Source organism: Triturus cristatus, chromosome 10 (assembly GCF_964204655.1).
Source record: "Triturus cristatus chromosome 10, aTriCri1.1, whole genome shotgun sequence".
NCBI classification, from domain to species: domain Eukaryota; kingdom Metazoa; phylum Chordata; class Amphibia; order Caudata; family Salamandridae; genus Triturus; species Triturus cristatus.
Window position 1 is genome coordinate 638,579,020 of NC_140593.1, and position 144,179 is coordinate 638,723,198.

At 46.7% G+C, this 144,179-nt stretch overlaps 1 long non-coding RNA gene across 1 annotated transcript; it reads left to right on the plus strand.

Moving 5' to 3' along the window:
• The first annotated feature begins 20,776 nt into the window (after positions 1-20,776).
• On the plus strand, positions 20,777-81,896 carry LOC146789830 (uncharacterized). The gene is made up of 4 exons (XR_014969870.1): positions 20,777-20,843; positions 78,988-79,077; positions 80,566-80,685; positions 81,585-81,896. It is a non-coding gene; the product is annotated as an uncharacterized LOC146789830 (long non-coding RNA).
• The last annotated feature ends 62,283 nt before the right edge of the window (positions 81,897-144,179 follow it).

Sequence of the window (144,179 nt, forward strand, 5' to 3'; positions counted from 1 at the left end):
GCTATGGAAGGTCTGGACAAGTGTCATCTGCTTTGTAGCATTGTATGGGACAGACAAGTGGTGAATGTGGGTCACACATCCACAGGGGCTCTGGGCTATTTCTGTAGCTACATTGTGAGTTGAGCCTTTTGCTGTCCCCACACATGATCTGACAATCCAGTGGCACATATTGGCTTTGGTGACTGATATGGAAATGCAGTACACCGCTGAACAGTGGGGGATTGTTGTGACAGCTACCTGTACATGTGAAATGTGAAACAGGCCACTGAGGGTGAGACGTCTGTCAGTGGACACCCCTTGCAAATTTAGAAGCGCTTAAGAGTGATGCAAGGATGTCAAAGTCTGTCTTGATTCCATGGCACATGATGATTAGTCACAATTGGAACCCAAACTCTACGAATGCTATATAAGTCATAGCATCCAATACCCTTTGGCCTGCCATGCGCACACTGGACAGTGTCTGTACCATTGCTCATCCAATGCACACATGATTTCCTAGTGCCAATTGTAGTGGTGCGGGAAGAGCAGATTTCAGTATAAATGCACAATTGTGGCTCATTTAGCCAGTTGTCATGACGAAATTACAACTCCCAAAATGCACTCTGCCCTGTACAGTCCATATGCCACAGTGTGCCTTTTTAAGCTTGGTGACTGCTGCATGGACACGGAATCTGTGAATGGAGGCATCGGACACCCAATGGTACAGCACTGTTTCACTCACATCATACTCCCAGACACATTTAGCATATGATGCACTTACCATGTCCCTGCTGCTCACGCTCCTCCAGCTGAGCATGGAGGGTTGGCCAAGCTGCTCGCAGGATCCTCCTGTACAGTGGGGATAGGCGAGGACGATGCACATGGTGCTGGGAAGACTGGCCTACCAGCTCCTCAGCCTTGTGCCGGGACCACCGTTTTAGGTCCTCCCAGCGCTTGCGGCATGCCCTCGCACTCCTGGTGTGGACTCCCACTGCACTGCAGTGCTCACCGATGTTGGCCCACAGCCTGGCCCGGGCTGCATTGCTCAGCTGGTGTTCAGGGTCCCCATATAGCTGAGGATATTTGGCCAGCACCCCCTCAGCCAAGATGTCTAACTCACTTTCAGTGAAAAGGGGTGCCTTCTCTTCGTAACCCTCAGCCATTATGGGGAAAATAAGGATGATAAGAGCAGCAGGAAGTCAGAGGATCTGATCTGTGATAGAGGATGACTCAGAATGAACACAAAATGGCTGCCAACTATTTCCTGTGATGTATTTCCTGCCTCCCACTTCCTGTAAAACATTTCCTGTATGAAATAATGTGTTTCGGGTCATTTTCGGAGTTTACGGCCCGTAAGCGCAGTTTCCGGTTCCGGAACATATTCTTTCATACAGGATATGTTTTACAGGGAGTGGGCGGCAGGAAAAACATCACAGGAAATAGTTTGCAGCCATTTTGTATTCATCCAGATCCATCCACAATCAGGAATCAAATCTACTGCCATCCTGCTGTTCTGTTGTGGATAAAAAAGAAATGACAGTGCATGTGAGAATTTTGAAAATGTAACAAGAGGGGGAAGAGACCATTTAATGACATTTCTGCACATATGGGGGGGGGGGCTGACACAACAGCAAACCCCTCTTTCACTGTAACCTACTTTGCATTATGGTACATGTAGTCCATAGTGGGTGCTCATTAGCAGAGTTGTGTGATGTGTTACGTAACATTGGGGTGGAGCAGTGTGGATATATCACAGACACATGGTGTCTGATTCACCCATGACATCATTCACGTTGTGGGTGCATCATTTGTGGGGGTCACATCTGTTGAGGGCACAGGCCGGACAATGCTATGGCTATGGCCTTTTCTGATTAAGTGACCCATCCTCATGAGGTCCGGCTAGGTCTCTCAGTACATGTATCATTTTCCATCTGCGTCAATTGATTCTTTAGGGACATCCACTACACTGATCGCTGACATGGGCACATGAGCTGAAGCACGTTCAACCTTTTGACTACTGTCAACAGCTGTGATTTACATGCAGTTAGTGTGGCTTGCAAAGTTGTCTCAGGCAGGAATTTATTGACACAGTCGTGTATATCCAAGTTTCTTCATTGGCAACAGACTGCAATCCACATTTAGTCCATTCCACTACAGGTTGCTCATGTGAAAAATGTGGCAACGAGCTGCTCACGGACTTGCATGCCCTGACCTCGGTTATGTGCCATGGCCCGGTTTCCCAGATTCAGAGCTAGCCGAGGTTCCAGCGGTATGTGTAAGCCATGCGTTAAGGCAATGTTGTGCAAGACACAACAGGCTAATATGATCTTGCACACGACTTCTTGGGAGTACTGCAGCACCCCCCCTGTACGGTCGAGACATCTGAATCGCGACTTCAACAGACCAAAAGTGCGCTCTATGATGGCTCGAGTCCGTATGTGTGCCCTATTGTACCTACGCTGTGGTACAGTGTTTGCACGCCTGTAAGGGGTGAGGAGATGTGGGGTGAGTGCATACCCAGTGTCACCTGAGGAGAGGAGAGAGGGCAGTTGGTTACATTTCCCTCTTTGAATTGCACAGGACATGATCTATACTGTATTACATGCAGTATCTGTTGGGCCATGTATGTAGCTTTATGATTCTTATTGTACAATGGTTAATGTTGGGGGGCATTCAGACATTTCAAAAACACATTTTCCTCATTTCTAACGCTTGGTACTTACCCAGTAGCCACATGTTGCCAAATTCTCCTGCAGCCATCCGCCGGGCGAGAGGTGACATGCGGAATATGATGCTGTCATGGGTACTGCCTGGGAACACCGCATGCACATTAATGAACCTCCCCCTGGCATCACAGACAGCTTGCACGTTGATGGAATGCCATCGGTGTCTGTTGCAGAAGATGTGTGCGATGTGGCGGGGTGGCTGAAGGGCCACATGGGTACAATCAATTGCACCCAGCACACGTGGGAATTGTGCAATGAGATAGAAATCTCGTGCTGCCCTTTGTCTCAGGGCCAGTGTACGTGGCATTTGTATGTGGTTGTGGGATCTTGCAGTGATACATCTCAGTACCTGATGCAGGCACCGCGACTGGCTCGCCTGGGATATGCCCACATGGTCACTGGAGACCCTTTGGAAAGACCCAGTGGCAAAGAAATGGAGCGCAGAAAGGATCTTGAGATATGCTGGGATTGCATGTGAGCAGCAGGTCACAGAGTCAAGTTCCTGCTCCCACTCACATACCATATCCAAGATGACTTCTGGAGGGAAACGGTACCTGGCCCTTACATCTTGGCTGGAAATTCCAAATAGGTTGATCCTCTGTCTGAAGATCCTCTCTGCTCTCCTCCTCCTCCTCAAGTAGTTTTGCCGCATGGCAAGGGGCAGTGCAACAAACACATTCAGTGACATGTTGAAAGGGTTTGTGTGTGTCTGCCCTGCAGTTATACGTGCTGCAGAGCTAGGATTGGCTGAAGTGTGTCAGCTGATGCATGGTGGGGGATGGTAGGGACTTGGACAGGTGTTTACCCTTGACTCAAATGATCAATGGCCACAGTTAATGTATTCTGGCCCCAAATCGGAGCTTCCGGCCCGAAAGCGGAGTTTTCGGCCTGGGAGCGGAGTTTCCGGCCCGAAATCGGAGCTTACGGCCCGGAAGCGGACTTCCCGCTCCGGGTGCGGGATTTCCGCTCCGAGGGCGGAAATTCCGGCCCGAGTGCGGACGTAAAGTTAGTAGTCGTAAATCCATTCTGTGAATAGCAAAAGTAGTAAGTTCATTCTGTGAATAGCAAAAGTAGTAAGTGCATTCTGTGAATACCAAAATGGTAGTAAGTTTAGGATTTTGTCTTAAGTTTGTTCTGTGAATCGGGCCCTATATATTTATTTAAACTACACACCCAGGGAAATCCAGGATGGGGCGACTTGACTAGCTTTCACCAGGTTCTGTTACCTTAACAAATGGCCAGAGGTTCTGCCCCATGTATTTCAACAAAGGGCTCTGCCTGCAGACATGGCGGTCACACTCTGCATTGGCTCACACTCAGAAAAAGAGGCAGCAGCTCGCACCCAGAAATAGAAATAGAGGCAATAGGAGGGGGACAAGCAACTGGAGTAGAGGCCTTCAATCAGGTATTGAATAGACGATGTCACTCAAGCTCCCCTATATCTGGCGTCCTTTCAGACAACTAATACAGAGCAAGAAACTTTCACAAAATACATAGTGCCATTTAAAAATACAGCACTGACAAAACGCAGTTACAAACAGTACGGTGCATTTTTCTCAGCAACACTTCACGTCAGCTTGCAGCCATAAACAGAGTAAGACGGTTGCACAAACAAACTCGACCGCCACTGATAGTAAGCAATCACAAAGTGCCTTTTGCTGTATATTCTCAGCTACAATCCTCGACAGCTCGCGTCTAGAAACGGATGCTAAGGAGACCGCAGCTGAAGGACAGGTCACCAATTAGGCAGTAAGTCGGAGGATGATGTAAAGGAGCCCCTGCTCAGCCCCATCCCCTTTTCACTGTCCTTTCAGACAACAGACACAGCATTACGAGAGTATTATAAAGTGGACAATGCTATGTTAAAAATCAGCACTCATAAAATAGGCAAGTAGCAGCAAACTGCACAAGGCATGAAATGTAATGCAACTGTGAAATTTAATGTCAATGTTCAACAAAAATGATGTTTAAAACAACAGTTGAGGTACATGCTTGTGTATGGTCTACAATTAGCCCCATAAATGTACAGCAAGTGCTCCGGAGTAAAATTTATGTTATTTAAAATACTATGAAATGTATATGACTCCAGGACAGACCACCAGTTGTTTATGTGGGTCCGGCATCAGGTTGAGAATTTAGCCTTCAACGACCAACTGCTTTAGCAGATATTTGAGTAAATTGCTGCTCGCCTCAGCTCAAATGTCATTAGTCTGTCACCATGTCCTGATGCTTGTGCAAATGTTGGACATTACAGACAGAGTGTGAGTGACAACATTTTCATGAAAAATTAGAGACTATCAAAACAAGCATTTGCATAGCCAATAAGTCTCGCCTTTGGGACCTTATAAGTGTTTAGCCATGCAACGGTTGATGTTGCACCAAGGATATTGTGGTGCATAACTAAATACTTATAAGGTCCCAAACGCGAGACCTATTGGCTATGCCAATGTTTTGCACTGGTTTACACGATGGTGAGCCAAGGCCTGGATCATAACCTGGTTCTCCATTACCTAGAGTCAGCAGCGATACCTACTGGGAGGGACACATAACCCATCATGAAATCTAGGCTCGTTCTGGCCTCAAGGTTTTAAAAGGACCTAGAACCTGGCTCGAGTTGGACAATGGTTTGTCGACCTTTAGTTAGCACTTCCATAATATTAAATATGTATTTTCTAAACTTGCTCACATTTTAAACCTAGAAAACACCCAAGCTGATTTTCTTGATTTAGTCCTAAACGAATAATATGCTGGAAATACAGGCAGTGTTTAAATGAACAGGAATTTGGACGTGGTATTCGAATTGATCCAGTATGAGGCTGCACAAAGCCTACCTATTACCCCTAAATTCGCGTACATCGTTCACAAAAGACCCCTTGAACTGCGGTAGCCCGCAGCTCAAAAGTCAAGCAACTAAATGATCAATTGTCCACCGTCGACAACCACCATACACGCCCAGAGGCAAGCAGAGGCCACCAGTCAGAAATGGAAGTGAGGCCACCTAGCCAATCAGTGTTCTACCGTCGTTTATTAACCTCTTGCTGCACCAGCGATTAAAAGGTATAATTTGTTTTTTGGAGAGTGCAGGTCGTGGAGGGCACAGAGAGCGGAGCTGGAGGGCACAATGACAGTAGCTGGGGCACAGAGAGCACAGGTGGTGGAGGGCACAGAGAGAGGAGCTGGGGGGCACACAGAGGAGGCGGAGGGCACAGAGAGGTGGTGGTGGAGGGTACAGAGAGGAGCTGGAGGGCACAGAGAGGAGGTGTTGGAGAGCACAGAGAGAGGTGGTGGAGGGCACAGAGATAGGAGGTGGTGGAGGGCACAAAGATAGGAGGTGGTGGAGGGCACAGAGATAGGAGGTGGTTGAGGGCACAGAGATAGGAGGTGGTGGTGGGCCAGAGAAAGGAGGTGGTGGTGGGCAGAGAGAGGAGGTGGTGGAGAAGGGCACAGAGAGAGGAGGTGGCGGTGGGCACAGAGAGAGGAGGTAATAGCAGGGAAGCTATTTCTTAGAGTTAAACACATTTATTTGAAGTATATCTAGACTTCTGCCTCACACACTAAATTCTTACTTTGCAAACATGAACGTGATTCATAATAACTATGTAAGACTGTGATATATTTTATAAGGTACATATTTATATTTGCAGATAAACTTTTTCTGGTAAGCAAGAAAGTTCATCCCCTCCCCTTTGTCAGTCACAGACACGCTGATAAACTCTTACTGCAACATTCCTTCTCCGGCATATCGAAGTGTGGGTTGGATTCATACGGAGACATACTATGGTTGTCAGTGCTTTAAACAATACATTTGCTCTAATAATTACAAGACATACTAAACACTCACATGGGAAAACATGCTGCTCAGCTTGTTCAACAGAACATAGGACTACTGACTCCCTGATTTAAATACTTTTCCACTTCACTCACTGTGTTTTACGCAGACAATAAATGCTTGGATGCATGCGATAGAGTCACACAGCTTCACAAAATCGCATTATGTGCCAGTCACTGATACACAATGGTGACCTGTGCATTGATCAGAAAATTTATCATGGGGATGAAGAGCGCTGAAACACCATATAGATATGTACATTGTGCCCCCCAACAGAGTTTCTTTAAGCATCACCCATTCCAAATAAATTGTTCCGTTATAAAAAAAAATCTCTGCAAGTTAAAATGTAAACAGAGTTAGGCCTTTAAGTATTTTATTTTAAAAACTATTCAGCGTGATGGTTCTCAGAGGAAGAAAAATTGCTTTCTGAGCCAAATAGCGTTCATAATGTTCTAGTGGCTGGCAACATGCCTGTAATATCGCGAGAGACTGTGGGACAGTCCACGTCTCTCGCAACAGCAGGGGAGGTGAGGTAGTTAATCACCCCCCTCAAAGTGCAACACATAAGGTGGGCTCAACGGATGTCGGGACCACGTGAGTTGATGAATAAAAGGCCCAGTGCGCTGGGCGTGGTTCAGTTTCGGGCTGACCACTATCACAATATACGTGTGTCAATGCGCCTTCATTCCACACCAGGCCTAGCCGCCGCACAACACTACACTGGCGACGAGGTGGTGTCAGGAAGCAGCTGTCCTACCTCCAACCCGCCGTGCTGTCCCCCTCTGCCACCGCGCACCCGCCTGTTGCTGTGTGGCTCCCGCCGGTGTGCCTCGCTGAGCGCGGGTGTCAGCCTGTGTTCCCGCCTGCGGCAGCCACCTCGCGGGTACCCCACCAGACCGTCAGTGCTCGCCTGGAGCACGTAGCGTGGAGGAGCGCCGGAGCGCGCATGCCTGTCTGCTCCGAGTGTGTGTCCCAGAAGCGTCTGCCGCCGCGTGGAAGCGCAACGGTGCGGTAGCATTCACCGCCTCTCTGCTGCCCCCTCTGGCCTCTCAGCATTACCGCACCAATTCACCTCGTCAAGCAACGGTGTTGGCCCGGCCCTGAGAGACGCGCGCAGCAGGTATTTGTGAGGACCCCTCTGCTGCCTCTTTCAGCCTGCAAGTCTGCAATATTGGCACCAAAGGGATACAGCCAGATGAGTCAGGGGAACCTGCCCTTCAGGTAAAGCCTGCCTACACGCTTCGCCCCAAAGTGCTCTGCTGCCTCACGATAGTACTGCCTCTCTCCACACTAGCCCAGGAACTGGTGAAGGCCATAGCTATGTGACGTGCGAGTGTGGAAGGGTCCTGGCTGGCCATAGCGCGCACGCCCTGTCCGGGCCACCTCCTGCTTTCCCGATGCCAGCCAACGCGCCACTGCGCCACCACGTGGCCCCACACCACTGTCTCCACTGGCTGTTAACGCTCCTGCGCCCTGCCACTGCAGCTGAGTAGCCCTCCTGCATCCCGCTGACCGGCCGTGGCTGCGCCAGCATGACCACCGTCCCGCCTCTGGAACCCTTCACCATTACTGGCCCGCCGCCTTCCCAGGCCGCACGATGGAAAGAGTGGGTGGAGTGGTTGGAGCGTTCTTCGAGGCTGCGGAGATACAAGCCCCACGACAACGGTCCATGCTCCTCCACCTTGGCGGTGCGGACATTCACAAAATTGCGAAGACTGTCCACGAAGCTGGGCCCCCGAAGACCAACGCCATCACTGCGCATTTTGAGCCGTATGCCAACCCGGACTACGAGCGGTTCCTCCTCCGCCAGGCGAAGCAGCTCCCGGAGGAGTCCGTCAGCGTATTCTATGCCCACCTCAAAGAGCTGGCAAGCACGTGCACCCTACCCGATGAGGACAATGAGGTCCGCGGACAATTCATTCAGGAGTGCGCTTCTTCAAAACAGCGCGAGTGCGTTCTCGAAGAACACAACATGGCGATGAAGGACATATTGACCCTAGGGCGCTCCAAAGAACTGTCCAAGGCCAGGGCGGCCCATATGGAGCTCAAGGCCACGGTAGCCATCAAAGAAGAACCTGTCTGCGCTATCCGTTCCGACTCACGAGGCCCCCGGCAAAGACCTTGGAAACCCTCGGTCGAAGGCCCCAGATAGAACCCCAAGGTCCGCCTCTGTGGATGGTGTGGAGGCCCACTCCTGCACAACGGCGCTTGTCGAGCTCAAGGGAAAACTTGCAGCACATGCGGAAAAGTCAATCACTTCTCAAAAGTCTGTTGCTCGAGGTCTTCGCGACAGTCGCAAGGCCCAACACGTCAAGTGCGTGCGCTCGAGCCTTTCCCAGATGACTCCTCGAGTGGCGACATGGACGAAGATGAAGCCGCAACTGTGCATGTGGTGCACATGCTACACGCTCTCTCCACGTCCCCGCAAGCAGCACCCATGTGCACCGTCAACGTACAGGGCCACCCTGTGGCGACACTCATCGACACAGGAGCAACGATCAACCTCATGGCCGTCAGTGCCTACAGACTACTACCCAATCCGCCAGGCTCCGCAGCACCAACGTCCAAGTGTACGCCTTTGGGACCCACACCCCACTCTAAATGTGCGGAGTGTTCCAAGCTGAGCTCACTCACAACGACGGTCGTCAGTCATCCAAAATCTATGTCTTCCGAGAGGGGTCAGGCTTTTTACTCAGATGTCGCACCGCACAAGAACTACGCCTCATACATTTTGCTTTCACAGTACGAGCACACGATCTAGACCGCCTAATATCGGAGTTCGCACCTCTCTTTGATGGGATCGGATGCCTTAAAGGCCCAGCAGTCCGCCTGCACATCGACAAGTCGGTAGCCCCAGTTGCCCTCAGGCACAGGAGGATTGCTTTCCACCTCCGTCCAATGGTCGAGACGGAACTCCGCCTGCTGGAAGCAGCCGAAATTATTGAACGGGTAAGAAGCCCCACCCCGTGGGTGTCCCCCATCGTAGTCGCGAAGAAACCGAAGCAGCCGGACGCTGTCCGCATATGCATCGACATGCGGATCCCGAACCTCGCCATCAAACGGGAACGCCACCTGACACCCACTGTAGATGAAATCATAGGCGAACTCGCTGGGTCAAAGTGGTTCTCGAAAATGGACCCCCGATCTGGGTATCATCAAGTCCCTCTCCACCCGGACTCTCGCCCGATCACGACCTTCTCCACCCACGCATGCCTCTGGCGCTACAAACGCCTTAACTTCGGAATCTCCAGCGCAGCCGAAGTGTTCCAAAACATCATCAAGACCGTCCTGCAAGGGCTGGAAGGAGTGCTCAATGTGGTCCACGCCCCCTCTCTAGAAGAACACATCCTCTGCCTCAACGCGGTGTTCACACGCCTCAAAGACTGCGGATTAACCCTACACAGGGAAAAGTGCGAGTTTCTACGCCGAGACATCAGCTTCTTCGGATATCGTTTCTCAGACAGAGGCATCGGGCCCGATCCCACCAAAGTGAAGGATGTCCAGGAAGTACCAGCCCCCACGTCAGTAACAGGAGTCCGCTGCTTCTTGGGCATGGTAACATATTGCGGCTGGTTCATCAAGAACCTATCGGATCTGACAGGTCCACTACGAGAGCTCACGAAAACCACTGCCCACTGGACCTGGGGCCCAGCACAAGAACAGGCGTTCCAGCAGACGAAGGCTGCCATGTCCGCGGATACTACACTCGTTTATTTTGACCCACGCCATGACTCCCAGCTGGTGGTTGACGGCAGCCCCACCGGCCTCGGCGCCGTCCTGGCGCAACATCAAGGCTGTGGGGAGTGGGCACCAGTTGACTATGCGAGCAGGACTCTCACGCCTACCGAGCAGCGTTACTCGCAAATCGAAAGAGAGGCCATAGCCATTCTCTGGGGGTGCCGCCATTTCCACATCTACTTGTACGGCCATCCGTTCATGGTCATTACCGACCACAAACCACTGGTTCCACTCTTCCAAGGCTCCTCGTCTCGCCCTCCTCCACGGATCGAGAAGTGGATACTGCAGCTACAAGAGTTCCAGCTGAAAGTGGAATATAGACCGGGCACCCGGAACCCAGCTGACTTCCTGTCACGGCATGCCCGGCCAGCCACCCCTCCAGAAGCTGCAGAAGCGGCCGCCACGGAGGACTACGTACGGATGATAGTCGAGCGGTCCCGACCCCTCCCGATGTCGCTGCAAGAAGTCATAGCTGCCACTCGCGACGACGACTGCATCCAAATAGCGATACAAGCAGTCTCCTCAGGAGACTGGCGGCCTCTACAAAATCCTTCACCTTTGCAGACGGCAGCAGCCCAAGCAACACTGAAATCACTGCACCAAGTCCGTCAAGAACAGTCGGTGTCAGCGGACGGCTGCCTCCTGCGTGGCCCGCACCTTGTCCTACCAGCAAGCCTCACCAGACAAGCAGCCCTTCTCGCCCATGGTGCACATCAAGGGATTGTCAAATCCAAGAACCGGCTTCGTAGTAAAGTTTGGTTTCCCGGCCTGGACCACCAAATAGAATCCCTAATACAGCACTGCCCCGTATGCCTCGCCACGAGCCTACCAAGTAGACCAGCACCGATAATCACCGAAGCGGCCCCAAGCGGCCCATGGGACAGAGCAAGTGCAGATTTTGGCAGCCTACCAGGGGGAAGACACATGTTTGTAATTGTCGATTACTTTTCCAGGTATCCGGAAGTGGAGTTCGTATCCTCAACGTCTGCCGCAGAAGTCATCCCCAAGTTGGAAAAAGTAATAGCCACTCATGGGCTTTTTGGAGAACTCCGCACTGACAATGGGCTGCCGTTCACCAGCGCCGAAGTAGCCAAGTACCTAGCCTCCCACAGAATAAAGCACCGGAAAATAACACCAAGGTGGCCCCAGGCCAATGGCGAAGTAGAGCGGCTGAATAAGACTATCCAGATCGCGCTGGCCGAAGGACTCAACCTAGAACGAGCGGTGTACCAATTTCTCAGAGAGTACCGGCTCACCCCCCACTGCACCACTGGCATCTCTCCAAGCCGACTATGTTTTGGCCGAGCAGTTACGGACACCATCCCCCACCACTCCACATGGGCGGACGCAGCGAGTCCCCCGAATCTGGCAGACCTCAAATGACATCAAACTGACGAAGCAGCGTCCCGGAACAGACATGCCAAAGAGAGCCCTATTGCCGTAGGCAATGAGGTGCTAGTGCAAGACCGACACCCAGGTGGGAAATTCCGTACACCGTTCGAACTGCACCAATGGACTGTCGTCGCCATAAAAGGCACCATGATGATTGCACAGCGAGGATCAGAGACAGTCATCCGCAACGTATCTTTCTTTAAAAGAGTCCCGCCCGCTGATGGAGGCGACGCCTCCGAGCCTCCAGGACAGGATGGGAGGCCCCGAGAGGGACCCGCGACTCCTAGCAGTGGAATGACAGGAAGTGGGCGATCAGGCTGTATGGACCTTTACACTAACCAACCATTCTCGCCGCCACCAGACCAAGAATCCGGTGGGGACCAAAGCCTAACTTCCACCTGCGGTCCAGTTAACCTGCCGCCAGACTCGCAGCTGCGGAACAGCCAAGGCAGGTATCACCTCCGGCCCTGTCCCAAGCCTTCCCAGAAGTATAAGGACTATGTGACCAGCGGCTAGTCGGCAATCGAAGGTCGGGTCGCAGCCAGGGTGAGCAGCTGCAACGAGTGTCCAAGTAAGACTGTTCCATTCTTGTTATAATTCGACCGGTATTTAGTGGTCTGGACTGAAAGTTTATGTTTATGTTTTTGAGACTGTGTTCATCCAATTTTTGTCTCCTGGCAAAAGAGGAATGTAATATCGCGAGAGACTGTGGGACAGTCCACGTCTCTCGCAACAGCAGGGGAGGTGATGTAGTTAATCACCCTCCTCAAAGTGCAACACATAAGGTGGGCTCGACGGATATCGGGACCACGTGAGTTGATGAATAAAAGGCCCAGCGCGCTGGGCGTGGTTCAGTTTCGGGCTGACCACTATCACAATATACGTGTGTCATTGCGCCTTCATTCCACACCAGGCCTAGCCGCCGCACAACACTACAATGCCTACCTGTTTGAGATAGTATCACTCTCACCTTGGAATCTGGAGTGACCTGAGCTCTCAGCAGCACATCTGAAATCACCTGCCCTTGCTGGGAAATGTTTCAGTATGCTCCACTGTGAAATCGCGCTACCCGGAAGTAAATGTCAACCACAGATTGTAGTTGTTGTCCTATAATTGTCAGTCGCCTGTGAGTTTCTGGCCCCTCCTGCAAGACAACGCCTTACGAGAACACGCGTTTCCAACTGGGTGGAGTTTAAGCAAAAGAATATGCAAGCGTCATAGCCACTTTGCTAAAAGTTCAAAAGAACGCAAAAAAAGTAAACAGCTGGTGTACAGAACTGTATACACGTACCAATTATTTTTATTAAAATAAACTGTTAAAACCGTTGGCACAAGAGGGGGAGTGGGAGGGGCTGCATTTGCTGCAATGCCTCTTGGCATCACGTAAACCAGGAGCAACGTGCTGACGCTCCGTGTGCTGTGAAAAGCAGAACAAACTCGAGGTAAACAAGCGGTCTTCACTTTTGAAGCACTGCACTCGTTCTTGTGGCGGCATCCACTGTGCGGCAGCGAGCAGCGGCCATATGTTTGTACTTCACATGGCCGCGCCACTGCTCGCTCCCGCAAGGTGGATGCCCCCACATGCACAAGTGCAGTAAAAGAGAAGCCTGATGTCTAAAGGCCCTCCTAAAACCAGAAGACTAAAAGTCAATTCAAACAGGCCTCGTCAATCCCCACTTTTAAAATGGTCCTTGAACAGCCCTTCCGAAAAGACCATTCTGTACCAATCTGTTGTACCAGCTCTCCACCCAAACCTGCAGTACAAAGATACCAAGATCTTTGCTACGACTTAAACTCCTGTTTTCAAGACCTAGGTTTTTTCTTTTTTACATTTTAGTGTCATTTCTGTCATTCTCTGTGAAAGGCTCTGCCACCTTGTGACCAGAGTCGTAAGAACCTTTATCAAGAACCTTAAAAAACAATAGGCTTGCCAATATCTATATGAAAAAAAAAATGTTTCCTCTCCTTTGAGAACTCATATGCCTGAAAAAGATATTGTGTAACTGGGTTCAACTGCCATAGCTCCCACGTGAATTCCCTACAAAGAAACTTCTTGAAAATTAAGAACTGTTGACAGAACCTTCTAGCACTTCCTGCACCCTTACTTTATCCTAGCCACCCTTTGTACCATAAGTGCTCCTTTAAGTTTGGAGTGGTTGTTTCAATTTTTAAAAGCCAAATTCTACTGCCCTCAATTTAGTTGTATACGTCCTATAGATTTGTGGTGTATTTATTTGAACATTATTTCATATATCTTAACTTTTGTTTTATCCTGTTGACTGTATTTTCACCTTCACAAAATTATTTTTCCCTCAGAAAGGTTACCGAAACATAAATTACGAGCTATTCATTTTTTGCAAGTTACTAGCATAACCCTGTTTCAAATATTAACAGATGTGAAAGTAGAAATGTAACTTAAAGTAAACTAGGAGTTGGAGGTGGCTATTACTACAGCACAGTGGCGGCAGGTGAACTCTGAAAATGGTGAGCGGTACTGCCTGACTCATGTTGAAACAAGCAAGTGTAGCAAGATAACTTAACCTCTTGTAGTACACAACCTTAAAAAGACACCCAAAGTAGGATAACCTGCAGGATGTAAGATTATTAATGTGCACAGAGTAGTTGCAGTTTTTCACTCGCATCAGACATTCTCTCTAAAAGCACTCCTGGGTCTGCATGGGGGTCATAGGCCAAAAAAGTGCATATTTTATGTTGGCAGAACAGCAGAACATGGAGAAAGCATAGAGAATGCACAACAAGATGATGACATCATCTGAAGATGGACACGGTATAATAAAAAAAAAGCAAATCCTGTTAAGTTTCCTAAGTGTGGGTTAGCTATCTCGCATTACAACTACGTTATAGATAATGTGCGCAGGATAAAAAATTCATTGTTGTCTCGGACTAAAAATTAAACTCATTATTATCATCCTGAATTGCTGTTTATCGTGCAGATAGCATAATCATTTCAAGCGAAATACAGCAGAGATGACACTCTAGAAAAGTAGTCATGTTAGAATGGATCATTAGGTAAAAATGTTTATGGCTGTGCGAGCATGCTCTGTTTCTGACGTGTACAAGAATTCTTCTCATCTCGTTGGTAGCACTAGCTCTGACACCTGTTTACTTTCCAGTTTGATCAAGTAGTGCTGACTTTACCTGCCTGGAAATGTAACTTTTTCTTTGAATTGGCTGCAAGTAGTAATGCATCCAGCAGCACCATGATACACTTCTTTAACACCGGCAAAGTACGTCTGTTTTTCAGTCTGGTCAAAAAGCAATAAAGTGGGCTTAAAAGACACACAGGGGCAAATTTACAAGCCCCTTGCACCACTTTTGCGTCACTTTTCCCATGTTAAAAGTGACGCAAAAGTGGCGCAAGCGGCTTGTAAATCTGCCTCTCAATCCTTTGCGCACACACACATCCAGTTACTGGCCTTTAATGTGTTTATTTCAACCTTCTGTATGGCTTGGTAGCAGTCGCTTTGAGGCCCTGGCTAAGTCACACCCAAGGCCTCCTTCTCTGGTGCTCAGCTCTCGCTCTGAGGCCACCCCCGACTCCCTCCTAACTACTTGTCGTCCGTGCTGCCTTTTGATAATTAATCAATGGCCTACCTTGTCTCCGCAGAGTAATTGTCTAATCCACATGTTTTCAAAGATGTCCCTACCATGCGTTTTGCAGTAAAAGTGAATGCGTCACCATCACACAAATCCTGACGGAGTCCGAGGCTCTGGTGGGAGGTTAGATCAGGAGGCCAGTCTCCGCTCTACACCGTTAACTCTGGTATTAACTGTTCTCCATGGTGCACTGTCCGAATATGTTCGTGGGAGGGTGGTGGAACGTTTAAAATGTTTTCCGTAGCGTCCTGGTATGTTTGATGATTTGTACCTAGACTGCATTGCCTGAGTGAAGGGGCGAGGAAGAGCGACGCAGGCAGTATTGTCACAAAGGACATTTTTTAATGTATTACACTGACACAATGTTGAGATGGATTGAAGACTCGTAAGTACTTTAAAAGAAAGTTTAATCTAATGAAGAAAAGGAAGCACTGCCGGTTACAGGACTTCAAGCTCCGGCTGGCTCCATGCAACTGTCCACTCGTGAATCATGGGACTGATCAGATGTTCTATTCTAGAACATGCTGATCGTGCCATGATTCAAGGGTTTGGAAAATAACACATAGAAAGGCTCGTGCATGCAAGCACGAGGAAAACTACAAAAAGAAAACATAACACATCTTCCCCCTTTAATAAATAATGGAAAAAAAACAGTTAAAAAAAAACTAATTAACTAACAAATTTGTTTTTAATGAAAGAGACAAAATCAGACATCCAACCTGTTTTTTTCCGTTGGCGTTTTCCGGTGTCTACAGTACAATCAATATTATTAGAAACATTAACCAATTCATCATTACGAACTGGACATTCTACAAGATCTTCATCATCAAGATTATCTACAGGCTTTGGTTCATCCTCAGAATTGAAATAAATACTTATATCAGCTTTAACAACAGCAATTCTGCTTAGATTCCAAACCTTATTATTGGTGAGTCTGACTGAATTCTTAAGTACCTCTTTGATTTCAAAAGGACCCATGAATTGGCTCTCGCTTTTTTTGACCTTCCAAGGTTTTTTAACTTTAACTAGCATCCCTACTTTGACAACCGGATCATGTATAGACCCTTTTTTCTTGTCAAACCGTTCTTTATTAATGTCATGTTTTTGGATGAGATTTTTCTTTACAGTCTCAACATTTAAATTAGACATGGTAGAGGGAGCTAACCATGCAGGACTACATTTGGTCCTGAGAAGTCTACCTCTCATAATTTCAAATGGAGAGTAACCAGTCATAACATTGGTAGAGGTTCTGTACATCCATACAGTTTTGAAGATTTGTAATTCCCATTTATCATTGTCAATACCCGTAATTTGGACAGCACTTCTGAGAACTCTATTGAATTTTTCAATGACACCATTTCCGCTAGGATTGTACAGAGAAGTAGTCCAATGAATTATGCCAACTCTTTTAAAATACGCTTTTGCTTTGTTAGAAAGAAATTGAACACCATTGTCTATCATAAGACATACTGGTAACCCCTCCTCAGTGAAAGTTTCATCCAAAAAGGATAGGACAGAATCAGTTTCAACTTTTTCTACAATTTTGATAACTGTCCATTTAGAAAATACATCAATGGTTGCGAGAACATATTTAGAATTTGGACTAACAGGACCCATAATATCCATGGCGATGGGATGCCACGGATAATCTGGAATAACATGTTCACCAAAATTTGGTTTAAGAGTGATCAAGGTCTTATCAGGATTAGCACATGTGATGCAATTTCGAATGATACGTTCGATGAAAACATCCATACCAGGTCACCAAAAATAATTTTTTACCTTTTGTTTGGTTCTAACGATACCACTGTGACCCTCGTGACCGTGAGAGACAATATTGTGTCTTAACCTGCATGGAGGAATGGCTGGATCACTTCTTTTAAGCACACCATCTATGCATGAAAGCTCATTCCTTATCTCCCAAAAACATCTGAGGTCAGCATTGATGTTTTTATTATTAGGCCATCCACTTGAAATGTACCTTTCAACATTTTTTAATACATGGTCATTTTCAAACTCTTTAAGCCAAACATTTCGGTCAATTGGTAAAGAATCTTCGTTGAGTACCAACGCAATATGAAAATCATCCCACTCATTCTATGTACTTTCTTTGAGTGGTAAGGGCATTCTTGACAGAAAATCAGCGGTTACATTTTCTTTACCAGGTACATAAACAATTGTATAAATAAAATCCTGGAGACGCATAGACATGCGCGCTATTCGCGCTGAAGCTTTTAACATCCCTTCTGTGGTTAAAAGGCGCACTAAAGGTTTATGGTCACTTCTAATTAAACATTCCTTACCCCAAACAAACACTCTGAAGTGCTCAAGTGCTCATACGCACGCTAAAGTTTCTCTTTCTATGGTAGAGTATTTTTCTCAGCAGGTGTTAGTGCTCTGGACGCATGTGCAGTGATGTATTCCTTACCAGAATTGGACCTCTGTGCTAAAATAGCTCCTAAACCTCTTGAACTTGCGTCAGTGGTAATGATGCAAGAAAGTGACGGGTCAAAACTTGAAAGTGCAGTAGCTTAACAAATAGCTTTCTTGATGTCATTAAATTCAGTTTCACAATCCTTAGACCACAAGAACTTGTTTTTGTTTTTGATTAATTGTCTAATGTTAAATGTACGACAAGAGAAGTTTTGTACATACTTCGAATAAAATTCCTTAAGACCTAAAAAGGATCTAACATCGTCTTTAGATTTAGGATGAGGAGCAGATTGAATGGCCTCAACTAAGTTTGTTTTGGGTTTGATTCCCTTCTCACACAGTTCATGACCTAGATAAGTCACAGATTTCACTCCAAATCTGCATTTGGAATGTTTTATAGTCAAACCGTGATCAGAAAGAACCTTAAGCACGTTCTCTAATGCTGATAAATGTACCTGGGCATCACTTCTGAAAACAAGGATGTCATCTTGAAAACAGATAGCATTATTGCAATTCTTTAAAATGTCCTGCATAACACGTTGAAAAATAGCTGCAGCAGAAGCTAATCCGAAAGGCATTCTATTATACCTGAAACACCCAAAAGGGGTAATGAATGCCCTGTAATCTTTGCTAATTTCATTAAAATCAATCTGGTGGTAAGCTGCAGATAAATCAATAGTAGATTTTTTTTAGCTCCTTTAACACTGGTCAACATTTCTGAAATGCGTGGTAAAGGAAATAGATTGATGATGATGTTGTTTAAATGGCGTTAGTCGATGCATAATCTAATTTTCCCATTGGTACGTTTGGCAACTACAATGGGTGAAACCCATTCAGAGGATTCAATCTTCTCAATGATGCCATCTTTTACTAAAGAATCAAGTTCTTTTTTAACTTCTTCGCGCACAGCTAAGGGAATGTTGCGTGCTTTATAAATTTTTGAACACAAGACTTTTTTTATACGGATCTCATGTTTTAAACCAATTAATTTACCTATATCAGTTCTAAAAGCACTGGGAAATTTTTGTAATAAAAGTTCACTAAGACCATTAGACTCATCAATAAACAATTACTGGATCAGGGCTGTTGGGGTTGAGAATAATATCTAATTTGCCTTGGTCAAACCAGCTTAACACAGAAGGTCCTTTTTTAGAAACATATAGTTTCGCAGTGCACTCACGGTCCTTGAATCTAAAAATTAGACTTCTGTATCCTAGAATATCGATTCTCTCACCAGAATAACCCTCTGGGCTGATGTCAGGCAATTCTAACTCATTACCTAATTTAGGTACAAATTGTGAATTCCATACCATCTCATTCACAATGGAGTAAGGTGATCCTCCATCTGCATACATTTTTGTGTTCACTCCACCAATAACCATATCACATACAGGTTTTCTTTTGACAACTGAATTGTCAATATTCAGAATAGAATGTTCAGAATCCTTAATGTTGAGAACAAAAGAACTCGCATCACTACAATCAGCATTAGGTTCTTCACCCTCACTATCTTCAGTTTGATCTATACACTTGACTTTGTTGTTTACATTCTTTTTGTTGCAAGCTTTTGAAAAATGACCAACCAAACCACAATTAGAGCACTTCTGCTTGATGGCTGGACAGAATTTATAATTTGCAAGGTGAGATTTACTACAACATCTGTAGCACTTCAAGTTTTCTTTTACGTCTTCATTTTTACTCTTAAAAGAACTGGAGGTCTTCTTATTCTTTAAGACTTGTTCTTTGAAACAATCTTTTGTGTTTACTTTAGCAATAACTTCAGTATAATTGCTGTTGGATTCACCCTTAACTTGTTTGGCGCTTCTACAAGACATTTCAGATTTTCTTACAATAGCTAGTATGTTTTCAAGATCAGAATCACCATTGACCCATAACCTCTCTTGAATCGTAGAATTATTAGCATGCATAACAACTTGATCTCTGATGAAATCTTCTTGTAGAATGCCAAACTTACAATCCAAAGACAAAGTCTTAAGTGCGGAAACAGAACTATCAACAGATTATTTACTAATCTGTTTTCTTTGGAAGAATTTATATCTAGAAATACCAACACACACCTGAGGTGAGCAGTAGCGATCGAAGTCCGAAATTGCTTTTTCAAAAACGTTTCCATCACCACTGCTTTCAGTTCCGGGCTAACTGGTTAAACGCTTTGAGGCCCTCAGGGCCTAAGTAATGTAAGAAAATACCTTTTTTTTCTGGTGGTTTCATTTTGCCATTAGAATCTAACGTTTCTATATAATTCAAGGAATAAGCTTTCCATTCAACCCAGGGCATGCATGGTAAACTACCAGCAGACCAATAAGGTTGTGGGGGAGAAAGGGTATAACCTTGTGCACACATATTGAGAATTTAGACAAAGAAAAATAAATAAATAAGAAGGTGAAGAAAGTGAACTAAAAAAAAACGAATTTCACAGACCTTGAACGATAACAGATGCGGAAAATACAATTAACTACAGTAGTTCTGCATATGGTCTTGAGAAATGAATGGCACAATGAAGGTACCTAGAGAAAATCAAAATAATTGCACCAGAATAGGTTCTAGAATGAAGCTCAGAATACTATGGTTATAGACTGTACGGAATTAAACCACTAGGTGGCGTAGATGAACTGTTCGTTAAATTTAAACACAGCTGAAATGAAGCATCTGTTAGGAAATCACGTCCAGTTGGTGTTACACCAAACACGAGTCAGAATGCAAATCCCAAAAAGATAGTAGACTTGCGTTTTTTTTTTAAGATGTTAGAGGTTGCAGTCAGAAGTACGAAGAGTTTTATCACCAACAAACAAAAAAAACTTCTGTCCATCAATATGTTCGTAGTCGGAGAAGAAAGAAAAAAAAATCTTAAATAGTACCTTAAGATTGCTTTTTTCACTCAACACTTCAAATCGGCATGATGAGGTAAACGTTATCAGCATAACATGGACGCCGAATTAATGAAATGTCGTAAGATCGCCGTCTTACGTGTTACATCTTACGTGTTATGAAGTACGTAAAGACGGAAAACACGTCACAGGCAAAGCAACGTCATAGGCACAACAAGCAAGAACGTTCCTGTCGGGGAGTCTACTTGGAATGAGGATGAGGATTCCACCAAGAACTAGGTGAGTGAGGCGTTGGTTTTGTTTTGAACCATAACATTGGGAAGATGCTAGCAACGGTGAGTGCTCTGCACTTATCCAAATGGACGAAAGCTTAAACTGCCCCAAGCTCCGCACCTCCACAACAGATCACAAGGTTCTTCAATCTCCAAATACCTCTCCAGATCGTACCTCCTCGAACACTCCCAATATGTATGTCTCCGAAGAAGAAAAAAAAAACACTCACAGGAAACGAAAAGTGTAAACCAAATCCGATTAAGTACGGGAACTCCAATTCACTTCCAATGAAGTTAAAGACTTGGGTATTTAAAATGTTGCGCAGAATATCTTGAAGTAAAAACTAGGAATTAAAAAAAATGATCCAAGTTGTAGGTTCGATAATCATGTGCTTCCTTAGATCATCGCCAATTTGTTGAGATGGATTGAAGACTCGTAAGTACTTTAAAAGAAAGTTTAATCTAATGAAGAAAAGGAAGCACTGCCGGTTACAGGACTTCAAGCTCCGGCTGGCTCCATGCAACTGTCCACTCGTGAATCATGGGACTGATCAGATGTTCTATTCTAGAACATGCTGATCGTGCCATGATTCAAGGGTTTGGAAAATAACACATAGAAAGGCTCGTGCATGCAAGCATGAGGAAAACTACAAAAGGAAGACATAACACACAATTGTGTTGAAACTCACGCACATACACTGGTTCAGGCACACATAATATAGACATGCTTTCAGTCAGGCACACAATATGAAAGTTACCTGAGGTAGTTCTTAACACGCACATCACGAATCCCGATTCCCAACAGCCCAAGTGCCCAGATTCAACAAACAGGGCGCCAGAGCGAGGCTCAAAACCTTATGCCCAATAAGAAGCTCAAATAGGACGGGAGGCTGTCCTTTTCCATTACCGTGGCTTCTGATGGGGCATTAGGGCGCATCACTGACAGGCCCCAATTTACCATTATCTGACATGCTGCACTGCCTTCCTCTAGTGCAGCATGTCAGATATGTATTGCTTATGTGAAAGGACAGGCTGTAATAGCCCACGCCTGACACATGCGCAATACAGCCCCGGGAGCCCTCTTGTGGTGCAGGGTAATAGTACAGCTTTTACATGTGAGCAAAATGATCGGTGAGATCGTTCCATTCATGTAAAAGCTGCAATATCGTCGCAATTAGATGCAGAGTGAGACGTGATGGTTTGGGGAGTCGCCGCCCTTTTTCCCCTATGAAGGAGCCGCCACTGGCACAGCAGTTGGTTTAAATAATTCACTTGATAGTGCGGTTATTGGTGGCATACGTGATTTGTTTTTGTGCATAGCCTACAGGTCATACCTAGCGACTTATCTCTGGCATGCAGAATTATACAGGTTTCCAGAGTAAGGGTATTAGGAGTCTTTTGACAAGTTTATCTTAACACAAACTCTCAACAGAAAAATGAGTCAACAAATAGCATACTGAGTGTACGTCTGTGATACTGAGTGGAAACTGCCTCTGTAATTCCATAGCTTTTTTGAATGACCATGGGGTAGTCAAAGGGGGCACCAGGAAGGACTGGAGTAGTGGTTGATTCTTTGTCAAGGCCCCTTTGTTGGCTGAAGACTGTGATCAGAGAGAGGAATACTCTTCTCTGAATTTGATTTGAGGTTAAAACTTTAGGCACCTTCTTTTTCTTTCCTTCACTTTCTATACACCATTTCTTGTGAAAATGGACAAACATTCATATCGGAAATACAGACAATACATAGAGTACGTTAATCTTGTATTGACTTTTCCCCACCACAGGATGTGCAGGCATGGTGGCTCAGTAAAAAGATATTAATAAAAATTAACCTTGCGGCCAGCGAGGTCAAAAAATAAAAGATTACTGAGTAAAGCAAAAACACCACTCCAAACACTTTTTCACAAAACATATCAATAAAAACTGAAAAAACAAATGCCAGTGATCAGGGACTCTTACTCCACATTGTGGAAAAGTTAACTGAGTGCGGCCGGTCACTGGAGTGGACTCTGAAGTAACTTGACTGTCCAATTACTTTACTGGAAGGCTCCTGCTCATCAGTATGATTTGTTTCCATGTTTCTCTTTAGAAGGAAATTATTTGAAACAAAGCTTTGATAGCCAAGCTACATTTTCAAAAAAGGATAACAGAAAGGCCTACAAAGAGCACTTAATGCACTTCATAGATATAACTGCGTCAAAAAACTCCAATTCAACCAAGATAAAACAAAAGTTTTCATCTTTGGCAAATATCGCAAAAAAATACATATATTGGCTGCTTGGGGAGATGCAAATCGCCACTGTACCCAAATATAACTACTTAGGTGTTTTGTTTTCAGTAGGAGCTATACCAACCGTACACTTAAGGTACCTACGATCCAAGGGTGTTGGTGCAATTAACAGTTTAAAACATTTTAATAGTTGCCTCATGAGCCCAACAGCGGAACCCATCCTAAGAGTACTAACAGCCAAATTGTCACCATGACTAAACTATAGCCATCAAGCTTCCTAGGTGCACTGGCGTCATTGCTGGACTCCATCCAATGTGAAGCATACAATAAAATACTGCACATACCCCGGCACATGCGCAGTACGGGGCCAAGAGTAGAGTTAGGCCTCATGGTGAACAGTCTTAATATCGAAAAAAAAATATCGAATGGACATATTATCGAGTCTAAAATATAGAATGGACATAATATCGAATGGACATAATATAGTTGTTAAAAATATCGAATTGCAGGTAAGTAATATCGAAGTACATAATATAGGCATTAAAAAATATCGAATTTTTATTAATATCGATTTTTTTAAAGTGTTTTGCATGTTAGTATATGTGTTAAAAGTGTATATTAGTTTTTGTAATGTATGTTTAATTTTTTTAAAGTAATGAATTTTATGTTATTAAATTTTTGCGTAAATTAATTCCGTAGCGGGTTGTGGGTTTATAGGGGAATAGGGTGGGAAGTAATTTAATAGTAATTAAGAATTTTTTTTTTTATATTGGTATTGATAATTAATGTATTAATTAATTATTAATTGGTAATTCAATGTCATTAAATTATTAATTGATAATTATGCTAATTGTATTAATTTATAATTTGTAGTGGGTTGTAGGTTTATTGGGGAATATGGTGGGTAGTAATTTAATTGTAATTAATTAATTACTGAAAATATTTTTGTGTATTGATAATTAATTAATTGGTATTTTTTATTATGTATCAATTTTGGTCGTTAAGTAATTATTAATTGGTAATTAATTTGTATTAATTGGAAATTAATTTATTAATTGTTTAATTGATAATTATGTTACTTGTTTTAATTTATTATTTGTAGTGGATTGTGGGTTTATAGGGGAATATGGTGGGAAGTAATTTAATTGTAAATAATTATTAATTGAATTTATTTTTGTATATTGATAATTAATTTACTATTAATTAATTATTAATTGGTATTATTTGTATTTATTCATTTTTGGTATTGAAAATTAATTGGTTGTTAATTAATTATTAATAGGTAATTCATTAAAAAATTCATTAAAACAACAATATTTATTGGTATGTATAATTAATTGATTATTAAATATTTTGTGATTGGTAATTAATTTTAATATTTTTGTATTAGTATTAATAATTAAATTATTTTAAAACAAAATTTGATTATTATTTTCCCTACTACTGCACTCATTGGAGTGGGAATAGTAATGTTTACCCCTACTCTATCCAACGCTTTCCCTACTGTTGCACTCTTTGGAGTGGGAATAGTAATTTTTACCCCTACGCTATCCAATGTTTTCCCTATTGTTGCACTCACTGGAGTGGGAATAGTAAATTTTACCCTCCTACTCTCCAACGCTTTCCCTACTGTTGCACTCATTGGAGTGGGAGTAGTAATTTATACCCCTACGCTATCCAACGCTATCCTTACTGTTGCACTCTTTGGAGTGAGAATAGTAATTTTTACCCATACGCTATCCAACGCTTTCCCTATTGTTGCACTCACTGGAGTGGGAATAGTAAATGTTACCCTCCCGCTATCCAACGCTTTCCCTACTGTTGCACTCTTTGGAGTGGGAATAGTAATTTTTACCCCTACGCTATCCAACGTTTTCCCTATTGTTGCACTCACTGGAGTGGGAATAGTAAATTTTACCCTCCCGCTATCCAACGCTTTCCCTACTGTTGCACTATTTGGAGTGGTAATAGTAATTTTTACCCCTACGCTATCCAACGCTATCCTTACTGTTGCACTCTTTGGAGTGAGAATAGTAATTTTTACCCATACGCTATCCAACGCTTTCCCTATTGTTGCACTCACTGGAGTGGGAAAAGTAAATTTTACCCTCCCGCTATCCAACGCTTTCCCTACTGTTGCACTCTTTGGAGTGGGAATAGTAATTTTCACCCCTACGCTATCCAACGTTTTCCCTACTGTTGCACTCATTGGAGTGGGAATAGTACATTTTACCCTCCCGCTATCCAACGCTTTCCCTACTGTTGCACTCTCTGGAGTGGGAATAGTAATTTTTACCCCTACGCTATCCAACGCTTTCCCTACTGTTGCACTCTTTGGAGTGGGAATAGTAATTTTTACCCCTACGCTATCTGACGCTTTCCCTACTGTTGCACTCACTGGAGTGGTAATGGTACATTTTACCCTGCCGCTATCCTACAGTAAAAATGCTGATTATTTTTTATTAATATTACGTTAATATATATCTATTAAAAAATAAAAATATAAGTCTATTGTTTTTTAACTTACATTAATTCTTTATTATTTTTAAGGTTATTTAAGTATTTTTAAATATGTTTTAGTTAATTATATTTATTATTTTATTATTTTTACATTACTTTTAAGTCACCTAAAAAAATTCGATATTTTGACTAACTATATTTTTTTACAACGATATTTTTGATTCAATATTTTTGTACTTACCTGTTTGTAGATAGGCATTCGATATTTTTGCATTCTATATTTTGTCATCAATATTTTGGTAGGTCTATATTTTGGTAGTCGATATTATGTCAGTGATCCAGGCCTCATGGGCCAAGAAACAGAGAGCCAAGAAGCTTCCTGAAATAATACATCAGGATCTTAAATGCTTCGGAGAAGTCCCTTAAAGCAGTATTTGAAACAATCTGTGGCACGACTACTTCACACAAGCGACCGACGATTTACAATTTGAAGCCTCCAGCGCACCGACATACCATTCTAGGTCTGAAAAAATATGAACATACAGGTAAAAAGTATCTCGTTGGAGCAAGACATGCATAGTTCTATGGCCACGGAGGCTCTTAATCACTCTTACATAGCAGAGAAAGCACAGCTCTACCTGCACTAGGTAACAGGAATTAATGCCTGCCATAAAATACTATACATGTGCCTCCTTGCCTTACCAATAATAGACTTCAACCCTTCTTGGGCAAGAGAAGTCGAGAGCGGATCATGTAGGCTGTGCAAATACTGCAATGAACCCTGGTATCATCTTCTGTTTTTCTGCCTTAAATGAACTTAAATGTTTCCTAATCCTTTTACTATTGGCCCATGGGATACAGCATTGAAACCGTGCTTTTCTCAATCAGCCCTTTTGATCTTAGAACAGTTTGCAAAATATACTGATGCCATACGTTCAGCATTGAACTCCTTGACGCGAAGCCCTAACAGCCAAGCCACCCACAGGCTACCCACAAGCAACCTTTACACATTAACAGCACGTTCAACCAGTCAATTTGTTCAGTAAGAAAAGCCTGCCTAAAATCATAACCACTGTTGAGGTGTTTCTTTGACAAACATATACTTACTATTGTATCCTAGCTTGTTGTACTTTTACAGTGGGTGACCTGTCCTCAGGACACCCCCGCGCCGCACGGCCCTCCAGCTGTGTCTGTGTGCCCCCTCCTTCGCTCGCTGCTGATCGTTGGCTTTGCCGTTTTCTGCTAAGTGCTGTGCCCTGTGTTTATTTTCTCCACTTGTTGCCTGTATTGCCCCTGTTTTTTGCTCCATGTATTTTTCTGTTGTATTTTAGCCCCTATTCCCTGTGACCCCCGCTCCCCGCTTCCCGCCGCCGTACATCACGGCCTGCCCCCTTTTCTTCTGTGCCCTCCCCGCTCCCGCCTCCCAGCTGCCCCTCCCTCCTACTTGTCCTTATATGGAGACCGCGCGGCGCAGGTGAGTGTGACCTGTCCTCAGGACACCCCCGCGCCGCACGGCCCTCCAGCTGTGTCTGTGTGCCCCCTCCCTCGCTCGCTGCTGATCGTTGCCATTGCCGTTTTCCGCTAAGTGCTGTGCCCTGTGTTTATTTTCTCCACTTGTTGCCTGTATTGCCCCTGTTTTTTGCTCCGTGTATTTTTCTGTTGTATTTTAGCCCCTGTTCCCTGTGACCCCCGCTCCCCGCTTCCCGCCGCTGTACATCGCGGCCCCGCCCCCTTTTTTTCTGTGCCCTCCCCGTTCCCGCCTCCCAGCTGCCCCTCCCTCCCACTTCGCCTAATATGGAGACCACGCGTGCGTGCAGCATTCACGCGCAGCGGGTGCGCCGAAGGCACGCCAAAGGCAAGCCCGTCTGCGCCCGTCCATGCCTGGACCGCGCCCAGCGCCAGGACCCCTCGCCCCCACAGATTCCAGCCCACCCGCCGAACGTACGACGCCGCAACCCTCAACGCACTCAACACCGGCCGGAGCACCGGCTGCTACCAAGCCACCCCGAGACGCACCCACGGACCCTTCACCTGCGGAACCTGCAAGTTCACCCGCCTCCGGACCTGCGCGGCACCCGCCAAGCCGACCCCCAGCAGCAACCACCTGAAGTGCATCCTGCTCAACACCCGCTCCGTCCACAGACACGCCATAGAACTCTGGAACCTGCTCGACACCACATCTCCAGACGTCGCCTTCCTCACGGAAACCTGGATGAACGCCTCCTCAGCGCCCGACATCGCCATCGCCATCCTGGACGGTTACAAGATCACCCGGAGGGTCCGCGTCAACCAGACCGGAGGAGGCATCGCCATCGTCCACAGAAACACCATCCGCATCACGACCAACACAGACGACACCCTCACAGCCACCGAACACCTGCACTTCCAGATCCACACCGACCCCAAGACCACCCTCAGAGGCACCCTCATCTACAGACCCCCTGGACCCCGCACACACTTCAGCGAAGACATCGCAGACTTCATCAGCCCGCACGCCCTCCCCTCCGCCGACTACATCCTCCTAGGGGACCTCAACTTCCACCTGGAAAACAACAATGACAGCAACACCACCACCCTGCTGGACAACCTCACCAACCTCGGACTCAAGCAACTGGTGACCACCCCCACCCACTACACCGGACACACGCTTGACCCCGTCTTCTCATCCAGCAAGTACATCTCCTTCAGCCACGCCACCGGACTTCACTGGACAGACCACAGCTGCGTCCACTTCAGCTTCCGAAAGACCACGACCCACCACCACCCACAACAGGTTCCCCGCAGGAGCTGGAACAAGATCACCTCCGACCAGCTCACCACATCCCTGACCCAGATCACCCCCGCCAGATCAACGGACCCCAGCCAAGCAGCCGACAACCTCACACAGTGGATCACCATCTGCGCAGATGACCTGGCTCCACTGAAGACCCCCCCAGCAGACTCGGCAGCAAGAAAGCCCCCTGGTTCACCGACGAACTCAAGAGCTCCAAGAGGAACTGCTGCACCCTCGAGAAAGCTTGGCGCAACAACCCGACTACAGACAACATGACCACCCTCAAGCACGCCACCCGCAAACACCACCAGCTGATCCACACCACCAAGAAGACAGCATTCAAGGAACGACTAGACAACAATGCCCACAACAGCAAGGAACTCTTCAGCATCGTCAAAGAGCTCTCCAACCCCAGCGCCGGAAACAACGACATCACTCCCTCGCAAGACCTCTGCAACTCACTCGCCTCGTTCTTCCACAGCAAGATCGCAGACATACACAACAGCTTCAGCACACAGCCCACACACTCTACCACCGAACCGACGCCCCCCACCACCACCCTCTGCGCCTGGACCCCGATCAGCACCGAAGACACCATCCACACGATGAACACCATCCACTCCGGATCACCAACCGACCCTTGCCCCACCACGTCTTCAACAAGGCCGACTCCGTCATCGCACCCCATCTCCGGGACATCATCAACTGCTCCTTCAACACCGCCACCTTCCCGGAGAGCTGGAAGCATGCCGAACTCAACGCCCTACTGAAGAAACCATCAGCGGACCCCACCGACCTCAAAAACTACAGCCCCATCTCGCTCCTCCCTTTTCCTGCCAAAGTCATCGAGAAGACCATCAACAGACAGCTGGCCGCCTTCCTCGAGACGAATGGATCCCTCGACCACTCGCAATCCGTTTTCCGAGCCAACCACAGCACCGAGACCGCCCTCATCGCAGCCACTGACGACATCTGAGCCCTACTTGACAACGGGGAAACAGCAGCCCTCATCCTCCTGGACCTCTCCGCAGTGTTCGACACTGTCTGCCACCACACCCTAGTGCAGCACCTCAACAACATCGGAATCCAAGAGAAGGCACTGGAATGGATCATCTCGTTCCTCACCGGAAGAACCCAGAAAGTCCGCCTCCCCTCGTTCAGATCCGAGGCCCCCGAAGTAATCTGCGGCGTACCACAAGATCATCTCTCAGCCCCACCCTCTTCAACATCTACATGAGGCCCCTCGCGGCCATCGCACACCAGCACAACCTCAACATCATCTCCTACGCCGACGACACCCAGCTGATCCTCTCCCTCACCAACGACCCCGCCACCGCCAGAACCAACCTACACGAAGGGATGAAAGATGTAGCCGAGTGGATGAAGAACAGCCGCCTGAAACTGAATTCAGACAAGACGGAAGTCCTCATCCTGGGATCATCACCCTCCACCTGGGACGACTCCTGGTGGCCCCCGGCCCTGGGCAGCGCACCCAAACCAAAGGACCACGCGCGCAACCTGGGCTTCATCCTGGACTCCTCCCTCTCGATGACCAGACAAGTCAACGCCGTCTCTTCGTCATGCTTCAACATCCTACGCATGCTCCGAAAGATCTTCCGATGGATCCCCACCGACACCAGGAAGGCGGTCACCCAGGCACTCGTCACCAGCCGACTGGACTACGGAAACACCCTCTACGCCGGAACCACAGCCAAACTGCAGAAAAGACTCCAACGCATCCAGAACGCCTCAGCACGACTCATCCTGGACATCCCCCGACACAGCCACATCTCCGGACACCTGAGAGACCTGCACTGGCTCCCCGTCAGCAAAAGAATCACGTTCCGACTCCTCACCCACGCACACAAAGCCCTCCACAACCTGGGACCCAGGTACCTCAACAACCGCCTGACCTGCTACACTCCCACTCGCCAGCTACGATCGACCAGCCTCGCCCTCGCCTCTGTCCCACGCATCCGAAGAGCCACCATGGGAGGAAGATCCTTCTCCTACCTGGCAGCCAAGACTTGGAACTCCCTCCCCATCCACCTCCGCCTGACCTCAGACCACCTCTCCTTCAGGAAGCAACTCAAGACCTGGCTGTTCGAGCAGTAGCGGACCCCCCCTACCCCAAGCACCTTGAGACCCTCCGGGTGAGTAGCGCGCTATACAAATGTTATGATAGATTGATTGATTTAGCATGTGCATTTTCTTAATTCAGACTGTTCAGGAATCACTATCAGCTTTATATTGAACCTTATAACTCATTTCTAAACAGACTGGAGGAACTGTCAACATACTCCTGCAAGCACTCATGCATTACTGTACTGTCAAGCACCTTATTAATCCATTTTCATAGAGTGTTGTTGTAGTGATATTATATAACCCATACAAAGTATATAACTTTGTTTCCTTTTAGTCATGTACTCTATGTCAGGACCGGAGGCGAGGATTATGCTCATCTTTCTTTTATTTCCAATTCCAGAAGACAACAACTTCATAAAGCTACCTTTTCCAGAACACCCAGGGAAAGGACTACAAACGAAGTTCAACCAATAGCCACACCACCGAACTCCACTGGACCGACCATCGCTGCATCCACTTCACCTTCCAGAAACCTACCACGCACCACCGCACCCAACAGATCCCCTGCCGCTGCTGGAGCAAAATCACAGAGGACCAGCTAAACACCGCCCTCATCCGAAGCCCACCCGCCGACCCCGACACCAGCAACCTCAGGCGTTGGATTGACGACTGCACCAACATCCTTGCCCAATCATGAAACCCTCCAACAGACACATCAACAAGAATGCCAGATCATTCTCCGCGGACCTCCAGACCTCCAAACAAACCCGCCGAAGACTAGAGAAGAAATTGCGCCACGAACAGACACCAGAGAACCACGCAGTCATCAAGAACGCCATGTGCCAACACCATCACCTCATCAGATCCGCCAAAAGGACCTCCTTCAACAACAACGCACACAACAGCAAAGAGCTCTTCAACATCGTGAAGGAACTCTCCAACCCCAGCTCTAACACCAACGACATCCCACCATCGCAAGACCTATGCAACTCCCTGGCCACCTTCTTCCATCGCAAGATCACAGACATCCACGACAGCTTCAACAACCAGACCACCACGACAGCCAACGACACCTCAGACCCCACGACCACCACCCACAACGACCACCTTGACCAACATCAACGACGACGACACCATCAAAATCATGAACACCATCCACTCTGGCTCCCCGTCAGACCCGTGCCCACACCACATCTTCAACAAAGCTAGCACCACCATCGCACCTCATCTCCGCAAAGCCATCAACATCTCCTTTGAGACCGCAACCTTCCCAGAGAGCTGGAAGCACGCCGAGATCAACGCCTTGCTCAAGAAACCCCAGGCTGATCCAAGGGACCTTAAGAGCTTCCGGCCCATCTCCCTGCTCCCGTTCCCGGCAAAGGTCATCGAGAAAACCGTCAACAAGTAGCTGACCCGCTACCTTGAGGAGAACAACATCCTGGACCCGTCCCAGTCTGGGCTCCGCAGCAACCACAGCACCGAAACTGCCCTCATCGCCGCCACCGATGACATCAGGGCCCTGATGGACAACGGCGAAACCGCAGCCCTCATCCTCCTGGACCTATCAGCCACCTTCGACACGGTCTGCCACCACACCCTACGCACACAACTTCACAACGCAGGGATCCGAGATAAGGCTCTGGAATGGACCACCTCCTTCCCCTCCGGTAGAACCCAGAGCGTCCACCTCCCCCCTTTCCGTTCCGAAGCTTCCAAGATCATCTACGGCGTACCCCAAGGATCATCCCTCAGCCCGACATTGTTCAACATCTAAATGGCCCTGCTCGCCCACGTCGCCAGACTGCACGACCTCAACATCATCTCCTACACCGACGACACACAGCTGATCCTCTCCCTCACCGCCAAGACCAATCTCCACGAAGGAATGAAAGCTGTCACCGAATGGATGAAGAACAGCCGTCTGAAGCTGAACTCGGACAAGATGGAGGTCCTCATCCTCGGCTCCACCTCCTCAGCCTGGGACGACTCCTGGTGGCCAACCGCCCTGGGAGCAGCACCAATGCCTACCGACCACGCTCGCAACCTGGGGTTCGTCCTCGACTCAACACTCTCCATGACCAAGCAAGTCAACGCCGTCTCATACTCCTGCTTCAACACCCTCCGCATGCTCCGCAAGATCTACAGGTGGATCCCCACCGACACAAGAAAAACGGTCACCCAGGCCCTCATCAGCAGCAGGCTGGACTACGGAAACGCCCTCTACGTGGGAGCCCTGGCCCAACTGCTGAAACGACTACAATGCATACAGAACGCCTCGGCCCGCCTGATCCACGACATCCTTCGACACAGCCATATCACACCCCACCTGAGAGACCTGCACTGGCTGCCCGTCAACAAGAGGATCACCTTCAAGCTCCTCACCCACGCACACAAGGCACTCCACGACACCGGACCAGCATACCTCAACAGATGCCTCACCTTCTACACCCCGAACCGCCAGCTCCGCTCCGCCGACCGCGCCCTCGCCACCATCCCCCACATCCAAAGAGCGACCTCCGGCAGCAGATCATTCTCCTACCTCACCCCCAAGACCTGGAACACCCTCCCCATCCTCCTGCGGCAGACCCAAGACCTACTAACCTTCAGGAGGCTACTCAAGACCTGGCTGTTCGAGCAGTAGCAGCACCCCCCACCCCCAGCGCCTTGAGACCCTCACGGGCGAGTAGTGCGCTCTACAAATTCCTTGATTGATTGATCTGCATACTCGTGTAATTGACGCAGCCCTTCTCTTTCTCTCTTTATATCTCTCATTGTAAACTGTGAAATGATTTAATATTAAATGGCGCTTATTGTGTAATATATTGGTTTGAGCCATTACGGATACTCGCTGCAGGAAAGCGTTTCAGCACTCCATTTGCGGCCAGCCCCCTTTTCCATTCCTCTGGCCGAAAGAGTGCAGTGAGGCGCTGCCCCTGTTAGAGGGCGCTGTATTCTGACTGTGACGCGCTTGACACATTTCGCTGCTCTACGGGGATGCGTGGGCACTTTGGTCAGAGTCACTGACTTGCCAGAGTCCCTGCGGAACTACTGCCTCTCCTAAGACTTAGGAAGCCTGAACGCTCCCCCCCTCTCCCCCGCAGATTCGTATTTACAAAATCCGAGCGGCAGACGCCAGTCTTATCAGATCTGTATTGAAGTGCAGGTTTTCCTGCAAGTTTATAGTGCCGCTTAGGGGCTGGGCCCAAGGCGGTAATTATCTCTTCAGCCTGATTCAATTTAAAGATGTATTGCAGCCCCCGGGCATAGACCGTCATTGAATGCCTAGCACGATTACAAATCGATACTGCTTCGCCCAGTGCCATATCTTGCCCTAGAGCTTATGATTTGGGACTGACAGTCCCTGTGCTACCCTCATTTCAAATGTTCATTTCTGGAACCCCCAGATTGTTTTCAATACGCCTTAAGGCATTTAAAAAACATTACTTTTGCCTTCTGGGCACATTTTGAGGCCATATATACTATGGAAATGGAGGCTTATTATCTTGAGAAGGAGTCTGCTACAGTCCTCCCACTAGATGACGAATTTCGCAAGGTGGTGGACATAACTATACATCTTGGGGTAGCCTCGGCAGTGCAGCCCCTAGAGAGGAGGCTTATGCAACTGGTTTATGCCTTTCCAGGCCCCATGCATTTGCCTCTGGAGGCAGCCCACAACTGGCATATCCCTGATCCAGACGCAACATCGCCCTGCCAAACGTAAATCGGACTCGGGCCTGAATCAGAGTGCCTTTGAGAGGCTTAAGAGGGCTTTCTTGGCACCCCCTACCCCACCTGATGTGGGGTCAGTGGCGGATACCCTAGGCGCCCCCAGATGATCTATCTGCTTTCCCTCCTGAGAGGGCTGATGATGATTCCTGTGGGGAGTCTAACAGAGAGGTGGGTCCTTCCGGCACGGGGCGACCTTCGTCCATTCCCACAACTTCTACTGCCCCAGATGCAGATGAACCCTCTGATATGCTAGATCCAGAAGATTTAATACATCCTAGGTCTGCGAAGTGGTTCCCGTCCCCTAAGGTGGGCAAGCATGTGGCCGGCCAACTCCGCAAGCCATTGGATAAGGAGGTCAGGGCCAAACTACGGGCAGAATGTCCACGCCTAACTCTGGCAGAGAAAGTAAACCTCACACCGGAAATAGTCATCCGTTTGGCTACCTTCCTTCAGAAATACATACGAAACCCCAAGAAGGATATTGACAGGTCATGGAAGTCCTGCCAGGACAAGCTCCTAGATGAGGTGGGACTCTTTACAAAAATACTAGGACTTGCAGAGGGAACCAAGGCCTCCAGTACTCACAGACCTCCGGCAGTTCTATCAGCATGGGCACAACGTCCTCTCATATGTTTAGGCAATGCCAATTGTGCGTTGTCCACTGAGAGACGCCACTCGTTACTCATAACGGTGGACCCAAAGATTGGGGATTTAGCTTCCACTGAGTCAAGTGCAGTAGCTCAAGGAGGGGACTGTTCGGGGACCCCTTTGTGAATGAGCTATGCAAGTCTATGGGTACCTTCACATCTCTCGACAAGGCACAGGCCTCGATAAAGAAAATCTTTCATCCCCTCTTTTTTGTCATGGTGGCCGTGGCAGATGGCGTTCAGCCAGCTGTTCCTACTCCCAAGGCCCTCCAAGAGGACAAAGCAACAGAGAGAATCAGGACTAGTCCCGCTCAGTGGAATTCTTTCCTACCAAGAGAGCGCAATGAGGCTGCTACGCAAGAAACTCTTCCAGAGAGCAATTCCAAGCACCCTGATTCATTAAGTGTCTGTCTCACCTCCCATCTTTAAGTGGGGGGTGGGTGTCGGTTTGCTCTATTCTTGCACAACTGGGAGGCTATCACCTCAGACGTCTGGGTTCTGCAAACAGTACAAGGTTTTTCAAATAGACTTCTATGGTTCCCCAGTCCCAGACGGACATCCACGGCCTTTGGTTTTCACACAGGACCAGACAACCTTGATCAACCATGAGGTGAGGGATTTGCTTAGGAAAAAGGGTGATTGCTCTGGCTCAACTTAATCCAAACTGCTTTCTCAGCCATATATTCCTGGTGGAGGAAAAAGATGGAGGCCAACCGACAGTCATCAACCTGAGGGAGTTCGATAGCTGGTTAGTCTACAGACACTTCAAGAAGGAGGCTACCCATCTTTTTATGTGATCTGTTACGGCCGGAGGACTAGATGGTGCGCCTCTACCTCATGGATGCGTACCTGACCGCCCCCATCTTTCCACCTCATTACCGGTTCCTACAATTCCGGTGGCAGGCCCAAATGTACGAGTTCCTAACCCTACCATTCAGGCTGTTGTACGTGCCTTGGAATTTCACCAAGGTGCTGAAACCGGTGGTAGAGTACCCCAGGGCGCAGGGATATCGCCTGTATATGTATCTGGACGATATGCTCATCATGGACCAAGACCCATTCCGCATCAAGGACCAATTACAGACAATTATACTAGAAAGTCTGGAGTTTGTTATCAACGCCAAGAAGTTCCTGCTGATCCTGTCCAAACAAACCACCTTCCTGAGGTTTGTCATCAACTCATAGCAAAAATCCGTCAGGCACTGCGCAGGACTCTGGCCCGCTACACAACCTTCCTATGTCTGATAGCCTGAGTGGTGGGTTTATTATGCTCTTTCATTCAGGCGATCTTCCCCAGGTCCTTTGCACTAAAGGGGCCTTCAGCAGTTGAAGGCCTTCAGCAGTTGAAGGCCTTCCACCTGCTTTGCAGTCTACAATATTCAGAACAGGTCCCGCTAACGGAAGAAGTGAGAACCGAAACGAGATGGTGGCTGGCCCACATGGAGGCCTGGAATGGGCAGGCCATTTTTGGTTCAGACCTGGATATCTTGATAGAGTCAGACGCCAGCAAGTCCGGTTAAGGGGTGTGCAGCAATGAATCATTTACAGGAGGAAAATGGTCCACAGCAGAACAGTCTCTCCATATCAATTGCCTCAAACTGATGGCAGGCTCCTTTGCAATCCAAACCTGGACCAAGGAAAAGTCAGTAGTTGTGTCCTGCTTAAGATGGACAACATCTCAGCGGTTAGCTACATAAAGCACTTAAGGGGCAACAAATCCAAGATCCTAGTGGATCTGTCTAAGGATTTTTGGACCTATTGCCTGACCAACAATATCTCAGTACAGCAGAGTATGTACCGGGGGTGTCAAACGAAATTGTCAACTGGACCCTCTGGTCTTCCAGGCACTGAACCACCGGTGGGGACCCTTCTCAGTGGACCTCTTTGCCGCCTGTCTGGACGACCAAGTGTATGGAAGACAGACCATGTGGCAATAGTGACTGATGCTTTTCTGCAAGATTGGTCCCAAGAGACAGGATATGCATTTCCGCCGTTTGCGATGATTATGCGGCTGTCTGCACAGGTACGCAGGCAGAAGGCAAAAGTAGTCTTTATCACGCCTTTGAGGTCTCAAGTTTGGTTTCCAATTCTGGAACTTTCTTGGGATTTTCCAATCCGTCTACCACATGCTCCTGATCTCCGTCAGAATACTCTGGGTGAATTTCAATCCTGCAAGACTGGATGCCCCGGTTAGCTTGGAGGATTACCGAGAGAGATGGAGTCCCAAGCCTTTCACAAGAAGTTGAGACTCTCCTCGCTTCAGCATGGGCAGAGCGGACAAGAAAACTTTACAGTTCAGCCCGGACACAATGGGTTCGTTGGTGTGTTCAACACAGTGAGAATCCCATAGGGGCAAGGTTGTCCCACTCATGAATTTCTTAGCCTGGCTTGCTTCACAAGGTCTGGCTTATACAACAATAAACTCATACAATTTAGCCATTTCGGCAGGTCATCTGCCAATTCAAGGCTCCAGAGTGGGGGAAACTTCTGATGGTGTGTAAACTTATGCGGAGAATCTGTTTGGCTTTACCGCCAGAGCCTTGATACTCCAACCTTTGGGATGTTAATGTGGTTTTGAACCTTTTTCGACCATGGCAAAGGAATTAATATTTTCCCAGGACGGAGCTATTGGCTAAGCTAGCGATGTTACTCTGTCTCGTCTCCTGTCACAGATTGTCAGACGTTAGAGGTTTGGATATTACTGTCAGAGTATTTACCCCACAAGGCGTTACCTTCCATATTTTCAGGAGAACAAAATAGAACTCCAATCCGGTGTCCGTCCCAGCTTTTGACAGATTTCCCAAACTCTGTGTGGTGAGATGCCTTAAGGCTTACAAATGTATGACAGAGGACACTCCACCCTATCCCCATCCGGGAGAAGCAATTGCTAATTTCCTTGAAGACGCCTTTCAAAGAGGTTTCTTCCCCCAATATTGCACACTGGGTTTCTTGGGTCATGCAAGAGACTGGCATTAATCTGTCACAAGCTCATTCGGTGAGAGGAGCCATGGCCTCTAAAGCGTTCTCTCTAGGGGCAAGACTAGACAATATTATCAATGCAGATGACTGGTCCTCGGACTGGATGTTTAATCGGTTTTATTTTAAACCGATGATAGATATGGTGTTTGTGGTGGTGGAAAAGCTTTGAACAGGCATAATCCTTGCCTCCGGACCAGACACAGAATGAAAAATTTCCTAGCATTCGTAATGGAAGATTCAATTCTATCAAGGACACGGAGGTAAGGATTATTCCCGCCCAAGTTCTGCAAATTTTTTCCCATCCTAATAAGTGGCTCTACATCGAATCCTCATGTACAGTGTATTCTTTCCGAGTTTGTTTTGTGAAGTAGAAGTCATTTTAAATTACTTGTTCTGTTAAATTTTCTGCTTTGGTGTTCCTTACAATGTGTATGTTGATTATCAGCTTTGGTTTCTGGTCCATATCATTGATGAATGCGGTTTCTAGTGCATAAGTATATTTTTTCTGGTGAAACATTCATGCACACCTCTTAGGACACCAACGTTACTGTGTGCGTCTGTGTATTGTCATAGGTGCTGACTCTGCTTAAGGAGAATTAGGAAAAAGTTTGGAATCCCTTCTGTCACACTCAAGAAAAAAAAGGAAGGAGTTCAGGGGAGATAACCTATTAAACGAGGATGTGGATGGCTATTGGGTGAACTTCGTCTGTAGTCCTTTCCCTGGGTGTTCTGGGAAAGGTAGTTTTATAAGTCGAAGTCTGCTGGAAGTGGAAATAAAAGAAAGATGAGCATGATCCTCACCTCTGTGTCCTTAATAGAATTGAAACTTTCCGCTACGAATGCTAGCATATTTTTTTCATTCTTGTTACAGTCACTATTGTTCCAATAAGTTATTTATCTCTCTAGTTTAAATGCATTTCAATTTTAGTCACTATCACTAGAATAACTTGTTAGTGTAACTGCGCTTCGCAATTAAAGACTTGTACATTTTTGGCACGTAATGATTTTAAATAATCGATGATGAATAAAAAAAAGTACAAAGTACATTATTATTCCTCAAATAGTTGTTAAAAAATGAAAAAGTGTCTCGGGGGGGGGGGGGGGGGGAAGGGGGTGTGGCATTGCTGCGTGCTGCACACGTATGAGTTTATTGAACTGGCTGAGCAAAGATTTGGATATACTTAATGGTTAAAGTGGAGGGGATCCATTGGGAATGATGACCAAGGGACGCTTCTCCCTCCTGTTGTGCGCTCGTCAACTTCCACCTTACTGGGAAAGCCCGCCCCCAAACAGGCTCCTTCCTCAAGGGAGCACCGCCCCCGGTCAGGCTTTCTCTGCAAATTCTGGTTCACAGCACGGCTGCTCTCGCCGCGGTCAGTAGAAGAGCCCTCTTCTTTGGCTTAGAGGACGACTTGAAAAGCGTCCACCACGCAATTCTCATGGGCAGGACACCACACTTCTGTTATGTTCCATATAGGTACCCTAATATAGGCCCGGGTAATATCATACACCTTCACCTACATTATCTCCCTTATACTACACAGCAATGAGCCTTTAGGACTGAACCTTTACCTAGCAGGGTTTTTCCCTGAACAATAGAGTCCTAGAACTTCATCAATGGACTCATACAGTATGAATGAATATTCAGAAGGGTTCTTGGAAACCAGGCAGAGGCTACACCACCTGCATAATATCTACATACAAAGTTCAACCCAAACGTCAGCCTCAAATCCAACAATGGCTAATACAAGAAACAAGGGACAAAGAAACCCTAGATACATTTTGTATAAATACAACACATTTTGCTAGGGTTGGGAGATGAGACCGAAACTTCCAGGCCAACACACTGACCAGAGACACCGAGGCTCCTGCATGCAGATGCTCCAGGTGACAGTGGTCTAACTCATCCCTCGTGGGGTGTCCAACTCGAGACCAGGACAGGGTCCCACACTCTCCCACTTCAGGTATTGGGGTTAGACTAAATCCTAGAGGGATTCTTGGCTTCACACCTACTTACATGATAGGTACACCTAGGTACATCTAGATAGGCATTGTAGGAGTATGTGCTCTTTTTAGCATGCATTTTACAATTATGTTGATTATTGCAAGATGGTAGAACTGTAGTATCCTTTCATTTTCACTGTACTGCTAATCATATATATCTGCTACTGTCTAACGGTTGTTGTAGCACATCTATTTCACACTAGAAGAACAACTGTGCAATAAATTCTTATTGTAACACGCCCGACTGTTTCTTCTGTGTAACTCCCTGAGACCGAATAAGTGAGCACGAGTGACTGAGCAAAAGGTATTACATTGTTTCCACGATTCTGAGGGATCATGGTTGTCATGTTCTGAGGTTGCCAAAAACTAACCTCTCCCCGATAAGAGGAGAGTCTAGTGACACTGTGAGCTAGCTAACACAAACAGGCTAACATTCTCGGTGGAGGTGTTCAGAGCCAGTCTGCCACCAAACCCACAGTTTATGTTATCCGGAACCAGTAATATACGAACTACACAACATGGCGCCAAACGTTGGTTGGGTACTTATTTAACAGTAGAATCTGAGTAGTTCAGTCGTGCTAATGCTCAGAGACCCCTACTCACAAAACGCCAGAGATGTCTGGAGTGGGTGGGCACAAAACTCCACCACAGCCGTGTAGGTGAAACATCCTATTTATTGGCTGCTGGTTAATCAAGCTTGAAGGACATTGTTCTTAAATTGTGCAAAAACCTGGTCTTCTTTACCTTGAAAAACTGTTCCGTGTTCTAAAACACAATGACAAACGAGGAAGGAGCATTAGATGCGTTAACACAACAAAGGACTCACTCAGACAAGGAGGAAGATTCGGTTGGAATACTGTTTCATCCAAATGTTAAGACACACACTTACCCTTAAACTACTTAAGCATGGTTTAACAGCAGGGGGCGTGGCTTAGCCGGCTGCAAGATGGCCGCACTCTAAGTGGGCTCTGCCGGCCGAGCCTACAATCCGTAAGATATCCTGCAGACTTTCCTATCACACGCACCTGGTTCCACGCCATCCTGATCCGCCTTGCTCCGGGGCATCGCTGACTTCAACTCCTGGCCTCCTACACCCCTGCTGGGCCGAGATCCGCTGCCGGGCCTAAGCCCAGAGACGGGGCGCGTCAACTTGCGCAGCCTGGCTCGCTGGATCCTCCTGCACTGCGGCCTACTACGCCCTCGTCTCCGGACTGCAGCCCACCGCCACCTCCTGTCTTCCAATGCCGGTGATTGCTGCCGCTTTTGGGGTCAGTTTGCGACGGGATTGTGGGCGTGCGCGCCGTACCGCCCAGCTCAGGCTATCCTGCGGACTCCTGTGCTGGCTGGGGCCGACCTGGTGGGCCACCCGGTCCTCGGCCAGCTGTCTGGGCACTCGGCGGCCATTTGGGAACCTCGCCTCGCCCCTGGTGTGCCCTGCTGCTGTGGGGGCTGCGCGGCGGGGTTGGGGTTGTTGCATGCCACACCACGGGGCCCACTCTCCAGCACGATCTCCGGATCATCGTGTCTGTGCCTGCACCCGCTAGTCCAGCTGCTCTGGCTCCGTGTCGTGGGCCGCACATCCCCTGCGATTCCCCATTGCTGCTACCCCCTGCGTCGCCTACACCTGGACGGTCTCCGCTGAGGGCACTGCTCACCGGCCTGCTCCTCTCTCACGGGCGTTTTGCGCCTCCTCAGCGGCCCGGAGCTGCCACTCAGCTGCCTTCTCTGTCACCCATCTGCCGGGGCCGGCGGGCCTGCTCTGTCATTCGTGGTGGCTTGTCATCACAGGGAGCTCTGCCCTCGGCTCCCTCATGGCTCCCCGCTCCTGGCCTGGCCGTGGCATGCCTCCTGTCGGCCTGCAACACCACTTCTTCGTACTATCAGTTGGACCATCCTGGCCCTCACTAGGTCATTCTCCCCGCGCCTGAGGCCTCAGCTTTACTGCCTTCCCTGCCTTGACCCCTCCTGCTAGGTGGCGGACTCGCCCACTTGCACCCTGCCCGGCCATGAGGAAGGCGGACCCCAAGATCGCCTTAGATCAGTGTCGACAAACGTCAGGATGGCGCGGTCGTGGAGGGGGTTGATGCGGATGCTCCCTCGGAGATGGCGCCGTCGCGGGAGGAGGACCTCAAGTCCATCATGCTGGAGGTCAAATCCGCTGTCACTGGTATAGTGGCTCAGCTTGAACAATTATCATCCCGTCTGGACACAGTCAAGGCCCGTGTTGATTCCCATGATGCTCGCCTGCCGCGCGTAGAAACAAGGGTCTCCGATGCGGAGGATGCCGCCACTCAGGATCATCAAAAGCTCCTCCAAATGGACAAGATTCTGGAACTAATTTGGAACAAAAACGAGGATTTGGAGGCGCGTTCCCGCAGGAACAACCTTCGCATCACAGGCTTGCCGGAAACCACCAATATCCCACGTATGGAGGACTTTGTCGAACAACTCATCCGCAAACTTTTTGGAGACGTCCTCTCCCCTGTTTTCATTGTTGAGCGCGTCCATCGCTCACTCGGGCCTCGACCTGGATCTGGTCTGCCGGCTCACCCAATCATTGCCAAAATACTTAATTTCAGGGACCGTGATGCTGTTCTCCGAGCGGCCAGGGAGAAGGGAGGGATCCGACATCAGGGTAACTCTTGTCCTTCTACACTGACTATACCTTGGTGGTGCAGGCTGCTCGCCGTGAGTTCCTTCCGGCAAAACGGCTTCACCAAAAGCATAAAGTCTCATATTCCCTGGCGTATCCAGCTAAGCTACGTGTCGGGCAGGGCGCGAAAATGCTCGTCTTCCCGGATCCCAAGGACGCTTTAGCCTTTGCGAAGAAACTGGACAGGTCTAATCGATCCTCTCCTGCGAACCCACACGATAATGCAGAACGTAACCTAAACGACAATGACTGATACAAAGTGCACCATTACTTTTTCTGCTGCCTCTCTCTCAAGCTGTACATGCACCCGATTGTTATTGGCCTACGTGGCATTTCCCTTCCACACAGGGCTCCTGTTCCCCACGGGTGCGCCTCTGGCTGGACACCCCTCTCCCACTGGCGCCCTTCGCTTGTCATTAAGCTCTGATGTTATGCTAGGTGTAATGTTTGCCACTTAGGATTGTAAGGTGTTTTGAGACCCCTGGGTGCACGTTGCCTCTTAGGTCATCTCTGTTCATCTCTTCACCTTTGGTGGGGTGCTCTTCACTTCTTGATGCCCATATTCTGTTGTCTGCCGTCACTAAAGGCTCGGCCACCCTGTCTTTCTGGCAGGGGCGTATGCTGGGCGTCGCCATGCCCCCACGGGATAATTCCCCTCTCGGACATGGACTTTCTCCTTCCCAGTTGTGGGTCCCCGGGGTGGGTATGGGTGGAATCTCAGCCTGATTGGGGGGTTGGTGTGGTTGTGGGGTGGTGGGATTTCTTGGGGTTTTTTGTTTTAGGGGTGGGCTCGGGAGGGAGGATGTTGGGGGTTTGGGGTTTGTGGCCTCCTTCTGAGGCCTTATTGTTCTTTTTAGCACAGGCTCGTGTATCGGACCTTTCCGACACCAGTTTTCTTTTCCCCACTACCCAGATTCCCATTGAGGGGATGATGTTGATTGCATTGCTGATTTCTCTTGGGGACCACGTTGCATTTCTGATTGTGTCCTGCCAATGTGGTTCCATGATTATCGCACTGCCTTCCCTCCTTATTATTAATTGCACCGCTCATTACAGTCGCACACAGCTCCTGTTCCTTTTTCCATTCTTTCTGGGCACTCCTTCCCCTGCCACAATACCATGACTGACACCACACTCTGGACCTGGAATGTCCGTGGGCTCAACGACCACCGTAAGTCACGTTTGGTTCACGCTCACCTGTCCCGGCACAAAATGGACATCTGTTTTTTTTACAAGAGACTCCTCTCCTACCGGCTACCGCCTCTAGACTCCTTTCCCGACATTGGGGTGAAATCCACTCTTCCTTTTACTCCAATTAGTCACGCGGAGTGTCCATACTGATGCGCAGGGGGCTCCCATGGCAGACCTCTCAGGTGTTCTCTGACCCCCAGGGGGCGCTTTGTAATCCTTCATGACACCCTACAGGCCCAGCCCCCCGACGCTTGCTGCGATATATGGCCCCAACTACGACGACCCGGATTTCTTTCCACAAGTCTGGCAACGCATCTCTTCCTTTGGCCCCGCTGCTCTTCTTTGGGGGGTGATTTCAATGTGACACTGTCCACCACCTTGGACCGATCTGGCTCCCATATCTCCCACCCACGTGCAACCTCACTCCTTAGCTCTATTCTCCTCGACAATTCCCTGTACACCGCTTGGCGTCATGCTCACCCACTGTGCGTGAGGGGAAATGTGTAACTGGCTCCCGCGGCTGCTGGCCTAGACTAGACTTATGGATCACCACTCCGGACATTTTGGTCTGGCTCACCTCGGTGGATCATATGGCACGCACCCTCTCGGACCATGCTCCCATTCACCTATTACTCCGCCTCCCGCATTCTCCCTGCCAAGCTTTCTCCTGGCGGCTTCCCCCTAATGCACTCCGTGAGCCGGTCTTCTGCGATGAGATACAAACCGCAATCGTGAACTATTTTGAGCTCAACTATGGTTCAGTGGACTCCCTATCCCCACTTTGGGAGGGGTTTAAAACCTTCATCCGCAGGGAATGTATCTCTAAGAAGTGTGGTGTCCTATGCTCCATCCGCGGCACCCTGGACAGACTCGAAAGGGAGATTAAGGTGCTCGACGCTGCCCACGCCCAGGATCCGCACCCTGAGGCGCTCGCTCAGATACGCGAGAAACTGACTGCCTTTGCTGATGAGGCTAACAGGGAGCTGCCGTTTCTCGGCAGAGAGGCGCGGGAGCGCTGCTTTGGTGAGGGCGATCGCCCAGGAAAAACCCTCGCTAATCTCCTTCGTCCGCCGCGGGTGGCATCGTATATCACTGCCCTCCGGCATGGCGGACCAGCTCGCACTACCTCCCCCGAAGAAATTAAGGCGCGCTTCACTAATTTTTATGCACAACTATATATGGCCGGGTCGGTACCGTTGAGCGAGCTTCTCGACCAGTATTTTGATACTCTTCAACTCCTCTGGCTTGGCAATCCACATCGGAAGTTCCTGGATGAGCCCTTCTCTAAAGAGGAAATTCTAGCGGCAATCAACGGCATGCCAGGCGGCAAGGCCCCCGGGTCTGATGGCCTGCCCGCCTCCTTCTACAAGGCCTTTGCCCCACTTCTGATTCGTCATTTAGCTGCCATGTATAATGGGTCCTTCGAAATGGGTCAGTTCCTCCCATCGCTGCGTGAGGCAGTGTTAACTCTACTTCTCAAGCCGGACAAGCCACCTGAGCAGCGTGACTCCTACCGTCCCCTCTCCCTCATCAATACAGACAATAACATTTTTGCCAAGTTGATTGCTTCCCGTCTCCTTCCTCTCATGCTGCTCATCGCCCGCCCAGACCAGTCCGGTTTTATCCTCGGTCGCGCGACCTCTCACAAACTCCGGACCATCTTCTCCGTTCTCCACCAAATTAACCAGTCGCTTCCAACGTCGACGGCTCTGCTCGATGCCACCAAGGCCTTTGATACCTTGGAGTGGCCCTTCTTGTTTTATCTCCTTACCCTTTTGGGCTTCAGTCAGGTCTTCATACGCAAGGTGCTACTCTTGTATACTCTCCCTACCGCCCGTCTCCACATCAATGGACAGATCTCTGAGCCTATTCCTATCGGGTGAGGCATTCTTTACCCTATGCTTTTCGCTGTCGCAATGGAACCTCGTGCAGCTCGTCTTCGACAACATCATACCCAGAAAGGCATTGGCTTTGCGGCTCGTGCTCTGTTAGTTTCCATGTACGCGGACGATATCACTCTTCATGTCCATCATCCCCAGGAGAATCTCAGTCCACTGGTCCGTGAGGTGATGCAATTTGGTGGCTACTCCTGCATTCAGGTCAATTGGAATAAGTCAGTATTATTCCCTCTTACAGACGCAACAACTCCCTTTGTCCCCAATTATACCTTTGTGTGGGCTTCTGAGCCCACTAGATATTTGGGCATTTGGCTGAGCAGGGACGTGGATGAACTTTGGAGGGTAAACTTTGGCCGCGCTGTGGACTGGTTCGGAGTCCAAGATCCCTCTTTGGAACCGGCTGCCTCTCTCTTTAGCCGGGCGCATAGCCATCGCCAAAATGGTGGTACTTCCGAAGTTCTTATATCTATCCATTAATATACCCATCCCTCTTAACGCTCATTTTTTCCGTAAGATTCGCTCTCTGCTCATCACCCTGATTTGGGCCGGACGGCAATCCAGGATCGCACATAACATCCTCACTCTCCCAATATCGCATGGCGGGCTTGGCACCCCGGACTTCAAGCTCTACGCTCTCAGTGCTCAGGCCAGTTTTCTTCATTTCTGGCTCCACCCCACTCCGTTCCAACCTCACATTGCGGTGGAGGTTGACCTTGCCGCCCCGTGGCCGCTCACGACTGCTTTATTCGCCCCGGCGAAACTCCTACGCTCTGAAATAGACACAGTCAAAACCTTACGCTGGGCTTGGGATGGGCTTCGCAAAATTTCTGGCTCTGATGTGCTCTCCGCTAACAAGATACCAATCGCTCATCACCCCGCCTTTCCTCCTCTCCAGTCATCTGGGATAGTTAAACACGCTGCTCGTCTGGGCCTCTCCACAGTATTGGACCTGTACCCGGGGGACACTTTCTTCTCGCTTGCCACCGATTCTGGCCCCATGGACACCCTGTTATATTATCAACTCCGGGCTATTTGCAGGAAGCTCCACTCCATCTTTCACCCAGCCTCCTCCCTCGATGGCCACTTTAGATCTTCTTTATGCCTCCTCCTCTCCTAAGAAATTGGTCACTAAAATCTATGCTTACACGCTAGCGGCATCTTCCATCTCCACAGACCGGGGGCGCGTTGCATGGGGCGAGGACCTGGGAGTTGAGATTTCCCACGCGGATTGGCTGTATTACTGTACTTGGATCAAACGCCTCTCCCCAAACTATCATTTGCGCCTTATACATTTCAGGTACATACATAGGCTGTATCGAACTCCTGCCCAACTTCATAAGTTAGGTCTATAGCAAGTGACAGATGCCTGCGCTGTTCTGCGCCCGCGGCTGATTTCTCTCATCTCGCTTGGCTGTGCCCCCGGGTCTCGGCATACTGGCATGAGGTTTGCACCATTATCTCTGACATCACTTCCAACCTGACCCCGTGCTCTGCCTCTTAGGCTTTGTTAAATTTTGCCCGGACGCCTCCCCTCGTTTGACTGCCATGCTGCTGGTCCTAGCGCGGTGCAGGGTCTCCATGTGCTGGGGCCGCAGGCCTGCGCCTAAGGTTGCCCTCTGGCTCGAGGATGCGTCCCGCTGCCAAACCCTACTCTCTGAGTTCTGGGACCTTTTACCAGCCAAATCCCGCCCACTCGACATATGGGGCCCACTTGTCACCTACATTGCAAGCCAGGATTCCCAGCACCCTGCGACTTCTCCCGTGCTCCCCGCTGGCACCCCGCCCGCGGCAGCTGCCGGTGTATGTCCATGTGCTGCTTCCCGTCTGCACACGCTCCCCTCCACTCCCCTGCCTCTCTCCTTTACTCATGGTATCTATCCCTGTCGTATGTTTTCACCTCTCCAGTGGATATATGACAACTCTCCTTGACATCGACCTCAAGTGTCTCAAGTTTGCGATTGCCTATGTTGCGCTGCATTGTATTGCTGTGCTTCATCCCTTGCTACCATGGAATTCTGTATCTGTGCTGTGCAATTTTTTCCAATAAAGGTTTTTGAAAAAAATCACAAAAAAAATAAAACCATGGATTAACAGCCAGAGGTGGTATAGTAGTATTCGTGATAAAGGCACACGAAGATTTCCAAACGGAGGTATTTTATTCATGGGTTACATTCCCAGCAGCAGATGCAAAAAAAAAAAACATACCAGTGGAATACATTCCGTATGAGGACATTGAAATTCCACTACCGTACCAGGAACATGATTACTGGATTAAAGGCGGCCTCCCCCATACAGAAGAAGAGTAAGGCTCGGTCCATTAGAAAGACCAGGAGCAACTTGGATGATATTAGCAGCCTACACACCACATCCTGACATTGACACAATGCCACAGGATGAATTACTCGAACAACACAAAGAGTTGATAAAACTTTACAGAAACATGACGCTATTTGTCATGGGGACACTTACAGTCCAGCCAGCAGTAGTTACAACAAATACAGCTCCTATACAAAGTACAGCAACTAAAATTACTCCACGAACATTACACACAGTAATGGGCAAAATGCCCACAAAACGAGAGCAAATACCATTCTGGGTAGCTCAGAAAATAACATAGTTAGAAGCAGTATTCCAAAATACTAATCCTTATGAAAAACACAGAATGCTGACAATCTGATTGCCCATGGAGATTACACCACAGATAGAGGATTGTACCTCTTGGGGTACAGTCTTCGTGGCCATCTATACCAGGACTCATGGTATACCATCCTTAGCTGTAGTACCAGATGTATTAAGACTAATAAAAAATGAGTACGGGTCAGAACCTGCTCTGAACTTAGGGATGAAATTACTAGGTAATTACGCCCAGGTATCAGCAATAATATTAGCAAATATTAAAGGGGAGGCAGCATCAGTGGCAATCCGCCAATGCCTACGGGATTTCGGTCCTTTACAACAGCAACGTGAATTACCCAAAATTATAGAAACTGCATATGCAGAATTAGGCAGAGACAGTTTGGGTGGAAAAGCTTTAAAACCACAATTAATGGGCAATCTTGAAAAGAACAATTCCAAGCAGACACCTGCTTCTCCTAAAAAGAAGTGGGATAATAATAATAAAAAACAAAACAGCAAAAGTGGTGGATCTCTCCGAAAGGAGGTTCAACCTCAGGAATAGGGAACATTTTAGGAAACCTGACAGGTAACTCGTTCCTTTCAGGGCTCGACGAAAAACTCAGAGAGAGAAGGACGGTCAGAATACAAGGAAGAGCGTAGAAAGACCAGAGACAAACAGCACGCTCAAGACTATACTTCCAAAAAAGAAGAAAAGCCAAAATCAAAACCTCAGTTTAAGAAGAAGAAAGTTGCAGACCTGAAAATCAGACATGCCCAGAATTCTGAGGACACAACTTCTGAAAGAGGAATGGGCTCAGACGATGCTAGACAGTGGGCAGAAGTAACAATAGCTCGCCAGAACCTGATGGAATTTCTGGTGACAGCGGACTTGAATGATTACTTCACGGTGGAAACACCAGATACGAGGGTAAGCATCCCGCATAAGTTATATGATATAACACTCCAAATGGAGGGGGACAATCCCAGGAAAGTTAAAGGTTTCTTTAGGGAGAACCTGTCATCTGGTTATGACATCCTAATAGCTGAACGAGATTGGCCGCCAGCATTCGTTATGGAGTGCCCAGGTGGACAAACTGAATTTTTCCAGCCTTCCCTGACCTCATTCCCATGCATTGTAAACACACATATGCACGGGAGTGGGCAGTTGCCCTAGCTCCAGCATTGTACAAAAATCATGCCGGATGGGATGAGAATTCGACCCACCACGTGAAATTTTACCCAATTGCACAGACTCATTGGAGACAATATCCAATAAAGCAAGAAGCTAAAAAACAGGTCAGGGAGATCTTAGATCAAATTGAATATCAAGGGGTCATTGAAACCTGCACCTCATCAATGAACAATCCTTTGTTACCCGTAATGAAACCGGACAACTCATATCGTCTAGTTTTAGATTACAGACATTTAAACACATGCACAAAGACATTCGCTGTCCAAAATGCACACAGTGCCGCATTAATGAATAACATTGTGCAGAAAAAATACAAAACTACACTTGATATCTCAAATGTATTTTTCTGCCAAAATATAGCACCACCTGAAAACAGGTATTTGACCGCATTCTCAGTGTTGGGGTCACAGGAACAATTGTGTCGTCTCCCCCAAGGGTATAGGAATAGCCCAGGGTTATTTTCAGCAAGAGTAACTGAATTACTCCAAAATTTTTATGAGGAAGCATTGTCCTGTGTCTATGATATTTATCTGATGGACGACAACTTAAAAAGGCACTTGACCAGGGTGACGACCCATAATTATGGGATTCGCCACTGAGGGCTACAAATTCAATTTTAAAAAAATCAAAGATCGCCCACCTCAGTGTACTGTTTTTAGGATAGGAGCTTTCAAGTAAAGGGAAAAGTCTGGCAGCCAGTGCTTAATTTGTAAAAGATTAAGTGCAGGTGCTCCAATTTTTTTAGGAGACCACACCCACTTGTGGGGCTCCGCCCACTTCCTCCAGAGGCTCCACCCACTTCGTTTCTTGGTTCCACCCACCTCCACAAGCCTCAAAACATCAGAGCCACCTCCTCACATCTTGAGTTGCGCAAGAAGCTGAAGATCTGGCTCTTCACATAAGCACCTCCGGGACCTCACACCTACACAGCTGCCCAAGTGCCTGAATACCCTCTCGGGTGATTAGTGTGATACACACATCAATATATCATAAAATTATGTAACATTTGGCCTATGACAACAACTTAAATGTGAATGTGTGTAATTCTCAAAGTGCAGCTTTAGGAAAGGTCATTTGAGGACTTGAGGCAGCTTTGCAAACTAAAGAGAAATTACTTGTACTGTGATGTTTAAAAGAAAGGAAGGGGTGAAGGAAGGAATACATTAAAGAAGGCAGCAACAAATGCAGGCTTGAAGGGGAGTACTGGAAAAAGGAAATAAATGAGTAATGGATGGAAGAAGGAGGAAATAAGAAAAGAATGTGAAAGGAAGAAATAAAGGAATAGAGAGAATGGAAGTGAATGATGTGTGATGGATGAATAGAAAGTAGAAGGGAAAGGAGCAAGATAAGCATTAGGAAGGGTTGATAAGAAAGGAAGAAATTAAAGAAGAGGTGATGGAAGAAGCAGGAAAAAAGAAAGTAAGGAAAGAATGGAGGAAAAAGGATTAAATGCACCAAGGGAGGAAGGATGGGGAATGAATGAAGGTGTAAGGAAGCAAGAACGTAATGAGGGTGTAAGGAAGCAAGAAGCAAGAGGGGAAAGGAGGAATGGCTGAAGGTGCTGAGGGAGAGAAAAAAGGAAGGAAAGAAAGGAGGTCAGGGGAATGGATATGAGTATGAAGTGTACTGGGTCAGGGAGGGACAGAGAGAATAATGACAGTGTAAAATTGCAAAGAAATTAAAAAACAAAAGATTAAAATATTTGTGTCCTTAACACACCATGTATGTTTGTAAAGCACATATTCACCAAAGGGGGCCTTGACAAAGAATTTAAAATGTTATTATCCAGCTCAACAGCACAAATTTTATTGACCTCAGAAAGATGGAAGACTGAGTTGCCGCACCAAGATTTAAATTTATGACCCTGAGAACAAACGCGGGTTCCTGGATTAGATATAAAGAAACGTACGAGAAGGAAAAACATAAAAGGGAGAGTGGGGAAGGAGGAGAGGTCTGAATACGGTAGACAAAGAATGTGAAGAGAAGTAAGGAAAGCAGGGATAGGGAGTGCAAGACTGTGGAACATGATGAGAATGAAAAAAGGAAAGAGGAGGAACAGAAGAAGAGCAGACAGCGGGGAGTGCATGGAAATGAGAGTGGAAGGGAACGATGAGAAGGTGAAAAATGAAAAGCAGTTAATGAGGGGAGGTGGCGATTAAGAAGAGACGTGGATGTAGGGCAGAAAGTGAAAGAAGAATGGAGAGAAGGGATGGAGTAAGGTGTGAAGGGGAAGAAGAAAAGCAGATATTGAGGAAGAGGAAGAAAACAGTACACCACAGCTTTATTAAATATAGCGTAATTAATTACGTAAAGTTGAGGGATGACAGGGCTGTATCATTCTTGGCCTGTCTCATCAATGCATAGCTGTGCTGTCCAAGACACACAATAGCGATTTAGGGCATCATATCACTGAGTGGCAAGCTTGGGAGCACACCATTTGCGCATGCACTGTGAAAGCACGTGCCATTGTTAGTTTTAAGGACTCGTTCTTTCAGAGTGTATGTGAACATGGCAGTTCCCCCCACCTCCTCAAGCTTGGTGTACGCGCCGCCAAAAGCGATTATTGCACCTGACTCCAGGAACGGTAAAGCTGGTGCTGCCAACACGTTCACTTAGAAACTCATTAATTCAACCACTTACATTGACTTGAGTATTGAACAATACATCACAAATTAACTCCATGTGAAGATAGAAACAATGTCATATTTTTAAATTGCGGCTTCCTTTTACATTTTGTCCACTTCAGGCTTGTATGCACAGGTCTGCCTGTGGTGTATCCCAAACATTCTACATTTTAACAAGTGTGCACAAATCATTTGCACAACATGAATGACTCTACAGTCCTCAAGAGGCAACAGTGATGGAAGAACAAAAAAGTCATATATGACTCTTTCAATTTAGTTCCTAAATGATAATTCTTTTTTCAAAACAATTAACCCTATCTATCTCATAATAAACCAATTACATATAGTGTAGTGGGTCAGGGGTGGCATTTTACCATAAGTGGATTTAATAAAGAAGACAGCCAATGGTTTCCACAACATACTATTGCTAATTTTGCTTTTGGACATTCTAATCAACCGGCATGTATGTTTGGATCAATCAGTTTAAGCTGCTGTGTTCATTCATCTAGTAATTGAATTTAGTGGAAATGAAATGAAAGGAGACACTTGCAGAGAAAATGAGGTAAGTATGTGAAATTCAAACACACAAATACTTTCCTGCTATTAACTAACCTGTTTCAGCCCACTGACAAACACATTTTAAATCAGGAATCATCATACACTTGTGATTCTGGATGATGGGTATTATTTGTAAAAGCTTTCTTTGGTTAGGGTTCTCGTTAGCCAGTCTTTTTAATTTGGTAAAGTCAAAAGCAACTTATAGATTAGAAACTGCCTTCTTTTCAGATATTTGCTATTTCTTTCATCTATTGCTTCTAACAAATGTGGACTTTTTGTATCCTACAACTGAGCCAGTGCGAACTATCTGTTGCAAAGAAAAGAGAACACTGCAAAAATGCACAAAGTCCTAATTTTCAAGGCAAACTCAGTACCAACACTTCTTATCTCTGGAGCAATCCTTGTAATGGGAGAGTGCCACCACATCTCATTGGCAAAGATGTACTCTTAGACAGTGAGTACCTGCACTTCTGCATTTCTATTTGAAGTACTGGTAGTACCGGTAGTAAAAGGAGAGCATGGTGAGATGGGAGATGTGCAACAAGAAACACTTTCATGGGGAGACAGAACTACCATTGAGTTTGAGACATACTCACTAAGTGACCCCTGTCACTGGCGCGAAACCCTAAAGTCCACGGATAAGGTTCACAGTTGTATGCATTATTTAGCTTTGTTTTTTCACAGAAGTTCCCCTATTTGGCCTTTCCCTTCCTCACCCCGAGCCCACCACAGGGTCTAAGTGTCCCCCGACAGAGGCCCACCCTGCCGTTGGTGGAGTGGGACACCCAAAGACAGAGTATCCTCATTTGAGGGCAAGGGCCCTCCCAGTGCCGAAAATGATTTGCTCCACTTACGACTTACCTGATCCTTGAGAGGTGATGGACTAGTCACATATTGTGTTGCGTCACGTTGTGCTTACTGGGTTCAGCATGCCCTTCTATGCCTGCTACCCAGCTGCTCCCCGTAATGCTGCCATGGCCTGTGCCACGCTATTAGAGTGCTGGCAGTTTCTAAGTGCAGAGCAACACGTTTACACAGTGGTTAGTGGTGGGCCATGAACACTTTGAATGCAGAATTACAGACAGCTCCTGGTCAGTGTGATAAAAATGCATGCTACGCACTCTTTTTTTACATTTCAGAAAGGCCTGGCAGCGAAATAAATCTACGGAGGGTTTCATAGCATCCTGCTATCAAACCCAAACTATGTGATTCAAGCGCAGCCTCTGGCAACCATTGGTCGGATTTCAAAAGGCACTTAATCTGAAGTGCAGGCCATCAGCACGAAAGGCAGAAGTTTAATGGAATGTGCCTTAATGCCGATATGTATTAATTTTTTGTGCAGCTCTTGTTGCTTTTAAGAAGCAAGTAAATCTAAACTATGTTGTATGTGTGAAGCAGAACACTCTGCCAAGTAGATTTGTGCTTTGGCGAATCTTGATGTTGTTTTTTGTGAACAAAGCACTGGGTGGTGCCAGGGACTGACCCGTCTGTCATCACAGAGTGTAATTGCCATTTACGCTCTCATCGGGTGCACAGTACGCATCAGGGCTTTGCAAGGCTGCAAAGTTTTTATCTGGTAACCTTCAAAAAGGTTGTATAGTTTTTTCTGCTTTGCCACATTTGCACAAAAATCATGACTTTTGCCCAGTGGTCGAAGTGGGGGGGAAAAAAGTAGGGGAACTGTGGGCGGGAATAACCAATGGATTGGGTCAGTGGGCGGAGTCAGAGGTGTGGCAGAAAGAGCAAAATATCTCAATTTTCAGTATTTGTTTCCCATTTCACTAACCGGTTACAGTTTATTACCTTATTTAATTTAACCAATAGATACACATGTTTATTTAAGGTTTAATATGAGTTATAGACATTAAAATACATTCACAAAGTGGGATACGTTTCCAATCACAGAATGTCCCAAATATCCCTAAAAGCGGAATTTCAAGCCATTTGTCTCCCAGCTATGGAGTTTCTGTCATCAGCACTTCTCCTCCCTTTTTCCACAAGAGCAGTTCAAACATGAATGGCAAATTTTTCTAGTGTGCAAATGTTTTCCACATAACTATGGCTTTGCCATATTTGCCACAAAATACATAATCTGCTGCATAATCTGACGATTTTAACTAATAAATTGTTTATAGCTCAAACGGATCAAAAGTCACTAAAAATGTGACTTGTGCTGCTGTGAAATGGAGGGCCCTTTGCAAAGGTTGACTGGTCACCTTTCGCACTGCTGCAGTTGTGTGTTCCACTGGTACTAATAAGGAAAAATCTTTGCAGAGACTGCTAGTTTGTGTAAAAATGTCAAAATAATAAAGTATCAGAAAATGTACATCACCACTAATACCAGTGTAGGGGGTCAGAGCACTTTACATTACACATATTACACAGAGACAATCATTCATACGTATTTAAATCACTGTATAGGAAATGTTACATAAGACAAAGGACTACAACGTGTAGGAGTCACATGACTCCGGAGTCACATGACAACCATACTAGTAGGCAGCATAGTTTAATAGTGATTGATATGGAGAAAACTCAGAATTTAAAACGTAATACCATGGTTGGGGGTTATCTTTAATAATCAGAATTGATTTCTACCCCAATGAACCCTTTTTTGCAACATTAGGATAATCGAAGACTGGGGGGAAAACATAACGCTCTAATTTATACCTTGGAGTTTGCATGCAGCTCTTACATGACAGTTAATAGCTCACTGTTCTATGTTAGGATTTTAACTTGTTAACTACAAGTAACAATAGGGCCTTTCTGACAAAAGCAGTAATCCACTGACCTATTCACATTATGTGCACTTTGTGATCTGCATTGCACATGTTTGTAGCAGCAGGCACATCAACCCTCTGCCATTCCTTTTCATGAGTCAAACCTTCCACTAGACAAATACCATCTCTTTCTACTGAGAACATTAATCACTGGATTTATCATGGCAAGTGCTTTTAAAACCATATTATACTTACAAACACGACGCCCCCACCTGAAGTTAGCGCCCGATGCGGTCACACTGCCCTAGAACCACCCTGCTCAAGGGTCCTGTGACCTCAGTGACAGAGTCACTGTCACTCTATGGTGTACTGCTTCATAGGTCTGTCCTCAAAACTGGAGGTGAACGTCATGGATTGCGGTGGACAGGCCTTCAAGGTTAATCCACACTTGCCACAGCTAGGGTCCACCTGCTGGTGCTAAGACATAAGGGCTTTTAAGATCTTGTGGCGCCTTCTAAGATCTAGCACGGAAATGTGCTCTCTCAGAGAGTGGTCTTGGAGTCTGGTCATTAAGGCTGAACCTGGTTCCCCAGTTTCAAATTCAGCAGCTCTCACCATAGCGTCACATCCTCTCCCCCTCGAACAACATACTGCCCCACTAAGAGAAACCTGCACAGCACTGATCCGCTGTAAACACCTGGATGGGACTCAGTTGAAATTACGCACTAGACAAGAGCAATATGCTGCATAAAAAAATTAACAACATCCTAGAAAAAGCAAACACTCATTGGGAATGGAAGATTTAGTAAAGAATGTGAAATTTAAGCAGGAACACCATGGTTACCTTTTTCCTTTTACACTCATTATTCAGAAATTAGTGAGACCTTTTGCATGAAAAGTTAAGGCCATGACTATAGGGCCCGGAAGGGACCCACTTCAATGCCCAGTCCTTATATCCTTACAAAACGTGAGTGGTATGGTTTAAAAAGATGAAGCAAAACCAAAGGGGATGATGGACGGACCGTTTGAGCATTGCAAACACTCACCCCCAGTCAACTGATCTGGGTTTAATCCATCATCATTCTTTAGCTCACTTCGCGACCCCAGTTCAGACATGGCCATATGCAAATCAGTCTGACCCTGTGCCTCAGGGGAACAGTCCAGCCCGAACTGCCAATCTGATTTGCATATGACCATGTCTAAACTGGGCTGGTGGATTGAGCTAAAGAATGATGATGGATTAAACCCAGATCAGTTGACTGGGGGTGAGTGTTTGATTTGCTCAAACGCTCCGTCCATCATCTCCTTGGGTTTGCTTTGTTCGCCCTAAGTTGGCAGGGTATGCCCAGACATGGGTCCCTTGCTCATTTTGCCACTGGGGGCGAGTGCTTCCAATGTTCAACACTCCGTCCATCATCCCCTTTGGTTTTCCCTGGTTTAAAAAGGACCACATCCATGAACAAAGGGCCGGTGTACACATATGTTGTTTTCTAATCCACCCATCAATTAGGTATTGCTGCACCTCCAGGAATGGTGCACTTTCCCACCCAGGGAAAACAACGCTGTACAAAGAGAGACGTGAAAACAAAAGTAGCGCTTCACTGGCAAACTCTGTAAAGTGGCGCTAATGTGTTTAGGTGTGAATAAATCAATCTGGCCACTGTGCAACCACTCTGTCTTGCTTTAATTAGTTAGTTATTTATTTTTCACATTTGGAATGTTTTATTTCTCTCCACCCCGAGGCTGCACTTAGAATTTGAAAAATGTCAGAAAAAGACAATGTTTCCAGCAAAAATGCTTTTCTTTTTTGGATCCATTTCACAGGGGAGCAAATAAACGAAAGGAGGAAGGAGAGGGTAATGCCCATTTCTTTAAGTCTCGGTTTTCATTAACTGAGGGGGAGCGAGACAGAAAGAGAGGGAAAAAAGAGGGGGGGGGGGCAGCTACCAGTGGCAGGAGAACTGGACACTGTCCATGTCTTCTGTTGGCACTTGGCACGAAGGAAAAGACAGAGTCCTTTTCCTTCTCTGCCCGTTACGCCCGTCCCCAATAGCCGAGGATTAACTATCGGCCTTAGCGATTAATGCCGTCGGGGAGGCTTTTACCACCATTTATGTCACACATATCTTTATGTAACATTGACAAGATGGTTCTGCGGGAAACGTGCTTCGCAAAGAACAGGGCACGCGCCACCGCTCATAGATAAACTCCACAAAAAGGGAAATCATCATAGATAACGTTTCGAAGGTGTCCACGGAAAAGCTTTGCAAACAAACAGTACACTTGCAGAAATAATATTTTGCAAACAGTTCCCAGGTTTCGAATAAAGTGAACATCACCTTACTGTGCACTGAAAACTATCCAGCAAAGTGGGAAACGCTTCGATCTGACGAAGGCAAACCGGGAACCTTATCCGATGTCACGAAGGGTGACAATCGGTAACTTTTCCAAACTTTGTTGGTGACAAAACTGCAAAGCCTTACCCTATTACCAACGTCACTGCTCCTCACGTGGTGATCCTGCTGGCACGGAGATAGTGCCAGGCCCCTTGAGGTACCGCCTGCCCCATGAGTCTCTCAGTGTCACTCACGGCTCAGACTGGCATGTCCGGTTCCAGCCTGCCTTGCCCCAGTTCCGTGAAAAGCCCGCCTTCAGCCATTCTCCAGCGAAAATGAAACAATGTTCCTTGTGGAAGGCAGGCGCGATCTGCTGACGTGACATCACTAACGTGATGATCACGCTCTTTCCATATGCCTGGACCAGGGTGGGCCTTCCTAGGATTACATACCAGGAAGCAACAGAAGAGCGTGATTTTTAATAATTACCGAAAAGCGTGATTGTTAATAATTACCGGACCATCTGCCGGAGTGGGAGGAGAAAAATACTATAGACCCGGCCCGGTGAAATAAGTGCCGGTGCTGAGCACCGGAGAGCACCGGCACAAATTAAGCACTGCTGGCAGCTAACTTTTTAGAAAAGTGTGCGCTGCTCCAACCTCCAAAATCATTAAAAAATTTACAATCAATACTGGGATTCCTAAATTTCAGCAGAACATACATTTTGGATTACACTGAAAGAGTAAAACCTTTCTACGACTTAATAAAACCTGACTTTTCAGTTAGACAATGGACACAGGAACACACAAACATCCTACGTTCACTACAAGAAGACATGAGAGTTTCAAAACACTTACAGACATGGGTAAACGTATGCAACTTAGTAATTTGTGTAAAAGCGGGTCAATGTGGGTACACTTACCTTCAATGAAGGCGAAACAGTACCAATAGCTTACAAATCACACCTGTACACAAACGCAGAAATGCGTTTCACTTCAACAGAAAAAATCCTGACAGCAGTTCAGACCACTGTAGCAAGAGAAAGAGCACTGGCTCAGGGAAAGCGCATAATTGTCGTAACACCGGTACTAGCTTCAGAAGCTGTTACAAAGGCTAGCATTCCAAATGCAAAAGCCTTACCTCCGAGATGGATACAATGGGCTAATTCTCTTACTGCAACGGATGTTGAATACAGATTTGATCCAAGTCTAAAAACACAAGCTTTTCTGCAATACGAACAAGAATACCCTCTACCGACTGAAATCTTGCCTCTAGATCAGTATGAATATATAATTTATACTGACAGATCTGCTCAACCGGCCATAGGGAGTAAGCAACAATACAGCGCAGCATGTGCTATTGTTAAAGGTCACATGCGGGATGGAAAGCTCCATCCAAGTTGCACCAAAACGCAATCTCTAGGAGACTACACGGCTCAGTTGGCAGAGTTAAAAACGCTGATACAGGCACTGGTAAATACGGATCACGAATTCCCCACACTGATAGTGTGTGATTCTTTTTACTGTGTGAAATCATACAATGAATATTTCCATCACTGGGAACAAAACGGGTTCAAAGACGGAAAAGGTGGCACAATTAAGCATAAAATGCTATGGGAACAGGTAATTGAGTTGAGAAACGAACTACCACGGGCTCACATGATTCATACACTGAGTCATCAATGTGATGGCGTTCACGTTGAAGGGAATTCATTGGCTGATGAATCCGCGAAGGGAGCTGGGCGCACAGCTTCCGTAGCTGCAATCAGTCATTCAAAAACAAGGGTAGACGGTGAGATTATGGTTTCTGTTATTACTTCGCTCAAAGGCAGTTCAGCAATACCAAAGAAATTTCCACTCAAGTACTCCTACAAATTAGTTGCAAACAACATTCCATATGCTCAGATTCCTTGAGTGGGGGACAGAGTGATTCCAAATATAGATCGGAGGCAAGGTTTGATTATTGCAGCACACAAGGGTTTGGGCTCTGTGCATACAGGTGTTACAGCGACTATTTCATTGTTGAAGCAGCGCTATTGGCGGCCAGGTCTAACAAAGCAAACTAAAGACTATGTCTTGAAATGTGACATCTGCCAGCAGATGAAAAGCTCCACCATAACACACCCGGCACAGACACCGTTATTAAAATCCGACAAACCTCTCGCTTGTGTGTATCTGGACCACTGCGGCCCCTTACAATCAGATTGAGCCTACAGGTATATCATGGTTGCAGTGGATTCATTCTCAAGATTCCTATGAGTTTGGCCTCAGTGCTCGGCTGACGCTCGAACTGTTATCAAAGATTTGCAAGTCTTTATAGGGACATACACAGTTGGCACGTTACATTCTGACCATGGCCCGGCGTTTAGCTCTTGGGCTAACAAAGAGGCCATGGAAAGTATGGGCATAGGATTGCGGTACTCCTCTCCGTACCACCCTGAGGGAAATTCGGTTGTGGAAAGGAAAACCCGGGACCTAAAGCAATCTTTAACAGCTAGGGTATTGGGCAAGGGCGGTAGTTGGGTCAATCATCTATATGGGGTACAGCGAGCTCTCAATAACCAACCAAGACGTTCTCTAGGGGGTGTCACTCCATACGAGGTTCTATTTGGGACAAGAATATGGGTACCTGATCTTGATTGTGAAGGCACAGTGGCGATTGAAAAACCTTTTGACATCCATAACCGTTTAGCTATCTTACAGGAATTAAATGAAGCAAGAGCCTTGCACAGCAATGTGCAGGTGAAAGGAACAGCTACTGGGGAAGTCAAGGCAGTCATAGCTAGACCTGTCTGGGTCCCAAAAGTCAGGCATCTGGTCAGAGAGAAAATAGCGGATAAAAAGAATTTGGACCATCACACAGAAAGCCTGTACCTGTCCTAGCAATTAAAGGAACAAGAACTGCACTTCTACTGCCTCTTGCCGGACAAAAGGAGAAACAAATTTTCTTAATCGACTTAATCAAACCACACTATGTGGCCGATACTGAACAGTAGGACTCGTGGACTCCGCTGTAGCAGAAGCCCTCCTCTAGCTACATTCCAAGAAGTTCAAACAGAAAGACTCATCACGTTTGAAGAGTCCTCTCAATGGAATGAAGGACTAAGCAGCAATGCTATGGAACTCTTTTCACTTTAACAAGAAATAATTGAAAATACAAATGAAACTCAAATATCAATTTGACCAAACACTGATGTCTACATCAACATGCCTCGAGAAGAGCAAGCTACTGTTTCCACAAATCCTGAGGAAATACCAAAGATTGATCGAACAAACACGCAAGCAGCAGATTACGGACTTTCTGAACTTTCTCAAAAAGACTTACCTGGGTAGAACTCTGGGTAATTACTGGGATACTGTTCTTTCCTTTCTTGCTAGGCTTAGTTATAACTTTCAGCATGCTTATTAATGGACGATACCTTCAACAAAGACCTGCAGCCGAAAAAGTAAATTTGATTCTGAAGCCACATCAATCTTCTCACCGTGAACAAAGAGACTGGTCATCAGTGAACATTACAGCAGTTCCTATACCGGACTGTATAGTTTGGGACAAGGTTGATTTTGATATATTCGGTCCAACTGAACTTTTAAAAATTTCTTATGTATTTAACATTTAATTGAGCGGTATCATTACCTCCAGTACACTTTCTGATTATTGGGACTCTGACACTGTTAATAATATATTGTCTGATTTAGAGAAAACTGCCGCATTTCCAAACGCTGAAATTTTAGAAAGAACGCCAGACTATGACACTTTGTAGTGTTACCAACATTATGGTCATCATTTCTTGCACAAATCTATAACACCTAGAAATGTTTTTGAGTACCACCAGTGGGAACATTGCCCTACAACACCGAAAAGTAGTTTGCAAACACTTGCACAGAAATTTTAATATATTTCAGGGTTTAACACGTCTGACCCGGCGTAAATTTTTTTTATAAAGTCACATCCACATCGGCACTGAAAATTATGTTGACAAACACCAAACAGATTTACTCTGCTTCCTTTATTGCCCAATTTTCTGAACAGGGTTTTGACCTATGGAAGGACACAATAGACTTAAAATCAGTCTGGGGTTCTAGAGACTGGCAAGTCCAGGGAACAGTAGCGCCATTTAGAGCATGCCCATTTCACAGCAGATCATATCTCTAAATGACATTGTGCAACAGACATCCTGTCTTGGACTAGCCAAGAACCAAGGACCTGAACACACCTCGGTTTCCAATACCATCACAGATGGAGAGGTGTCAAAATTCAACTTCACAAGAAGGGGCAGAAGTAGATGACACTTTACAGTACAATAGATCAGACCCTAATTGGAAAGGATGGTTGGTTTGGCCCATAGACACGAACAAATGTCAGCAAAGAATCTGGTGTACCACCGAAGGGTTCAGTATCCGTACGCCAGACCCACGATATGTACAAAGAGAACATCCAGGGGTAGTGACATCCTACAGTGTGAAACAGCACTTATCTTTACTCACACATGACCTGGATCTTAGGGATTTTTTACTAGGTCCCAGGAAACCACGTCAAAAACGTTTCATATATGCTGGCATTTATGCTGCCTACAATGAAATTTGGAAAATATCTCAACAAGAGGCCGCAGAGAGAATACGGGAAATAGACCGTATCAACTTAGAGAAGGCATTAGCGGTAGTGGATAATGGGTTAGCAACTTTGACCTCCAGGATATATTCCTTAGGCAACATTGTATGTTCTGCAATAGACTTACTGGAACAAGATTTGGCCATATTACAACACGTGCAATCTCAGTTACGTTCTATTATGTTGTTAAGGTGGACGCTGCAATCTTTGCGGGCAGGCTATGTGCCTTGGCATTTTATCACCAGTACGTCTATGTTTTCTGAACACAATCTAACAGATAAACAGGTAGAAATGGCACAGAGGGGAGCAAAATATACAATGCTGCGTATTGAAAAACTGGATAGATTACCATTTACGGCAGCAAAATAACTATCCACGGAATGGCTAATCCATGACCACATAACTCTACCAGTCCCTTCTATCCAGTTTCAATATTGCCTTAAGCAAAAGCAGGCAGGCAAATATGAACAAATGGGTAAGGAATACATTAAGGAATCTTGGAAATTACGGTACAGATTTCGATGCCGGAGTGGAGATCGAGAAGTGTTTCCAAGCAGTACAAACTGCAAGAACGCTTTGAGTGGTTCTCTCATGCGCCAGGATATTTCACCACACGGAGCTTGTAATGGTTCAGTAGCAAACTTGTCCTGCCACCTGAAAAAGACCCCAGCAGCCATGATTACACCGGTATTCAAGCTGCTCTCGAATGGGAGTTACTTGATGCTGAATGATCGAGGTTGTTGTGGGATGCTTCCGGGTATTGCCTATCTGGTCACGGTGAACTCTAGGGTTACTTGCTGTATGCAAGTATTGTTTCCCCCAACAAGTACAGTAAGGGAGGCACCTCTCTGGCCTTCGCTAAATGTTTCCTTTATACAATTTGATACTTTGAGCAAAAGGAAAGCCATGCTTTTACAGCAAACTGTGTCCTTACCCTCCGCCGGGAGACCTTTGATCTTCAAATCGTAAGGACCTCGGCTGAAATACAGGCACTCAGACATACAAACTGCCCTTCTCACTTCACAGAAATGGTAGGACGTATCTTTAATGTCTGATACGAGTGGTATTGTACATCTATTTAAGACCATAGGGTCTGGATTTCTAAGCACCTTTCAGACAGTCCTCGGAGTTATTGCAAACTTTATACACTCCGTATTGGGAAGTATTTTTGGAGGTCTTCCGCTGATCCTGCTCTTAATAGCAGGTATCCTGATTGTTATCTTCTTACTATTCAATGGACGGCCCAATCTCCAACAAGATGTCAAAAGCACTCCTGGAGCGTAACTACCGTGAACGCATGGTACAACATCTGGGCACACCTCGCCTACGGGAACTGAGCGCATCTTGGTTCCTATCATTTAGACCAGTCTGGATGGACTGTATCTTATCTGTTCTTCGATGCCTGTTTTGTGGAGAAGAATGCGTCTTAGATCTCTGACACTTCCATCGAAAATGCCACCGGACATGAATACCATGCTGGAACCGGTGAGGGTCCATGCTCGGCAATGTCCCCAGCGTATCCCTATCTTGATGGCTGCATTCCTCGAGAACACAGAGGTGCCTTTTGCTACAACTGGGTTGAGCATCAGCTCTTCCACTAGCACTCAGGTATCGACTACAGCACCAGCTGCCACTGCACCAGCTATTGGCAGTTCGGAGTATCATCTGTGCTCAATTGACGTGCTCTGCGAGGTGTTACAGGGATCGTCCTCTGCAATGGCGATGTTACGTTTCCCAGCGAGGACACTTAATCTATAATTGGCTCATCATGTGCTGGGAAAGAATTCAGCTTTTCCTTTTTTTTTCTCTCAAAACTCAACTGAATTTGGAACATTTCCTTTAATTGACACTTTTGTTGGGAAAGCATGGCCTTCTGACGCTTGTAGTGGTTCAGCTTATATAAACTAGCTCAACTAGTACTTTGGCTTAAAGTAACATTTCCTTTAATTGACACTTTTGTTGGGAAAGCATGGCCTTCTGACGCTTGTAGTGGTTCAACTTATATAAACTAGCTCAACTAGTACTTTGGCTTAAAGTAACATTTCCAATACTAACTTTTGAAAATAATCCCCCCCACCCCTATTAGACTATTTTTAGATGGTTTTAAAGACAAAATTTTATGAAGCTCACTGATAGTTTTAAGCGCTACTACCTAGTAAAAAGAGTTGTTCATTAGCATTTTTTATTGTTGGCTGTTCGGAAGAGGAGTGGATGTTATGTCCCATATAGGTACCCTAATATAGACCCGGGTAATATCATATACCTTCACCTACATTATCTCCCTTATACTACACAGTAATGAGCCTTTAGGATTGAACCTTTACCTAGTTCTAGTTCTGGGCGCAGAAGGAGGGTTTTTCCCTGAACAATAGCGTCCTATAACTTCATCAATGGACTCATACAGTATGAATATTCATAAAGGGTTCTTGGAAACCAGGCAGAGGCTACACCACCTGAATAATATCTACGTAAAAGGTTCATTTCAAACGTCATCCTCAAATCCAACAATGGCTAATACAAGAACCAAGAGAATAAAAAAATCCTAGATACTTTTTTGTATAAATACAGCACATCTTGCTAGGGTTGGGAGAGTAGACCGAGACTTCCAGGCCAACACACTGACCAGAGACACTGAGGCTCCTGCATGCAGACGCTACAGCTGACAGTGGTCTAACACATACCTTGCAGGGTGTCCAACTCGAGACCAGGACGGGGTCCCACACTCTCTCACTTCAGGTAATGGGCTTAGACTAAATTCAATAGGGATTCTTGGCTTCACACCTACTAACATGCTAGGTACACTTAGGTACATCTAGATAGGCATCGTAGGAGTACGCGCTCTTTTTATCATGCATTTTATATTAATTTTTTATTTAGTTTAATTTTTTTTATCCTCATTCGCCTTAGACCACAGTGAGCATACTGGCCAACCAAACCGGTACTCGTTATTAGAGAAGCCTAGGCTGGTGTAAAGGATAACGAAAAGAAAAACACCCCCGCCTACCGGTACAACAGTAGACTAGAATAGCACTGTCCCAAAGGAAAGGGCACTGTCACTCTCCCATATAGTCCAGGTTAACCTCGCGACTGTTGATGTTGGCAGTGGGGGAAGGGAGGGTGCCCAACGCATTCAGAAGAGACCGAAAGAGGCATAATCATAGGATCCATGATTTTTAAATAAGGAATGTTATCCAGTCTCACCAGACTCAGCGTTTGACCATTTCAATAAAGAATCCCATACTGCTTTCTTCCTCCTACTCTGGGTACGACTCAGGTCCAACTTAGATACCGCGAACACTGAGGACAACCACTTGGCATGCATAGGAGGTACACATTCTACCCATCTTTTACATATTTCCCTCCTGGCCAACAGTATAGCATAGAAAAGGAAAAACCTTGCCGGGCCCGTAACTTCGCTAGATATTCCGAACATTATCAAGGTCAGGTTTATTTGAATTTGAAGGCCTAGGATATCGGAGGTGGTTTTACCTACCAAGCCACATTTCTTACAGCTGACTGGGGGGCTGTCTGTCATCTTTGACAGCCTTAATGGTGTTATATAGGCCCTGTGAACCGCAAACAAGTGACTCCTTCTCAGCGATGCTGGTTTACCGATGGCGAACAGAGTGAAAAAAGATGTTTGCCAAAGGTGTTCCCAAGGTTCATTTGGTAGACTGGCACCCCACAGTTCTTCGGCCAATTTGAATTCCCTGTCAGTTAGCTCCTCGATGCTCCCGTACCAAGTAGAAACCTCCTTTCTAGGGTTGGGAGAGGAGACCGAGACTTCCAGGCGGACACACTGACCAGAGACACTGAGGCTCCTGCATGCAGACGCTCCAGCTGACAGTGGTCTAACACATCCCTTGCGGGGTGTCCAACTCGAGACCAGGACGGGGTCCCACACTCTGTCACTTCAGGTAATGGGGTTAGACTAAATCCTAGAGGCTTCACACCTACTTACATGCTAGGTACAATTAGGTACATCTAGCTAGGCATTGTAGGAGTACGCGCTCTTTTTATCATGCATTTTATATTCATGTATGTATTCATGATAATTGCAAGATGGTAGAAGCGTACTCTCCTTTCATTTTCACTGTACTGCTAATCATATATATCTGCTACTGTCTAACAGTTGTTGCAGCACATCTATTTTACACTGAACAACTGTGCGATAAATTCTTATTGTAACACTGTTTCTTCTGTGTAACTCTCTGAGACCGACTAAGTGAGCACGAGTGACTGAGCGAAAGGTAGTAAATTGTTTCCATGATTCTGAGGGATCAGGGTTGTCATGTTCTGAGGTTGCCAAAAACTAACCTCTCCCCATAAGAGGAGAATCTAGTGGCACTGTGAGCTAGCTAATGCAAACAGGCTAACATTCTCGGTAGGGGTGCTCAGAGCCAGTCTGCCACCAAACCCACAGTTTATGTTATCCGGAACACTTAGATACTGTATAGGTAATATAGGAACTACACAACACTCCAGGGGCTACAAGAACGCAGCACTCCCCACTCTTTCTCCCTAGTGGCAGGAGAAAGGGGCTGCACTTCACCGGTTACTCTCTCCAGAAAGCGCTCTTGAGCTGCAGAACACAGCGCTCACCACACGCTTGGCTGAGGATCACCCCCTTATGGGGGGGGGGGGCGAGAAAGCACAGCGCTGCTCCAATTTCCTCTAAGGCCAGCCACACAGCCCTGGTAAATCCCAGAGGACTGGGCTCAGGCAGGCCAGCACACTGGGTCCTTTCAACAGAGCAGCAGTCCCTTCAGCTGCCAAGCAGGGCAGCAGGTCAGTCCCCAGTGGCGGTTCCTCCTGGCACACTGCAGTCCATGCAGTGTGCTCTCCCAAGTTCCAGAAATTCAGTAAGTTCAAAAGACAAGAGGTCACAGCCCCAATATTTAAGTCAGTAAGTGTCTTTGTCCTCCCCAGGCCTCTCAGCCAAGTCCAAACCAGTTCTGGGGGGTTCTTGGCAAGTGTACAACACTCCCCATTGTAAGTGTAGGCCCTGGCCCCAGACACACCACAGGGGGGCGGAGCCATTATTGTGGAAGGGAGGCACAGCCCTATTCAGGTGCAGGTCCTACTCCTCCCACCACTCCAAATGCAGATCAGGCCTATTCAGCCTACATCTGCCTCATCCAGACTCTCTGGAGCCACTGTACCTCCCCAGCCCCTGCCACTCCAAGGCCAGACAGTCAATACACAACAGGCTGGCACAAAGACATATAGCACACAGAAATGCCCACTTCCAAAAGGGTCGTTTCTAAAATAGTGATAATAAATCCGCGAACACCAATACACAGTATTTATTACCACTCGTCTAAACTTGATCATGCTACCCCTCTCATGTCAGGAATTACCACTGAAGCATATATGAGGGAATCCCCAAAGCATCCCTATGAAAGGGCAGCCTCACAGCAGTGATAAACCAAGTAGGCTGTTTGTCACTACCAGGACATGCCACACAGTTAAGGTATGTCCTACCTTTTACCTACACCGCACCCTGCCCATAGGGCTAGCAAGGGCCTATCTTAGGGGTGACTGATATGTAGTAAAAGGGGAGTCACAGACGTGGCAACCACTTTATGTGCCTCATCACAGTGGCAGTAAACTGCACGCGCAGGCCCTGCAGTGGCAGAGGCCTGAGACACGTTTGAAAGGCTACTTTGATTGGCGGCGCAAGAAGCGCTGCAAGCCCATCAGTGGCATTTAATTTACTGCCCCTGGGTATATGAGATACCACTGTACAAGGGACTGATAGGTAAATTAAATATGACAAACAGGTGTAGACCAATCTTACCAAGTTTACCATAGGGAGCACATGCACTTTAGCACTGATCAGCAGTGATAAAGTTCCCAGAGACCTAAAACCACCAACGACGGGTCAGAAAAAATAGAGGAGGAAGGCAAAATGTTCTGGGATGGCCCTGCAAAAAGGGCGAAGTCCAACAAGGGTGTTACCTGCAGAGTACTGGAGTCGTCCTTTTGAATGCTTATTTATAAATATATTTTGAAAACAGTTGTTTCATCTTAAAAATAAAATATCTTTGCACATTTTGTAGCAGCCTATCTTACCTCATGTGTAACTGTTGAAATAAAATTTTTAAACAAGCATTGGCAAAGCCAATAGGTCTTGCCTTGCTGAACTATTGGCTTTGGCAATGCTCTGCAGCATTGGCAAAAACAAGGGAAAACAAGCATTGGCATAGCCAATAGGTCTCGCTTTTGGGACCTTATAAGTATTTAGTTATGCAGCACAATATCCTAGGTGCAATAACGTATAAGGTCCCAAAAGCGAGACCTTTTGGCTATGCCAATGCTTGTTGAAAGTGTAAAAGGAAAGAGAGGGTTAATGAAATGACAGCAGACGTGTGAGTGGTAAAAATAATTGGGAGAAATGAGTAGAAAGCAGTTTCTTTAAATAAAACTGATGTGCACGTAAGTAAAAATGAAGTAAAACGGATGTGCGGTCGAGAAAAATTTGAAGAGGAGAGAAGAGTGGGAGCGGAAGAGAAATTGAAAGTACAGTGGAAGTTAGCTTGAGTGAAAACAAAAACGGGCGCAGTATGTGAGGGATTTTTTTTATCAAAATAGATAATGTGCAGACAAGTAAAAGTTATAGCAAATGGGGGACTAGGGACAAAAGAAATATACATACAATTAATTACATTGGAGGTTTCCATCCAAAAGTTGAAAAGTGGAATGTGCGCGTGAATAAAAGTAACCAGGAAGTAGAGGAAGTAGAGGAAACAAACAAGAATAAATAAAGGATTGGAGTGCAGTGCATGGAACGTTATGCAAGAAAGGAACCGGCAGCATAAAGAGAGAGCAGCAAAATAGTATGCAAAATTATTGCCAATTGATAAAGGTGCAAGACGAGGAGTGAGACAAAAAGACAGAAAGTAAAAGATTATTAGGGAAAAAACATAAATTGCCATGAGTAAACAGTGAAATTCAATGAGGTAATTAAACAAATAGACAGTAGGTGGCAGTATGAATACAAATAAGTAAAAGAATACAAGCCACAGGCTTTATGCTGGAAAGAAGATTAAAGGCGTGTAATCTCAGGAATTTGTATTTTTAGAAAGAAAACATTGTGGTTATTCTTATTATAAAGAGAGCAACTTGAGTTTGTTAAAAGGAAGTAACACAGAGGGCACAGGAGTGTGCCTACTGAAACAAGAGCGCGCGAAAAGCATTGGCCGCGCAGGCGCCGAAAGTTAAAGTGATCGCGATGCACTTAATTACCCGTGACGGAGAAAAGACAGATGGCGGCTGCGCGCGTTCACGCGCACATGCACGCAAGCTTGAGTCCAGCAAAAGCCTCTGGTAGCACTTTGATAAGCCCCTTACTAAAAGTCGAGCAAGCGCTGCTCTAGGCTCGACCTAAAAAGGATGGGGAAGAAAAGGATCGATGTCACTGCTGTCTGCCATGTTATTCCATATGTGGGGTATGGTCACCACAAATGCACTGTGGAATGACACATGGATTGGTAAAAAAACAATTAAATTTTCTTTGAGCAGTAGTCCTTTTGGCAATGCATAATGGCTCTACCGCAGGGCTCTCTGCAAGGGTGTGGGAGGAAAGGTTGAGCAGTGGCTGGGCAGAAACAGTGGGAGTGATAGACACTATTTGTATTATGGAGTAGCCTGGAAGCAAATGTCAGTTGCAGGGCTCTCCAAAAGTGAAACTGAAAGAATATTCTTAAGGACTGAAAGGGGTAGTGGAGCAATGGAGGAGGAAGTGGTGGCAGGTGAAGGAGAAGCAATGGGGGAATGGAGGGGAGGGGAACCAACAAAAACACCTGCACTCTTATTGAGCGCTTAATGAATAAGAAAAAAGTAGCTCCCCAAATGGGGCCAGTGAAAGAATACAAGTCAGATGATCAAAAGGATGATAAAGAGGCTATGCTCCTCGGTAGGTGCAAACACAAGAAGAGGATTGCAGGCAATCTAATATGAAGCAGGCAAATGTTAGTGCCTATAAATCAAAACAATGGTAGCCCTAGAGGCCCACTGCAAGTTGACTTGCATGTTTACAATTCTTTCTGTCACAGGCTAGGACCTCGTAGTACTATAAATACACATCACTATTCCCCCACTGAACCAACCAGGGTTTAGTTATGTGGCTCTTTGGTTACACACACAGGTAGCTGCAGTGTGTACATTATTACCAATTGAGCTTTCTCATAACCCACCATAAAAGAGTCCACTTTCCATAGATTACTTTAACGTGCATTTTTTAATTTAAGGTGTGTGCATTGTATTTAAGGCTCCCTGTTTTCAGTTTTTATGGATTTTTACAGATAAATGCCTGCGTTTATTTTTAAAAGTGGATAAATACAGAAAATTGTGCGTCTTTTAAGTGATTCTCTGTGCTATATTTCATGAATTATAGGCCAGCAGCTGAGCAGATGGACAGCATTTGAAATTAAAAAACAGGATGGAATTTCTTTAAACAAAGGCATATGTCAACATACATTCATGGTATAATGCTAGTTTTTACCAGTGGATGTATTGGTATGTAATATTTGGCAGCTTAAATAGCTAAAACACGACAGACATCAAAGTATGAGTGTGCGTCAATCAGTTAAATAGATATGGAAATGTACAGTTTTACAACATCATTTATACGCAAAACACAAAATAAATATGAATAAAATGGCCCAAAAATAAGTATGGATAAATACAGACAGAAATGTCCAAAAAATAAATACCATAAAACGGGGAGCCCTAATTATATTGTATATGTATTTACCTGAATGTGAATGCCAGCATAATGATCGCAAAATAATTTGTTTTTTAAGGCACATCTCGGGGCCTGCCTCACACTCACAGGCCCCTTCACCATTGCGCTCAGGATCACATTTCCCATACTTTTTTATGCATTTCGGCCGCAAGTTACAAAAACTATTTTAAAAAAGCGTACTGTTCAGCTACTGTTAGCAGGGCAACAGTAGGTGGGAATAAGAGACAGTCCTGATGTAGACAAATTCTTCAAGTGGAAGTATGGAAATGTATAGTTTTCCACCACTTTGAAAGACTCACAGTTCTTCTCTAGAACTACCATGGGAGCTCCTGCATTCCATTTAGCCTTGAGGACTGCAGGTGGCAGAAATAAAGAGTAAACTGGTGGGAGTCACCGCATTACACTTTTATGCTGGTTAACATTGCCAGTTGGGGAAAAGCTCTCCCATTGTTTAACAATGGCTTTATTGGAAAAAAGTAATCAAATTACAAGAATCAGTGTGAGGTGTAGGAATTCACAGATATCCGCAAAACCATAATTTCACAAAAGAGCAGTGTTTCTCTTTAGCTCCATGGGTTAAATCTATCCAAGTCTCGACAGCTCACTGTATATGATTTGTAATATAATATAATATGATTTGCAATGGGGGCCTTGAAGAAGTGAAGACGGGTATTAATGAACACTTTATGTTTACTCTAGGAGGGTTAAAGTCACCTACCTATCTGAAATATAATAAGACTTCACATTCTGTCCGTGCAGGAACGGGGTAAAGCAGATGTTCACGAGGATGGTGGTAGATTCAACTATGCTATGCAAATGGATTGGGTGAACTAGGAAGATGAGCGCTAGTGAGACTGCAAAAGGTTGTGATCGAGATGTGCGGGAAAGGAATTGATGAAAAAACTGAGCGGGGGCAGTCGACATTTAATGCAGGGGGGAATACAGAAGGTCAGAGGCTGTGGAAAGGGAGGTAGTACAGAAAAGGGCAATGCAGCAATGTGGTAGTCCATTTTGCATGGTGAGATGAAGTGGTCCATTATACAAGGGGAGGTGATGTAGCTGTGCAAAGGGGCAGGGCGCTTGAGGAGTTAAAGTGGAGAAGGTGGACTGCAGTCGGCTATCCCCGGGGGGGGGGGGGGTTAAAAGGGTCAATCAGTTTATATAGGTGTATTGAGAGTATTCAGCGGTTTAGAAGGGGGTGATAAAGCTGTGCGAGGAGCATCGGACAGCTATCGTGGGGTCGGTGGCAACCTCACGTGGAAGTTCCCTGCACTCCCGCTACTTTCTTCATACCTTTCTCTCCATTGTGCAGCAGGGTCTCCCTGCTCCTTTGAGGCGTCTCCCGGTCCCTTCTTCTATCCGTTCTTCCTTGATCAGAACTAGGGCCTAGCAGTGTTCTCAGATTTTTTAAGCTTTCTATAGCCCAAAGCCAACTAAGAAGTAGCCGAAACTAGCCCAATATTGCTACTTTAGGGAAGGAGCGGCAGGGACAGCGTCAAGCAGGCGGTGAATGCATTGCAATTGATGTTGCAGCAGTATGCCAAGTAAATATTTGTCTAATAAAGCGCTTTAACATACTACTTTGCTGGAGCGTTGTATATATATATTTATAATCTGGCAAATAGCACAAACCAACATTTTACCACACAACCGAAAAAATATAGCCCAATTGTGCGTGATCTAGCTCAATCTGGCAACACTGGGGCCAAGATGGGATGGGCAGACAACAGGGTGCAGGCGCGACTTGCTTCACAAGCTGATTGTGAGCAGAGGCAGCAGGGAGGTTCTGAAAACTGGAATCAAGCTATCCTGGCTGAAGAGGGGTGAAACCCCGAAACCGGTCCTAGGATGCTTGTTCCAGTCCAGGGAGGACCCGGCTTGGCAGTTCGGGCTGGACTGTTCCCATGAGGCACAGGGTCAAGACTAATTTGCAAATGGCTGGGTTCAAACTGAAATGGCATGGTGAGCAAAAAAACGATGGATTTAGGCCCAGATCTCTGTACTGGGGTGAATGTATGACATTGTTCTGCATTCTGTCCATCAATTGTTGGTTTTGCATTTGTCACCCCAAGTGGGACAGGTATGCTCAGACGTGAGGCCCGTGCTCTCCATGCCACTGGGATCAAGCTATCCTGGCTGAAGAGGGGTGAAACCCCGAAACCGGTCCTAGGATGCTTGTTCCAGTCCAGGGAGGACCTGGCTTGGCAGTTCGGGCTGGACTGTTCCTATGAGGCACAGGGTCAAGACTGATTTGCAAATGGCTGGGTTCAAACTGGAATGGCATGGTGAGCAAAACAACGATGGATTTAGGCCCAGATCTCTGTACTGGGGTGAATGTATGACATTGTTCTGCATTATGTCCATCAATTGTTGTTTTTGCATTTGTCACCCCAAGTGGGACGGGTATGCTCAGACGTGAGTCCCGTGCTCTCCATGCCACTGGAATCAAGCTATCCTGGCTGAAGAGGGGTGAAGCCCCGAAACCGGTCCTAGGATGCTTGTTCTAGTCCAGGGAGGACCTGGCTTGGCAGTCCTGGCTGGATTGTTCCCATGAGGCACAGGGTCAAGACTGATTTGCAAATGGCTGGGTTCAAACTGGAATGGCATGGTGAGCAAAAAAACGATGGATTTAGGCCTAGATCTCTGTACTGGGGTGAATGTATGACATTGTTCTGCATTCTGTCCATCAATTGTTGTGTTTGCAGGTTCTGAAAACTACCATCCTTTCCAAAGAAACGGGGAATATCGAGGCCAGTGACATCTACAAACTCCCACCTGTTTAGAAGACAGAAAATGCAGAAAGTGTTTACAACCGATCAACATTACCTCATCTACCGGGACGGCAGTACAGTTTCGAAGCCGAACGGCCTGGTGGGATGTCCCCATCACGCAGACTCATTGTGAACGTAAGCTGGTGTGCAGAAGAACATATAATTCAGAATGGGCGTTACTTGTTTACCTGAGGTGCAGGATTGGATTGGGACCAAAATTTGGGCCGGTCACACAAAAAAGTGACTCATGTTTGGCAATCGCAACCTTTCATAAAAAATTGAGTGGTTAGTTTCAGGGGTAATTTAGGGAGACATTTGTGGTAGGCACGCGTGCCAGTTTTTTAAGAGGTAAAGTGGGAGACTATAAGAAAATGGTAGACTGTATTGCCCCTATTCACTTTTATTGAAGCAGAGGCAATTTTTAGATAAGAGATAGCTCAAATAAAGCCATTTTTTGCTTCACAAATCGGGAGTGTCCAGTCTCAATCGGGTCTGGTGGTATGTATGTAAAGGTTCCATTGGTCCAGTTGCTTTATGCAAGGTTGGAACCAACATTATTCCATTATAGTTCAACCACACAGGGGTGTGGAATTTTATAAAATATCTACTTGTCCCTGGGGCAGGTTGCTTCATAAATCTACTTGTCCTGTAGCAAAATCAATTGGTCCCTTTTGGCGTCATGTAGTGCGGTGACAAATTTTGGCAGCAGTCTCATTATTTAAGAGCTCTGATATAGCCTCTCTGATTATGCCAAGGCTCTTACCTTAGTAGTGTTTGAAGACTTGCAATCCCCTTATGTTGCCACGTTTCCACAGATCCGCATACTGGGTCTGAAGGTGATGCAGAGGAGTTTACCAGCTCTAGATACACACATACACACGATTCTCACTTCGGGCCCATATATATTTTCATACATCCAATGAGCTAGCAAATATCCGCTGGTCATCAATTTTGATTTTACCTTAGAGACCAGTTACACCAGTATCATTACCATTCCCTGTCTCCTTATGTAAATGTACTTTGTCGATAGATCTTGTTGTAGATTAGAATAGGGAGGAAATAATAACACATTTAACCATTATTTAAGAACCACAGACTCAGTAGAAGTTTTAAAGTTTTATCTGAATTAATCATTTTGTGAGTCAAATCAGAATACACGTAGATATACCAAAATTCTCCATCAGGAAAAATAGTACAGTTAACTTATAATCAATTCGCATTAATTAAATTCTTGTAATGACAGTGCCTGAGGAGAGAAAGAACAGAGAGCAAATACGGTGCATAACCCCACAGAACTATATTTACCTAGATTGGTGTGAGGACCTAGACATCAGAGCATCAAGGATTCAGGATAGGTTCAGGACCGGGAAGGTGACCTCTTCTAGTGTAATGCCAGTGTTGCACCCCTCTCTGGTGCTACTCTCTCCAGCTTGGGCTCGTCTGGACCCCTTCCTAGATTTGCCTCCTCAGTTTTTCCGCGATTCTTCCCTAGTGTTGGATTCTTCAGTCAGATTGCAGCAAAATCGGGCAGCATCTCAGCATAGAGTCAGCATCTCGGCATCAAGTGTGTCTAACTAGCTAAAACTTACCTCTGTTATACCAATTCGAGTGTATGATCCACCCCCTAATGTTTCAATTCTATGTACACCCCTCAATTTGATTGGGCCAGGCAGTGGGGTGAGAACATCACACCATACTAGTGCAATAACCTTCTTTAGTTCTATTGTCTAATTCCCCGCCCCTTCATTTTAATACCCACAACTTTTATTTCCACAAGCATTTCATATGTGGATCGATAAATCTGTAGTACAATGTTTCAACCTCTTCCTCTCGTAGGTTCAAGAGTTGAGCTTCCCATGTCCTTGCTGGGCATGTGTTTTGACAGCCATTCAATGACTTCATTGGTCCCTGGACGAGGATGCAGCACGCATGCGTAGTTGCCGCAAAGGGACAGGGACATCGGTCACCCTCCAAGGCCCAAATACGAGCTATTAATAAAGTCAGAAAAAAACGTGTTAGAATTCGAAATTAACTGAATTCACTGTATACCACTTACTTCTACTCTAACCCCATTTACTTAATATATCTTTTGCATTAATGGCTTAGTAAAACTTGCACTGGTTAGTTTCAGCACAGCATGTGCGTTAATGTGAGGGTTTCAAGCAGCCATGTTAAAAGCTATTGCACAGCTGCAAAGATTTCCCACCAAGCGACAGGAAACATCATACTACGTAGATGCAGTAGACGCATGCGCAGAAGAGTTCCCGCGTTTTTGGCGGCCATTTTAAGGACACTCGGGTTACTGTTAGTAAAATACATAGAAAAGCTTCCCCTAGATACAATATGTAAACTGTTGTGCAACGTTAGTACTCACAAACATGCTGGTTATAGTATTACAGGTTATTTGAGAGGATTGCATACGAGCAAGTTTCTTTTTAAACAAAACCTTGCTCCATCAATCCCCTCTCTGATGGCATTTTATGCCATCACTAGCTTTTATTAAATCAGATGCCAACTTTAGCATTCTGCCATTTCGACTTCTTCAAATCTTTCATTCCTTCCTTTATCCTTTTTAAATTGCAATCCTTTCATTCTCTTGTAGATATTTCCTCTAAACTCTTCAAGTCGTATTTCATCTAATTTTCTTTTTCTACACTTCTCATTCACTTCGTACCTCTTTCTTTTTCCACTGCATTTGTGGCAACACATTATTATCAGAACTAACAAAGATATGCCCATGATCGGCAATAATATTTGCCCTAAGATACTTTTACCTATGTTAGAAAACCAACCACTGATAGTGGAAAAACTATTTGTTATTTTCTTCCATACATTGTCAACCTCCAGTGGTTTCAGTTCCTCTTCCAAATGTGTAATATTTTTAATATACCTTCCGATTTCTACACTTTTGTCAGGAATATAAGTGCAACAATGTTGCACTTTCAACATTTTACAGACTCTACCCTTTTTGCTAATAAGATATCAAGGGCAGGTCGATTTTGCAAAACCATAGATCTAACAGCAACTAATTTTATATTGATCAATAAAAATCCTCCAGCAGTGTCATTAGATAACCGATCAACTACTGTCGACAATTGACAGATTTTCCGAGAATTCAGCAAAACTCCCACTGAAGGTATCAATGCACCAAATATATCACCTACTATTCCAGAAAAACTAGCTCTTTTATATCGGGTTAGTCCATTACTGTCATTATTGCTTCCAGTGATTCTTTTAACAAGATAAACTTTAGGGAATACTATTCCAAGATAGCAACCCCCGTACCAATGATCAGGCAGCATAAAATAGGCTTTGTTTCCACAAATATAATAAATGCCAGAAAATACTGGATCAGTTCCTCCTTTTAGTCTCCAACCCCCAATTACTAAAAAGTTATGTTTACACTCACTGAAACCAATAAATGCATTGTTCTGTTTTTAGTCTATGGAGTCAGATTTTCCCTTTCTTTTCAAAATCCAGTGACAAAGCAGCATGAGTCTTGCCAGTTAGCAAAAGGTTTTCCTTCTCAGCCCATTTAGGTATCTGAGGTTTTGGTTCAGAGGCCCTTCTTTGTAAATCTTGTCTCCTCTGTTCTACTAAATTCCAAAAAGTTTTTTTCCCGCCTGTTCGCTGTATTTTTTGCGTGATCGCGGCTCGCCAACTTACCCATGCGGTTGCTCACGGGCGCGGCTATCTTGATTTCACTTGTCTCGCCCTCCCGCGATGCTTACTTCCTTTTCCGGGTCACGCAATGCATGCTCGCGCCCGTTCGCGGTACGTATTTCCTGTTCGCGAACGCTTTTACTTGTTCACGTTGCTTTTTGCGTGCTCGGGGAGAAAATATCGCGCGATCTTGCGTACGTGGTTTTCAATCCTCCCTGCATCTTTCCAATCCTTTGTTTGAAGCCACTTTTTTAAAATCTTTTTTATTTATTATTTCTCTAAATATTTTCCTACTTCTATATTTTTTGTTTTTGTCTACTTTTTTTTTTTTTTTAGCTACTTTTTCACTCTTTCTATTGCCTGCTATTTATTTCCTTTACTTGCTTTTTTAATTTTCTTACCTTTTCTTTCCCACCCCGTCTCTCATCCCCAGAACCATGTCAAAGGGTAGGGCTCCCTCAGCCTGAGCCGCGACCGCCTTCCTTGTGGAAGGCGACGCCCACAAGGGGTGCATGCACGGGCCTTATTTGAGGAGGTGGAGTTGGCTGAACTCATTTTCTTTGTGCAGCGCCACCTCCCCTCAACCCTGGCAGCAGGTGGCAGGCCTGGGTCCGGGTACGGCCTCCGGGAGTGTCGACAGCGGTGGAGAAAGGTGCGCCGGGCAGTGTTGCGCTGCCCTGGCGTTCGGCGCACCCAGGCGCAGTTGACGCACTAGTGGTCCGACATCCTGGACCGTGAGCAGGACCTGCTGGACCTGCTAGGAGTGGAGGTCCCGGGTCTTGGTGAGTAACTATTTAAATATTACTACTTTGTGTCTGTTCTTCTGCTCTGTGTTATATATTGCGAATATCTTTTTTTTCTTCCAACCAGCTAGAATGTTGCTGCTTACATTCCAGGTTAATTACGTTTAAAAGTCTTCTGTGATTGTTATGACACAGGTGCTCCTCTGCGCTACTACTAATCTTACTTGTTTGCAACTTTGCGTTTGCGCTCGCTTAGCGTGATTCTGTAAGAGTTTATTTTAGAGAAATTAAGTTACGTAATGCTACAGTGACTCTAGTCCTTACTTTGTCCTGTCACTAAGAGATAGGGGCGGATTGTTACTTAGGTTTAGGTACTTTGTATGAGTTTGTCATTTTTTAGTGGTATGCATGATGCCCCTCAGTTACGTCACGTGCTGCTAGTATGCCAGTTTTTATTAGAACCTTTTCTAGTTTGTTCAATGAGTGGTGGCTTAGCACTAGCAGAACATCAGCATCAATCAATCAACCCAAAATTTGGTGTATACAAAAAATGTCGTCATGTGTCCTCCATTTGACCATATGCATTGTTGAGGACAAAAAGAAGTGGAAATGCATACTTAATGTACAATTGGCACGCCTGGAATAGGTGGGCTAGGACGGGTGGTACGTCGTACTTAGGCTTAGCTGTAACTTAGTATTCTGGAATCAGAATGGAAGACTGGATTATTGTTGATAAATAGTAACTTAAGTAGTCGATCCGCAAATCCCCCTATACTACTTGTTGACCAGATGAGATCGGTCAATTTAGTTATTGCAATTGTTGTTTACACAAGTGTTTTTTGACCGTTCTTTAAAAATATTGTATTTGTTTGACACCATCCCTCAATGTTTGTCTCTTTCTTATATCTTTCCTGTTCATCAGCACCCAGGGGCAGGCAGACAAGGAGTGGGCAGCCGGCGGGAGAACACCACCACCAGGAGGACACCAACGAGGGCTCCTCTACTGGCCCTAGTAAGTCTTCTTGTTTTTAATAACATTTCTTATTCCATAACTTTTACTGCACCATATTTTTCACGAACTATTGTTTCAGTTTCCCAATGCTATTTTTTACCAACAATTATCCTTCGATTTGTACGGTTTCAAAAATCTTGTTATCCCTGCTACTACTATCAGTCTGTCTGTACTGTAGTAGCTAAGCTTGCCCAGTTGGCCACTCTTTATTTGAAAGGTTGTAAATAAAACTCAGATTCACCAGTAGCTCTAACCATTGAGCCCAGTCCTTTGGGTCGTCCTCTTGTACTACTTCTAGTCTTGAGTCTTTGTTAATCTTGAGGCTTTGACAATTCACACCAACAAATGCCCAACCAGATTTATTACTATTTTGATATGATAGCCTATAGGACATACTACTACTGTTGTAGGGATTTAGCACATACAGACCTTTGCACAAGAAAATAGGATGTTGGTGATGGTATGTTGGACCTTCCTCACACACCTCAATCAGAAATTCAGAACCCACCACAATCCCCTGCCCGACTATAGTAGTGTCTTGTCATAAGTATTAGGTCTCCGAACCCTCCCCCCAAGATACCCAACAAGTAGACAACCCAGAACATAACATACCCAACCTCTCAGTCGTGGAAGCAATGCACATGCACACCCTTCCTTTAATTTGCTCACTCGTGTAATTCCATACCAAATACCACCAAGTCTATGTAAGTTCAAAATGTTTATTTTGAATTGAGAAGCTCTGTACATTGTTCTATTATATAGTGCAGCACCAACAGGAAAATCAATAACATTAAAACAATAAACATTGTTACACTTACTTACAGTTGGGAATTAAATCATGATAACTGAACGGTGGTGGAAGGCAGCACCACCATCCCCTAGGAATTTAGTTTATATAAATTTATAAATGAAGATCTCTGAGTGAAGGGACCCCTCACCTTAGAAGAACCTAGTACTGGTAGTTGTTGCATCATAAGCTCTGCAAAGCTCTGGTTCGTAGAAGGGAATCTTCCGTCTGTATTGCGAAAAAGGAAATGGTGCGTGTTAGTATATTGCAACTTGCAAGCATTTCTCAGCCATGCCAAAAAGTGTAGCATTTATGGATAAGCAATATGGACTAACAGTACACCAATACTTCATAAAAAAGTGGCTTGTTAATGATTTTGTTGACCGCTTGTACACAGCGCTTAGACAGTAGCAGTGTGAGGCATGTGGGCTCAAAGGTGTCTTATACAACAAGCTGCAAGGTAACGTCACATGTGCAAAAATAAAAGACACAAAGGTAAAATGGTTGCATGGCTCGGGCTAACCAAGCAAAGGATAGAAATACCCTAGGGGGGACCATATATAACTATTAGTGTCTACTCTACTACTACCTGATTTGTACTAGTGATGTATGTTATATACTATTAACTCATTTTTCAATCTTGCTACTGACCAATAGGGGGAGGTGTATATGACGCCTAATATATGTGTAATGTTTTCTAGGCGCACTACCGACCACCATTGCCTGGGCCAGCGAAGGCGACGTGGAGGGAGAGGATGCGGCAGTTGCCCATACCAACCATGGAGCGGTAGGGGGAGTGCCAGCACCAGTGGCGGGCGGTGGTAAGTTAGCTTCATAATCCTTAACTATTGTTGACACAACACTCACTGCAAGGGTGTACTGTATGTATACTGTACTGTTGAGACTTAGGGCCCCATTAGGATGGCGGGCGGATTGCCCCCGCCGGGCCGGCGGTAGTCACCGCCGACCCCGCAGGAGCAAACCTCCCGCCATCCCTGTAGAAAAGAGTTGACCGGCGGAAAAGGGTTCAATATGGTGGCGGTGTCTGAACACACCGCCAGCCATATAATCTGCATTTTGGAATGCCTTTACGTGGCGGCCAGCATGCGGAGTCTGCTTGGGGCCCCCATGGAGAGTACCTATGCTATGGTACCCCCCTGCCTTTCAAAGCAAAACGTGGCAGGCTCCGCACGGGGCCTGTCACGTTGTGCTTGGAAAAGCACAACATGTATTTTTAGCACTGTTTTCGGCACCGCCCACCAGAATGTAAAAAAACCAGGATGCACTGTGGCGGGCGCATCCTAATTGTCCCCACGGGACCCCCACCCTTTTTAGCGTGAGGATGGGGGCGGACAAAGTCCGCCTGCCATCCGATGTCCTAAGTAAGTAAGACTTGTTGTGAACGTTTTAAGAGTGAACTAGACTAGACACCCTTTAATTGGCATAGGGGCGGGAGTATTGAGTAACCAATGGCCTCATCTATCTGATTTCAACTCCGCTTTAAAAGTTTTATGGAGAAGACTAAAAGTCAGATCAGATCACCCGGTGTTCAACTAAAAAGTGAAAGACGGGTGGAAGGAAGAAGGACGGGCGAGATTTAAAATGTTATGTACTGTGCTTTATAGTGCTACCATGCCACTATGTGTATAATTAATTTGTCTTACTGTTTTTCTAAGAGTATATTTTACAATTGTCTTGTTTTTTTCTTTTTGATACACAGCTACTCCTTCCAAAGTCAATCGGAAGGAGTTGGCCGCCAAGGCACGGCGCCGGAAGCTGGAGGCAATCCAGCAGGAATATCAGCGGCTGGTGGTCTTGGCAGAGAAGGAGGAGGAGACTGCAGCAGTACTTCAAGCCTCCTCCAGTGCCCCGGGCCCCAGCCACCGCCTCCACTGGTACGACGCCACCATCTGGCGGCTGCCCGCCGCCACCGCAATACCATCTCTGGTGCCCTCCCCACTGTGGCTGCAACTGCCGTGCCCTCGGACGCCGCGTCGCCCATCTAGAGGAGCAGATTCGTGTCCTCCTGCAATCCCACCCCACACCTTAGTCCCTGTCTTCTGACCCTTTTTTAATTCTTGTTTGGGTGGGTGGGAATTGGGCATTGGGTTTTTGGACTATTTTCTGGACTTTCTTATGGACATTGGTTGGGGTTAGGGAGGGGGGTGGGTCAGCTTTTGTGAGTTTTTAGTTTATTTTTGTTAGGGTCAATTAAATCTATTTTTCTACGTTACATGCAATGTTGTTAATGTTTTGTAGGTGGGGTTACTGTTTTACATCACACTGTTTCCTTGCTGGTGCAGGCCCGCCCATAGCCAGTGTTTGATTTAAATAATTGGCTGACTGTGTAAGACACAAACAGATAGATGCGACACCCCTCACTGATTGACTTGTCCTACTAGTACTTTCAGTCTCTTCTCTAGTCTATGCATTCTTTATCTGGACTCAAAGGGGTGTGTTAAATTGAATTCGAGGAGTAGTAGAATGAAGTACAGTACAGAACTTACCGAGCGACAATAATATGCTAAAATATTTTACAACAAAACATAATGGTGGTTGGGATAGCCTACTAGACAGAGTTACAAACTATAGTTGTGTTCAATCAATCAATCAATCAAAGACATTTCTAAAGCGCACTACATACCCGTAGGGTCTCAAGGCGCTGGGGGTAGGGGGAGTGCCGCTACTGCTCGAACAGCCAGGTCTTCAGCTTCTTCCTGAAGGAGAGGTGGTCTTGGGTCAGGCGCAGGTCGGTCGGGAGGGAGTTCCAGGTCTTGGCGGCCAGGTAGGAGAAGGACCTTCCTCCTGTAGTCGCTCTTCGGATGCGGGGGACCGCGGCGAGGGCGTGGTTGGCTGAACGGAGGTGGCGTTTGGGAGCGTAGAAGTTGATTCGGCTGTTGAGGTAGCTCGGGCCTTGGTCGTGTAGGGCTTTGTGTGCGTGGGTGAGGAGGCGGAAGGTGATTCTTTTGTTGACGGGGAGCCAGTGTAGGTCTCTCAGATGTCCGGAGATGTGGCTGGTTCGTGGGATGTCGAGGATGAGTCTGGCTGAGGCGTTCTGGATAGCCTGGAGTCTCTTCTGGAGCTTGGCGGTGGTACCGGCGTAGAGGGCGTTGCCGTAGTCCAGTCGGCTAGTGACGAGGGCCTGGGTGACTGTCTTCCTGGTCTCGGTGGGGATCCACCAGAAGATCTTCCGTAGCATGCGTAGGATGTTGAAGCACGCCGAGGAGACGTTGTTGACTTGTCTGGTCATGGAGAGGGAGGAGTCCAGGACGAAGCCCAGGTTGCGTGCATGGTCTGTCGGTTTGGGTGCGGTGCCCAGGGCGGGAGGCCACCAGGAGTCGTCCCAGGCGGAGGGTGAAGAGCCCAGGATGAGGACCTCCGTCTTGTCTGAGTTCAGTTTCAGGCGGCTGGTCGTCATCCACTCGGCTACCTCTTTCATCCCTTCGTGCAGGTTGGCTCTTGCGGCGGCGGGGTCGTTGGTCAGGGAGAGGATCAGCTGGGTGTCGTCGGCGTAGGAGATTATGCTGAGGTTGTGTTGGCGTGCGATGGCCGCGAGGGGGCTCATGTAGACGTTGAAGAGGGTGGGGCTCAGCGAGGATCCTTGGGGGACGCCGCAGATGACTTCGGTGGCCTCTGACTTGTACGGTGGTAGGCGGACTCTCTGTGTTCTTCCGTCGAGGAAGGAGATGATCCATTCCAGAGCCTTGTCCTGGATTCCGACGTTGCTGAGGTGCTGTACTAGGGTGCGGTGGCAGACAGTGTCGAATGCCGCGGAGAGGTCTAGGAGGATGAGGGCCGCTGTTTCTCCGTTGTCCATCAGGGCTCGGATGTCATCGGTGGCGGCGATGAGGGCGGTCTCGGTGCTGTGGTTGGCTCGGAAGCCAGACTGTGAGGGGTCGAGGGATCCATTCGTCTCGAGGAAGGCGGCCAGCTGCTTGTTGACGGTCTTCTCGATGACTTTGGCTGGAAACGGGAGGAGCGAGATGGGGCGGTAGTTCTTGAATTCGGTGGGGTCCGCTGTGGGTTTCTTGAGTAGAGCGCTGAGTTCGGCGTGCTTCCAGCTCTCGGGGAAGGTGGCGGTGTCGAAGGATGTGTTGATGATGTCTCGCAGGTGGGGTGCGATGACAGCGTCGGCCTTGTTGAAGACGTGGTGAGGGCAGGGGTCGGTCGGTGATCCGGAGTGGATGGAGTTCATCGTGCGGATGGTGTCTTCGGTGCTGATCGGGGTCCAGGCGTGGAGGGTGGTGGTGGGGGGTGGTTGTTCTGTCGTGGTGTGCGTTGGTTGGTTGTTGAAGCTGTTGTGTATGTCCGCGATCTTGTTGTGGAAGTATGAGGCGAGGGAGTTGCAGAGGTCTTGCGATGGGGTGATGTCGTTGTTTCCTGCGCTGGGGTTGGATAGCTCTTTCACGATGTTGAAGAGTTCCTTGCAGTTGTGTGCGTTGTTGTCCAGCCGGTCCTTGAATGCTGTTTTCTTGGCGGCGCGGATCAGCTGGTGGTGCTTCCGGGTGGCAAGCTTGAAGGAGGTTGAGTCACTTGACTAGGCCTACAGCGTAACAGTTAGTGCTGTGTATGAGGAATGACAACAAATCCAATCAATGCCGGCAATTAATGCTGAGGTATATGTTCCTTTGTTAAATAAAATCACCTCTAAAATATACTACTCATGGGTGGGAAAGCAGAAGAAGATCATCGCTTTGCCTTGAAATTGAAGTACTGTTGCTTTTGCCACATCCGCCCCAGCAAGCGTGTGATTAAGTATTGGTGTACATTTAATTTAGTCACGCCTCGACAATAAGTCACACAGCCCGGGGGAAGAGGGTCAGGGTTTGTTGAATGGATGGGAAGGGGGTTTGGGGAAAGGTTTGACAGTGAAAAGCAGTAAGCATGGACAAACAAACGACAATCTTTGAAGACTACCATATCCATATGTTAAGGGAGAAAAAGGAAATGCATGTATGGTGATGATTGATGAGGACACCCGGATTACATACACTTCTTGTTCTGTTTTTCCGGCCTTAATACTTTTACAGATAGCAAATAGAAATTTTAAATATTGATAGGGAGGAATCGTAAACAGAGAGCAAAAGAAGATGAATGTTACTGTGTTATCCAGGTCAAAAATGTGGACTGGATTTGCATCTCGGCATTCCTCTTGGTCCTCTCGTCCATCAAACTTGGGTGTCGCCACTCGCCACTGCCCGGCTGGAAAAAAATGTCGATTTATTGGTAAGGTAAGTGTGCATTGTAATGTTTTCCCAAGTATAGGGCAAGGCCCGGCCTGTAATTGTAGATGGAAAAACAAAGGGGATATTGAGAAACAAGGTTGAAACAAATGCACAAGTTATGGTGTAGTGCAACAAGAACACTTTCCGAGGCGGCATGTATGCATCATCTCTACTCTAGTCTGTTTTCAGCATTGACCTTCAACAACAACAGGAGAGAGCAGGCCCACAGTGAGAGGCCTGACAGCACGTTGCTTAGCACATCCTACGTTTAGAGTTTTTTTTTAAAGAGTTGGACAAAGGCAAATCCCATATCCATTCCAAACATAGCATTTTACAATTTAAGTTAGTAAATCAATGTACTGCAGTCATCCCACCACTGCACTCGACTCTACTTCTACACAGACATTTGGGTCTGCTGTGGTTGTTATTGACGTGTTTACCTTTAGGCTTTTATGCCACTCGTGAAACGTCCTCCTGACTTGTTATTATTCCATCAATCATCTCCGATACTTGTACTGACTGACTGTGAAGATCGGCGAGCAGTAGAAGTAACATTTTATTATTACACAACAAGAGTAGAAATATTATTGAATTGAGTCACTCTTTAGTGTGTACAGTAAGACTACTAGTACACTTTGACTTCACTTTGTGCACAACAAACAAACAACGAAAACACAAACACCAATTGCTCAGAGTCAGGTGTCCAATGCATGCCATTAATTGTCATTACCTGTTCCTTCTCATCTTAAGTTAACAGGCCTTCTTTTTCGCCATCATCTATCATCATGGACGGTGCTGTTGTCAATCATACTCAGTGCGCAGATTGAGTCCCCTTCCTGTATTCAATTAAAAGCAATGTATCAAGCTGCAGGAGAAGTACACATTTCTTATTTGCAAGAAGGGGAAAATTCACCTTGAGTTACGTTTAGTGTGTACTGTAGAAAGATGATTAGTGCACAATGACATAACTTCATGCACAACAAACAACAACAAAATCACTCAGTCTGCGACTCTGCGTCCAATGAATGGCATCAGTCATTACCTGTTTCATCTCATTTTCAGTTAATGGGCAGTCTCTCTCGGCTCTGAAAGGAGGATAGCTCTAGTAGTCATCTGATTCATGCTCCACTTCTTTTGGCGGGACTAGGAAAGTTTTTATTTTTTCTTCTATTTTCCATCATCCAATCATCATTCATGAGGGCAATGAATTTAGGCGGGAGATTCAGTATGATGGAGCGGAGTAGATTCGGAGGACTGTACTGTCAAATTGCAAACACCTGAAACTTGTATAATAAATAAGAAGAGTAGAAGATGGTGGTAATGGATTTGTTGTGATTCACAAGTTTGTAACCAGAACGACAGACACACAAATAAAGGGGAAAAAAAGGGAGGAAGACAGTAAGTGCAAGCCTAATTGTCAGGAAAGTATAGCTCGTCATCAAACTCTGGGGGTTCAGCCAGTAGTAGGTAATCATGTGACACACTACTTCCGTCACCTGAGCTGCTGTCCTCATCTTCCTCTATTGCTTCATGTATTGTGTAATTCAGTGGTATGAAGTGCTGATTCATTTTGATCATTGTTAACCTCTCCACGTTTTTGGGCGAGAGACTGGTCCTTCTCACTGTTACAATGGAACCAGCCGCACTGAAAACACGTTCGGAAGAGACACTTGTGACAGGGCAAGCCAGATAGCTCATCGCCAGCCTGCTGAGCAGTGGCCATTCAGACCTTTTCCTATACCAATACTGCAATGGGTTTTGATCAATGTACACCTCTGTTGGGTCGTCCAGATAGGCCTGGACCATCCGCTTAATGTTCAGGGGTGCTGCTGGTAAGCTTTCGGGCTCTTTTCTCCCTGTGCTTATTAATGCCTAACTTTACATACCAATCGTCTAACGATTGTATTGGCCTAATGATCCAGTTATTGTTGCTGTTGACGATAGTGATGGTGAGTGTTGTGATCCAAACGCACTGCCCTCAGCCGACGAAGTTGCACTTGATGCTGCATGCCCTGCTGCAGTACTTCTTGTGGGTTGATCTTGCGGGCTTTTAATTAGCAGCCGTTCGTTTTCCAACTTACTGACTGCCTCAGCTATACAAGTTTTGTAGCGGGCAACATCAATCTCTGAAAAAGCAAAGAATGTCTTCAGTCCAAATTTTGCACGTGGATACAGGATTGTGGCACAAATGTAATGTTCTTGTGACAACATTTTATTTTCTATCCTTGTATTTTCAGCTAAGCGACGGGCTAAGCTCTCCACCAAATCATAGGCTTCCCTTTTGTCCTCTACACCTTTGTATGATTCAGACACCTTCTTCAGCTGATGCTCTAGCATTTGCAATAATGGGATAGCTTGGCCCATTGTACAGTCCTCCTTGCTGACTTCACGTGTGAAGACCTCAAAAGGACGAAGTATCTCAGTCAGGCATTTAATTCGGCTCCATTGCTCCATCTGAAGGTTCATGCCTTTAACAGTAGCATCCCCTCTTTTCCAGACATATTCATTGAGTGGCCTGTACTGCTCAAACAGATGATCAAGCATGTAATACGTTGAGTTCCAACGTGTTGCCACCTCCTGGATGAGTGCTTTGACTGGCATCCTATATTCACGTTGAATGATCCTCAGCTGCTTCCGAGCTTTAAAAGAATGGCTGAAATGAGTGCATATTCTTCGGCATATGGCCAGTAAGTTGCTGACTATGGGTTCTTTTTTCAGAAAGTCTTGAACTATAATGTTTATGCAGTGCGCCAAACACGGAACCCTGAAATAGGAACCAAGATCCATGGCCTTAAGTACATTACTGCCATTGTCTGTGGCAACAAAACCAATACTAAGCCCTCTTGGGCGCAGCCATTCAAAAACCTTGCTGCGAAACTCTTGCAAAATGTTTACAGCCGTATGAGATTTCTCCATGGCGAACATGGCTACAGTTGTATGTTTCCGAGTACCTTTAAAAATCGCAGCTGTGTCAACAGCACCTCGTGCAGATAGCTTATCTCTAACCCCCACAACAGAGACCCAGTGTGCAGTGATGCACAAGTAATCTGTGGCTTGGCAACTGGTCCACATGTCTGTTGTCAGGTGGATATTGTGAACAGCACTCTGCTGCAAAGCTTGTCCAACCAATTCCAGCACATCATGATGTAGTGCCGGAACAGCAATTCTTGCGAAATAGGACCGGCTGGGAATCTTCCATTTAGGGCAGATGGCTGACACAAATTCAAGGAAACCCACCCCTCCACAAATAAAAAAGGGGGAAGGTCCAGTGCTAACATTTTAGCCAGCTTCGCATTGTACAACCGTGCCGTTGGGTGGTTGCGTTGGAACTGCCCCTCCAACCTAAGCATGCTCTCAATGGTAGGCTGGATTACTTTCCTTTGTGGTGCTGTTGTTTTCATTAACCCACTTAGGCTCAACAACACAGTTTGTCTCATTGCGGTACTCGTCGCCTTGGTGTCACAGCCTGACTCTGAGTATGGCTCTAACTGCGGTGCCACTCAGATGTTACTGAGGAGGATGTGGGCATTACCACTGCACTACTGGGGACAGGGCTAGAAATGCCTCCCTCTTCTTCACCTTCCACCGCAATAATATCGCTCCTGACCAACTTCAATGGGTTGAGTTTTTCTACTTTCTTTTAACTGAAGTAGGTGATTCTCCCACACGATAGTGTGGTGTATTCTGAGATGACTTGCTTGGCCTCCAGTACCATAGTTTGTACCAAGCTTACCCCGCCGAGCACCTTGTCGACAAATTGAGCATATAGCAACGTTCTCCTCCTTGGTGCTAACAGAAAAGAAGTCCCAAACTGGGGAGGAGAACTTTCTGGCACTGCTGGATGTGCCACTTTCAATACCAGATGAACTGGAGGGTGTGCTTGGAATGTGACCCTGTGCAGCTACACTGTGACTTTTACTACCACTACCTACTGAGATGGTTGAGCTGGATGTAGGTCCCTGCCGGGCCTTGGAAAATATGGCAGCTGGAGGTAGTGGTGGTGTAACCTGTGTTGGTGATATCCGTGCTACATCCAGCTCAGTAGCAGCCTTTCTGGATAAGGTGAGAATGTTGGTCTCCAATCCCTTTGGGGTGGGAGTGATGTGCGTGATGACTGGCTCGTCTTCATCAACATTACCCCCCTCTTCTACATCTACCTCCATAACTCTAAGTTTTTCTGGGACCTTCCTTTTCAGAAGCATTGTCTTGTGGCGTGCATCACTCTCAGACTGAGCTGGTGGATGCCAAGTGGCATCACGATCATCAGAAGTGGGGCTTGAAGAAGAAGATGATGGACTAAACCTCCTTTTCCTTGCTGGTGGTCTGGAAGACAATAGATCTTCCGAAACAGTGGTTTGCTCCACTTTGTCTGCAGGAACTCGATTTCCTGAAATGCCCCTACGTCAGGAGCAACAACTACTATGGTGGGCTGTTGTTGCGGCTGCTGCTGTTCTTGTTGCGGCTGCTGCTGTTCTTGTTGCGGCTGCACACTTATCTGCTGAGTTTCCGCCTGCGTTGATTGTGTACTACTTTGCGATAATGACATTTCAACACCTCTGCTCGTTAGTAGACTGGCTACCTCTGCGACACTAAAGGCCTTGAGCCTAGGTTGGTGGGGTTGGACCGCTGGTGCTGAGGTGCTGCTCCCAGCTTGGTTTCCGGACAATGCTGCTGCAGGCGTAACTTTTTTGGTGCCCAAAAAAAACATTGGCCGGCACACCAGTCGTGGTTAATGGCACTTCCTTTTTCTGTTCCTTCTTCTCACCGGCAACTTTCTTGGTACTGGACCTGATACCTTTCTTTGGGGCTATCTTCTTCAGATGTCAGGCAGGATGCAGAAGCACAACAAGTTCTGGTCACACGTGGACGTGATGCGCTGCAGGACTTCTGTCTGGCTGGCAGTACAACGGGTAGCCGGGTGATGATGATGACACCTCCTCCCTGGCTTTTTGTGCACCTAAAAGCAAATAAGCCAGGAGAAGAACATCAGTGAAATGTTGCATTTGTTGTTGTGGTTCAGTTACTTACTACTGTACTAGTGCAAACAGAAGATATATTCTAGTCATTTATGACTTTTTTTCAACAAGGGCTATGTTATACTACTGTGTACAGTCACACTCTACACTCTCAGGAAGGATAGGAAAGTTAATAAGAACCACCAAAATAAAAATGTAATGGAAGTGGGGTGGTCCCTATTTGCCATTAAATTATTTGAGCATCTCATCTTCCATGGAGCTGCTGCTGGCAAAGGGGGTGGGTGGATGGAAGCAGTAAACCAATAGGAAACCCATGCAGGCCTATATGGCAAAAGCAGGACACTAATAACTCCCAACACAAAAAAAGGCCACCAGTCACATGGACACTCACAAATCACAAACAAGTAGGGGGCCTGGGAAACACCAGGAGCTGACAAAAGGCCTATAAAAGCCAGGTAAAGGATGCATGCTAAAGCACTGCTCTGCCTTTTTAATGCAACAAAATGCAAATACGAACAGTCACAGGTCCCAAAAAGGTCTGCAGGGTGCATACAATGCACACCAACACACACCAGACACACACAACAAAAGCATGTCTTTAAGACAACCAACATCAGAAAGCCCACCCCGAAAAGGCACACTTGCCAACTCAATCCAATGCCATCCATGCCCTAAATGATGTGTAATTTCAACAGACCACACAGAAACACTTGATTAATACAGCTGTGGCCACCTGCTCAGCCTCTGAGCCTACTGGATGAAAGCAGGCCTGTTGTTGGTAGACAAGGTCAGACAAGCTTGCAGGCCTAGGCTTTAAAATGGCCACCAGCCACATGGCCAGGCCCAACAACATCAGAAAGCCCACCCCAAAAAACACACACTTCCCCAACTCAATCCAATGCCATCCATGCCCTAAATGATGTCTAAATTCAACAGACCACGCATAAACACTTGATTAATACAACTGTGGCTACCTGCTCAGCCTCTGAGCCTACTGGATGAAAGCAGGCCTGTTGTTGGCAGACAAGGCCAGGCAAGCTTGCAGGCCTAGGCTTCAAAATGGCCACCAGCCACATGGCCGGGCCCAACAACATCAGAAAGCCGACCCCAAAAAAACACACTTGCCAACTCAATCCAATGCCATCCATGCCCTAATTGATGTCTAAATTCAACAGACCACACAGAAACACTTGACTAATACAGCTGTGGCTACCTGCTCAGCCTCTGAGCCTACTGGATGAAAGCAGGCCTGTTGTTGGCAGACAAGCCAGACAAGCTTGCAGGCCTAGGCTTCAAAATGGCCACCAGCCACATGGCCAGGCCCAACAACATCAGAAAGCCCACTGCAAAAATACGCACTTCCCCAACTCAATCCAATGCCATCCATGCCCTAAATGATGTCTAAATTCAACAGACCACACAGAAACACTTGATTAATACAGCTGTCGCTACCTACTCAGCCTCTGAGCCTACTGGATGAAAGCAGGCCTGTTGTTGGCAGACAAGGCCAGGCAAGCTTGCAGGCCTAGGCTTCAAAATGGCCACCAGCCACATGGCCAGGCCCAACAACATTAGAAAGCCCACCGCAAAAAAACACACTTCCCAACTCAATCCAATGTCATCCATGCCCTAAATGATGTCTAAATTCAACAGACCACACAGAAACACTTGATTAATACAGCTGTGGCTACCTGCTCAGCCTCTGAGCCTACTGGATGAAAGCAGGCCTGTTGTTGGCAGACAAGGCCAGGCAAGCTTGCAGGCCTAGGTTTCAAAATGACCACCAGCCACATGGCCAGGCCCAACAACATCAGAAAGCCCACCCCAAAAAAACACACTTCCCAAAACAATCCAACGCCATCCATGCCCTAAATGATGTCTAAATTCAACAGACCACACAGACACACTTGATAAATACAGCTGTGGCTACCTGCTCAGCCTCTGAGCCTACTGGATGAAAGCAGACCTGTTGTTGGCAGACAAGGCCAGGCAAGCTTGCAGGCCGAGGCTTCAAAATGACCACCAGCCACATGGCCAGGCTCAACAACATCAGAAAGCCCACCCCAAAAAAACACACTTCCCAACTCAATCCAATGCCATCCATTGAAGTCTAAATTCAACAGACCACACAGAAACACTTGATTAATACAGCTGTGGCTACCTGCTCAGCCTCTGAGCCTACTGGATGAAAGCAGGCCTGTTGTTGGCAGACAAGGCTAGGCAAGCGTGCAGGCCTAGGCTTCAAAATGACCACCAGCCACAAGGCCAGGCCCAACAACATCAGAGAGCCCACCCCAAAAAAAGCACTTCCCAACTCAATCCAATGCCATCCATGCCCTAAATGATGTCTAAATTCAACAGACCACACAGAAACACTTGATTAATAAAGCTGTGGCTACCTGCTCTGATCCTACTGGATGAAAGCAGGCCTGTTGGCAGACAAGGCCAGACAAGCTTGCAGGCCTAGGCTTCTAAATGGCCACCAGCCACAAGGCCAGGCCCAACAACAGAAAGCCCCCCCCCCAAAAAAACACATATCCCAACTAAATCCAATGCCATCCAGGCCCTAAATGATGCTTGAAAATGAAATACATTCAAAAAACACCAAAGGAACAGTTGCTTCATCATGCACACACCCATGAGGCCATGACTAGCTCGGGCCTACTACTGACTACTACTACCCACAATTTTTTTTAAAAAAAGGAATGATGATAGTTACCAAAAATAAATTGTAGTTGCAACAACTGCAATGCCCCCAATCAAACAGACACAACAACCACTTACTTGTAAGATATCCAATTAAAAAATCCTCAAATCCAATTGCAATGATGCATCAGACAAAAAGAGTAATCTTTCCAGCTCAAAATCCAAAGGCAGAATGAGCAGGAGATGGACAAAGCACTGGGAGGAGCCTGCTGGACAGGAACAGGAAGTTGGAGATTCTGTGGCACTTCCTCCCTCTCCCCACCTTTTTAAAAAAGAACTCCTTGCACAAAAAAGGACAGCCAAATGTCAATCTAAGGAGTTGTTTTCATCCAAATCATCATTTGCAGAAGGTTTCATGCTGCTAGAGCTGATATTCTTCTCCAAATTGAAAATTTTACATGTTCGAGTTCTCGAGCTTCACATTACTTCCGCCGGATGTCGATGGCGTGTCCAAAATGACTTGATTGCGTTCTCTCGCTCCCTGTCGCATTGGATATGACGTGTTCGGGGTCTCTTTCTCCTTTTCGCGTTCGATATGACATGCCCGCGTCCTCACGCTCTCGCTCGAGAATGACGTGTTCGAGATCTCAATCTTCTCATACTCTTGCGGTGCATGATTGCGAGAGGAATGACGTGATCGCACGACAAATGACATGATCGCGTGACAAATGACGTTAATGCGGGCACGAACTGTCGCGAGACAGCGCAAAATGGCTACCAACAATTTAACATCTCGTGGAGAACGCAACCGGATCGGGAAAACTTGTCGGCGAACGCGGGGATTCAGGTAAGGCGATCGCGCGTACACGAGAATGTATTTTTTCACAGCACGAGCAAGAAAAAAATTACCGGTAAGATGCGGATTGCAGAAATTTTGACATTTTCGCGCTCTCCGCGGAACGCGAAAATGCCAAATTATAGCAATTTCCGCGAGCGGAACGGAATTTTGGCCCAGGCCTAGTAATTTCATGCAAGCGTAACAATCACTAACTTCCATTGTTTCTACCGAATTTACTAATAGATTTGTAAATATATTTAAATCCATTTCATTTTTATTCACAGTGTAGTGTAAATCTAACTCATCTGGTGTTTCTAAGTCTACTCTATCTCCTTTAATGTTGGCTACCTTTGCATGTATATTAGTACTATTTTGTTTGTTCGTAGCCGTCAAATAAGGAATAGCTATTGCTAATATTACTCACATTATGAGGACTAATATTAATCTACATACACTGATCCTACAGCACTTCTTTATACAGCTTTGTTTTGGTTTTCCAGTAACTTTATTATCAGACATTTTTGGACAAGAAGATTTTTCTCTTCTTTAATTTCAGAAACTAGGTATGAGAGAACACCTCAAGTGTCTTCTCTCTTTCAAGTCGATCTCACTTCTTCATCAATTCGTTCAACATTCAGTTCTTCGTCACTTTCTTCATTCAAGTCGAGGTTTTCAAAATCTTCAAGAATGACATATGTCCATTCAGGACCCTTGAACTTGTTATTCATTGTCTTCAATCTTTGGCTGCTTCTTTTTGGTGTTGCAGTGGAAGGTCCAGATTGACTGGATACTTTGTTTACTTGATCAGGTTCTTCACTGATTGTCTTAGGGCAGTATTTCAGTCTCTTGATAATCCTGTGCCAATTATCGCCCTTTCTCACTGCACTGTCAGTTTCTTCAAGACTTCTTTTATTTTATTTTATTTGTGGCACAATTTGGTCATCTTTATCTTCAGATTTCCTCTCTATCTGACCTTGTCCAGGGCTTAATATTTTAGCCTGTTCTGCCTGGATAAGTTCATCTACCTCAATCTGACCCTGTTCAGGATGGGTGATGTTTGGTTTTTCTTCTGTATCCTGAACCTGTGTTTCTACACCTGTCTGGTCCTGTTCAGGTCTTCTTACCCCTTGACCTTCTTCTGCCTGAACAATTTCTCTAAACCCTACCTGTACCTCCTCAGGCTCAGGAATGTGGAATTCTGTCTAAGTATGTTGTTCTCTCCTTAACTGTTCCTGCTCAGGTTCCCTAATAGTCATTTTCCTACTCTCCTGAGCGAGTTCTTCTACACCTGACTGGTCCTCGCTCTTTTCCTGTCTGTCTAACTGTGTTTGGCTTCTAGTTCTTATAAATACTTCATGTATGTCCACCACTGGGATCCAGTCGCCCTGATAAGTGCTTGGTTGTTCTTGGCAAGCTACCTCAGGATCTACTATAGGAAGTTCTTCAGCTGCGCAACCTTCAGCAACTTCAATTTCTCAAGTCAATTGAAACTCTTCTTCTTCAGGAGCTGGTACCTGTAAAATTCAGGTTCAAATGAAGATAAAGATACCCCAGGTAGTGAAATAGTAGTTAGATTTATTCCAGTAAAAGTGATCACATCCATCCAGCAGCTAATGTCAGATGCAACTGACATCAAACTACAAAAGCAACACCACACCAGGTTCTATCACCATGGTGCACCTTTAAACATAAGCAAGGTGGACTACAGTGACAAGTAAATATGTGAAATGAGTAAATGCACAATATTACACACCTACCCCCTATATACAAGGCTAAAACAAAACAACACTAAGAAACTCTAAGATGAGACAGTATAAATAAAACATGTAACATCTGATAGTAATCAAATTTAAATGGTAACCTGGAAATCCTCTTGTTTCTTGAATTGCAATCAATCGTACTATCCACAGTAGGATTCGATGGAGAAGCAAGTAAGGAGAAATCATCCTCATCAACATTTAATTTACTGTTCTTCATAACAACCACTCTGTTTAGGTTCCAAATTTGCGAATCCTCAGTTTTGATAGCATTCGTCAACACTTTGATTACCCTATGAGGTCTTTGAAATAGTTTGGAAGTTTTCCTACCAACTGGAGCTCTGATCATAACCAAGTCACCCACTTTGACAGCAGTTACCTTTACTGCTTTTCTTTGATCATAACCTATTTTACGTGCCTTTATTTTTTCACTTTCTTTGAGTCTCCAATCACTATCAGAGAGTTTCACACCTCTTTTAGATTCAGTGTCATTGATCCAGAAAAGAGCAACCAATGTGTTGGCACCTCTTCCTTTAAGTAATTCAAAAGGGGTGCGACCAGTGACGGCACGGGGAGAAACCCTGTAGATTTCAACTTTCCTGATAACTTCCTTTTTCCAATCTAAACTATTTTGTTTGGCTAAATCAATGGTCTCTTTCAAAACACGGTTGAAGCGTTCCACCATGCCATTGCTCTCGGGATGGGATGGTGTAGAGCACACCTCTTATGTTTGATGGAACACTTCAACAAGAACTCCTCCATTTCATTGGAGACCAATTGCGTGCCATTATCAGTTAATATGACCCTAGGTAGGCCTTCTCTCCCAAAAACCTTCCTGAGAAACTCAATCACATGCATAGTATCAATGCACTTTGTCATTTTTACTTCTGGCCACCTTGAATGCAAATCAATCAACACAAAGACATAACTCTCAAAACCACTTCCACGAATAGGCCCCAAAATATCAAGCGCTAACCCTTCCCATGGCTTCTTAGGCCGTTCCCTAATAACCATGGGTTGAACCCTAGGCTTCTGACACTTCTCACTCATACAACAAGGTATGCAATCCCTCACAAGTCGTTCCACATGTAATTTCATTACTGGCCACCAATATGTAAGTCTTAATCTCTCCTTTGGTTTAGACATCCCTTGATGACCTTCATGTGCCATCTCAAGAGGTTCCTCACGAAGTGCAGTTGGTGGAACTAATCTAGTTCCCCTAAAAATAAGGCCTTCACTCTTAGATAATTCGTCCTTCACCAGACAATACTTTTCACAATTACCTTTCACTTTCTTGTCCCATCCATTCTTGAGTAATGAGGTTAACTCAAGAAATTCTTTATCAATAGCACTTTTTTCTCGCCATCTGCTTTCCTTCATTCCACCAGACTCAATAGTACAAACCCATTCATTAAGGTGATCCTCTTCAGTATTGACGCTATCATCACTTTGTACCACCAACCTTGACAATGTGTCTGTAACACTGTTCTTAGCACCTGTTAAATACTCAACTTTGAAATTATATCCCTGAAATGCTACAACCCATTTAGAAATCCTTCCTGAAATGGCATCAATCCCTTTTTTGTTAAAAACTTGACACAATGGCTTGTGATCAGTCCGTACTTCAAATTTCAAACCCCATAGCAGATTCTTGAGTTTCTTTATGGCCCATGTAGAGCTAAGGCCTCTCTTTCAATGACTGAGTATCGTAGTTCTGCCCCTCTGAGACTTCGTGATAGAAACAAAATTACATTCTCCATGTCCCCATCCTTCTGTTGTAACACAGCCCCCAAACCTTTCATGCTGGCATCGGTAATGAGGACGGCTCTTTTGGAAGGGTCAAAACTCTTTAACTTGGGAGTGTTCATAAGCATACTCTTGACCGTAATGAATTCCTTTTCACAATCATCTGACCAGATGAAATCCACACCTTTGGATAATAATTTCAGCATATCTACACACCTCCCAGCAAAATTCCTCATAAATTTACCATAATATTCTTACATCCCAAGAAATTTCTTCAGTTCCTCCTTATTGGAAGGAGAAGCTAGATTCTGAATAGTATTTATGAGTTCAGCCATGGGTTGTACACCTCGACCAGAAATTGTGTGTCCAAGGTAATCTATGGAAGACCTTTTGAATTTGCATTTGTCTATTCTCATTGTACTCCTGAAATTTCTTAAAAACTTCCCTGAGTATCGCATCATGCTCTTCTTCATTCTTCCCATAAACCAGCACATCATCTTGATATATTTTCACACCCACAACTCCTTTTAATACCCTTTCTAACGTTCTCTGAAATACAGATGCTGCGGACACCAGTCCAAAAGGTAATCTTATGAACCTGTAAGTGCCAAAGGGCGTGATAAATGCAGTTAGGTCTTTTGACTTATTCTCTAGTTTTCTCTGACGATAGGCAGATTTGAAGTCTACGGTAGAAAAAACACTAGCTCCCTGTAAAAGCATTAGCATATCAGATATTTTTGGTAGGGGATACTTATCTATGATGACCTGTTTGTTTAATTCTCTTAAATCGATGCATAGACAAAGACTTCCATACGATTTTCGCGCGGCTACCACTGGCGCCAACCACCTAGTGCCTTCTACTTCCTCAATTATGCCATCCTTTTTTAGTTTCTCCAGTTCCCCTTTCATCTCGTCCCTCACTGACAATGGCACACTGCGGACTTTACCAGCCACGGGTATTGCCCCAGGAGTTAACCTTATATTGTGAGCATAACCACATAAGAAGCCCAACTCATCCTTAAAAACATCAGGGAACTCCCTCTTGAGAAGAGTAGTAAAGTCACAATCACAATTCTGAGCCAACACATCATTAATTTGAAAATCTACTCTCAAGATAATGGGAGGATCACTGTTGGGGTCTAACATTACTCCAAGATCTTTCTATTGAAACCAACTGAGAATGCTATCACCTTTATGTGAAACATATATTTTCCCTGAAACAAATCTGCCTCTGTACTCTATAAACCCAGTAAAATAACCCAACAATTGTATGGGTTCTCCCCCATGAGCACTAGGCCTAATATCAGCTTTAAGCAGTTTTACAGCCTTAGCAAGTTTATTCATAAAAAAATTGTCTTGATATTATGGTGATTTTCGCTCCCGAATCAAACACAACTCTAGTTAACTCACCTTCAACAGTGATATCATCTAAGGGACCTTTCTTGCGATTATCAGAGACTTGGAAAACAATTTGCCCACAGTAACATTCAGACTCATTGTCACTATCACTATTAATGTTATCTGCAAAAGCAAGGACCTTCCCCTTGTTTTTTTTGACTTTGCAAAAAGAGGTAAAATGTCCTACCTTTTTACAATTCGAACAAGTCGACTTAAGTCCTGGACATTTTTTATCATTAGCCAGGTGATTTTTGCTCCCACATCTGTAACACTTACGTCTTACATCTCTCACATCTTTTTTCTGTGACTTTGCAAAGGTACTTTTCTTAATATTTTTTTCTTCTGAATTACTTTTTACAGAAAGAACAATGTTATCTTTGTTCTCACGTTTAGTAATTATATCCACGAATTTCAAAGAGTGCTCGATCTGTTTTGCAATAGATATAACCTCCTCAAGACTGGGTTCATCCTTTTGCCAAAGATCACTTCTGACTTTTTCAACATTGTACCCCAACATGAATTGATCCCTGATTTTTTCTTCAAGAAGGGCCCCAAATGTACATGAGGATGCTAACTTCCTAAGAGCAGTAACTTAGTTTTCAACAAACTCCCCTTCATTTTGTGTCCTCCTACCAAAATGATATCTTTCGAGAATGGTACTGACCTTAGGCAAATAGTGCTTATCAAGTTCCAAATGCAAATCTCGTAGTCATTCAGGGTTTGATCATCAACATCGGGCAAGTGGTCAAACACCTCTTGTCCCTCAGAGCCGAGGCAATGAAGGAGAAGAGCGGTCCTCCTCTCAGCACTAAGATTAGTGCCACAAACTTTGGCGTACCTCTCAAAAACATTCTTCCACTTCTGCCATTTAATTGGCAGATCACCAGGTGTGGAAAGAAAAAATGGAGGAGTTGCCACATTCTGCATGATATTATGTCTTCCAAAAACACCAAAATGAAATTATAGTTAACACCACTGTGGAGAAGGGTTTGTCCTGAAAATTGTGTCTAACAAACCAGAAGGAATGTAGATATGTCAAGCTTATTTTAAACACAGCAAAATTACTAAAGTTAATAAAATAACTGAAGTAAACTCACAATTTTCAGCTACAGCAGAATGATCAATAGGAATGACATCATGAAAGAGTTTGTTAAAAATAATGCTGAAAGAGAATGAATGTAAAAAAAAAAGTACTTTGTTTGCAAAAGGAGCAATGCTAATAAATCAACAAATGTGAATAACACAAATAGCTGTAAATTGATAACATTCTCCTGCAGCAAAATAAAAATCGGAGTGCTGTTGAAAATGAATTCACTATGATGCAGTTCTGAAAGAAATAAATGTTAAACCACAATGTTTCTGTTGAAAAGTCACTAGATGGCACTGTCGTATTACATTTAATTGCTTGAGTTAGATCGATGTGAGGAAAATAGGAAATCTTAAGAAGAAAACTTCAGAGTTACTTGTCAGCGCTGTGAACACCTGTTCAAACCTCGATGGTCCACATTATGAGGGATAGGCGCAAGGTTTAAAGTGTTGTCGAAGTCTAACAGTGCCGTTTTAACGAAGCGTAATGAAGGAGATGCATTCATAGAAGTCTCCCACGCTGCGTTACGCACGCAACACACGATGCGTAACGTGACAAAATGAAACGCTTGAGGAAGAATCTCATGGATGATCTTGATGATGAACACGAAGAGTGGAACGTTCGCGTGTCGAGGTTACAGGTAAGCAGGCACACGAGGGAAACAATGGCGGTTTGAAAGCGGTTGTAATTTTGATAAATGCTGTTCAGTTATTTCATTGAGGTAGGAGCTGGCACAGGGTTAAAAAATACTTCCGACTTCAGGTTAACCCAGAAGTCAACAGTGACTTGGCAAAACAGCCGTATCTCTCCCATAAACGTTGTCTATGAATGCAGCAATCTCACTACAGGCACAAACTGGCCAACAGTGAAAAATGCTTTCCACTTGAGAGCCACACAGAAATTACCATCCAGCAGCCGGCATCACAGCCATGTCATCTGTATACCATAGCGAACATGCACATTGAAAAAGGGAAACAGCCTTTACCACGAAGCATTTACCACGCATTACATTTACAACGATACACTTACCTCGTAAACGTCTTCACAACGGGTAATGCTTCAACGACCATCTTCACCACGCAAGCAACGTCATCACGGAACAACGTCATCCTAATCTGAAAAAAATCATCAGTCCGTTTTCAGTGTCGGCGGAGACCTGCAGAAAAAGGAAAAAAAAGAAGAAAGGGGGCTTGGGTGGGTCTCCCCCCCAAAAAAAGAAAAAGCGGAGTAAAGGTAAAATCGCGGTAACGGCAAAGCGTGGAAAACACATTCCGTTGTAACGCATGCGTGGTAAAGGCATGCGTTGCAACGGAATGCGTAGTAACGACATATATTCATTGAAAAACACTGCTACTAGCGCTCTGCGGGCACGAAGAGAAGAGGTGATAATGCACTAATTTTTGAATAAAAAAATGTCCATGAATTATCACCACAAAAGTAATCCCGATGTATAGTAGAGCCCGCACCGAAATCTCCTAACCTCAATATATTTTGTATATTGATAAAAGGTGAGACGTGCGGCGGTTGCTCTAATATTTGAGCTCACACAGTGCCCTTTAAACTATGGGATTAAATGGTAAAAGGAATATGTGGAGAGAGCTCCAACTAAAATATAGTCACAGAGGTACTCACATGAAGTAAAAGTTAAGGTGAAGTAGTTTTAGAAAACCACAGTCCAGTCGTGTGGAAAAATTCACAAAAAATGTTGTTGAATGTTGAGACCACTATCTTGTTGCATGGGTTGTAAACGCAGCTCGTCGCCAGTGTAAAATTCAGGTTCAAGTGTAGATAAAGAGCCTCCAGGTAGTGACATAGTAGTTAGATTTATTCCAGTAAAAGTGATCCCATCCATCCAGCAGCTAATGTCAGATGCAACTGACATCAAACTACAGAAGCATCACCACACCAGGTTCTATCACCATGGTGCACCTTTAAACATAAGCAAGGTGACTACAGTGACAAGTAAATATGTGAAATTAGTAAATGCACAATATTACAGTACCCTTTTGGTATGACTTGCATGAATCCAATTAGGCAATCCTGCACACTTTACAGCTGTTGAAGTAGTTAGTATAACCTGATGCGGTTTGTCCCACCTTGGTGCTAGGCACGATTCTCCAGTGTGATTCTTCCCAACTACCCAGTCACCGAGATTCAGATCAATCGCTTGGCTCAGCTGTCTGTTGACTGCGTCTTCCCCAACCTGATGAGAGATAGAACGCACTCTGTCAGCCAGTTCTTTGCAATACTCCAAAACCAAGTCATCAGTTATATTCAACAACTTGTGTCCTGGTACATGGGGACTCAATCCAGTATTTTTGTCTGGAATACTTCTAAGTCCCATCAGAACAAGAGGTAAAGCAGCAGGCCATTCCAGTGGAGTGGATGCACACACCTTTCCGAGTCTTGACTTGATTGTGCCATTCAATTGTTCCACCACCCCAGAAGCCTCTGGACGGTAAGCGCAGTGCAATTTTTGTTCAACTTTGAATGCTTCACAAATTAGTCGAATTATTTCATTATTAAAATGAGACCATCGATCTGATTCAATCGTTACTGGAAAACCAAGGTGCCGATCACGATCCGGTAAAAAATGTCCCCGTACGACTCGTATCGGGTCTTTTTACCGTACGAATCGTACAAGTGCCGTACGAACTGGCAATCACGATTCGCATGGTAAAAAGTCCATACGAACCGCACTGGGAATATTTCCCCACACGTCCTCGGGTCGGAAAATGTGTCCGACACGTCCTCGTACGATTCACCGTACAAACGTGAAAGGTGAACTCCGACCGGGGAATCACGATCCATCCCGGGCGTCCGAATGTACAACCGTATGGTGAAAAGACCGTCCGCACCGAACTCCCATAACAACCATGGAGACGTCCAAACAGGTGCCCGGTACGTGCCGTACCCCCCCCAGCCCCCGTAGGTACGGGCCGACCCCCCCCCAGCCCCCGTAGGTACGCGCCGACCCCCCCCCAGCCCCCGAAGGTACGCGCCGACCCCCCCTGTGTGTACACCCGTGTACGGTGCGTACCCCCCGTGTACGCTCGAGTCGAACCCCCCCGTGTACGCTCGAGTCGGACCCCCACCCGTGTATGTACGGTGCGTACCCCCCCGTGTACGCTCGAGTCGGACCCCCCCGTGTACGCTCGAGTCGAACCCCCCCGTGTACGCTCGAGTCGAACCCCCCCGTGTACGCTCGAGTCGGACCCCCACCCGTGTATGTACGGTGCGTACCCCCAGCGCTACGCGGGGGGGTTCGACTCGAGCGTACACGGGGGGGTTTGACTCGAGCGTACACGGGGGGGTTCGACTCGAGCGTACACGGGGGGGTACGCACCGTACATACACGGGTGGGGGTCCGACTCGAGCGTACACGGGGGGGTTCGACTCGAGCGTACACGGGGGGGGTACGCACCGTACATACACGGGTGGGGGTCCGACTCGAGCGTACACGGGGGGGTTCGACTCGAGCGTACACGGGGGGGGTACGCACCGTACACGGGTGTACACACAGGGGGGGTCGGCGCGTACCTACGGGGGCTGGGGGGGGTCGGCGCGTACCTACGGGGGCTGGGGGGGGGTCGGCGCGTACCTACGGGGGCTGGGGGGGGGTCGGCGCGTACCTACGGGGGCTGGGGGGGGTCGGCGCGTACCTACGGGGGCTGGGGGGGGGGTCGGCGCGTACCTACGGGGGGGGGGGGTCGGCGCGTACCTACGGGGGCTGGGGGGGGGTCGGCGCGTACCTACGGGGGCTGGGGGGGGTCGGCGCGTACCTACGGGGGCTGGGGGGGGTCGGCGCGTACCGGGCCACCTACTCTGGTCGATTCGCGCCGTACTTCGCTTTTGCGGCACTTTTTGGGTGCCGTGAAAATATTGCCGTCCGGACTGCTGTCGGTTCGAATCGTAATTCCTGGTTCGTGAAACGCTGCCTGAAAGCGTCCCGACGTCACGTCGCAGCATTCCCGGATCACATTCGTATGTATATTTTCGTCGGTCGGTGTTTTTTACGATTCGTACGGAAATGGTGTTTCCGTGCGAATCGTAATTCCATGTTTGTAAAGTTTTACAACCGGGTACGAGTCGGACGGGGAATTCGCTCCGACCGACGGTTCGTACGCGGTTTTTAACGGATCGTAATCGGCACCATAATCTAGGGATGAGTTCTCTAAATAGGAGTTTGGTGTAGGAGAGTAGGATCTGCCTCTTATGTTGCTCCCACTTTTTTTCTGATGTTAACACTGGTTTCTGGCTATAGTCTGGTTGGGACCTTGCTAATCAGGGCCCCAGCCTCTCTGTTCTCTCTAAACAACCTGGAGTGCATATTAGGTGCACTAGTGATTGGATACTGTGGTGCCTTTGGAGTCCCTAGTATATGGTACCTTAGGTACCAAGGGCATAGGTACTTTACAGGCCTACCAGGGGCTGAAGCATGTATTATGCCACCCCTGGTGTCTTTCATTTCTTCCAGTTCAATTTCCTCCCATTTTCTCTTTCTCCCCATTCTTTTGTTCTTTATTTCAATCAATGCCTTTGTTTTCAATTTTCCCTTACAACATTTATAGGTCATTACTATCATTAATATCACTAATGCTATTGAAATCATATGGATTACTATTTTCCCTAATAAACTATTTCCAAATGCGGCAAACCAGCGACTTAATTTTGACAGACCTTTACTAAATCTTTTCCATGCACCGTCGACCTCCAGTTGCATCAAATCATTATGAATCTTTAAAATATTCTTGATATATCCCTCAATACTTTTACTTTTATCTGGGATATATGTACAGCAGTGTTGAACTTTCAACATGCCACAGACTACACCCTCTTTTGCCAAAAGAATATCAAGGTCAAGTCTACTTTGCAAAACCATAGATCTGATCGCTACCATTTCAGTATTAATCATTAAGAACCCTTCAGCAGTATCAGTTGATAAATGGTCAACTACAGTGGACAATAGACATATCTTATGAGAATTTAATGTGACTCCAACTGATGGTATCAATGCACCAGATATATCAACTACTATTTCAGAAAAACTTGCTCTTCTACTTCTTGTTAGTCCTTTGCTTATGTCACTCATTTCATTGTTCTTAGTAATGTGATACACCTTCGGGAATACAATGGCAAATATAACAATTGCCATGCCATCTTGCAGGTAACCTGTAATAGGCATTTTTCCCGCATACATAATATATTCCCAGAAATACAGTATCCGTTCCTCCTTTTAGTCCCCATCGCCCCATTATTAGGAAGGTATGTTCACATTCACTAGTATCAATGAATACACTGTTATACCCAGTTTTTATTCTATGATGACAGAATTTCCCCATTTTTGTCAAGTCCAGGGACATTGCAGCATGAGCCTCACCTTTCTTATATTCCCCTTCTAGAGCAACCCATGGAAGTATATGGGACTTTTGCTCAACTTCTTTCCTTTGAAAATCCTGCCTTCTTTCTTTTACCAAATACAAAACATCTTTTTCTTCATCTTGCAGAAGGCACATTAATTTATTTCTATGCGCATATGTTATAATCTATGGGGTTTGTGGTTAGAAAGAATTCCCCCATAAACTCTGCATTTCTAGCACGGAGTACTGGATTCATATTTCTTCTAATTGGAACATCAGAAAAGACCAAATCCATATTGCTATAAAAATATTGTAACTTACCAGTAACATAGAAAAAACTAGTTACAACACTACAAGACACACCATAAGTTAAGGGACGGTGATGATAGGTCACACCCTCCGAGACAGACGTAGGTAGTTTCATGCAAACATAACAATCACTCACATCCATTGTTTGCACGTAGTGGTAGAGAAGTTTAGTAAATACATTTAATGACGAATCACTATTTGATTTATCATGATAATACATGCTTTTACCCACTTGGGTTAATTCTGTAATAGTAGTCTTCTTATTAATCACATTCACTTTCTCACTTATATTTGTGTTATTCTTATTATTAGTTATCATTAGAACAGGTATTACAAGTGTTAAAAACAACCGCATCAATATTAATATTGTAATACTACATAGACAACATTTAACACATCGTTGTTTTAGGTTATATTTCGAATGTTCTGTCACTTTTACTTCTGCCATTTCAAATTTCTAACGTTAATCCTAAATTTATTTTCTTTCTAATAAGCACGTAAATCCTTCGTGTGATCCCACACTTCAAAGCTTTTCCGCCTTTGCCTTTCGTTCAGGGTCCTTGTTTTAATGTCTTTAAGAGAATCCACCTTTTGTAACAAGAAAAAGTCTTTAAGGTGGTCTTAATTCACTTTCACCAGTCCCTTCAAAACTAGCACTTCTTGGTTCTTCATTTAGATCAAGATTTTCAAAATCTTCAAGAATGATGTAGGTCCACTCTGGAGCTTTATACTATCTATTTGGAACCTTTACTCTCTTTGATGACCTTAATTATTTTCTTCTTGTTTGTTCTTGTTCTGCCTAACTTAATACCTCATCTACTTGTTCTAATCTCTTCTCTGGTCTTCTTCTTAGAATATATCTCAGTCTTTTCACTCCACTTGGCCAGAAATCTTCTTTTCTAATTCTCTTTGTCTGTACTGCCCTTTCACCTTCTTCACCTATTTCAAGTGTCCTTTTATTTTCTGTTTCATTTTGTTTGGCTTGTTCTGAATTCATTACCTCTTCTTCTTTTATTTGTTCCTTTTCTTGACTTTCTTCTCTCCTTTCGTCTTCTTCTGACTGACTCTGATCTAATTTTTGTTCATCGAATTTCTTCCCTTTTTCTAACTTAGCTAAATTTGAATTTTCAGTAATAGTCTTTTCTTCTTTTTCTTCTTGTAACTGAACCTGATCTAAGTCTTCTGTAATGTGTTCTTCTGTTCCTGTCTGGGCTGAATTTGTGATTCCTGCAATGGATTCTTCTGGATTTTTCTCCCTTCGTTCTGGTCTTTCAAGGTCAAGCTCTTTTCTGGTCTCTACAGCAGTCTCTTCAGTCCCAGTAACGGGTGCCCACTCTATTTGACTCGTACATGGTTGCTCATCGTCAATGCGTTCTTCAGAGTCTGATTCTCTGATCTCTTCGGCTTCGCAACTCTCAGGTTCTGGTTCGTTTCTTTGTTCTACCAGTTGCTGCTTTGTTTGATTGGGTGGATTTGGGACTCTTTGAGTATGACTTGCGTGGATCCAATTCAGAATCCCATTACTCTTTACTGCTGTAGTTGTGACCAATATGACCTGATGAGGTCCTTTCCACCTGGGTTCCAAGCACGATTTCCTTGTATGCTTCTTTATCACGACCCAGTCTCCAGGACACAAATCATGAGCTTGATTTGGCTATGCGGCGTTTGGATCTTCTCCAACCCGGTGAGACACAGAATGTGCCAAATCAGCCAGCCCTTTGCAATAGTCCAATATTAAATCATCAGTTATATTCATCAATTTGTTTCCAGGTATAAATGCTTGTCTCATTGCTCTTTCCATGAGGATTTCATGATGGCTCAACCCTGTCTTCGATCAGGAATACTTCTAAGGCTCATCAATACAATGGCCAAAGCATCAGACCATTTCAGTGAAGTGGATACACACACCTTTCCTAACTGGGATTTTATTGTGGCATTGAGTTTTTCGACCATTCCAGAGGCTTTTGGTCGGTAGGCACAATGTAACTTCTGCTCAATTTTGAAAGCTTCGCAAATTAGTTTAATAATCTCATTATTAAAATGAGGTCCTCTGTCTGATTCTAAAGTGACTAGAAATCCGAACTTCGGGATAAGCTCTCTTAACAGCAGTTTAGCAATTGTTAAGCTGTTGTTTCTTCTCATTGGATAGGCTTCCACCCATCGCGAAAACAGACAAACAATGACAAGGACATACTTCAACCCGTTGCAAGGCGGCAACTCAATGAAGTCTAATTGCAATCTTGTGAATGGTCCCTCTGCTTTCCCAATTTTTTCCCAACTAACCACAGTTTTCCTTCCAGGGTTTTGCATTTGGCAATTTAAACACCTTTGGCAGAGGCTCTCTGCAACTATCCTGAACTTGGGATTAAACCACATTTGTCTGAACTGTCTGCTCATGGCATCCATCCAGACGTGTGCAACCCCATGATACACTCTAGCCATTTGTGACAACAAGCTGTCTGGCATTATTGGTCTATCATCTGGACACACCCATACTTCATCATCAACCTTCCTTGTGCAACCTGTTTTGATCCATAGTTCCTTTTCTTTCATGACTGCCTCATCCTGTAATTTTCTAACTTCATCCCATGTTTCAAAAGCAGAGAAAAACATTTGTTGGCAATTGGCAATGTCTTTTTCCATCCCTCTGTTGAATGACATTGTATTCGTTTCACAAAATTGTGCCACATGGTCTGTGTACCGATTACCCAGTGTCACATAGTCATTTCCTGACTTATGTGTGGCACATTTGACCACTGCAATTTCTTTTGGCAATTGTAAGGCTTCCAATAGTTCTTTAACATCTTTGCCATTTCGTATAGAAGATCCTGAAGAAGTCAGAAATCCCATTTGTAGCCTAAATTGGCCAAAATCATTTACAACCCAGAAACCATATTGACTGTCTGTAAATATGGTTATTCTCAATTTCTTCCCCCTTTTGCATGCCCTCACCAATGTAAATAATTCAGCAATTTGGACAGACTGAATGCCTTTTAGACAGGAAGCTTCTATAATGCCTGACACAGTGCACACAACATAGGCAGACATCAGTTCTTCATTTTCTCTCCTCAAACATGACCCATCAACAAACAGCACAAAATCTGATTCTTCTAAAGGAACGTCAAGGAGGTCAAGCCTAGGCTTAGTACACATCTTTGTCACATCCAGACAATCATGATCTACTTCTTCCTTCACGTCTTCATAATAAAAATCAGACAAGAAGATTGCTGCATTCACCATGGTACATCTTATCACACTCACATTCTCAGCACCCAAAATTACTCCTTTATACTTGGTCAGTCGACTTGGGGTCAAATGTTGAGTTTGAGTCCTTATTAAAAGGATCTCAACTGAATGTGGCACATACACTTTGACGGGATGTCCTATTACAATCAATTCACTTTGCGCCAAGCTCACACAAGTAGCAGCTACTGCTTTTAAACAGCCAGGTAATGCTGCAGCCACTGGGTCAAGAGTAGCAGAAAAGTATGCTACAGGACGACGAGACAATCCATGCCTCTGGGTTAACACTGAGGGTGCACACCCTTCTCTTTCACAGCAAAATAGGGCACATTTTTTAGTGTAATCTGGCATTCCTAAGGCTGGAGCTTGACACAAACAACTTTTCAGCTTTATGAATGCCTCTTCACTTTCATCATCCAACTCATTTGGATCTGTCATCTCTTTTCGTGTCAACCTTATTAAAGATTTGGCCAGTAATGAAAATCCACTTATCCATTGGCGACAATATCTTACCACTCCCAAAAACATTCGTACTTCTTTCTTAGTTTTAGGCATACTCATTTGTCGAATCACTTTTATTCTTTCTGGTGTCACTTTCCTGACTCCCTTCTCTATCGTATGTCCAAGATATTGAACTTCTTGTTTGCAAAATTGTAAGTTTTATTGAGAAACCTTCTGTCCTCCTTCTGCCAAATGGTTCAGTAAAGCTATTGTGTCAGTGACACAAGCTTCCCTTGTCTTTGATGCCACCGATAGGCACTGTTCCCTAGAACGTGCGCGGGTGTGCGCGCACGCACTAAAGTATCCCCGAGCGCGCAGTGTCTCAATTGTGGCGCACACACACAACACAGCCCGTTTGCGCCGCCAATTTTAAAGCGCCTACACTTGCTGCTTTCTTTTTTTTCTTAATAGTGCACGCCAGCTGGGCAGTTTGTGGGGCTTTGTGAAAGTATTCTTGTTAATTGCAGTGCAGTCATGCGCTGCAATTAACATGTATACTTTCACAAAGACCCACAAACTGCCCTGCTGGCGTGCACTATTAGGAAAAGGAATGTGGTAATCTAAAGCGCAACGTGTTTTTGATTCTGAAAGAACACGTCGCGCTTTAGATTACCACATTCCTTTGCTAATAGTTGGCATCTGCGGGGCTGAATGTGGGCCTTTGAAATAGTTTTCATGCTAATTGCAGTGCACACGGGCGCTGCAATTAACAAGAATGCTATTTCAAAGGCCCACATTCAGCCCCGCACTATCAGCAAAAGGAATGCGAAGTCATACACAACGTGTGCTTTCAGAATTGCCTGAAAGCACACGTCGTATTAGACCCTGCAGTTCTTTAGCTAATAGTGGGCAGCTGCGGGGCTGAATGTGGGCCTTTCAGATAGTATTCTTGTTAATTGCAGTGCAGGTGTGCACTGCAATTAACAAGAATACTATCTCAAAGCAGGCACCGGTTCTAGCGGTAGGAGCCTTGACCCTCGCAGTGAGGGCTTGAAGGCAGGCGCGCAACGCCATGGGGCTCAAAGTGCTTCAATGCCCAATCCTGTCGTGTGTGTATGCCCAGGCTGAGACAGCTTCCCGGGCACGCACACACACAGACAGTTTTAGAGATTATCGCAGCCGCACCCGAGTACTTCACAGGTCTTTAAAAGACCATTTACATGTTAACGAGGCTTTGTTTATTTTTTCCCCCCTTCATCACCACATGGCAAAGGCGACAATGTTCTGCTCCACATGGCAAAGGCGACAATGTTCTGCTCCACATGGCAAAGGCGACAATGTTCTGCTGCGTGGATATTTCTTTCTCTATGCAGCGCCCGGAGAAAATATGTTTGTTTATTCCTATTCACCTTTCCTGACCCCCTGCAGCTGCTTATCACATCAGGCTGTGACACTAAGTTTGACTAATGGAGTAGGTAAGAGAATGTGTTACTATTTTATTTTATTTTTTTAAATATGCACAGGCCCAGCAGGACACATTCTTCGTGTGTGCTTCTTTTAAACAGTTTTTATCATTCTCATGGCCACTGCAAGACAACAATAAGACAATACAAAATGCCCAGATAACGCTGGTGATAAATGATCCTGCTGGAGAGCAATCATTTGTCTGTTAGCAGTTTTTGAATGCAGATGAACTGTATTTTATGTGGAAGCTCTGTGGTTTACTGCCTTTGTCACAGAGATCCTTGTGCTACTTGCAGTTCAGAAGTTACAATCCTAACATAGGTCAGTGACCAATGAACTGTCACCAAAGAGCTCCATACAAACATGAATGGTATAGTTAGAACTTCGCTTTCTTTTTTTGTGCTGTAGTTAGAACTTCCCCAGTCTTTCATTATTCTAATGTTGCTAAAATGAGTACGTTTGGGCAGATATACATTTTTATCAGTAAAGCTGACCCCCATGGAATACTCTTTAAATCCTGAGGTTGTGTTTCGCCAGACCAAACCCTCTTAAAAGATGCGGCTCACCAGTATGTATGACATGTGATTCCTACACTTTGTAATCCTCATTGGCTTATGTGACATTCCCTGTAGACTGATTTACACACTTGTATGATTCATTGTCTCTATAATGTGTGTGTGGTGTAAAGTACTGACACACACTACACTGATATGAGTAGCGCTGTAGAACAAATGAAATGCATATGAGAGAGGGGCTACGTAAAGATGAGGGGCACTGTTGGAGGGTGGCAGTGAGGGAATCCAAGGAAGAGGTCATGGGGTGGAGTGGGGAGCTAGGGAGAGATGAGGGCACAGCTGGAGGGTGGCAGTGAGGGAGTCTGAGGAGGAGGTCATGAGGGGGATGGGCTACAGAGAGATGAGGGGCACTGGTGGAGGGTGGCAGTGAGGGAATCCGAGGAGGAGGTCATGAGGGGGAGGGGCTATGGGGAGATGATGGGCACTAGTGGAGGGTGGCAGTGAGGGAATCGAGGAGGAGGTCAATAGGGGGGTCATGGAGGGATGATGGACACTGTTGGAAGGTGGTAGTAAAGGTTATTTACGGAGAAAGAGGTTATTGGTGCGGCGCCAAAAAAGACTTTCGCGGGGGCTTCACTAACCAACTGTCTGGGGCCGGATAGACCTGCATTTTCTGCCGCGGACACTGTCGCTGCTGGGGCCCTGACGCTGTGTGTTCTCCCCCGTCGCCATTGCTCGCAACACCGCACGGCCGCCGTGGGGGGAGACTACAGCTCCCAGCCTGCACAGCGGCGACCAGCACCGCCCACTTACTGCCTGAGCGCGCCCGGAGGTGCTTAAACATCAGCTGGTTCCTCCGCGTCGCGGACGCGCGCGGGCGGCGCCGAGCGAAGCCCGGGCAAAGGGCGGGCAGTCTGTGGCAGTTGTGGGCAGGAGGAGGCAGGGCTGGGCCAGCCCCCTGAGAGCTCATAATGGGTAAGCGAAAACATACTGTAACTACAGACCAGGGAGGTAAGAAGGCTAAGGTGCCTAGACACTCTGAGTCCATCATCTCTTACCTCTCATCAGCGGTGGGTGCACTGACCAAGTAAATTGCAAATGCTGAATTGGAGCTGGGCTTACCCTCCACTTCATTGTCATTGCCTGCACATACTATCAATGCTGCGCCACTTGCCCCATTAGAACCGGAGGTGCTTATTGTAAAGGCCAACTCCACCGTAACAACCAATGCACCCACTGCGCCCCTTCTACCTGATGACATCCAGGTCCAGGCTTTGCCTAAGACCACCCAGCCACGGTATCAAGACCCTAAAAAAAACCTGAAAAGGAGGAGGAAAGTTGAGGGCAATCTAGCAACAGCCCAAGTGCGGAAGGCTACTCTCGAAGACCAGTTAGAGACATTGTTCACTGCCCGTATCGAGCCCTTATTGTTGGGTATCGCGAAGGACATCGTTGAGACACTGAACACTTGCCTTGCCGGGTTATTGACAAAATGTTCTTTAATTTATAAACTGGTCAAAGACTTCTCCTCAATCTCCCCCCAATTGACAGGGGGAAGTGTGTTACGCGACCTAATGCCTAGTAATGCTAGGGAAACATCTGATCCTAGTTTGCCCAGTTGCGGGAGGGTCCCAGTCATGGAGGGGGCGGGAAACCCAATAAATAACAGCACTAACCTAAGCCCAGTGCCAGGGGGGACCAAGCTAATACCTCAAAGGAGGAGCAATAATCCAAGAAAGATAGTAGCAGATATGGGGCTAAAGGGTTGCAAATTAAACACCGATCTGCCCCCGGAGGCAGCCCCTCTAGTTGCAATCTTCATTGGTGTACCCCCTCTGGCAGAAGGAATGGGTGAATCGGCCTTTGCTTTAATTACAAAGGCAAGGTCATGGTGCGCGGAGGTAAGCAGTGGTGGGACCGAAATCGCCAATAAGGTGATATTTGCTAGCAGGGTAGGGTGGATTGGGAAACGAATAAAGAAAGTGCAGGGCGATTGTGTTATTGTTAATTTTGATCGCCCAGACTTGGCTGATAGATTATTCTGGGATGGGTCGGATATCTCAGGGACCGACCGTTTGACACCTATTCCCCTGGGGTATTTCTACCCTCCCCCGACGCCAGCCCCCGGTTCTTGGGACAACCGCCTAGGGCGAGTTAGAGGGAGTATGTACTCTTTAGCGGGCAGTGTAGGCCCAGTGACATTGACACAATTCTGACATCGAGGAAATCGATTGACAGCCAGCCCCAGCACAAGTCATTAGCCCTAGAACCCCCACTCTCGGTGAGCCTGAAGTATGTAAATTGATCAGCTGGAATATTGCAGGGGCAAGAGCCAAGAGGGGAGATATAGCCTGGATTGAGTTTTTTAGTGCCCATGACATCATTGCGTGCCAGGAAACCTGGGATACTTTTTCTAATTTTTGGCTAGACGGCTTTATTACCTTTGCTATCCCAGCTGTTCCTAGTATGTCTGGTAGGGCTAAGGGCGGTCTTATGTCCCTCTTTTCTCTGAATCTGAAAGGTACATTTAGGCAGGTTCAAAGTGGTTCATCAAACCTTTTAATTGTAGAATGGGCAGTTTCACCCAACTGCAACGTTCTCATAATTAATTTTTACAATTCCTGGGATAGAGATACAGAAACAGACCACTTAGATTGCTTGGACAATTTCCTCTCTATGTTCAGACAAAACAATCACACAAACTTTGAGCTGGTTCTATTAGGCGATTTTAATGTTCATCCATGTAGTGACCTGTGCGTGGTAGGAGATCAGGCGGATATGATGGCTACACAGACATCCCATTTTGAGCATTCTAAGGGGGGAGAAGCCCTTGAGGAGTTGCTCGCTAATTATAACTTGTATGAAGCCGACATTTCGGAGAGCGGGGCAAGAACCGCCACCTATAAAGGATCAATCCCCCGTTCCATACTTGACTATATCTCCCTGACCCCAGGCTTTTTATCCAGAGTTGTGTCCTATAACGCAATAGTTTCAATCCACAGTGACCACAATCCTGTTTTGCTTGTGGTCTTGTGGGGTGAACGGCTGGACGTTAAGTCTCGCCTCAGTATTCCGAGACCAGTCTTATGCCCTACAGATCAAGGTAGAAGGCTCAATTGGGCGAATGTGGTGCCCGGGAATTTTATGCAGGAATTACTCCCTAAAATAGAGGGGCTAATGGGGATCTGTCAGGAGGAGGGTGCCCCAGCACACTAAGTCATGGGGGCGTTTGAAGGTATTTGTGCGCAAATTTCCGAAGCCCTAATGGTTAAATGCACCCGGGGGTGGAAAAACAACATAGGTGGTTTGATGCAAAGTGTTCCAAAGCCCATAAGGCTTTAATGACGGCTCTGAAAAGTAATCCGAGAGATAGGACTGAGATCTCTGAAGCAAGAAAGGTGTATAAGGCCACCATTATGGGGAGAAAGCAAGTTATAAAACAAGCGGCGTGGGAGAAACTAATGTCAAGCGACGTTTTGAGTGACAGTTCTCAGTTTTGGGCCACCGTGAACCAATCCTTTTTCTCAGATGTGGATAATAAGGTAATGGATTGTGTTATCCCGGATGAAAAGTGGCTTAACCACTTTAGAATAGTTTATGGTGCTAGTGACTTGGGTACTCTTAATAATCGGTGGGAGCCCCTAGAGTGTGCACCGTTAGTTTTTACTCCAGCTGAGGTGAAGAGGGCAATTTTGGAGACATCCAAAAAGAAAGCCCCTGGGCCGGATGGGGTCCCGGGTGACTTTTATATGTACTCCCCAAAACTCTGGGCAGGGGTCTTAAGCCATGTTTTCACAGTTGCTAACAGTAATATCTTTCCTAGCAGCTGGGCCACATCAGTCATCGTGCCAATTTTTAAGAAGGGCCAGCGCGATGACCCAGGGTGCTATAGGCCCATTTCCCTCCTAGACTCTGCTATTAAGATCCTAGGCAGAGTCTTACTCTACCAACTTAGAGAAAATATCGAGAGAAGGGGAGGACTGTCAAATGTACAGTATGGCTTTAGGGAAAAGAGAGGCACTGTGGACCAGTGCTTGAATCTCCATATGCTAATATCTAAATACACAGTCGCCAAGGAGGGGTCCTTGTTCTTGGAGTTCATGGACCTCTCCTCGGCATTTGACTTAGGAAATAGGTCAAAACTGTGGGTTGCCCTATTGGAGCTGGGGGTTGATAAGTCACTTGTGAACTTCATGGCATCACTCCACCAGGAACGTTTTGCAAAAGTAAGGGCCACCACCTTTCGAGAGTGATACTATTTAGAAAGAGATTTGGAAAAGAGTGCGTTTTACTGGGCCTTGTAAGACTAAGAAAAATAAAGGAGGGCCCTGAAGCAGGCCTGCCTAGACATGTATGCGACAAATCGAGCGAGTGCCTGCCTGGATCACCCCGAGGGGTTCCGGTAATTGCCAGCCGGGGGACGTGTTTGCAATGAGGCAGCATTGGAGGCAGCTGAAAACAGCCAGACTGCAGCATAAGAGGAGAGGGTGCCTGTGGGGTTGTGCTGGCGCCACTCATGGAGAAAGTGGGCTGTGGGGAGCAAGATTTGAGATATAGAAAGACAATACAATATTCACCATCGCAGGAATAATGTTAAATACTGTTAAATGTTGTATCCACTTCAGGTATAGGAATGTTACTGCAAAAGGTCACAGGGAGCACCCCTCACATGTTAAAGTCTTTGTTCGCTCTCCACGGGAGGAGGCACAGAGTCAGTGACTGGCAACCCTGTCTTCTGGCTCCATCGGCGTACAACTGGGGCACTGATTGCCCCCCTAAACAGCTAGCTGGATCAATAAAAATCAGACACTGGTGATTAGATATAGATTAGACCGAAGTCGGGAATGTTTTCAACTCCAAGGCATGTCTTTTTCTCTAAATACCATGAGCTTAAGTATGCATATTCATTAAAAGCATGCATTTTAAAAGCGAGCAGACTTACTAACAAGCACAGACGTGCCTATTTTACCAGAGCTTTGCCCTCTCTCGAATCATAGAAACCAGAGTCCTCCGGGCCACAACGAATGACTCCCTCGGCAAACGTGCCACCCGGACTGCATTCAGACTCAGCAGTTGCACAGTGCGTACTCTAGACTCCAGAAGCCGCCACGGGTTCGTGGGATTGGGTCTTGGCGGTGGCAGGGATCATTCATGATTATGCTTATATTACCGTGCTACGGTGTAAGCACTGCCCTGGCATTGCCACGTCCTGCGTAATGCCGCACGCAGCCATGAGGATTACTTCCTGTTTTAACTAATACATTGTAGCCAGCAGCCCGCAAAGCCTACCGGGAGCAGCGCTCTCGCACAGGCCTGCTGCCACTCCAGTTTCAGCATAGCGGAGATATGGCTTGACAGCCAAGGCAGGTGCTATGCCTATTGTGCATGAATTTGCATTTCAGTGCGGACCACCACACTGAAATGCTTTAGTCTAACACCCGATGCGTGGTCCCTGGCAGGGCTGTGAGTAACACTTTCTCGCCAGAAAAATCAAGCCATAAAGAGGAGTGAAACGTATATAGAAATTACATGCATAGCTGTCAAGGTTTCACATTGCTCTGTGTGACCTTTTCATGATTTCAGTGTAATTTTTAGTGACATTTTAACAACTATGAGTGACGCTTTCTTTCCAGCAACAGATAGCTGGCAAGTTTCATTTTCCTTATATGACATTTTCATATTTCCTTGTGTTTGTGTAACATTTCTATTCTTATGTCTGATGCGTCTCAATATTTTGCTTCCCAACAACATTTTGATCCATAACCAATATAACAGTGAATTACTTAACATAGTCTTCAATCCCGATTCGCACTGCACCTGAAACTGTAGAACTTGTGATTTCACCTCTGATTTTAGTGTGTGTTCCCTTTGTATACTTTACAAAGCTTGTATTGCATTTCATGATGTTTCCTTTTTACATATAAAATTGTTCTGAAATAAAAAAGGCATCTACATAACACTTCAAGCATACTGAATAGTGACCACTTCCTTTGCAATACAAGGTGTTGCTGGATTTTCTTTGAAAAAGATGTCTTTACATCTACCTTCAATAATCACTGTTCAACTACTTGAACATGAGTGATCACTGGTACTAGCAGCAATTAAAAGGTGGGAACCTTTTATCGCTCACAAATGTTTAGATTGAAGAAGAATCAAAATTAAGCAAAACAAACTAATATGAGCAGAGAACGACATTAAAGCACAAAATACTCTTTCCTTTCTGAAGTCCGCCACTCTTTCAACCTTTTCCATTTTAATGGGATCAAGTGCAACAAATACACTTCCCAGATAGTGACTCGGGACAGAATTGTGTCAAATGTAATTTACTGTATTATTGCTTGAAAAAGTGTTCTAACTTTAACCAAACACTGTGTAAGGCACCTCAATGACAAGCTGGGTGATGCTGGATCAGTCTCCTTGTAATTATTACACACTCCTTTGGCATTGCAAGCCAATGCGTGGGGCAGTATTGGAACACGGTTTTATGCAACTCCGTTTTTAAGCTCAGTAGTTTCAGGAGCCGGAAAATAAGATAAGGCTCCGGTGTCATTGTGAGGCTTGACCCAGTGCTTGCACTTTGTGTATTTAAATGCTTCTCCAAGCCGCCCACAGCCAGATTAATCTAGCGCCATATCCATGTGTATTGTATATATGTGATCTTGTATAGGCTCCCAACATTTTCCTACCCTATGAACAGTGCTCAAGTTGAGGATCTTTAGTAAAATCTTATTATGGTACCACTGTTGGAAGTGTACTTGTCTGTGTAACCAATTCATGTCATGGCATGTGTATCTAAATTGAACACCTGCCTTTAGACCCTTCATGTGGTGCTACAGGTGTGGAAATGCACCGTTCTTTCACTTTTTTAAGCAAAAATTTGGAGTGATATTTGGCGCTGCACCCACACGCGTGGTCTGATTCCCTGCGCACATTGCCTGGGCTGCAGTGCACAGAGACCTTACACTGCCGCACAAAGAGGAAAAAAATTAGAGGGAACATTGCCGATAGGTCATCAATGTACTGAACAAAGGCGGAATTTCCTGGCGTCACCAATGTCTCCAACCACTTTTTCAAGATTTGATTGAATATCGATGGACTTTCTGTGTACCCTAGAGGAACTCGGCACCATGCCAAAATGCAATCCTCAAACTGGAAAAGCAAAAATATACTGGCTGTCCGGGTGCAATGGAATTGAAAAGAATGCATGGCACAAATCAATCACAGTATACCAATGAGCATCCCATGGTATCTGATAAAGTATCACTGCTGGATTTGGTACTACGGGACAACAAGGTATCACTATTTTATTAAATTTGCTCGAATCTTGTACTATTCTATATTTTCCACTAGGCTTCTTGAGTCCCATGATTGGTGAATTACAAGGACTGCCTAATATTTCTTTTAATATTCCGTGTTCAAGCATCTGGTCAATTACTTGAGCTACTCCTGCCTTCACTTCAGGGCTCATTTTGTATTGTGGGGTGTTTGGATATACTGCACCTTCCTTTACTATAACTTTGACCAGGTCTACTTCAGCCATTAGACCAATTTCTTTTCCTGTAAAATCCCATACATCTGATCTGACTGTATCTCTTAGCCATCAGGCAAGTCTTTTTCAGTAAGAAAGGAAAACATCCCATCCACTTCTGTTCCTTACTTAGCTAGCATCATTTTGAATGCTACGTCCTCATCCGGTGTTTGAAAAGCTACACCATCGGGCGTACAGAAGAAGGTGCAGTTCATTTTGCACAATAAGTCCCTACCTAATAGGTTTACTGGACTCAAATCACATACCACAAATCGATGCATGTCTCTGAAATTTCCAATATTCACTTCTATTGGTTTCATGATCGGGGTCCTAATCTGCTTATTTGATACTCCTTCAACTTGGATAGTTGCTCCCGAGAGGAGCAGGTTTGGGATTTCTGCTGTTCTTACAGTAGAACGGGTAGCACCGGTGTCCACTAAGAAAGTAATATCATTGCATTCGACTTTCCCATCAAAAAATGGACCTGACTGATCCACCGGCAAGGATGCTCCAAACACACACTCCTCCTCTCCCTTCAGGCACTGTCATTGGGCCATCTCCAATTCATCCGCATCACTCTGCATCCAAAATTGTTGAACAGCCTGTGTATTGTTACCACTTTCTCCTCAGAATCCGGTGTTCACACTGTATCTCTGCACCTGAGCATTCACATTGTTGGGGAAAGGGGCTTGAGGTACCTGTAACTGTGGAGTAACTTTATGCTGCTGTTGCTGTTGGTTCACAAACACCCCATTCTGCATATGTGGATTTAAAATGTGATTTTACCCCATTATTCTGTTGAAGGTTTCTACACTCATTCTTCCAATGTCCAAGCTTTCCACACTCATGATAAGGATATTTCTTTCTCGCTTCCTCTCTACTCATTCTTCCTTTTTCTTTGTTCTCATTCAAAACTTGACCACTCTGATTCTGTCCATTCATCTGATTGTCAATCTGGGAATTTTAATTTGTTTCTTGATGTCCTGCCATCTTCACTTGAGCCCACATCATTTTTTCTTTTAACTTTTTATGCTTTGCATCAATATCATCACTGCAGTATTTGGCATACTCCAGAATGTCATTGATCAGCTTGCTTTGCCAACAAAGCATATGTTGCTGAATCATCTGAATTATTTCTGATCTTAATCCACAAACAAATCTATATACAAAATGCCCCATATCTTTATCACCAATAATCCCAAATCCACTATACTGTTTAAATTCCTGTAGCAACCTTTCATAATAGGCATGTACCGACTCTTTAGGTTCTTGCGTCGTTCTGTCTATTTTATCCCAATCTGTTTACTTAGGGGGAATTTTCCCTTTCAGAAAAGTAATCACCTGATTGTACTTTTTCATTACTTCCTCTGAAGGTGCTCCTGTTCTTGCATCTCTAGGGTATCCTTCGGCTGGCCAATCAACTGTAATCTTAACTTCCGTCCATAAATCTGTTGGTACCACTATATCAAATAAAACATCAAAATCTTTTAACAATACCTTTGAAACTTTAACAAATCTCTTCACCTGTTCATACCATTCAACAAATTTCTCTCTCAACCTTGGGAAGTCATTGGTAAAGGACAAAATATCCTGTCTGCTCCATGGGACATGAACATATCCACCACCTGGAACTTCTCTCATCGGACACATATTTTCGACCTTTTCTACTTCTCTCATTGGAAATCCAGATAACTCTTTAGCAATCGCCTTCTCTCTTTTCTTAGTCCATCTGCTTCTCCATCTATCTACATCTCACCATTTCTTTAAAAGGTGTATCAATTCCTTTATTTGCAATCTCCTTCCTGACGCATTCAAGCTTTCTAGATCCTTTTCAGTAAATTCTGCTCTATAGTGCTTCTGCAGTACTTTTGATTTCCCTATATCTATTCCAAATTCTAAGGCTACTTCCGTTATCTTTTCATGCAAATCCTTTGCCCTCCAGGTTATACTATTAGATAGAAATAAGAACTCTTCATCTTCATATGAACCCAGTCTATCAAGACCTATTGTACCAATGATCATTTCTTCCAAACCCACCCTAAGTCTACTTACATCTATATTTTGGGGTTTCTTCTTTTCTAATCCTGTTGCCTATTCCTCTAGGTCTTCAGGAGAAAATCCAGCGGAACCCCCTGCCACTGGAGTGACAGTTGGTACTTTTCTGTTCACAATTGTGGGCGAAATTCTTTTTGGGGTTTCTGTCACAGCCTCAATATTTAGTAGATCCATTTATGAAACATTCAACTCACATTCACTAATTTGATCATCTATCATAACTATCTCCTTTCTGGCCCTATTCTGTGAAGATGCTACAGTTTGGGATTTTGGTGTACCTCGTTTGTCTCCATACAATGGAATAACTGGTCCAATTGTTACGGGTCCTGTCAGTGCTTCTGCATTCAAACCTAAATGATTTATCTTCTAGATTATCTCTTCCTTGGTTTTATTTAATGCATCCCTTTCCTTTTATTGTGATGCTTGAATTACTGTTGGATCATATAGGACTTGTTGATCTAATGGAGTTCCCATCATTGGGGTTCTCAGAGTGGTATCTCTAGCACTTTCCCGATAAGGCGGAGGCCTCTTTATCAAAATGTCCTCTAATAACTCATCATCAGATTCATTACACGCTTTCCCTGTCATACCCATATGTTCCATTTTCTCCTTACATTTACTCCCTTCTTGATCATCAGCCACTAATACTGGATATAAACCCTCGGTTACTACAGCCCTTCTCCATCTTTTCATCTGATCTCTTTGAGTGTCAAATGGGTATCTGGGTAAAAACCCTCTATTGTTTCTCATACCTCCTCTATATTTCTGGTGCTCAAATGCCTCCACTTTCCATTCTTCCAAAGCCTCATACTGTGTTAACCTAGGATTTGGTTCCAATGTATTCATCCATTAAATGTACCATGTTCGGGGAAAGCTAAAACACCATCATCCTTTGTATACTCTACCCAATTTTCCAACCATACACACGTATGATATCCACTTTCCATCATGATATAGGAAGCCGGTGTATTAGGAGGTGGCATCAGAATTCCCTCCCTAGTTATTATGCGCTTATCCTTCTTTAAGAAATTCTTGATCTTGTTAATCAATTTTATTTTTCATTTTCACTAAACTTATTATTCAGCTCTCATCCAATGCCTGCGCGACTCACACCAACAAACCAATCAGAGTTTATTACGTATTTTCGTCTTCACCCAATACCAGCTCACTACCGATCTATTGGCCAATCAGACCTTTTCAACACACCCTCTTGTCTGACCAATGCCAGTGCGGCTTTTGCAACGTCAGTATTGCTCCCTCTACTGACCCTCCCTTTACAATCTGCAGTGTTCACACGCCCGCTGCTTCGACCGATACCAGCGCGGTTTTCTGTGACGTCAGTACAGCTCCTGCTACGGACCCTCCCTTCACAAGGTAATACAACAATGTCTGTTTTCGTCTTTTCGTTATAAAATTCTTGTTAGTAACAACGTAAACACAGCGCTACTCTGTCTGCTCCACTAAACCAAAGATAGTTTCTTCAGGCGCCACAAAGAGAGAATTCCTTCCAGTCACTACGAGTAAAAACCACTGTTTACCCTTCATTTAAGCTCGGTGAGGGCCTGTTACTCCTCTAGGGATACTCCTCCTTTGGGTAAGGCCAAAGTTTCACAGAAGGGCCCTCTGCTATCAATCACACTCTACTTTTAGACGACATAGTCCCTATTGCCAGCTGTTGGAAGGCGGACCCCGAGGAGTCGGTGAGACCACCAAGGGGGGGCCCTCTCACTGCACGAAGTAGCCGAGCGCTGCCGAGAAGTCTCCTGAGAGATCCTTCTCCTATCACGTACTAGCACAGTAACACCACCACACCGGACTCAAGGAGGTTGTCTCAAGACAAGCAATTCTTTATCATCAGTAAAAGGTTACGAGTTCAATATTTACACGAAGGGATCGAGGGATCCACCAAAAGTCTCAATGTCTCTTTGGAAGGGTAGGGGTAGCGGGACAGTCTTTGGCAGGAATGTGGTACGAGGGTACCTGGGGCCCAGTTCTTATCCTCAAGCTGGAGGACCTCCGATCTCGGAGGGGTCGAGCCGCGACGGCGTCAGCAGGGCTCTGGCGTACAGTTCGTGGAGAGCCGCGATTCAATCAGCAGGGCTCTCAAGATGGTTTCTGCTCAGCTCGAGCCGCGACGTCGTCAGCAGGGCTCCGAGGAAGGTTTCAGCGAGGTTGGGCCGCGACAGCGTCTGCAGGGCTCCGATGTTCCAGGTGGTTCAGAAAGGGTTCACAAGATGGAGCCGCGACGCAGTCAGCAGGGCTCGTGATGGTTCCGACAAGAGTTCTTCTCCGTAGGTTCAGCCGCGATTCGATCAGCAGGGCTCTCGACTCCGGGATACAACTGCCGAGCTGTGGTGGGGTCGCCCCAGATATAGGTCTGGAGCCCTTTGATGTCCGGACCTATGCGCCCGAGGGGGCGGAGTGGCCGGGTGGAGGTGGCCAGACGCCCAGCAGGAGAGGCGCCAGGCCCATGGGAGTTGCAGGGCGATCACACCTCGAGAGGGGAGGACAGTTGGGGGTCCCATCGATACTGTCCTCCGCCGGGGGCGATGAATAGTTCCTGCGGCACCCCCTGGCCAGTTCGTGGTGCCTCGATGTCGGGGCTTCGCTGGGGTCGAGGCCGGGTTGAGCGGGGTCGCGCCGGCTGGTGCACGGTGTGACGTGGATGCCAACAAGATGGCGGAGCCACGAGGAGTATGTGACCACGTGCAGCTCCGGGTGAAGGGCCTTGGTGCAGTCCAGACGGGTGGCCCGTGACGGCCGGGGCGGGGAACGGCCACAATCCAGGGGGTTAAGGACCACGCCACGAGGCCGGGTCCAACAGGCGTCCCCCCCAGCCGAAGGCATGGAGAGTCACCCATCTCCTTGGGGATTCTCCTCGTCAAGGCGGAAGAAGCGGGACAGGCCGTCGGCGTTGGCGTGGTCATTGCCGGGCCGGTGTTCGACGTCAAAGTCCATCCCTTGTAGCGAGATGGACCATCGCAGCAGCTTGGGGTTCTCGCCCCGCATTCGCATTAACCATTGCAAGGGCCGGTGGTCGGTCTGGACCCGGAAGTGGGCGCCAAAGAGGTAGGGCCGGAGCTTCTTGAGGGCCCACACCACAGCGAAGGCCTCGCGCTCAATAGTGCTCCAGCGTTGCTCCCGGGGTAGTAGTCGCCGGCTGATGAAGGCCACTGGTCGGTCGAGCCCCTTTTCGTCAGTTTGGGAGAGGACGGCCCCGATCCCATACTCGGAGGCGTCCGTCTGTACCACGAACTCCTTCTGGTAGTCCGGGGCCTGCAGCACCGGAGCAGTACACATGGCCGTTTTGAGGGTGTCGAAGGCTGTTTGGCAGCGGGGTGTCCAGTGTACCTTCTTGGGCTGTTTTTTGGACGTTAACTCTGTGAGGGGGCCAACAATGCTCCCATAGTCCCGGATAAACCGCCGGTAGTATCCGGTGAGGCCCAGGAAGGCCCGGACAGCGGTCTGGGTAGTGGGGGGTTCCCAGGTCTGGATGGCATCTATCTTCGCTTGGAGGGGGGCCACCTGCCCGCTCCCCACTTGATGGCCCAGGTAGGTCACGGATCCGTGGCCGATTTGGCATTTGCTGGCCTTGATTGTGAGCCCGGCCCGCTGGAGGGCGGCCAGGACAGCCTTCAGGTGGAGGAGGTGCTCGGCCCAGTGGTTGCTGTACACGGCAATGTCATCTAAGTAGGCCGCGCTGAAGGCCTCAAGCCCGGCCAAAACCTTGTTCACCAGTCTTTGGAAGGTGGCCGGGGCGTTCTTCATTCCGAAGGGCATCACCCGAAAGTGGTAATGCCCATCCGGAGTCGAAAAGGCGGATCTTTCTTGGGCGCCGGGGGTGAGCTGGATTTGCCAGTACCCGGCGGTGAGGTCCAGCGTGCTCAAGTAGCGAGCGGCCCCTAGGCGGTCGATGAGTTCGTCGGCCCGGGGTATCGGGTGTGCGTCCGTCTTGGTTACTACATTCAGGGCTCGGTAGTCCACGCAGAATTGCAACTCCGGGGGGTGACCGGGAGCTGCGGCCTTGGGCACCAGGACGACAGGGCTGGCCCACGGGCTGTCGGAAGGCTCGATGACCCCCAGGGCCAGCATCTTCGCTACTTCGGCCTGGATGCAGGCCCGCACTCGGTCAGGCACCCGGTAGGCTCTGTGTCGTATGGGGGGGTTCTCCCCGGTGTCGACGTCGTGGACGCACCAGTGGGTCACCCCCGGGGTGAGAGAGAAGAGGGCTGCGTAGTCCCGCAGTAATCGTTGGCAGTCGTTGCGCTGTTCCGGGGTCAGGGACGAGGCGAGTTGGACCCCTTCGATCGATCCATCGTGAATGTCGGATTGCAAGAGGTCGGGCAAGGGCTCGGAGTCGTCCTCGCCCCCCTCGTCGGTCGCCAGCAGCAGGCTCAGTTCGGTCCGGGCGAAGTGGGGTTTTAGCCTGTTAGCATGTAGGACCCGGAGGGGGTTCCGGGGGGCTCCAGATCGACCAGGTAGGTGACGGGACTTTTCTTCTCCACCACCTTGAAGGGCCCGGTCCACTTGTCCTGGAGGGCGCCGGGTTCGACCGGGGCCATGACCCATACTTTCTGACCTGGCTCGAATTCTACAGTAGAAGTGTTGCGATCGTACCACCGCTTCATGTCCTCCTGGCTGGCCTCGAGGTTGGCTTCGGCTATGGCTCGGAACTTGCGGGTCTGGTTTCGGAGGGTCAGGAGGTATCGGTAGACGTCAGGAGGGGCGCCTCGGGGCTTCATCTCCCAGCCCTCCTTGACCAGGCTGAGCAGTCCGCGGACCGGGTGTCCATACAATAGTTCAAACGGGCTGAACCCCAGGGACTTCTGCGGGACCTCCCGATAGGCAAACAGGAGGCAGGGCAGCAGGACATCCCATTTCCGCCTGAGGGGTTCTTCCAGGCCCTGGATCATCCATTTCAATGTTCGGTTGAACCGCTCAACCAGTCCGTTCCCCTGAGGGTGATATGGGGTCGTGAACTTGTATGTGACCCCGCACTGTTGCCACAGGGACCGCATGTACTTGGAGATAAAGTTCGTGTCGCGGTCGCTCACCACTTCGCTGGGGAATCCCACTCGGGAGAAGATCCCCATCAAGGCCCGGCCTACCACAGGGGCCGTTATAGTTCTGAGCGGGACTGCCTCCGGGTACCTGGTGGCGTGGTCCACGAGGACCAGGATGAAGCGGTGGCCCAGGGCGGTTTGGGGGTCCAGGGGTCCCACAATGTCGATTCCGACTCGTTCAAACGGGGTGCTGACGGCGGGAAAGGGCTGGAGGGGGGCCTTGACCCGACCCCCCGTCTTTCCGCTGGCTTGGCAGGTCTGGCAGGACCGGCAGTGGTTGTCCACATCTCTCCGCATCCGGGGCCAGTAGAAGTGGGTCACCAGACGACTGTACGTTTTGTCTTGCCCCAAGTGTCCGGCGAGGGGCACATCATGGGCGAGGTTGAGGAGGAACTCCCGGAAGCGGAGGGGGACCACCAACACGCGGCTGGCCCCGAATTCTGCTACTTTCTGTTCACTGTACAACAGGCCCTCGGCCCAGTAGATCCAGTGGGTGCCGGTCTGGTCACCGTTGGCTTGCGCGGTCGCCTGTTGTCGGACCCCTTCGAGAGAGGGACAGGACTGTTGCTCTTGCTGGAACTGCTCTCGGGTGGGGCCCCCTTCGTGTTGCCATTGCGTCAGTTCTGGTAGGGCGCTCGGAGAAGCCATCTCTTCGGGGGAGGATTCGCTGGGCCCAGGGTCGGTGTCCGCCTCCTCCTCGCTGCTGGCGGGAGGGGGTGTGAGCCCCTCGGGTCGGGCGGTCCCGGAGGTCGAGGATGAGCGGGGGGCCTGGGCGGTCATGGACCGGGTGATGGCGCAGGCCCAATCAGCCAGTCCCAACATTCGGAGGTGCTCTCGTCGTTCTACTTGAGCCCAGGGGGAACTCTCCAAGTCGTTCCCCAGGAGGCAGTCGACCGGGGTGTCGTCGCGCACTGTCACCTTCAGCAGGCCCGTCACCCCTCCCCACTCGAAGGGGACCAGGGCCATCTGGCATAGGCTTTCACTGTTGTCGGCCGTCCGTACAGGGCACAGCACATTCGGTAGAATCTGTTCAGGGGTCACCAGGTGGCAGCGGACAGCGGTGATACTGGCGCCGGTGTCGCGAAGGGCTTCGGCCCGTTGTCCATTGACCGTGACCTGCTGCCGGTACTTCTGGGTGTTGGTTGGGATGGGGGTGCAGGGTACCATCTCTCGGCTACCCAGGCAGACCAGGGACATGGCTGCCGGCTCCCACTCAGTGTTTTCTCGGTCGAGGGCCTCTTCTTCCTCTTCTCCTCCCAAGGCGGCGGCTGTCAGCTGCCGGGGCGGGGGCCCGCCGGCCCCGTTTCTTCGGTTCAGAGGGCAGGCCGGGTCGCTGGCAAAGTGTCCGGTTTGTTGGCAGCCATAGCAGGTCACTGGTGGCCGTGGTCCGGGTCGGGCCGGGCCCACCCTTCGCGCTAGGCTCGGGGAGAGATGTGGCTGCGGTGGCCCTCGAGGGGGGCTCCTGGGGGCCCCAGCGGGAGGGTCTCGGTTCCTGTTCGGCCCTCCCCCCCACCGCGCTGGCGTGGGGGTCCGTTGGGGTTCCTCTGGTACTCCCCCGTTGAGCTCCGGGGGACCCGGGAGTTGACCCATCGGTCGGCCTCGACGGCAAGTTTTCGCGGGTCGGTCATTTTGCTGTCGAGGAGGTGCTGTCTCAGTTCCACGAAGCAATTGTTGGAAAGATGTTCCCACACGATGAGGTCGACCAGCTGCCCGTAGGTGGTTACTTTGCTGCCTTTGATCCACCCTTCTAGGGCCCGACTGAAAAAGTCCACATATTCCACCCATGTGGTACCCGGGATTTTCTTGCAGTCTCGGAACCGCTGGCGGTACATCTCCGCTGTTAGCCCGTAGCGGGTGAGCAGGGCCTCCTTCATGTGATCGTAGGAGGTCATCACCTCCTCCGGTAGCTGGAGCAGCGTGTCCCGCCCTTCACTCAGGAATCGCCCCCACAGGCCTGCGCCCCAGTCTTTTCGGGGCACTCGATGGGAGGTCATGGCCACCTCGTAGGCCTTGAACCATTGTTGGATATCGTCATTCTTGTAATACTCCTTGACGACCTCCTTCGGGATATGTACCTTGGCCTCGGGAGGCGGTAGAGTGTCTCTAGTACTGGGGGTGTTGGTCCCTCCGTTCTTGGCCTTGATCTCGAGCTCCTTGAGACTGCGCTCGTGCTCAAGAGTTAGTTTCTTTTCCTCCAACTCCCGGTGTCGTCTCTTCTCTTCTATCTCTTCTTGAAGGCGTAGCTGCTCGAGGGCCAGTTTCTTTTCTGCCAGCTGGAGTTCGCCGTCCAGTCGCAGTCGGGCGAGCTCTAGTTCGTGGCTCCGGACCTTTTCCCGCTCTCGTATTTCTTCTTCGGAGAGGCCGGTTTCTAGGCTCTTTCTTCCTCCGGTTGCCGGGGTCAGTGCGGTTGCTGTGGTCTCCGTCAGGGGCAAGGGCCCTTCTTCCTGGGAGGGGCCTGCCCCGGCCTCCCACCATGCCCTCAGAGCTTTCTGCATCTCTTCCTTGGTACCGAGGCTGGTGGTTGCAATGCCTTTGTCTCTGCAGAACTGTTTTAATTCTTTGTGCGTATATTCTTCCAGCCGTTCGGGCTGGAACTCCATTGTCGCGTTGTTTTCCTGGCTGCTCATGATGCTATTCGTTTGGATGGGTAGCTAGTGGGTACTGGCTGGTACGTACTGCGTTCGGCTCGGATCCCGTCGCTGGTCACCAAATGTTGGAAGGCGGACCCCGAGGAGTCGGTGAGACCACCAAGGGGGGGCCCTCTCACTGCACGAAGTAGCCGAGCGCTGCCGAGAAGTCTCCTGAGAGATCCTTCTCCTATCACGTACTAGCACAGTAACACCACCACACCGGACTCAAGGAGGTTGTCTCAAGACAAGCAATTCTTTATCATCAGTAAAAGGTTACGAGTTCAATATTTACACGAAGGGATCGAGGGATCCACCAAAAGTCTCAATGTCTCTTTGGAAGGGTAGGGGTAGCGGGACAGTCTTTGGCAGGAATGTGGTACGAGGGTACCTGGGGCCCAGTTCTTATCCTCAAGCTGGAGGACCTCCGATCTCGGAGGGGTCGAGCCGCGACGGCGTCAGCAGGGCTCTGGCGTACAGTTCGTGGAGAGCCGCGATTCAATCAGCAGGGCTCTCAAGATGGTTTCTGCTCAGCTCGAGCCGCGACGTCGTCAGCAGGGCTCCGAGGAAGGTTTCAGCGAGGTTGGGCCGCGACAGCGTCTGCAGGGCTCCGATGTTCCAGGTGGTTCAGAAAGGGTTCACAAGAGGGAGCCGCGACGCAGTCAGCAGGGCTTGTGATGGTTCCGACAAGAGTTCTTCTCCGTAGGTTCAGCCGCGATTCGATCAGCAGGGCTCTCGACTCCGGGATACAACTGCCGAGCTGTGGTGGGGTCGCCCCAGATATAGGTCTGGAGCCCTTTGATGTCCGGACCTATGCGCCCGAGGGGGCGGAGTGGCCGGGTGGAGGTGGCCAGACGCCCAGCAGGAGAGGCGCCAGGCCCATGGGAGTTGCAGGGCGATCACACCTCGAGAGGGGAGGACAGTTGGGGGTCCCATCGATACTGTCCTCCGCCGGGGGCGATGAATAGTTCCTGCGGCACCCCCTGGCCAGTTCGTGGTGCCTCGATGTCGGGGCTTCGCTGGGGTCGAGGCCGGGTTGAGCGGGGTCGCGCCGGCTGGTGCACGGTGTGACGTGGATGCCAACAAGATGGCGGAGCCACGAGGAGTATGTGACCACATGCAGCTCCGGGTGAAGGGCCTTGGTGCAGTCCAGACGGGTGGCCCGTGACGGCCGGGGCGGGGAACGGCCACAATCCAGGGGGTTAAGGACCACGCCACGAGGCCGGGTCCAACACCAGCCCTCCGTAGCTTCTCACTATTACAACAACAGACGAGTAACCTTATGCAGTGTGACTTTCATTTATCACACTCTTCCGAATTCCATTCCCGGAATTCTCCGGTATCTCTGTACCTGTGCTTCCAGGCAACATAAAACGTGACACTATCTCTTTATGTTAAAACATATAGTCAAATTGTCATAACAATAGTCAATAGTCAATGATCAATAATCACCAAACTAATCGATAATAACCATCACTCTGCTACCAGAAAAACTGATCCAGCGAAAGGCCAGGATAAACTTTTCACACATCAAAATATCACTTACAATGGGCCCATATACACATTTGGATTTCCTGACTATTTCGCTGGGGGTCAAGTTTTATTTTCCTTCGATCTGAATTTAGTCTATGTCAAACTAATTTTCACAGATCAATACTATTCCTTTTGTCAATGGACCATTAGTCGAGTAGTTGATGGTGATATTATCAAAATTCATTAAGGTTTTCTTATAACTTTACAGTAAATAATCCCAGACTCCAGATAAGATTCAATAATTTTTATCTAATAATTCATTCAAATGAACGATCATTTGTACAGATTCACTGTGCAAACTCCATCAACTTTCATGGGAGAGAAAATTTTATTTAACAAATTTCATTTAAAAGACAGACTCTTTCAACAACCTCAAATGCATTAAGAGTGATAGATGAAGAGACAAAAGACACAATAATCTGTACTTTGCAGCAAATATTCAAAATTTAAGGAAGAGTGATAGTTACCAAAGTGAAACAGGAAATACAACCCCTGGCCAAAAGGATTGATGGAGGTCACCGGATTTAAGAGTCAGGCGACAAAGACTTTAGGACAGGTGCAGGATAGGATTATACTTACTATATCTTTCTAGAAACCCGACGTACCAGAGTGCATTCCTCTCTTACACTTTCTCCCTCCTCGATATTCTTCCGCAAATCTTCAATCTAATCAGGCTGTCACTCAGTATTGAATCTTCTCAGTCTGTTCTTCTCAGTAGCATCAACGATTCTCCTTAGCAACAGCAGCTCTGATCATATCTCTCTCGAACCATCTTAAACCTTAAATCACTCGAATTATACCCTTTAATTTTGCATGTCCCACCCTCAAAGGTTGCAAATGTCTGTGAATTCTGAACTATGATTGGGCCAGGAAAGGGGAGTTGTCATCATCTCATGTGGTCATCCTAAAATCTTTAACTACTTCATTGTTTAGTAAAACCCTTCCCACTTAATTTATTCACTCCTCATGACTCTTCCTGTTCCCATACATCTCACACAATAGATAGATACAAATTTTGTGTAATTTCTTCAGTTGAGGATTTTTCTCAAGCTCTTCTCCTTGGTTTTTGGCAGGCGACCAATGTCCTGGTCACCGGATCAGTTCGGGTCTTCAATGCGCAGACTCAACTTTCATTACGTTTCACCCGTCATCTTTCTCTCAGCTTAGCATATCAGGCCCAACATGCTGACTATTAATAAAAGAGTCATAAAGAGATGTTAATTTCTCAAGTATGTTGTCATCACTGTTTACCTACCCCCTTCTACTCTATCACATATTATTTCTTCTTTGTTAAGCAACGCGTTAGCAGCGAAAAACTTCTTTTAAGATTCGGGCAAGCATATATGCCAGACATGCGGTACTTTGAGACCTACAGTTAGCAACTCTTTACGCGTGTGTGAGAGGTTTCCTCTCACATGGTTAATCACGTGGTTAGTTGCACAGGACAGGTTCGTGCTTGCGCAAAACAATTTTCGGTTTCAAGCGGGATTTTAATTACGTAGCAAATTATTCTTTGTTATTTAAGCAAGCAAAAAGCCTTTTTTCCTCGTGTATGAATGTCGTATGTATGTTAATTTTAATTTATCTATGATTTCTACTTGTTAGTGTCTGTTAACGAGAGGTTGATCAGAGCAAGTTTCTTTTTCTCGAATCCTTGCTCCATCACCGGCAAGTTCAAAGCATTGAATAATCATCAAACAGCCCAACCACCCTTATATTCAGTCCCTACTTTCCCCAGCACGCTATCACAATAAAATGTAAATACCAGCAAACTCACGCCAGGAAATGTCATGCACACACGAGTCCATACCTGCCGCATATTCAATCATAAAATGTAAAGTAATGTTGGTTCTGTCGCGTACAGAATTGCTTTAGCACTTAATAAATAATAAACATTTAGGGAAAGAAATTCAATTACTCAAGAACTTTATCAGTGAAGAATTCAGTAAAGAAGAGAAGAACACACCAATTATGAATAAATCTAAAGAATAATGTATTGAAAGCTTAATCACTGTTTTCTTGTGATGGAGAAATAACATAGTACGGCTGTCACAAGCAATCAACAAATTTTTTTTTTGCTTTTAAATGGCGCAAGTGTGATTAAGTGAAAAAGTGCAAAAAAGTACAGGACATGAGTGAAATATATACAGTGCTGTACAAATTGTTTCCAAAACGCTCATTCAGAAAACAACCGTCCCTAATTATATGAATCTCCAGTCCAACTGGGACTTGATTAGCCTTTCACGTTGAGTGGATAAAACAGGGTATGGATTTAGACAAGCACGTCGACGTTTTGACCCAGAAGAGTGTGTGATGGAAATGTCGTCACGGCGGGTCTTCCTCAGGACAAGGGGGACATGAGGACAGCCTGCGCAGGTTAAAAAGGAATACATGAATATGGTGTGTGCAACATGTGAAGAAAAGAACAGGGCAGGTGGCAGAGGGACCTAACGGAAGGCCGGTAATGGATACCAAAGGAGGTCTTCACAGATTTATCCACCGTAGGTTGGATTCTATGAGAAGGGGTGGGGGGAGAACGTTAGAGAGACACCTGGAATGATGGCTCCTAAAAGTCATAGATTGGAAGGAAAACTATATTTACCCAGTAGATGATCGGAGTAAATCACATCAGGGGACGGTAAGGCACTGATATGTTGCTCCATCATAATATATAAAACCTGATTGTACAAGAACACCAAACCTTTTCAAAGATACCCGGGGCAGCTTAACCCGTCTGCCCAAAGGCTGGCTTCATAAAGAATGCCAGTTACATCTGGATCCGAGTGTTTAATTATTATAATTTTTTTAATTTGTTTTAATTAGCATTTAACCCCTTCGCTGCCAGGCCTTTTCCCCCTCCTGTGCCACGCCCTTTTTTGGCTATTTGGGGTAGTGCGCACTTAGACCCCTGTAACTTTTTGACCACATAAGGTATCCACGCCAAATTTGCGTCCTTTTCTTCCAACATCATGGGGATTCTAAAGGTACTCAGGGTTTGTGGATTCTCCCAGAGGGGTCACAGAAATGAGCCAAAATACAGCAACATTTTGGTTTTTTTCGGACAAATTGGAAAAACGGGCTGGAAATGAAAGCATCTGGGTTTTTCCCTGCAAATGTTATAAAAAAAGGGTTTGTGGGGTTGAAATCACCATTTTCCCAGCTTTTCGGGGATACCAGACATTTGTCAGAAACCCAACATTTTTTACACAGTTTTGGCATTTTTCTGGGACATAGCTTAATTTTGCTATTTTTTGTGCTTTTGACCTCCTTCCAGTTAATGGCAGAAATGGGTACAAAAGCAATAATGGATCCTGGAAAGCTATACATTTTCGAGAAGAAGACAAAATTCTGAATTCAGCAAGGGGTCATTTGTGTAGATCCATCAAGGTTTTTTTATAGAAACTAACAGTTAAATATAGGATAAATTGAAAATTAGTTGAAAAAAAAAGCGTTTCGTGTCAACGTTTTCACCTGTAACAACTTCTAATTATGACAGCTCTTTGAAAGCAATATACCATTACATCCGCTGGACATTACTGGTTGTGGGGATATATTTAGGACTTGTAGGTTCACCAAGAACCCGAAGAACCCAGAGCCAAAAACTGAGCAGCAACTTGCAATGGTTTTTTATTATGTACCGGGTATATAGTAATTATTCTGTAAAAATGTGTACATGGAAAAATCGGTATGAAAGACACCTATGTATTTCTGAAATGGGAACAAAATATAGAGTTTAGAAACAGTAGATATTTGCACATTTCTGAAATTGGGAATACTCATACTAGCATGAGAATTATCAGTCATTTTTTAGAATGACTTATTTTTAACACAATATCTTTCATTTGGAAGGCAGAAATGCATCGAAAGTCAATAGATAATAACAGTTCCTTTACAAAACTGAATTAACCTAAGTCTCCCGATAAAAATGGTACCTCACTTGTGTGGGTAGGCATAGTGCCCGCGACAGGAAACGGCGCAAAACGCAACGTGGTCACACCTCAATTTCGCAGTGAAAAATTACCCTTTTTTGGCAAAATGTCTAGCTGTAGTTTTTGAACCCTAGCTCTGCGGGCACCTTGGGAAACCTAGCAAACCTATACATTTTTGAAAACTAGACACCCAGGGGAATCCAGGATGGAGTGACTTGACTGCCTCCCACCAGGGTCTGTTACCCAGAATCCCTTGCAAACCTAAAAAAATGACAAAAAAAACACATTTTCCACACATTTCTGTGGTGGAAAGTTCCGGAATCTGCGTGGATCCACAAATTTCCACCCACCCCGCGTTCCCTAAAGTCGTACAAGAAAAACGGTACCTCACTTGTGTGGGTCGGCCTAGTGCCCGCGACAGGAAACGGCGCAAAACGCAACGTGGTCACACCTCAATTTCGCAGTGAAAAATGACCCTTTTTTGGCAAAAGGTCTAGCTGTAGTTTTTGAACCCTAGCTCTGCGGGCACCTTGGGAACACTAGCAAACCTATACATTTTTTAAAACTTGACACCCGTGTGCTTCCAGGGCGGGATGGCTTGCGTGGATCCCCCACGTTTCCTTACCCAGAATCCTCTGCAAACCTCAATTTTAGCTGAAAAAAATCACATTTTTCACACATTTTTGTGTGGGAAAGTTGAGGCATCACCGGGCTGACACAAATTTCCTACCACCCAGCGTTCCCCCGGGTCTCCCGATAAAAACGGTGCATCACTCGTGTGGGAGGCCCAAGTACCCGCGACTGGCGAGGTCCCAAAACGTATTGAGGCGATATGAAAATTGCCTACCTCAAAACGACCTGGTTTCGCAAGGGGGGTTACCTGGGTTTTTGGCCCGGTGCTCGGCGGCCACCTAGGGGAACCTACCGAATCCACACATTTCCAAAAACTAGACATCCGGAGGATTCCAGGGAGGTATGGTTTGCGTGGATCCCCCAACGTTTCCTTACCCAGAATGCCCTGCAAACCTCAAATTTAGCTGAAAAAATCACCTTTTTCACACATTTTTGTGTGGGAAAGTTGTGGCATCACCGGGCTGACACAAATTTCTACCACCCAGTGTTCCCCCGGGTCTCCCGATAAAAACGGTGCATCACTCGTGTGGGAGGCCCAAGTACCCGCGACAGGCAAGGCCCCAAAACGTATTGAGGCGACATGAAAATTGCCTACCTCAAAACGGCCTGGTTTTGCAAAGGGGGTCACCTGGGTTTTTGGCCCCGTGCTCGGCGGCCATCTAGGGGAACCTACCAAACCTACACATTTCTGAAAACTAGACACCCGGGGGATTCCAGGGAGGTATGGCTTGCGTGGATCCCCCAACGTTTCCTTACCCAGAATGCCCTGCAAACCTCAAATTTAGCTGAAAAAAATCACCTTTTACACATTTTTGTGTGGGAAAGTTGTGGCATCACCGGGCTGACACAAATTTCCTACCACCCAGCGTTCCCCTGGGTCTCCCGATAAAAACGTTGCCTCACTCGTGTGGGAGGCCCAAGTACCCGCGACAGGCAAGGCCCCAAAACCTATTGAGGCGATATGAAAATTGCCTACCTCAAAACGACCTGGTTTCGCAAGGGGGGTTACCTGGGTTTTTGGCCCGGTGCTCGGCGCCCACCTAGGGGAACCTACCAAATCCACACATTTCCAAAAACTAGACATCCGGAGGATTCCAGGGAGGTATGGTTTGCGTGGATCCCCCAACGTTTCCTTACCCAGAATGCCCTGCAAACCTCAAATTTAGCTGAAAAAATCACCATTTTCACACATTTTTGTGTGGGAAAGTTGTGGCATCACCGGGCTGACACAAATTTCTACCACCCAGTGTTCCCCCGGGTCTCCCGATAAAAACGGTGCATCACTCGTGTGGGAGGCCCAAGTACCCGCGACAGGCAAGGCCCCAAAACGTATTGAGGCGACATGAAAATTGCCTACCTCAAAACGACCTGGTTTTGCAAAGGGGGTCACCTGGGTTTTTGGCCCCGTGCTCGGCGGCCATCTAGGGGAACCTACCAAACCTACACATTTCTGAAAACTAGACACCCGGGGGATTCCAGGGAGGTATGGCTTGCGTGGATCCCCCAACGTTTCCTTACCCAGAATGCCCTGCAAACCTCAAATTTAGCTGAAAAAATCACCTTTTACACATTTTTGTGTGGGAAAGTTGTGGTATCACCGGGCTGACACACATTTCCTACCACCCAGCGTTCCCCTGGGTCTCCCGATAAAAACGTTGCCTCACTCGTGTGGGAGGCCCAAGTACCCGCGACAGGCAAGGCCCCAAAACCTATTGAGGCGACATGAAAATTGCCTACCTCAAAACGACCTGGTTTTGCAAGGGGGGTCACCTGGGTTTTTGGCCCGGTGCTCAGCGGCCACCTAGGGGAACCTACCAAACCCACACATTCCTGAAAACTAGACAGCCGGGGGATTCCAGGGAGGTATGGCTTGCGTGGATCCCCCAACGTTTCCTTACCCAGAATGCCCTGCACACCTCAAATTTAGCTGAAAACATCACCTATTTCACACATTTTTGTGTGGGAAAGTTGAGGCATCACCGGGCTGACACAAATTTCCTACCACCCAGCGTTCCCCCGGGTCTCCCGATAAAAACGGTGCCTCACTCGTGTGGGAGGCCCAAGTACCCGCGACAGGCAAGGGCTCAAAACGTATTGAGGCGACATGAAAATTGCCTACCTCAAAACGACCTGGTTTTGCAAGGCGGGGTCACCTGGGTTTTTGGCCCGGTGCTCAGCGGCCACCTAGGGGAACCTACCAAACCCACACATTTCTGAAAACTAGACACCCGGGGGATTCTAGGGAGGTATGGCTTGCGTGGATCCCCCAACGTTTCCTTACCCAGAATGCCCTGCACACCTCAAATTTAGCTGAAAACATCACCTATTTCACACATTTTTGTGTGGGAAAGTTGAGGCATCACCGGGCTGACACAAATTTCCTACCACCCAGCGTTCCCCCGGGTCTCCCGATAAAAACGGTGCATCACTCGTGTGGGAGGCCCAAGTACCCGCGACAGGCAAGGCCCCAAAACGTATTGAGGCGACATGAAAATTGCCTACCTCAAAACGACCTGGTTTTGCAAAGGGGGTCACCTGGGTTTTTGGCCCCGTGCTCGGCGGCCATCTAGGGGAACCTACCAAACCTACACATTTCTGAAAACTAGACACCCGGGGGATTCCAGGGAGGTATGGCTTGCGTGGATCCCCCAACGTTTCCTTACCCAGAATGCCCTGCAAACCTCAAATTTAGCTGAAAAAATCACCTTTTACACATTTTTGTGTGGGAAAGTTGTGGTATCACCGGGCTGACACACATTTCCTACCACCCAGCGTTCCCCTGGGTCTCCCGATAAAAACGTTGCCTCACTCGTGTGGGAGGCCCAAGTACCCGCGACAGGCAAGGCCCCAAAACCTATTGAGGCGACATGAAAATTGCCTACCTCAAAACGACCTGGTTTTGCAAGGGGGGTCACCTGGGTTTTTGGCCCGGTGCTCAGCGGCCACCTAGGGGAACCTACCAAACCCACACATTCCTGAAAACTAGACAGCCGGGGGATTCCAGGGAGGTATGGCTTGCGTGGATCCCCCAACGTTTCCTTACCCAGAATGCCCTGCACACCTCAAATTTAGCTGAAAACATCACCTATTTCACACATTTTTGTGTGGGAAAGTTGAGGCATCACCGGGCTGACACAAATTTCCTACCACCCAGCGTTCCCCCGGGTCTCCCGATAAAAACGGTGCCTCACTCGTGTGGGAGGCCCAAGTACCCGCGACAGGCAAGGGCTCAAAACGTATTGAGGCGACATGAAAATTACCTACCTCAAAACGACCTGGTTTTGCAAGGCGGGGTCACCTGGGTTTTTGGCCCGGTGCTCAGCGGCCACCTAGGGGAACCTACCAAACCCACACATTTCTGAAAACTAGACACCCGGGGGATTCTAGGGAGGTATGGCTTGCGTGGATCCCCCAACGTTTCCTTACCCAGAATGCCCTGCACACCTCAAATTTAGCTGAAAACATCACCTATTTCACACATTTTTGTGTGGGAAAGTTGAGGCATCACCGGGCTGACACAAATTTCCTACCACCCAGCGTTCCCCCGGGTCTCCCGATAAAAACGGTGCCTCACTCGTGTGGGAGGCCCAAGTACCCGCGACAGGCAAGGGCTCAAAACGTATTGAGGCGACATGAAAATTGCCTACCTCAAAACGACCTGGTTTTGCAAGGCGGGGTCACCTGGGTTTTTGGCCCGGTGCTCAGCGGCCACCTAGGGGAACCTACCAAACCCACACATTTCTGAAAACTAGACACCCGGGGGATTCCAGGGAGGTATGGCTTGCGTGGATCCCCCAACGTTTCCTTACCCAGAATGCCCTGCACACCTCAAATTTAGCTGAAAACATCACCTATTTCACACATGTTTGTGTGGGAAAGTTGAGGCATCACCGGGCTGACACAAATTTCCTACCACCCAGCGTTCCCCCCGGGTCTCCCGATAAAAACGGTGCCTCACTCGTGTGGGAGGCCCAAGTACCCGCGACAGGCAAGGCCCCAAAACGTATTGAGGCGACATGAAAATTGCCTACCTCAAAACGACCTGGTTTTGCAAAGGGGGTCACCTGGGTTTTTGGCCCCGTGCTCGGCGGCCATCTAGGGGAACCTACCAAACCTACACATTTCTGAAAACTAGACACCCGGGGGATTCCAGGGAGGTATGGCTTGCGTGGATCCCCCAACGTTTCCTTACCCAGAATGCCCTGCAAACCTCAAATTTAGCTGAAAAAATCACCTTTTACACATTTTTGTGTGGGAAAGTTGTGGCATCACCGGGCTGACACAAATTTCCTACCACCCAGCGTTCCCCTGGGTCTCCCGATAAAAACGTTGCCTCACTCGTGTGGGAGGCCCAAGTACCCGCGACAGGCAAGGCCCCAAAACCTATTGAGGCGATATGAAAATTGCCTACCTCAAAACGACCTGGTTTCGCAAGGGGGGTTACCTGGGTTTTTGGCCCGGTGCTCGGCGCCCACCTAGGGGAACCTACCAAATCCACACATTTCCAAAAACTAGACATCCGGAGGATTCCAGGGAGGTATGGTTTGCGTGGATCCCCCAACGTTTCCTTACCCAGAATGCCCTGCAAACCTCAAATTTAGCTGAAAAAATCACCTTTTTCACACATTTTTGTGTGGGAAAGTTGTGGCATCACCGGGCTGACACAAATTTCTACCACCCAGTGTTCCCCCGGGTCTCCCGATAAAAACGGTGCATCACTCGTGTGGGAGGCCCAAGTACCCGCGACAGGCAAGGCCCCAAAACGTATTGAGGCGACATGAAAATTGCCTACCTCAAAACGACCTGGTTTTGCAAAGGGGGTCACCTGGGTTTTTGGCCCCGTGCTCGGCGGCCATATAGGGGAACCTACCAAACCTACACATTTCTGAAAACTAGACACCCGGGGGATTCCAGGGAGGTATGGCTTGCATGGATCCCCCAACGTTTCCTTACCCAGAATGCCCTGCAAACCTCAAATTTAGCTGAAAAAATCACCTTTTACACATTTTTGTGTGGGAAAGTTGTGGCATCACCGGGCTGACACAAATTTCCTACCACCCAGCGTTCCCCTGGGTCTCCCGATAAAAACGTTGCCTCACTCGTGTGGGAGGCCCAAGTACCCGCGACAGGCAAGGCCCCAAAACCTATTGAGGCGACATGAAAATTGCCTACCTCAAAACGACCTGGTTTTGCAAGGGGGGTCACCTGGGTTTTTGGCCCGGTGCTCAGCGGCCACCTAGGGGAACCTACCAAACCCACACATTCCTGAAAACTAGACACCCGGGGGATTCCAGGGAGGTATGGCTTGCGTGGATCCCCCAACGTTTCCTTACCCAGAATGCCCTGCACACCTCAAATTTAGCTGAAAACATCACCTATTTCACACATTTTTGTGTGGGAAAGTTGAGGCATCACCGGGCTGACACAAATTTCCTACCACCCAGCGTTCCCCCGGGTCTCCCGATAAAAACGGTGCCTCACTCGTGTGGGAGGCCCAAGTACCCGCGACAGGCAAGGGCTCAAAACGTATTGAGGCGACATGAAAATTGCCTACCTCAAAACGACCTGGTTTTGCAAGGCGGGGTCACCTGGGTTTTTGGCCCGGTGCTCAGCGGCCACCTAGGGGAACCTACCAAACCCACACATTTCTGAAAACTAGACACCCGGGGGATTCCAGGGAGGTATGGCTTGCGTGGATCCCCCAATGTTTCCTTACCCAGAATGCCCTGCACACCTCAAATTTAGCTGAAAACATCACCTATTTCACACATTTTTGTGTGGGAAAGTTGAGGCATCACCGGGCTGACACAAATTTCCTACCACCCAGCGTTCCCCCCGGGTCTCCCGATAAAAACGGTGCCTCACTCGTGTGGGAGGCCCAAGTACCCGCGACAGGCAAGGCCCCAAAACGTATTGAGGCGACATGAAAATTGCCTACCTCAAAACGACCTGGTTTTGCAAAGGGGGTCACCTGGGTTTTTGGCCCCGTGCTCGGCGGCCATCTAGGGGAACCTACCAAACCTACACATTTCTGAAAACTAGACACCCGGGGGATTCCAGGGAGGTATGGCTTGCGTGGATCCCCCAACGTTTCCTTACCCAGAATGCCCTGCAAACCTCAAATTTAGCTGAAAAAATCACCTTTACACATTTTTGTGTGGGAAAGTTGTGGCATCACCGGGCTGACACAAATTTCTACCACCCAGTGTTCCCCCGGGTCTCCCGATAAAAACGGTGCATCACTCGTGTGAGAGGCCCAAGTACCCACGACAGGCAAGGCCCCAAAACGTATTGAGGCGACATGAAAATTGCCTACCTCAAAACGACCTGGTTTTGCAAAGGGGGTCACCTGGGTTTTTGGCCCCGTGCTCGGCGGCCATCTAGGGGAACCTACCAAACCTACACATTTCTGAAAACTAGACACCCGGGGGATTCCAGGGAGGTATGGCTTGCGTGGATCCCCCAACGTTTCCTTACCCAGAATGCCCTGCAAACCTCAAATTTAGCTGAAAAAATCACCTTTTACACATTTTTGTGTGGGAAAGTTGTGGCATCACCGGGCTGACACAAATTTCCTACCACCCTGTGTTCCCCTGGGTCTCCCGATAAAAACGTTGCCTCACTCGTGTGGGAGGCCCAAGTACCCGCGACAGGCAAGGCCCCAAAACCTATTGAGGCGACATGAAAATTGCCTACCTCAAAACGACCTGGTTTTGCAAGGGGGGTCACCTGGGTTTTTGGCCCGGTGCTCAGCGGCCACCTAGGGGAACCTACCAAACCCACACATTCCTGAAAACTAGACACCCGGGGGATTCCAGGGAGGTATGGCTTGCGTGGATCCCCCAACGTTTCCTTACCCAGAATGCCCTGCACACCTCAAATTTAGCTGAAAACATCACCTATTTCACACATTTTTGTGTGGGAAAGTTGAGGCATCACCGGGCTGACACAAATTTCCTACCACCCAGCGTTCCCCCGGGTCTCCCGATAAAAACGGTGCCTCACTCGTGTGGGAGGCCCAAGTACCCGCGACAGGCAAGGGCTCAAAACGTATTGAGGCGACATGAAAATTGCCTACCTCAAAACGACCTGGTTTTGCAAGGCGGGGTCACCTGGGTTTTTGGCCCGGTGCTCAGCGGCCACCTAGGGGAACCTACCAAACCCACACATTTCTGAAAACTAGACACCCGGGGGATTCCAGGGAGGTATGGCTTGCGTGGATCCCCCAACGTTTCCTTACCCAGAATGCCCTGCACACCTCAAATTTAGCTGAAAACATCACCTATTTCACACATTTTTGTGTGGGAAAGTTGAGGCATCACCGGGCTGACACAAATTTCCTACCACCCAGCGTTCCCCCGGGTCTCCCGATAAAAACGGTGCCTCACTCGTGTGGGAGGCCCAAGTACCCGCGACAGGCAAGGGCTCAAAACGTATTGAGGCGACATGAAAATTGCCTACCTCAAAACGACCTGGTTTTGCAAGGCGGGGTCACCTGGGTTTTTGGCCCGGTGCTCAGCGGCCACCTAGGGGAACCTACCAAACCCACACATTTCTGAAAACTAGACACCTGGGGGATTCCAGGGAGGTATGGCTTGCGTGGATCCCCCAATGTTTCCTTACCCAGAATGCCCTGCACACCTCAAATTTAGCTGAAAACATCACCTATTTCACACATTTTTGTGTGGGAAAGTTGAGGCATCACCGGGCTGACACAAATTTCCTACCACCCAGCGTTCCCCCGGGTCTCCCGATAAAAACGGTGCCTCACTCGTGTGGGAGGCCCAAGTACCCGCGACAGGCAAGGGCTCAAAACGTATTGAGGCGACATGAAAATTGCCTACCTCAAAACGACCTGGTTTTGCAAGGCGGGGTCACCTGGGTTTTTGGCCCGGTGCTCAGCGGCCACCTAGGGGAACCTACCAAACCCACACATTTCTGAAAACTAGACACCCGGGGGATTCCAGGGAGGTATGGCTTGCGTGGATCCCCCAACGTTTCCTTACCCAGAATGCCCTGCAAACCTCAAATTTAGCTGAAAAAATCACCTTTTTCACACATTTTTGTGTGGGAAAGTTGAGGCATCACCGGGCTGACACAAATTTCCTACCACCCAGCGTTCCCCCGGGTCTCCCGATAAAAACGGTGCCTCACTCGTGTGGGAGGCCCAAGTAAACGTGTATAGCGATTTAAATGTTTTAAAACGCTCGTTTTGCTTGCCACTTTGCACTGATCTCTTTGCCACTTTGTACTTAAAAAGGGTTTCACCTACCTCCTTCGTAGTTTAAAGCTTTTCGTAGCGCTTGAAGGTGTTCCCGCCTGCACCCCGGTCCACAACGGATTTCCTGATTGTTGTGGAGGGTGCCAGTGGTCTTTCAAACACCTCTTCCGGCTTGTTGGGGGGCAGAGCAGGGAGGTTAGCGCTCTAGTGCTCACTGCCTACTTAAACAGCATGTCTTTCTCGTCGTGCAGCGGACACGCGCAGAGGGCGCGTCGCCGGCACGCCGAAGGCAAGCCTGTCTGCGCCCGTCCGCGCCAAGACTGCGCCTTGCGCCAGGGATGCTGGTGAATTTTCATAAGATTTGACTGATAGGGCAAACTACACTAGGGAGGAACTTCTAGACCTATGGCAGGTAGGAGTTTCTTGCCACCATACTATGGACCCTGAGGTCCTATTTGGGAAACAGTATTTTGCTTGCCCCTGCTGCAGTTTTTGCCTGACTCAGGCAGGAGCTGGTAGCACCCCCACAGATAATAGTGTATCTACTTCTCCCTCCACTGAGCACACATTTCTGGGTTATCTTATCAATGCCAGATTCTTAATCAAGAACGAGGTGGCTTTTAGAGACTTTGTCTCGCTTCACAAGCCAGATTGAATGTTCATTATAGAGACTTGGGCAAGGGATTGCTCTGGTCCTGATCTCGTGGAAGAAATCCCTTCCGGATATAGCCTAGCCAGATTGGATAGGGTAGGCCAACTCCAGGGCCTGTTTTCATGGTACCAAGCTGCCCGGCCCCTGAGATCCTCATCGGGGTTTCTGGTGCGGATCCCAAGGATCACTAGAGTAAGGATAGGTGGTCGCGCCTTTAGCCACGCGGCCGCCTCACTATGGAATTCCCTTCCGCTAGTGCTGAGGGGTAAGCAAGATCTGCTCTCCTTCAAAAGGGACCTTAAGACCTATCTGTTCCCTAGGGCAATGTGAACATTCTTCCGATGGTTTAACGGGGTCTCAGCGCCAGGATACCCTTGGGGTGACAGATGCGCTTAACAAGAACTAAATACATACATACATACATAGGCCGACGGGGTGGGGCGCTGGGCATTGTTTACAGGGAGGTTTTTACTTGTCGTACTGAGCTACTCACTTCACTCTCTGATCAGTACCATGCGTAATACTTTTCAATAAATACCCATTGTAGGAGAGTAGGATCTGCTTCACATGTTTACCCCCACTTTTTGCTGGTGTTTCACTGTTTTTCGACTTTAGTCTGGCTGGGACCCTGCTATCCAGGGCCCCAGCCTAGCTGCTTCCTCTCTAAAATGATTCCATGTACTTTAGGTACAGTTCAGATTGGATCTGAGGTGCCCTTATAAGACCCCAGTATATGGTATACTATGTACCCAGGGCATAGGTACCCCAGAGGCCTACCAGGGGCTGAAGCATGTATTATGCCACCCCTGGAAAGCCACCCAAAATGACACCACAGGTCTGCTACTGCAGCCTGGGTAGGGTGGTGCATGCACCCCTTACTGAGATATAGGCACATACAAACCTATCAGTCACCCCTATGGCAGGCCTTACCAATCCTGAAGGCAGGGTGCTTTGTTATATGTGAAGGGGTGTCCAGGCATGAGCTGAGCCCCTCTGCAGTCTTCGGAAACTCCTCTTTGGGGTTGTCAGTAGTGCAGCCTGACCATATACTCTTAAGTGCATTATAACC